Source organism: Ascaphus truei, chromosome 5 (genome assembly GCF_040206685.1).
Source record: "Ascaphus truei isolate aAscTru1 chromosome 5, aAscTru1.hap1, whole genome shotgun sequence".
Taxonomy (NCBI): domain Eukaryota; kingdom Metazoa; phylum Chordata; class Amphibia; order Anura; family Ascaphidae; genus Ascaphus; species Ascaphus truei.
In genome coordinates, this window is record NC_134487.1 from 133,480,328 (window position 1) to 133,624,506 (window position 144,179).

General features: G+C 44.2%; 1 protein-coding gene across 3 annotated transcripts; it reads right to left on the reverse strand.

Annotated features, from left to right (window-relative positions):
• Positions 1-15,738: 15,738 nt before the first annotated feature.
• On the reverse strand, positions 15,739-108,965 carry HRH2 (histamine receptor H2). 3 transcript variants are annotated; one of them, XR_012801731.1, is made up of 4 exons: positions 108,769-108,965; positions 82,744-84,511; positions 28,847-29,003; positions 16,672-16,809 (listed from the first exon to the last, which is right to left on the reverse strand). XR_012801731.1 is itself a non-coding variant. In XM_075600888.1 (3 exons), the coding sequence occupies exons 2-3, from the start codon at positions 83,853-83,855 to the stop codon at positions 16,602-16,604; spliced, it is 1,320 nt and encodes a 439-aa protein (XP_075457003.1). In that variant the 5' UTR covers positions 83,856-84,511; positions 108,769-108,965; the 3' UTR covers positions 15,739-16,601. The 3 variants fall into 3 exon arrangements, 1 of the variants encoding a protein (XP_075457003.1); XR_012801732.1 differs by having other exon boundaries at positions 16,676-16,809; positions 28,851-29,003; XM_075600888.1 differs by lacking the exon at positions 28,847-29,003 and having other exon boundaries at positions 15,739-16,809.
• Between the last annotated feature and the right edge of the window lie 35,214 nt (positions 108,966-144,179).

Below are 144,179 nucleotides of genomic sequence, written 5' to 3' on the forward strand. Positions count from 1 at the left end.
CTTGCAATTCCTGGCTCAGTCTCAAATTTCTGGTAGGAGTCACGTTCCTTAAAAAAGATAACAGGCTCTTCAGAAAATCCACGTCTGAATCTGAAGTGCCATGGAACACATTGGATATCACTTTCAGCTTTTCAGACTCCAGAGCGATCATTTCTTTATTGAAATCGCTGCCACCTTTTTCCTTCTGTGCCAGTGGCTCGCTGCAGGCCACCATTTCAATTACAGCGTCTTCCACATCTACCGAAGCAGACGGGTCCAAGGATGTCAGTGAATACAGAAACGCATCCTGGTCCACTTCAGAAGCATCTTCAATGCCCTGGGAAGGAGTTGTAGGAGTACTGTATGATGCATTATAAATTTTTTTTATAGATATACACTGTATTAACAATAATACAATATATATTTATATATATATGTAGCCCTTTTTGTGAACGTCTGAACTAAGGGACTACGGTGCATAAACCTGTGGCTTCAGGAGCTCTGAGCCTCCGCATATTGGGAGCCTGGGGGTATACCTTTATCACTTGTGGTGCAGCGCCTCCACTTACCCAGGATCCCCATTATAGAGATTATGCCCTGAGCAAGAACCTAACAACAGCAGTATGCAACAGCAACCTTTTTATATCACACAATAACAAATGATATGCAGACTTATCATATAACATTTACATACACACACACAACGTGGCTCGGCCACACCTTATTGGGATAGTGTCCTGTACATAAGCAACTCTGCCGCTCTCCTTAGGAGTATGTCTCATAACCAGTAAAGTATAGTACCATATGCAATTCTCTTAGGAAACCCAATTAGTTAGTGGGAGGCGGGATCAGCGCCTGGTGACCGGTGTAGGTGCACGTGTAGACAAGGATACCTTCCGGTCACTACGATGACCTTGACACTCCACAGGGCCCCAGTGATAATCCAGCCTTGCGCCGTCTCTCCCTTCTGCAGCACCATCAGACGGGGAAATCCAAGATGGCGGCCGCAACTCCGCAGCTCCGCATATGAACCTCACTAAAGGGGAACGTCCCTGACGACTATGGGCGTCCTTACAAATACAGCACCCTACGATGGCGGGGGAAAGACTCCTGGGGCTGTGGGCCTATCCTACCTAAACAGACGGGTCACTGACCCTCTGCTCTCGCACCCGAGGTTCCGCCAACCTCCTCCTTCACCTCCCTTGCTGCTCTGCCCCACCGCCCACACGCATCCGGTTCCTGCATACACAGTCTCGCATCCCATTGGTCCTCAGCCTCAGCTGACCTTCTCACCATCAGAGTTCATAGTTCAACCCCTTCGCGCGCTTCCCTCGCGCATGCGCAGCCCAACTGGTACGCAGTAACTTCGCTGGCAAACAGGGACAATATGGCGCTGCCTATGTAATTGACAGCGCGGAACCTTTAATATATGCACATCCTTACATTCTCCCCCCCCCAGAATCCAGCGTCCCCGCTGGACTACCTAAGCACATATATTAACTATGTACACAACCCTCTCTTCCTAGATTAGGTTACACATCTCATTAAACAGTACCATCATAGCTTGCATCCTATGCCGAGCCCACTGCTGAGCCTCATAATGGGGTGCCCCAAACTGATCATATGCCATTCGCATGGGAGGTTGACTGTTTCTTTGACTTCGGCGGGGTTGATCTTCCTCTGCAGAGTGCTCAGTCTCAACTGGTATTTCCATCTCTACCCTTGAGGGGTGTTCAGCATTAGCACAGTCTCTTTGGGGTGTAAAACATGGACTTTGGGGGTCTAGAGGCTGACTCACGGGAGTCAATTGATCAATGTTCGGGCCAAAAGGCTCTTTACCCGTGGCTCCTTCGGGAGATGCCTCCACGGCCGGAAGGCCCCTTTGAGAGGTTCCTTCCATTGGATCCTCAGAGGTGGCAATTTTTACAGTCTCTGGGCCATCCTCTGTGTGTTCAACTTCTCCATCTATGGCCGTGGCTGGAATTTCCAATTCGTCCGTCCCTACTTGAGGTATGGGAAGCAGATGATTCCTATGCCACACCTTTACGCGGCCTTCAGAATCCTTGATTCGGTACACAGGAAGACCAGGCATCTGTGACTCCACCTCATACACACCCTCCCGCCACCGGTCGGCCAATTTATGCTTCCCAGGAACACCTAAGTTGCGTAAGAGGACCGCATCTCCGGGGTGAATTTCCTTGTGACGTACTTTGTGATCGTAGCGCCTTTTATTTCCCGCATTCAATTTCGCAGTCGTCCGTTCAGCCAATCTATAGGCCAGCTGTAAACTGTCCCTTAGTCGCTGGACATATCGAAAGTGCGTCCTATTGGATACCCCATCGGTAGATATCCGCAGGCGCACATCCACCGGTAAACGGGCTTCTCTTCCGAACATCAAGAAATACGGAGTATACCCGGTGGACTCATGTCGGGTACAATTATACGCATGTACCAATGCTTCGACGTGTTTACTCCACTCCGTCTTTTTCGGGCTCGTCAAGGTTCCTAACATATCTAACAGAGTGCGATTGAACCGTTCAGGCAGAGCATCCCCTTCGGGGTGGTACGGGGTAGTACGCGATTTGGCAATGTTCAATAGAGTGAGCAACTCCCGTATCAGGGTACTCTCAAAATCCCTGCCCTGATCGGAGTGAAGACGATTTGGTAGTCCATAATGAATGAAATATTTCTCCCATAGTACTCGGGCCACCGTTACGGCCTTCTGGTCTTTCGTAGGGAACGCTTGGGCGTACCTAGTGTAGTGGTCAGTGATCACAAGAACATTACTAACTCCCCGACTGTCGGGCTCGATACAGAGAAAATCCATACATAGACGGACCGTCCCGTTCTTCTTGCGGACTACCACAATGGGTGAGGCGTACGGGCTCCGAGATTCCCGCACGATGCCAGCCGTTTTCATCTCGTCGATTAATCCCCTCACTTCGTCAGCATCCTTTGAGGCAAGCCGGCGGGAGCGCTCCCGGAAGGGGGTGGCGTCGCTCAGTCGGATGGTATGGTGGGCACTGCGACTGCACCCCACATCCATGTCACCAGTGGAGAACACCCCCCTTCGGTCGTGTAGCTCATCCTGTAGCCTCTTCCTCCACTCATCCGGGAGGGGCGAGTCGCCAAAGTCAAATTCCAATGCCGGCGCTATGGTAGCCGGCGAGCTCCTAGCTAGTTCCGTCGAGGCCTCCTCCTCGGAAGTTACCGGGTATATCCTCCCTAGCGTCTGTCGCCGGTCAATAGTCATCGGGTACGGGGATATATTCTGCACATATACCCAGGTGCGCTTCGGGATCTTCCCGGGCCATTCCTTGACCGAGGTTAGTACCTTGTAGCCCAAACGTTGTTCGTCCTGGGCCACACTCTCCAAGGTGAAGAGCTGATCCTCCGACCGTCGACGGGGGTAATGGCAAGCGGCGACCATCATTCGTCCTTCCCCCGGGGGAATCTGGGTCAGTCCCCATTCTTGACTGTAGAGGACACCATGCTCTTCCTCGGTCGCAATTTTACCGCAGACCTCTTGAAGGGCGGGACAGGCCGCCAGGGCCAGCAGTGGGGCTTCTCCTGCTTCCTGCAAAAACTGGCGGAATACCGCGCGCACAATGTCAGCGTTGGTCCCCAAGATGATTGGGGCGCTGGGGTGGTCCTGCGGCTCGGGGCATATATCTTGTTCAGTGGCATACAAGATCCGGCGCCAGGTCTGGTCATGGTCATAAAAGTGGTCTTGTACTTGGGCATTGTCCAGGAGAGGAAGCTTTCGGACCTGTTCGGTCACTGTGCCTAACGAGATCATGGCGGGGACATGGCCCAGCGCGAAAACACGGTTCAAGGGGATCCCGCGCCGTTGGGCCCACTTGCGCACCTCGAGCGCCGAGGGCACCGACATGATGTGGGTTGGTTGCACAATAGAGACAAAAAAAAATGTGGGGGCACCCCAGGTCTAAGCTCTCAGCAGCGCCTCCAAATGTAGCCCTTTTTGTGAACGTCTGAACTAAGGGACTACGGTGCATAAACCTGTGGCTTCAGGAGCTCTGAGCCTCCGCATATTGGGAGCCTGGGGGTATACCTTTATCACTTGTGGTGCAGCGCCTCCACTTACCCAGGATCCCCATTATAGAGATTATGCCCTGAGCAAGAACCTAACAACAGCAGTATGCAACAGCAACCTTTTTATATCACACAATAACAAATGATATGCAGACTTATCATATAACATTTACATACACACACACAACGTGGCTCGGCCACACCTTATTGGGATAGTGTCCTGTACATAAGCAACTCTGCCGCTCTCCTTAGGAGTATGTCTCATAACCAGTAAAGTATAGTACCATATGCAATTCTCTTAGGAAACCCAATTAGTTAGTGGGAGGCGGGATCAGCGCCTGGTGACCGGTGTAGGTGCACGTGTAGACAAGGATACCTTCCGGTCACTACGATGACCTTGACACTCCACAGGGCCCCAGTGATAATCCAGCCTTGCGCCGTCTCTCCCTTCTGCAGCACCATCAGACGGGGAAATCCAAGATGGCGGCCGCAACTCCGCAGCTCCGCATATGAACCTCACTAAAGGGGAACGTCCCTGACGACTATGGGCGTCCTTACAAATACAGCACCCTACGATGGCGGGGGAAAGACTCCTGGGGCTGTGGGCCTATCCTACCTAAACAGACGGGTCACTGACCCTCTGCTCTCGCACCCGAGGTTCCGCCAACCTCCTCCTTCACCTCCCTTGCTGCTCTGCCCCACCGCCCACACGCATCCGGTTCCTGCATACACAGTCTCGCATCCCATTGGTCCTCAGCCTCAGCTGACCTTCTCACCATCAGAGTTCATAGTTCAACCCCTTCGCGCGCTTCCCTCGCGCATGCGCAGCCCAACTGGTACGCAGTAACTTCGCTGGCAAACAGGGACAATATGGCGCTGCCTATGTAATTGACAGCGCGGAACCTTTAATATATGCACATCCTTACATATATATATCTCAATTGATTACTCAAGTGAAAATAATGCTGCTTCTCAAACCAATTAATCACCAATGTGTGACACTTTATTAGGGAACACGTGCTAGCATGGGTAGTGTGTTTCAGTATTTACATTGACCTGTACTGTAATTGGCTGGCGAAATAACACGTGATGCTGCTGCAGCATGAAAAGACAAATTGACCTGTCTCACCACAGTGTAGCAGCGTCAACGCGGTACTTCGCCGCCAGGAGCATCATTTAGTTTGCTAACTTTCATTAACTAGTGCTGACTGTGCGCACGAAAGTCACGACTCCGGCACCATTAGGCAACCTAAGTCTTTATTAGTTTTTCTGAACAGCTGTCTCGTTAAAATAACTTTTAGACTGCTGCGTGATTCATAATGTTGTCATAGATACATAGAACTTGGCATGCCATTGTATGAAGAGCTCTTTATAATGTTCCATTCAATTCATGGGAAAAGTCCATGTAAACATGCACATTTTACCTTTCTTTTTTTTAACTAAAAACCTGGTTTGTAAGGTAGTAGAGTTAGTGCTGTCCTCCACATATGCTATAAAAGTTTTTAATTTACAGCATTTGTGTAAATTGACACGACTGATTTGCCTCTTTCATTTCATGTGATAGACAACCTCTTATCGAACAAGACAAAGATGAACTTGTATTGTTAGTTGAAGACTTGGAGGAGTTTTGACACCACTTACTGTGTGCAGATTTCTACAAAAGTACTTTTCTGGGGATTAAAATGTACTTGAAATTCATCGGAGAGGAGGACATAATAAGTGCTGAAGAAAGATTTTAAGGCATCTGACAAGACTTCATATGTAGCAAACAAGAAAAAAGCCTAAGGCTGGGGCCATGGTGCCACAGACCATGCAGAGATGTCCGCATGCAGAGCGATCAGACTGCCTTAAGACATACAATACAATACACGAGAGGTGATACAAAAACCTACTATAATAACAGCAAATATAGCCTAATGCACAGTAAATTCAACAGAGTACAGACACAATAACACAGAGGAATGGAGAACTGTAAAACCTAAATTACTCAGGTTAGCATTGCTCAAGATTAAATAGACATTAGTGCAGCATGGTGGAAAAAAACTGTCCTGATCGCTCTAAGATAGCAGTGAGCTGATATCTGCAAAACCAGTCAAACTGTGATTAAGGTATAAGGCAAAAGTGTGTTGCTGAAACAGTGGTGTGCCTCTGTTAGCAGTGGGGTGGCTGTCCGTGTGGTAGTCAGATTGCGATAGTCACCACAGATGAGACGCCTGCTGATGACATCACACCAACGCGTTTTGCCAGCGGACTTCGTTAGGGGTGTGTCTGATGTTCCATAGTTCTTGTGTTAAGTAGTCTCATGCAGTGATTTCATAATGAAGAGAAGAAATAGAGATGTCAAAGAATGCACACAAAGGTTACAATGGATGCATATAACAAACAGGAGGAGGGATTCCTGCATCCATTTATTGCTGAATAAGCAGGAGTGGGAAAACAGTGCCCTAACTGTGAGGTTGCATATAATTGCACAGTGCTAGCTACAATGCAAAAAATGATACTATAAAGTTATAAAGATAAATAGCTATACAGCACACCATACTGAAAAAGATCAACTATCCAATTACAGCTAAGAGACAGAGTATGTCAATGTTGCCACAAAGGTTAACCCTATAGGGACTCTTGATGGTCAACTGAAATGTATATCCGAGAAGCAAAACATAATCTGTTAACTAAAGCTAACTATAGATGACTATTTAGTGATCCTACACATATCTTTAAGAAATAACTATTTCACATAGTCTCTTCAGCCAACAATGATGGTACCTTAACTACTAAAGACATGAAATTCTTAGAGGTTGTAACATCTAAAGTCCCCACTTTCTATCTATTGCTGAAGTACACAAAAATATCATCCCCCCAACCACCCACCCAGTAGACCTACTGTCTCGGGGTTGGGGGGCCCTCTGTGCCTGCATGTGAATTTGTAGATTCTTATTTGAAGCCACATATGGAGGGCCTACCCTCATACGTGAGCGATACCACTGATCTCCGTTTTAAACTACAGAACTCTGAGGTTCAGGAAGGTACCCTCCTGGTCACAAAGAATGGTAATGAAAGCGAGGGGAGCACGAATCAGGAACTCAACAAATGATATATATATATGATAATCCACAGTGTATATTCTAATAAAGAAAGTCCACTACTACTGGTGATTTGAGAGATTAAATTGAGATCTAAAGTCAGAGATGATATAGTACCCACGTAGTGGAAAAGAGGTAGTGAAATCAAATAGACTATTAACAGTACTCACACGGGCCAGTGTGAGTAAAAGCCCATCGGGGTTTAACTCTGTAGAGGGTCTTCTGGAACCGCACAACTCCCGTCCGGCTACTGCACAGCACACAGATCCTCAGGACATCGAGTTGCCTCGAAAGTAGTAAAAAAGAACCAGGGAATGATATCAGTACGTGTATATTAACATATAATGGTGGAAGGTTGGTGATAAACTCAGAATAAATAAATATATATACAAATACTCACACGGGCCAATGTGAGTCAAAACCCATAAAGGTTTAACTTTGTGAAGGGGATTTTCATTGACTGCACGCCTATCAGCTATACAGCATTACGGTCCTCGATGCCTCCAAGATCCCCAAAATGCAGATAGAGTCCAGGTGTAGTATACACTTATTTAATGATAGTAATAATAAAGATAAAAACTTAACAGCACATACATTAATCCGGCAGTTGTAGACAGGTTGTGGAGGTGTTCTCCGCACTGGCGACTCCTTCCCTCTTGGGCCTGCAGCATCGTATGCCAATTTATTTTTGGGATGTGGGAAGAGGAGTCTGTCTTTGTGGAGGACATGTTTAAATGGACGCGCCATATCCCACGTTGAATTAGGTACTGTACATCCTCTTGGAGAGTGGGGCCAACGAGTGTCATAATATCATCGATGCACCAACTCAATATTACATTTACCTTTCATATCTCCCCAGACAGTATCCAGTTCCTGCACCTTAATATCTGTATTTCTTTGGAGAACGTATAGAAACAGATGTGTTTAGGAAGTTAACTACCACCAATAGTTTGCTGCATTTTGACACATACCACCCTTTTACCCTGAAGATTGGGATACCCATTGGACAGATGCTCCTCTTCTAGCAAAACTGTTCTACACAGTCAGACTTTCTTAAAAGAGCAAGGGAGCAAGATAATATGTTCCTAGATAGAGGATACAGCAAAATAGGGCTCTGAACAGTAAACGTGACACACTTCTAGTACCTCATTATGGGGCAACACACAAGGAAAGGTACAGCCTCCAGTTAGATTTATTTTCACTTTTTTTACGCAGTAGGATAATGTATGCAATATTCTCCAGAAACACTGGCAAGTCCTTTCCAAGGATGGAGCCATTGTAGATACATTGGGCCCACGGGTTCAAATGACAGCTAAAATGGCTCCTAATCTCAATGATCATTTAGTACAATGTCACTTTGTCGCGTCCCAAGCTAAATTTTGCCCACAAGTGGGTTCTTATGCTTGTGTCTCTTGTAAGAGTTGTGAACAAATGGGCACTGTACATTCGTTTTGCGATAGTACACATAGTAAAAAGTTCACTGTCAAAGATTTCATTGACTGAACCTCTGGAGTGGTGTATGCCCTCAGCTGCCTGTGCAATCTCGTATATGTTGGTATGACCACTAGGGAACTCCGAAGATGGGTTCTAGAACATGTGGGCTGCATCTGAATTGCTAAGAAAGATCTTGCCAAATTTAAGAAACTTACCAGTATGGCTAGACACTTTCTGGTACACCATGAAAGCTCATCCCACCTCTGGGTGCTTGGGGCATCCAGAAGTTAAGAAAAGAAAAGGTACCCCTTAAGGGGTATGTGTGTACCCCGCACCACACCTAGGAGAGTGTAATTATATTCCGTTATAGCAAAACCTCACTATATCTGATGTAAGGGTGGTGCTGACTGGGATCATTGAAAATGTGAACAAAGATAGAAAGATCTCCCAAGTGTGTCGCACAGGAGAAACACCCTTATCAAATTAAAATATAGAGTATTTATTTTCCACCTGTATGTACATTGAACCTCTCCATAGAAAAGGTTCTGGGTACACGTAGGATCAGGTATCTGATAACGCCAGGATATACTGAAATAGCTACCACCATAGTTAATTAAATTGAATAACTGTGGTACACACTATAGATTCGATAGATATTTTCATTTCCAATAACAGCGTTCAGATTCAGCATTCTGACGTCTCCTTCCATTTTTAATTTATTTTAATTATTTTGGTTCCTTGTTTACCTCACTATACCTATATTTTAATTAATGTGTTAATAAAAGTTACATTTTAATTTGATAAGAGTGTTTCTCCTGTGCGACACACTTGGGAAATCTTTCTATCTTTATTCATATCCAGAAGTTACCCCTAGATGGGAGAGGAGGAAACACAGAGCAGAATCTATTGAAATTATAGATCTTTGATATGAACTTTGTTACCCCTACAGGGTTAAATGAAGAACTTTGCCTTTTCCCCTTTATCTAGTCTCATACTGTAATTTTTTTTATACCTAAGTACATAGGATCTGTCTAGATGCCATACAGTACAGGTGGGCTGATGTGTTATTATTTCATCAGTATCTTCCATTTTTCTCAGTATTGTGCATTCTCTGCCCCTTTTAGACACACTACTTAGGTAATCTAGCCTGTCTGTATGCTATGTTGCTGCATACTGTAATATCGTAATCAAACTTTCTCCCACTGTGTCCTACTCGTGGGATTTTTTTTAAAATATCTGTAGTACTCTTTAAACGCATCTGACTTCTTCAATTTCAATATACAGTATATGCATCTCTGTATGCCTAATTGACACCTTTTCTAATTTGTATATGTCTCCATGGGATATTTCCTTTCTTCATAAGTACCTATAGGTTTAATTTTTTTTTGGCAATTTTGACCTACAGTATTCTGTCTCTGAGCTGTGATTAACCCTGCATTATTTGATCTTTGATATAATGCATTTCTGTATGCTTAACAAATACCTTTCTAATATTCTTTTCCATAGGATGTGCCCCTTTTTCCAAGAGTCCCTATAAGGCTAACCTTCATGGCAACATTGACATACTCTGATCCTCATGCTATGAGCAACGATAAGCCCCTTATCACCAGCTTATCACCAAAAAAGCTTACAGCGATTCAGTAAGCCCCGATTAACTGGCGATAAGAGCAAAGATTGACGTTTTTTCTTGCTGATAAAAAAAAAAATGCCAACCGCTCGGGAATAAGTGCTTCAGACATAAAAGTGACATTTAGGAAAAGGAAAAGGAGTCCTGCTCCGAAGAGCTTACAATCTAATTGCCATTCAATCCTTTGTAAACTCTGTGAAATTTTGAGTTATAACGGGATATGTTGTGTTTTCAATAGGAGCAATCAAGTCTGCTACATCTGTATGTCACATTTGCAAAGTAGAGGACTGGCAAAGTATTATAGCTAGAAAGGGTATATGCTAATGAATTACATTTAAAAACTTCATTAGACAGATATTGTCAACAGATTCCTTGGGAATCTGGTTGGTCACTTGGGGACTACAGATGTAGCAGGTGTTGTTATTCGCTCTCATTTGCATAATAATGTGAAATATAATGTGTGCATTAAGGAGATAATGCATTCGTTACCATTGTTTTCATTAGTGAGTTGATACACATCATGTTAAATAATGTGGTAGCAGTAATGCAATGTATTGTATCACAGCCTAAGTCAGAAAGGGATATTACTAATTTATCCCATACATTGTACTGACATCTCAAGACATTCAGTACTAAGCAGATAGCTTTCTATTCTCTGAACTTGAAAGGCCCCCTCAATTCCCCTTATGAAAGTAAAAGATTGTTCCCCCCATAGCCCTTGATGACATCCAATTAGAGCACTGAGTTACAGTCAATTGTATTTAAAAGCCAAGTCAATGCTTTCTGTGCTAAAAAAAAAGTCCATATAGGACTATATACAGATGGAAGCAAAAAGAGAATGCAAACCATCTTACTATCTTTTCTTTATAACTTATTTTTCATGGGGTACAGAAAATAAAAAGGGGAACATACAAACAGATGGGGGTGAGAAATTACCCCAGATAGAACTGTAGTACAGAGTATGTTACACGGTAATGGTGAATGGGGTGGGGAAGGAGGAAAGGGAAAGCACAGCACAAGATAGGGGGAGGAGGTTCTGCCTCCTCATTTCAGTCGTTAAAGATGGCAAGAGAGTGAACCCATATCAATCCCTGGCCCATGTCTCCGGGGTTGGTATTTATACTTTTTTAATGGACCAACATAGCCTTTGTAATGGACCAACATAGCCTTTGTACAATTTTTTTTGTGGATTAGCTTTCCAGACAGCAGAAACCTCTTAATCAGATATGATTTCTAAACTGGAGATAGGTGGGTAAAATAAATAGTGTTTGAGGTTTATCACAGCAGGGGCATTCATCTATTACTGGGGTAAAAAGAAAGGATTCCAAGTACTACCCAGTAATAAAGAGTACTCAATTGTAGTGAACAAGAAAAATGTATTTATATAGCATCATGTCCGGAACAAAGATTTTACTAGACAATGTCAATAATAGTAGAAAACTATAAACTATACATACAATAGAGGTCCCATTTGCTGATGGAAAACTCAATGAACAGGAGAGCAAGATAATAAAAACTCAAAACTCCACGGAATACATAAACCTCTACATCCAGAGTATATATACTGTAAGAGAAAAAGCATAAGACTAGTACCAATTGCAGAGTATAGTCAAAATACCTATGTTACAAATAGTGTGAGCTCTTGAGTGCATAATGATAATTACAGACAGAGGCACAGGAGGAAAAATATATAAGTAATAGCCATAATGAAAAATACTTATCGACTGAAAACTCCATCACAAGGAATAACAAAAAAATAGATCGAAAGCAAATTCCTCTCTCTAACAAAAAAAAGCAGGCAAATGTTATCAAGCCAAAAATAGGTAATTCTTCTGGCCCGTTCTCACCAACCACAAAGGTTGATGGTACTTCCATTTCAGAGGGGAATATAGTTAAAAGTACACCGTTTAGCCGAGGGTCAAAAACAATTATTAATAGTAAAATCAAAAGCATTACGCGTAGAGCAAATAGCTCTCGTGTTGATACTCACAGTTTTGGAGTGTTTGCAGTGATGTCCTCCTGTGTCTGGAGGCACTTCAAAGCTGAAAGTATGAAAGTATCAACACGAGAGCTATTTACTCTATGCTTACTGAGCTTTTAACTTTACTACTAATAATAGTTTTTGATCCTCGGTTAAGGTTCCGGACATGATGCTATATATATTTTTCTTTATCACTACAATTGAGTACTCATTATTACTGGGGAGTGCTGGGAATACTTTATTTTTACTATTATTCTGGGACATATAGGGAAAGTCCATTATTCCGGTGCACCTAACCTTTACAGGTATTTTCTAAATGGTATACCAGTGTAGTGCTGATTGCCCCCTTGTTCATTTAAATGTGAATGAGGTGTTCAGAAAATTAAAATACTGTATTTGGGGTATTATGCTTTGGTGTATTTATCCATGGTTGAGGTGTTGAGAGAATAAATGCTATATAGAGAGGCAGGGGTATTACTATCAGGTATTGTACAGTATCTGTGTGAGATGTGAATAGATAGTAGTGGGGATAGGGCTGTGGACACCTTCCCATAGCAGGTGCTATAGGTATTTAAGGTTTCCATAATAAGAAATGTATCCGCAGTCCATAATACTGATTTATTTTAGTTCCTATGTCCTTCTGTCCTGATTATTGCTGAAGTTAGCTCTTAGAACTAAAACCGATAAATTATTTGTAGAACGTCCAATAGTGAAAAGATCTAGCCAACTGTTTTTCTGCTATTAGGATCATGGTATATATATTGTGGTTCATATTTTTGTGGAGGGCTTGTTTGTTTTTATCAACATACTTCATATTAGGGTATTGCTTACATTGTATAGTATATTGTTTACTACATTTCTTGGTCGAATGTGAATTAATATTTTACTTCTACGTGTTTCACAATGCAAAGTAGAAGAAGCAAACACAAGGCTAATGTAGAGTTAAAGAAACTTCAATCTGTATTTAAAGCATCAGAGCTAATGAACAGGTAACGTTTCATGACTCAAGGTCCTTTCCTCAGACCAAACACTGTTGGTGTTGGTGCTGAAATGTTACCTGTTCTTTAGCTCTGATGCTTTAAATACAGATTGAAATTTCTTTAACTCTACATTAGCCTTGTGTGTGCTTCTTCTACTTTGCAATGTGTACCAGTTTTTGGATCAAGCTTTGGGACGCCGGGATCATCATGAGTTGAGCACCATCAGCATAAAACGTTTCTTCTATTTTTATTAGAAGTGGTGTGCCACTTATACCTATCTTTTTCCTGTATACTTCTACGTGTTTCTGATGTGCTGTATAGATTGTAGTTTCTGTGCAAATGATTTTGCAGGTTGCACATTTCTTCTAGTTGCAGAGTGCCAAACTTAATGTAGATGTTTCCATAGATGACGGTCTGTTTCTGATAAGTACTGTAGATTAGACCAGGGGTGCACAAACTTGGGGGTACAAGCAGGGGGGGAGAGCTGACAGGGGGGCACAAACAGAAAAGTTTGCACGCCGCTGGTAGAGATTGGCCTGTCAGGCATGATGGGTAGTTTTGTAAATATCTTTCTAAGTGTCATCTTCAGTAAGCATTGGTTGCAGGTCCTTAGTGATGTCTTGCAGTGTTGATAATATATCATTGTAGGTGATTACAATAGGTACACAGTTGTTTTTTTTCTCTCTGTATTGGAGCAAGTTCTCCTTCCTTGGGTATCTTCATAGCAAATTCTCTTTTTCAGTCAGTCTTGTGCAGTGTCCTTGTTGGATGAAGAACATGCAGAGAGGACAGATTTTTTTTTCTAGTATCCTCATTGGAACATATGTGTGGGTTGGCTGTAGATTGCTGATCTCAAATTTCAAGTTGGTTCTATTAAAGTATTTCTTACTATCCATGGGTTTTTTATATACTGCACTACCAGTTCCTCCATTCTCTCTGATACTAATGTGAGTATCCATGAAGTTGATATTGTTTGTCGTGTACACAGGGGGAAAGTTTTATGGTGGGGTAGAAAATGTTGTAATCTTCATGAAAATGTTCAGATAAAGTATGTGTTATCAACGTAGTGAAAGTGGATCAGATGTTTTTGTTATTGGTCGTGGGGAAATTCCTCTCCTACGTTTGCATTAAGGTAGAGTCTTCTTAAGTTGTACGGTTACTAGCACCCTTTAATAATAGCTGAATTAACTGCTCACTGTGAGAGGCCTGTGCAGCATGCCACATCAATTTTCTAATTGTCTAGTCTGCATGCAATACATAACCTAGATCAATATAATATCATGGGGACATAATTAGCACCATTAAAGCAGCAAAACACATGGCATTACATCTTTTTGTTGTTGTTCTAGGATTGAAGCAGTGGGTCTCTGGAGCTAAACTGTGTGCTAATTTCAGCTCCGTAGGGGTGCCAGTATCTCTATAGCCAGGGACCTTGTGTGCCTAACAAAATGGCAGCTTATATGTTCCGTGTCACGCGGGCCAATAGGAAGCAGTGATGACATCCCTTGTGGCTTCCTAATGGCGTGTAACCTGGATATTAAAACTCCACAGAGATACCGGCACCCACAAGAGAGGTAAGTATCTCTTGAAGCAGGGGTCTCCAGACCTAAAATGAATACAATTCAGCTCCAGAGATCCCCCCACCCACTTCAATCCTAGAACTAAAAAAAGATGTAGTGTATGGTGTTTTTCTGCTTTAACCTTTGGTATGTTGCAATATTAACATTTCAGTGTGCTTTGCTGTTATCTTAATGTAGTTCTTTATGAGCATATTTATAGCCATCGACTTCCAAAATGAAATTCGACATAACACAAAATTCATAACACTATTGAGTGACATTGTTAAAAATTGTGAAACATATAGGTTCACATGGAGTAAATGGTCATTTGACAGTGCTGCATTTTTTTGCAGTCTACAATATTGTCATCGTGAAAAGTTTTGTTTGAATGTGCATACATTTTTTAAATTTCATTTATCCACTACACAGGAGCAAACACTGCCTTTAAAAAATTAATTGATGTATCCAGATGTGGGAAATAACTGCATATATAGCTCTTGTGTATGGTCCATACATGGACATTTATTATCTGACATAGGTCTGAGCTATGTGCTAATTCAGGTCAATAGTTACTAAGTATTGCTATGCCTTAAGACACCTCACAGCGCTGGAACACACGTTTTGGCTCATTTACAAATGTGGGCAGACAAACTATCTGTGCTGCTGGGGAACACCATGGAATCCTGACTGAGTCACCACCTTGCAGCGGGCAATCTCTCTGGGGCTTCAGGGACAGGGGTCTGGCTACATCAGTAAGTACAGTAAATGGGCTGTAACATTTCATCTAACACCTGAAGGTGTCTTATGGCATAGCATTGCTAAATATAGACCACAATGTCCAACGTTGAAGACTCATAAACAAGCTGGAATCAATGAGTGGGCATGAAAGACAGTGGCTAAGTAAATTAGACATATATGAGAGATAAACATCAGGGGCAGAGATAAATGCTGTCCAATTCCAGGAATGGAAGGTAAATGATGAATTGCCACATGAATCACTACTATGATCTATTCTGTTTAGTGTCTTTATCTGTGACATAAGTGAAAGAGTAGAGACTGAAATTTATTTTTCAGATAATAAAATAAGAAAGACCGTCCGTCAACTTTACAGCTGTGCTCAATGAACAATAAAGCTGTGCTCAATGGAATGACAAGTATGATTCAATGAAGAGAGATATCACCCATTTAAGGGAAATAAACCATGACGTGGAATAAATTAAAGGTATCTAGCGTGTTAGACAATAAAACAGTCACGTTGAGACAAGGCTTCAGAGAGGGCTACCAGGATGTTAGTAAAACTTTTTTCGATTAGGAACTTCTAGAACAGTTGGTGATATGAGAAAGGTTTAGTGGGGAATGTAAGCTAGCATCAGAAGGGTATTTAAAACATGGTTCAGTCTGACAGTAAGTACATTTAGTATTGACATTAAAAAAACAAATGTTATAAGAACAATATACACTTTTTTTATTATTCATAAAATGGTCTAATTTCTCACTACATGAAGGGAGAATTACTCCCCAGAAATAAAGTAGTTAAAAATAAACTGTATGTATGATAATGGTATAAAATTATGTGCTTTTAGAATTGTTTTATCCCTTAAATTTGATGAATCCCATTCACAGTGTTGAAAAGTATTTTCACAAAAAGGTAAGGTATCAACTTCCAGGCTGTTAATGCCTGTGGGTGCCTCCCCTTGTACAACTCACAAGTGGAGGACATGTTTGAATGGCTACACAGAGTTTGCTTGGAGTTTCCATGTGTTTCTATCTTGGGGTGGGCACCAATAACAGACAGCCGCCAAAAAATATATTATTATTTTTTTATCTGTCATTATAGTCTGTGACCTAGCTCCATGCTAAAGGGTTTGATGTTGCAAATGTGTCACAGAACACAAGGCTTTTACTTCATGAGTATCCAGATAGCATTGTGGTCTGAAGGTCCGACGGCAGCATGGACCCAGATGCTGGAACCTGTGTCCTATCTGAAGCTTCATTCACAGGTTCTTTTAACATGGAGATCCACATACTCTGCTTTGGGAGGAACCTAAGCAGCCACATTCCTCTCCCACAGGTCATGATATCCAAGCATTCACTGCAGAGCCTGCATTGGTCCCTATTAAAGAAAGAAGGGAAATTCCACTTAGTAAACAAAACAGTCTCCACATTTATGATCACTATATTCACTTCTAGTACAGAAAGCTGTTTTGTGGCATAGCATTGTTTAGTACATATAGCGCAGTAGACTGATAGGTAAGCCCCTGCTGCTGCCTCAACAAGTGATAAGTGAACGGTGCTTTGGGTGTATAAATGGAGGGAAGTAAGGTAGAGATAGAACCCAATTGTAGCACTCAGGTTCACGCTCTGTATGATGAGTGAATGATTTAAAACATAACTTTATTAGTGTACCAATGAATTAAAATAATGGGTATTAAAAACAGACGACCTGAAGGTATCCTGACCTTCAATACTCGAACCGTATAGGTTCAGGGTCTATGATAGCTGTGTGTACCTTGATAGTCAGGTTACACACTAAACAACATTCCTTGTAAGGATCTGATGTAAAATGCAATTCTTACAGGGTGGCTTTAGGGTAAGTATAGGTGTGCAATTCACTAGTGGCAGAGTATAATGAACCGAATAGTAATGTATAATCGTAGTGGATAAACTATGATTGCATGAAATCTGAACAGTTCCAGTATACTAGTCTCAATAGAATGTTTCTAAGGTAAGTTGGATATTGAGTCAGGTTGACCTAAGGTAACCCCCTTCTGTGTGCAGTGGTAGGGAGGATATGACCTCTAATAACCTTATGACACTAATGAAAGGGTTATTTGCACAGTGTGCATAGTGACACAGAATGAACTCATTCTCCCATATATCAGAAACTGTCTAGACCACATGGTAGTGTAACACAATTATAAAATAGTGGTACTGGTTCATACAGTATAAAAACACCCAATAGTGATGGCTGCCTAAATAATGCTCTCAGCTCACTCCTACTGTCATTAGGATAGTATGATGTGTATTACATTGTGTCACTTTGCCTATGTAAACCTGAGGGTTAACGTTGATAGATACCCAGATGTAAAGGTCTGTATATACTGGGTCATGTACTCACACACCTTATGATAGTACTGCTCAGGGGAATCGTGACACACTAGTATTCACATGTAGGTAGGCTGAGTGAAACAGACTGTGTGTTGGTAGTGAAGTATCCCCTTTTAGCTGCTGTCAGGAGATCCCTGAGTAACAGCAGTAAACGGGGAACTAAACTAGATACCTTAGCCACATAAGAGCAACAGTTGCCTGTAACAAATTGTAACGAGGCTCACAGTGTCCATCGGGGCACTCTGAAAGCCTGTATTGATGGTGCAGGCAGGTAGCCGCATCAACTCGCGGTTAGAGACTATAGATGCGGAGGGAATCAGACCCCTGCGCGTGCACGTGTAAAGACCAAGCCGCCGACGCGCGCGTTTCGCGAGAGCTTTCTCAAGGCGAAATATTCAGTGATCATCATCAGGTTTACATAGGCAAAGTGACACAATGTAATACACATCATACTATCCTAATCACAGTAGGAGTGAGCTGAGAGCATTATTTAGGCAGCAATCACTATTGGGTGTTTTTATACTGTATGAACCAGAATCACTATTTTATAATTGTGTTACACTACCACGTGGTCTAGACAGTTTCTGATATATGGGAGAATGAGTTTATTCTGTGTCACTATACACACTGTGCAAATAACCCTTTCATTAGTGTCATAAGGTTATTAGAGGTCATATCCTCCCTACCACCGCACACAGAAGGGGGTTACCTTAGGTCAACTTGACTCAATATCCAACTTACCTTATAAACATTCTATTGAGACTTGTATACTGGAACTGTTCAGATTTCATGCAATCATAGTTTATCCACTACGATTATACATTACTATTCGGTTCATTATACTCTGCCACTAGTGAATTGAACACCTATACTTACCCTAGAGCCACCCTGTAAGAATTGCATTTTACATCAGATCCTTACAAGGAATGTTATTTAGTGTGTAACCTGACTATCAAGGTACACACAGCTATCATAGACCCTGAACCTATACGGTTCGAGTATTGAAGGTCAGGATACCTTCAGGTCGTCTGTTTTTAATACCCATTATTTTAATTCATTGGTACACTAATAAAGTTATGTTTTAAATCATTCACTCATCATACAGAGCGTGAACCTGAGTGCTACAATTGGGTTCTATCTCTACCTTACATATAGCGCATACATCTTTTTTTGAGCGGCAAATACACTGACCTAAAGTGGGAAAAGCATGACAAGCTACCCCCTTGCTTTTCTTTTCGTTATATGACAGGAATCACTTACTGTATGCATTAACACATTTTCTGAGGAACATTAAATATTTTGTAAACACAAACAGCAAGGATTTCCTAAGAAGAGTACACAGGTATTCCGTAAATATGAATGTAATTTTATTAATTAAACCATTAAAATTGTAGCAGAAATGGTAAAATGGAGGGGGTTACCATACATTACTACATAATGATGGACCAATATAAGCTATGGGGCTAAATGAGCAATTCTACTCCCTCTCATAAATGGGAAAAATATGAGCACAGGAAACACAGAGCAGTTAAGTGATAATGAATAGGAAAACCAACAGCCAATAAGGTGTAGTAGCCCCAGAATCAATGCATAGAAACAAATGACTACATCCAATATTATTGTAGCATGATGTAACAGGCTAACAAACACACGCTATTTTCCCTCTATATATATTCTTTATGAGAGGTTGAACGTGACAAGACACTCTTCTGCTGATACTTGTGTGAGTGATTTGTTCACTTATCACTTGAGCACAACCTTTAATTTGTTGGGATTATAGGTTATTTGTTGTGTTGCTTGCACTCTAATGTGCTTAACTTTTCACTACCAATTCTTGTACAAAGTACCTAGAGACTGTTTATTTGAGCTGCATGGATTGTTATTTTTATTTTGCGCTTTTCTTATCCTACATATCCCTAAAACCTGGGAAACTGCCAGAGTTGTCTCAATCTTCAAAAGTGGGGACAAAAACACGGTCTCAAATTACAGGCCAATCTCTCTTCTCCCGATACTATCCAAAGTCATGGAAAAAAGTGTTCACTCCCAATTAAGCGATTACTATACCAAGACAAATTTCCCTAGCCAATTCCAATCTGGCTTTTGCCCCAAACACTCCACCATAACTACCCTGCTAAAAGTTTGCAATGAAATCCAGTGTGGAATGGAACGGGACAACTCACTGGTGCAATATTCCTAGATTTTGCAAAGGCTTTTGATACTGTTGATCATGCTATCCTGCTTAACAAACTCCAGTGCTCTGGAATAGGGAAGTATGCTTTAAACTGGTTTCAGTCCTACCTATCAGGTAGATCCCAACATGTGTCCATCACAGGCTCTAACTCCAACCCCACAAGGCTCTGTTCTGGGGCCCCTGCTCTTCTCAGTGTTCATCAATGATCTTCCCACAGCTTGCAAGGAAGCTTCAATACACATGTATGCAGATGACACAATCCTATATGCACACAGCCATAGCCTCTCCGACCTTCAATACATACTTCAGTCTGACTTTTTGAGACTCGAAAAACTGGATTTCCCAAAACAAACTGTTTTTAAACACTGACAAGACTGTAACAATGGTATTTGGGACCAAGACTAAATTTTTAAAGCTATCAGTGACTGAGCTCCAGATCATAACCAACGATAACACCACCCTAACTTCTGTTACTAGTTTTAAATACCTGGGCAAATGGTTTGACTCCAATTTAACATACGGAGTGTACATTGATACCCTTACATCCAAAACCTATGCCAAACTAGGGGTACTTTATAGGAACAAATCCTCCCAAGTCTGCTGGTCAGAAAGCGTATCGCACCGCAGATGCTAATGCCAATTATCGACTATGGAGACATACTGTAGTATACGGCTCGGCACCCCAAACCCACCGTAGCAAATTAGACACCCTCTACAATTCAATATACCGTTTTGTTCTCCAATGCCACTACAACACACATCACTGTGAAATGCTCAAAGAACTAGATTGGTCATCACTTGAGTCTAGGAAAAAAATGCTCACCTTTCCTGTCTTGCCTTCAAATACTTTCTGGGCAAGCTACACACCTATCTGAACAAGCTCCTCACCCCTACCACATGCAGCACTTATCATCTGAGATCTGACTCCAAAAGACTGTTCATGGTCCCAAGGCTCAACAAAGTATCCGGCCGCTCCTCCTTCTTTTACCGTGCACCCCAAAACTGGAACAACTTACCGGAGACTCTCACATTCACCACCAGTTTAAGTTCTTTCAAAACTAAAGCTGGCTCACATTTCAATCTGTTCTGTAACTGTTACATACGCCTATAATATATATTATCTTGAACTGTGCATGCAATGTCTTGTATATAATGTATACTCTGTTCACTTATGTAACTGTGTTTGTAACCATGTATTATTTGTCATCTTAACAATGTGCCCAGGTCATACTTGAAAACGAGAGGTAACTCTCAATGTACTGTCTTACTTCCTGGTAAAACTTTCTTATAAATAAAAATAAATACATTTACCAACTGTAGTCAGCCTTTCATCCACTACACTGCATTAATTAATTACAATTAATGCCTGTATAATATAATCAGATCTGTAACCTATACCAGTAATTATCTGTGTTGCTTGCCTATTTATTTTAATTATTTGTTAGAGTGATATGTCTTAAAATGTTTAGTATTAAATATCAAGTGTTTTTTAAAGTATGGTGTGATTCCAAGAGAACTTCTTTTCTTGAGTGGAAATTATTTGTTTACCCATATTGTATGGCACATTTAACTTTAAGTCCTCAGTGCTGCACCCTACCTACAATTACTGTTATATAATTATCACATTAATATAAGGCCCAATTAGTAGGGCATAAGAGTTGGTCCTTTTCACAGTCTGTATATTTGGTATTACTGAATATGAGTTAACCTCATGTAGGCTTCTAGTGGGATTGCTACTTTAAATTGCAAGCTGTGATTCAAAGGTATATTGTTCATCCATTCCCTATGCCCTACTATTAACGTAGAATCCTCCCATTAGTAGTCATGTGGTGAAGCAGGACTGAGTCTGCATGATTCAGGGATGACTCCTCAGACTCACAGTAAGTCTCACTGTTGGGTAGCACCATTTATAATGCGTCAAGGCAGTCCTTAAAGTTTCTAAGTATGTCACTCAGTAGCTACTGTATAAACATTTATATTCTTCGGTACATCAATCTGCGCCACTAGCGCGAAAAATTAATTTTACAAGTTAGTTTTGGTGCACAAAAAGGACTGCACTTGACAAAATTTTTTTATATGCATCCCAAAAAATTAGAAAGTATCCGCCAAGCTCAACTTTGCATAAACCCTAAAAAGTCTGTTGTTAATACTGTTAGTGCAGAATTAAGTATTAACCAAAAATATATATGATGCAGCACGGATGTCTCACTATATAGGTTAACAAAACGTTCAGTGTGGCAACTATAATTAATATTACAATTATAACTTATATTTACAAATACGAGGTATACCTGTACATTAAAAAATAATTTTGGCCCTATCCGTTATGAAATCACATAACGATCTTCATACGACACACATTGTGAGGGGCTGTACGACTTTTTAGCATTACAATTATTTCGCACAGTAAAAATGATAACTTAATCTTGGCACAGAGACTTCTGTACCTGTTATAATAAAGATTGTTTTTATGCTTTCAGTTAACCCCTTTAGTGCTGGAGACGCCTGCAGTTCATCACTTACTGTGCTTTTTAGGCCCCTCCAACACTCAAGGGATTAGAAAAGTAGGAAGTATTATGCTGGATATTAAACAAATTCTTAGCCAGTTACAGTAAGTTGACAAAACTTTTTGTGAGCTAACTTTATAAAGTTTAATTCAATATTTATTGACCTAAGAAAAGTAGGGTGATTAACGTAATCTTTGAGATGAGCTCAATTATGTTCTTGCATCCACATGCAGGCACGCATATATACAGAACCGATCCAGTAATAGACAGCAACCGCACAGAGAGGTTTTGTGCCAAACAAGCTATAAGGTTTGCGTGGCATCGAATAGGATATACTCCTGGTAAAGATGTGATATACTACTGACGTTGTGTAGTCATTCTGCACTGTTGTTGAAATAAAATAAGGTTTATAGATTGTGCGGCACCACTACCCCTTGGTACAGGTGCTGTCCATTACTGATAACATAATCCCCTTTTCTATCAAAAGGACGTAGAACAGTAGGTCCATAAATAGACGTTGATGCTTCAGAGGCTTTTTGTGATAAAATGATTTGGGGGAGTTCTATGTGTACATGCAAATTGTTAACTTTCTTTTTTCCTAACTTCCTTGCTTTGTTCTTTTTAGACAGCAATGATGCCAGCATTAGCGCAACCAAACAGCTGGAGTCGAGGACAATTGTCTGATAAAGAAAGAATTGCACCCGTTAAAAAAAAAGAATGTTTCGCTGCAAAGGAAAATTAATTTTCTACTGTATAGTAGCTAAAGTGTTTATTTTATACAAGCTGTACCCGGTGTAATATACGCTGATCTAGGAGATCTGAAAGGTTGTTAAAGAAACATTTCTCTGTGTTTCCACTCCTCTTCTGTAATGCCCTGCTATCTCTTGTCCCCTCTTCTACATCTTAGGCCTGGGACATAGTACAGCAGGCCGTGCTGAGCCGATGCACTTACCCCCTGCATCTTTCATCAGCTCGGCTTTATCAGCCGCTTTCACGCGCTTCCGCATGCGTGCGGAGGCTCGGGTATTTTGAGGAGACAGGCTTGCTTGAATTTCGGCACTGAGGGGAGCAGAGGAGCGGTCACGTGACCGAAAACAGCCAATGGGAGTGAGGGACTAGCCCCGCTTCCGCTCAGCCACGCCTCCGCTCTGCCTTCGCCCCGCCCCCAAAGTGCGCTCACTGCCTCGCCTGCCAGGACGCAAAAAAGCTCCTGCTTGAGCAGGCGAGACAGAGCAGGAGCACGGATCAGCGTGGCCCGAGGCACCATGCCCGAGGCCTAACTCTTTCCTCCATCATACCTTACTCCTCTTTGCACTCTCTCTGCCCCTCTATTTGAACTCCCTGCTTTACTGTGTTTGCTCCTCACTGTGCACACTAAACTCCCACCTCTCCTACTCATATCATCCATCTCCTCCTCTACTTGCTGTCTTTCTGTTTCCTTCTACTGACCTTGTTCTCTCTCCTCCCCTCTCTTTGCACTCCCTCCTGCCTGATGTGCACAGTGCTCTCCATTCCTCCCTCCTTATCATCCATCTGTCTCCTCCTCTCCTTTCTGTGTCTTTCTGTCTCCTCCTCTCCTTGCTGTCTCTCTTTCCCTCTATCGTGCCCTGCTCCTCTTTGCATTTCCTGCTTTAGTGTGTCTGCTCCTCTCTCTGCATACTATACTCCTCTCCTACTCATGTCTCCTCCTCTGCTTGCTGTCTCTCTGTTTCCTCCTCCTACTACTCACCTGGCTGTCTTTCCTCCACCATGTGCATACTGCTCTCCACCCCTCCTTGCTGCCTCTACTCCCCATCCATCTTGCCCTCTTTGAACTTTCTACCCCCTCTCTTTGCACTTCCGCTTAGCTGTGTCAGCTCCTCTCTGTACATACTATACTCCCTCCTCTCATCTGTCTCCTTCTCTCCTTGCTGTCTCCAGTGCCATAAAAATCCCCTCCCCCAGTTTCCTGGGTGAGTGAGAGACTGCTCAGTCTATCACATAGGGGTTGGGATGTATGTATGTGTGTGTGTATATATATATATATATATATATATATATATACATGTAGAGGTATCAGTACCGTGTTAGCCGAGCTTCAATAATCAAAAAATAAATAGATGATACCGTTCTGTGGCTAACGAAATGCTTTTATTTGTGCGAGCTTTCGAGATACACTGATCTCTTCTTCCGGCGATATTACAATGAATAAAGCAAAGATTACTTAAAAACAGTGTCTCTTGGAATGTTATCTGTGCTGGTCCTTCCCCCGGATATATATATATATATATATATATATATATATATATATATATATATATATATATATATATATATATATATACTGTATCTTTATTTATATTGCACCGATAGTGTACTCAGAGCTTTACAAAGACAATACAATACATGCAATAATACAATAAGCGTAACAAAATCAGACAATAGGAATGGAAATGCCTGGCCTGGAGAGATTACAATCTAAGTGGTATGTTTGGAAATTTACAGAGAATGCATGTGAGGGAATAAATGCAGTAGATGGCAGTGCTTGGCTACAATGGTTGGTAGCAGCGCCTGTAAGTGCAGGACAGTAGCCTTGTGTGAAAGTTATTGGGATGCTACTTTTGAGAGCTGAGTTGTAAGGTTGGTCGGTTATAATTTAGATGGGTTAACACCATTAGTAGGGAAAGAGGTGGAAGGGAGGTGTTGGCGAGAACAGATGTGTACTGTATATGGCTGGGTCCAGTATTAGGAAAGAGATCCCCAGCAGCAAGGAGGAGAAGTAGTAGTAGAGAGAGAGAAGGTGAGCAGAGGATTTCTCTGGGTGCTTTTTATTGAGGGGTGTAGAAGTTGTTGGGAAAGGTGTGTACATAGAGGTGCAGTGTATAGGCACACGCATATGTGGATGGAAGGAGAGATTAAGAAATGTGAATAGGAGGAGAGTGGGGGAGTTGGAATACAGTAAAGGTTACAAAGGAGTGAGGAAACACCAAACAGAAAAAGCAATAGGGATAGCATGAGATGCAGGGAGAGAGGTAAGAGACAGTTGCAGGGTTGATGATGAAGTGCAGATCCAATTCTTGTATTCTTCACCTCCAATCCAATTTCAACTCCACAGACACTTCATATGTGACACTTAAGATGTGATAGAGCCAATGTGCAGTGTCATTACACAGAATGTGCAGTCTCATTGACTGTTTCTGGGTGAGTGGCAGGCCACTTAGCCTATCACAGAGGGATGTGTAGACATCCTTAGAGAAATATATTTCTAGATTTTAAGAATTGGAAGGTCAGGGCAAAAATACCCATTGACGTCAATGAGAATTTCTGACTGAAAACGGCAGCTTCAGAATATGTACAATTATACCCAGGATGTTTTTGCCTGGGATTTAAGGGCCAGATACACTATACTCAGGGCAAAAGACGTTGCTAATTTAAATCATTTGAATCTATTCGCCAATCCAAATGAGCATATTTCCTAAGTATTTTAGGTGTGTTTCTTTTTTCTCTCTCCACGTACAGTATAAAGGTGTGTTTTGGGAGGTATGTAAGTCTCTCTGGATGGGAATAACACCACCTTTAGGTAAGACCTAAACAATCTAACGTTAATTCTCTGCCTTAATCTTAACGTCCTTTAGTGGATATGCGATGTTAGGGGAAATACCTCTTTGCATATCATTAGCACTAACGGGTGGAAAAATTTAACTATACGTTATTTAAAGGAATTACAATGGGTTCATGTTAGGGTACTCCCTGTAGGTTAGCGTTAGGTTAAATAGCCTAAGAGAATTTAGTGCATCTAGGCCCAAGATATATTTTCTTGCCCTTTCCAAGCTGTTTTAATTTTTAAAATCTGATACTTTATTTGGGAGATATCAGTATCTGAAGTATGAAGTGTCCGGGGCATTAAAATAAAACTCTCCCTAGAGTCCAGTGCAGTCTGCTTGTTGCCATGGTAACCTCAGAAGTTAGAGATGACAAAAAAAATATAAAACCATTTTTTTTTAAACAGCAGAACATGCTCATGGGGCAAGAAAGATACTGACATTATATGAGTTTTGCTCATGCAGGCTTCTGGGGGAGGGGAGAATAGCTGCTTTACTAGTTTAAAAAAAAATCATTGTGCTGAGCTGTTTACTGCTTAAACCCTTCAGGAACAGAAGGTAATTTACACATTTCTGTTTTGTAAGACCCTCATGTGACCCCCGTGTCGCATGACAAAGATGATCATATCCTTGTTTAGGATCAAAATCAGATTTTTGACTTAGTTAGGATTAAGAGAAGTGAGCCAGGTAAGTGAGTAAGAGACATAATCTACCACAGCAAAATTCCAGCAGCTGCTGTCTCTGATGTGACACTTCTCATTTTCTCACTAGTTCCTTAAGGCATTGCTGCAACAAAAAACAAGAAGTAAAAGCCCACAGGTTCCACAAGGACATGGTTTATGTTCCTTTCTGTTTCAGGGACCCTAATCAGAGACATCAACATAGAAGTGTCAATAATAAGCTCTCCTAGAAGAGATAGGGCGATGGATAACAGGACAAAGATAGCTTGTCAACTGTAGTGACTAGCCACCAGCCTCAGTGACTCCATTCCAACAGAAGCTGGAGAAGCTGGAGCCAGACAGCCTGTTATCAGTTCTTGGCGAAGCATAAAACAATGTACTCAGAAGTGAAAATGACTTTGAAGCTATCAGTGGAGTCACCCAGAGGCATTTTTATAACTGAAAGAAATTCTATAAGAGGGTGTTCAACCAAGTCCCATCTCTTAAGGAGATACAGTTATACACTCTTATGAGTGAGGCATCCAAGTCTCCCAGGTGCGAAACCTGGGAGTATCTAGAAAAAAAGATTGCACCAAATGTATCCACTGTTTATAATATTCTTTTCGCCCAGAAATCTAAACATCCCCCATAGTATGTCATGTTTGCCTGAGTTTGAGTTTGCTTAACATTAGGTTTATCAGAGGAAGCAAATAGCAGCCCTGCCAACCTTGAAAATGTTTTTGCCGCATGAAGCATGTGACTTGGGCCCTGAGGAAGAGAGTGGGAGTCAGAAGCTGGGGGCCTGAGGAAGGGAGCAGGCAGTGGGGATCTTAGGGAAGTGGGGATGCTGGGAGTGGGAGACCCTTAGGGACTGAAGAAGTGGGGAGCTTGGGGCCTTAGGCACGTTCTATAGGCCTGGTGTGTGCTGCACACACAAATAAACACACTCAACACTCAACACAGTATACTCACGAAAAGCATGAGGCACGTGCACGCACGTTCGCATAGGCACACACGGCCGCATGCTGTATATAACAGCCCTTAGGGATGGAGCAGGAGACATTAAAGGCCTGAGGGAGATGAGCAGGAAATGTTGGGGACTTGAAGGAAGTGAGGCCTTTGGGGTATCTCATCTGCAGTTTTACATCTTGCCTTCTAAATTCCTAAATTTGTGCGCTTATTGCTGCACCTGTGATGCTGCATTGATAGTGGAGAAGCCAAGTACACCCGGAGTGGTGATGTAGGAGTGGTTCCCAATCACTGCATCTGCAGGTCTGGACTTAACCCCATGTGGGGATGATCGGAAATATGTCTCCTCTTATGGCCCTCCCTTGTGAGTTTAACCATACAAAAAAGGTCAAATCCAGTTGTTGACAAGCCTGAAGTGTTTTGTCCAAAAAGTGATCCTTGAATTTGCCTGTCAGCATTAACTTGTCCAGCTACAGTATGTTTTAATATGTTTTCTCCCTAATGAGGTAAAGAGAATTCAAGCAATGCATGAAATCCTGTATATAGGTGTCAGTGTGTTCACCTTCCTTAATGTCAACCTCTCAAGCTAACAATCTTTGTCAAACATAAAGAACTTTATTAATAACTTCATCTTTCTTTGCATCAAGATAAATATCTCATGATCTTAATACATCACCAGCATCAATATATATTTGATTGAATTTCAATCCTATTGTCATGTAGCTTGTGTGTTATTAAATGCATTTCATTTTGGGATTGATATCTCCAACACTGATTTCTCTAGAGCCCAGAGTTCACGAGATTACTCATATTCATACTCCATATTCACTAGTTCTTGATTTCTGCACTCTGTGACATTCGGAGCCTCTAATTTTCACTTGCACTGAATATGAATAAGGTTTTGTTGCAGTTGAAATGATCATCACCCTTAACCTTTCATTCTACCAGCATAACAGCAACTTCTGTTTTGGGTCGCTGAAGCTTACAGAGAATGCTTTGCTGGTCCTTAACTGGTGCAAGCAGGTTCGGTAATACTAAAAAAAAAAAATGACTCTATAGAATTGTATGTTAGTAGATGGCTAAATTCAACCCTTTCCGGGCTAACCGACAAATGGAATACAAACTCCATACTTACTTACTCCCTTGGCACTTTTTGCTTGTCTCCAGGAAAATCTGACCTAGTCCTTTGGTCCTGCTGGACTCTGCAGAAGGCAGCCAGGTGTGAAAGATTATAATAGAGGGCCTTGCACCAGGCTACGAATCATGGTCAGCAGGAAACCTATGGTTCTGAGCTGGAAAGGGTTCAATTATAAAAAATAAAAAAAAAAGAGGCATCAGTGAAATATTTTGTTCATTTATATACTACAACTAGGAGAAGAAAATGGAAGAAATGTAAAGAAACATGAATGGAATCTTTTTTTGGACAGTATGTCAATAAATAGTATTGTGCTACAGATGACATAACTGTCATGGTGCACACATTCAATGCATGTACTTGTCCTGTAGAGGTAACAATGTTGTTTGTTGTCATCCAAGGTTTTATAATCAGTTTTCAAATACACAGGGAAGGAAGTGTTTATCTTTCCACCACTCAGCATTGTAGACATAAAGCACTTCAGAAGATAGGATAAGATAGGAAAAATGACCACATTCTCTGGAGCTGGAGATGATCTGATGATGCATAAAGTCTTATTTATTAAGCATGGCTATTCCAACAGAGACCTTCAATCATTGGAAGACGAGAGTCAGTCGGAAGGGGTTTTACAGAGTAGTGCTGCTTAGAAAAGATGGCCCGAATTGCTTCATGTGGCACTTTTAAAAGTCGGTATTATAAAGATTTGTTATTACAGCTCAATCTTGTTTGGTGTCAAGTGGAGACTGAAGTAATACAATTCTATTGATGCTAATATTTTGCCCGGTATTGTAAAAAGGAGGCTTTAATACATAATAAGAGATATGTAAATAAAATGTATCCCTCATATTGGGAATGTGTTTTTTTTTTAAACAGGTTATTGATGCACTGAACAAGAAAACATATGTTTGTATTTTCACTTCCACAATCCTAAATTTCCTATTTCTTTCTCTTGCTTCATTCTTCCTTCCTTTGTTCTGTCTGTGAAGAGTTCAGCTACTCGCTGCATGTGCAGAAAGCCCACTGATGTGACAACTAGCTCGGCTCTGTGAAAAAGCTTCTTATGCCTAGACTTATTAAAGGTCGGTATCGCTAGAGTTATTTAACGTCAAGCTACCGCTTATTTGATTTACTAAGAATGACATATTCATAAAAAACAGTACGTCAGTGTTAAATAGAGCTAGCAATACAAAGAAGTGTTAATTCATAGACATCTGCATAAATCAGCGCTAGGGAAGCGTGGGTGTGTGAGGAGGGGGGGTTGGACATATCACCCTTTTTTTTACCATAGGGTTAGGTGCAGATGTAGTAAGACTCGCTGTCCTCGGTGTCACGGACGAACAAGCAAATGTCTGCGGCACTGGGGACAATGGATGGTGCGTGGCGATGGAACTGCGGGGGTCCATGCTTCTGGCTCATAGCTATAATCCTTCACGTGGCAGTGGCACCGAAGACGGCAAGTCTTGCTACATCAATAATAGGATTTCTTACAAAACCCCATGGCAGAAAATTGTTCAAGCCCTTTGATGCCTTAGGCCAGCGGTGAGCAAAGTGGGGGGCCCTCCAAGGGGGGTGGTAGATGTTGCTGGGGGGGGGGGTGCGGGCAGTTGCAGAGGTTCCGCGCTCTTCCCCCAGGCATTTAAATTAAATGCCGGGGGATTGCGTGAGGCCTCTGCAACTGTTTACTTACCGGAATTCAGCCGCTCTGTGACACGTCGACATGGAAACACAGTGTCAAATGACGCCGCGGCGCCATGTAACATGACATCACATGTGTCAAATGATTTCGTGGGTCACATGACGAGTTACGTCACATGACCCCACAGCATCATCTGACACGGATGTAGGTAGGCGGGGGGCGCGAGAGCCGGTGGGAGAGAGACAGGGGGGCGCAGAACTAAAAGTTTGCCCTACCCTGCCTTAGGCTACCAATGCATTGTAAAGGAATAAATTCAGGAACCAAAGGGGTAACAACCTAAATATATATATATATATATATATATATATATATATATATATATCGTATTTTCTCGATTGTAAGACGCAGTTTTTTTCCCTTTTCACGTGGCTGAAATAGGACTGTGTCTTACAATCGATGTACTGTACTGGAAAAAAAAACAGCCCGGGGGCGCTGCTGGAGATGCCTGTCATGCAGCAAAAATGTCTGCGATTGCGGCTTTCCTCCTCCCCCTCGTGCAGAGAGATATGCTGGAGATGCAGCCGGTCTTCTGTGTTCAGCAAACAGCATAGCTGTTTATAGCCCCCCTCCCCTCCGTGCAGAGAGATCATGTCTCTGTCTTCACAGCAGCCGGACACAGCAGCCCCCCTCCTCCCACCTGTCAAATCTCTGTGTGAGCTGCACGTGCAGAAGGAGGTGTGTGTTTGTCTGTGTGTGTTTGTCTGTATGTCTGTATGTCTGTGTGTGTATCTCTGTGTGTATATATATATATATAAAAAAACAAAAACAAAGCAGCGCTAACACATACAGGTCATGCACTAATACACTTATTTCTAAGTACCAAGTACAAATCCCAGAGTTCTGTCCATCAAACACAAGTCCAGTGAAAAAGGGTATTCACTAGAAAAACAAAGGGGAAAGATTCCCAATAGCCAGATCCAATCCAAATGTAGGAGGGGGGCTGCTCATCCACAGGAGAATCACTCCCAAACCAGTACTGTATAGAAAAAAAGAGAAAAAAAGCGCACTCCCCTAGTGCATTATCTTATGATGCAGATGAAATAAAATGTATTTAAATAAATGTAAGGTAGATAATACACACTTACAAGACATAAAGAGTAAAATTCACTTAAAGGTATCTTTACACACACACTCCTGGTACAGATCAGCTGAAATGGATGGGGGAGACCTTTATGTATACCCACTGAAAGCCAGTTGCTTTTAGATCTGCTGCTGGAACGCTCACACACAGCAGAAAAGACTGCAGACAGAGTCACAGTGAGAGCAGGCACAGTGGGAGATGGTAACGGTCTAACCTCTTGCAGCTGATCAAAACATGGTGCCATGGGTTATCTCAGTATACAGGAGTCCCTTAGTTAGCAGCGGAACACCACACACACTAGGTGCTTGCGCGATGACGTCACAATTCTACGCATATATATAGGGCTCGACAAATGTACTCACCCAATCTCCTGGGGCAAGTGCATTTTGCTCGCTGTCGAGTACCTGCGATGGCGTGGTGCTGCATCTCCCGGCATTATCCTGCTTCTCCCCTGCAGCTCCTGTGAAAATGGCTGAAAATTGCAGTCGCAAGTTGCAGGGGAGAAGCAGAAAAATGGCGGGAGGCGCCACACCCTGCTGCCGCAAAGACTCGTGAGGGGGGTAAGAGAGTTTTTTTGGGGGGGGCGCGAGTGACTTTTTGTTTTGGGCGAGTTTTTTTTTTTAATAGAATTTGTCGAGCCCTATATAGAGTAAATATATATATATATATATATATATATATATATATAAAAAAAATAGAGAGCAGTTGGCACAGTGTAAAAAGATAATCCACTGATGCTTATCCCATATATGCACATACACAGATAGATTTTACCAGATGGGGATCCAGGAAAAACGAGACAGCACACAGTCAGGGAAATCCAAAGCTGTTGTATTCAAGACAAATACATAGGCACTGCATCCAACATTTCGGTCATCTGAATGTGACCTTCCTCAGGGACTGTGTGCTGTCTCGTTTTTCCTTGATCCCCATCTGGTAAAATCTATCTGTGTGTATATATATATATATATATATATATATATATATATATATATATACACACACACAGAGGGCTCGACAAATGCACTCGCCCACTCACCTGTGGCATGTGCATTTTACCCCCTGTCGAGTACCTGCGATGGCGTGGTGCTGCATCTCCCAGCATTATCCTGCTTCTCCCCTGCAGCTCCTGTGAAAATGGCTGAAAATTGCAGTCGCAAGTTGCAGGGGAGAAGCAGAAAAATGGCGGGAGGCGCCACACCCTGCTGCCGCAAAGACTCGTGAGGGGGGTAAGACATAGGCACTGCATCCAACATTTCGGTCATCTGAATGTGACCTTCCTCAGGGACTGTGTGCTGTCTCGTTTTTCCTTGATCCCCATCTGGTAAAATCTATCTGTGTGTATATATATATACACACACACAGAGGGCTCGACAAATGCACTCGCCCACTCACCTGTGGCATGTGCATTTTACCCCCTGTCGAGTGCCGCTGCTAGCGGCTCATTTCAGGATGCCAGGACGCGATCGAGCGGGTTACCTAGCAACGTGGGACGCCAGAAGAATATCCCAGTTACAGACCAGACATCCATTGGAGGCATTGTATTGACACACTATGCCACACATGGCGCTGTGTGGTCCGGTTGCTATGGCTGGAGGAAGTGCTGCTCGTCGTGTTACTGCTGCCTCTGTGTGTATCTTGGGCGAGGTGGACCGATGGAGCCCCCTGGAGGAAGCGGGATTCCCTCGCACTCATGGCAGGTAAGAGCACCGGAGGGGGGAGGAGATGCAGCATACAACCAGGTCCACGGTTCACTGCTATACTTCATCTCCCTGCCTGTTCCTGTTGGTGCCGCTGACAAGAGGGAGAGAGAGGAATTTGAGAGGGCGGGTGCTCGCTCTCGCAGATGAGTGGAGGGAGGGGGGGTTGGTGTGTGTGTAAGTGGGGAGAGTGTGTGTGTGTAAATGGGGGATAGTGTGTGTAAGTGTGCAAGTGTGTGTGTGGGAGAGTATGTGTGTGTAAATAGGGGAGTGTGTGTATGGGATAGTGGGTGTGTGTGAGAGAGGATGTGTGTGTGGGGGGGGGGGCGAGAGAGAGTGTTTGTGGGGGGGGAGAGAGTGTGTGGGGAAGAGTGTGTGTGGGAGAGTGTGTGTATGTGTGTGTGAGAGAGAGAGTGTGTGTGTGTGTGTGTGTGAGAGAGAGTGTGTGTGTGTGGGTGTAAGTGGGAGAGTGTGTGTGTGTACTGTATGTGTTTAAGTGGGAGAGTATGTGTATGTGTGTGCACGCAAGGGGGAGCGCAAGGGGGAGAGGGAGCATAAGGGGAGAGTGAGGGGGAGAGGGAGCGGCACAGCAGCAGCACTCAACAGGGTAAAATGCACACGCCACAGGTTAGTGGGCGAGTGAATTTGTCGAACCCTGTGTGTGTGTATAAATGTGATACGTTACCATCCGGAAAAACGTCAATGAAGAGACTGCACTCAGTTGGAGATAATCAAAAATGTATTAAAAAGACAAAATATGTTGTGTTTCTCTATGGGACTAGCACTAGGCTCTATGAACATCATTACCGAAGTGCTAGCTATCCGTTTTAATATATATATATATATATATATATATATATATATATATATATATATATATATATATATATATATATATCCTCTATGCATACATTTTAAGCCTTCAGTAGGCATGGGTTGACCATGACTAGCTGGCCACTTGGGTCACCAATGGGTTAATATGTTAAGAAGTTCAAAACTTAATATAGCATGTTTTTATCGTCCATTCTAGGTCAGCTAGCCTTATCTTGCCTATGTCTATAGTGGCCATTATATACATAGACAAAATCTGCTTAACGGCAGCCTGGTGTAGTTGATACAAATTGGTGATATTTTATGGCACTAGTCCGTAATCTGCAAGAATCCAAGTTTAAAGAGTAGCATGTCAATAGGTAATTAGCAGTTAATTCCCAATTTGCATACATTTGCATGGTGCCTTGCACCACTGTCGATAAAATGAACGCTCTTGCATATGTAATTAGACAATGCATACCCATTTGCATGCTAATTACCCTGTGACTAAATTTAGCCCACACTTATACCTGCGATAAAATTAGTTATTGCTGCATTATTTAAGCGTTAAACCTTTCGTAAATACGGCAATACAAATCTCTCTCCTTTTTTTTTTTTTTTAACTATTAACGCACTAGTTAAGTAAATTTAGGCCTTAGTTTAATAATTGGCATGACCTTTGCACTGAGTGACTAGAACAAGCTCCAAGATGAACTATTGAAGGACTGTTTATCAAGAAAATGCTGCTATTTAGGTCATTAATCACAGTTCTTTAATGCCAAAACTGGTGCAATAGTTGTAAAACAAATTGCATAGATTCATTACAGAAAAGCAGACTTTATCCTCTTCGCTGGCAGCGAGGGGTTAACAAAATAGCAGCTTTAGTAAATCTTTTTTTTTTAAATTATCATACGTCTCAAAAGTGGATCGGCTAGCAATGTGGGACGTGTCGATAGAAGTAGCGAGAACTTACGTATGTCTCATACTGTGCCTCATTTTTCCTGCCTTATTTCTATATGATACCACACACACACCATCTGCAAAAACACAAGTGTAAGAACCTTGGTTATAAAGCAATTAAAAAATATATTTGCTGTGTATTAAAGTGAATTTGTTTGCCTTGATATATTGATATATTTTATGCTATCTTGTTTCACTGTTATACTTTGTATTCTCTGACTTTTTAAAAAAAATCTATCCTCCTGACTTAAAATGAGACATGTTCTTACTGTACTTCTTCTTTTCACAGCTTTGAGTAAGAGAAGTAATGAATTTCAGAAGCCAGCTTCCTTATTTTATGGGACGAGAGACACCCCACGGTCCTATGTAACTAGGGTGGCATATTACGTTCATCTGCATGTCCAGGCAGCTCCAAAAACAATGGGGAAAGTGGGAAAGTTGTCTCCACAAGTTCCTTGAGAAGGTCATATTGCTGTGTTTGCCAAGACTCCAGCTGGTTTCCCTTCTAAATTTTTTAGCTGATGATAGGGTTTAGGTGTGATTGCTTAACACTTTCCCTGCTGGAGGGGCTTTGCTGAGAAATGGATACGGTAAAAATTAGAGCTACTGTATGCATCCCATTGTTCAGAAATGCTTTCCAAACCGGTGCTTTTTACATTCCATTTTGAAGGAGAGTTCTAGAAAAACCTAACAGTCTCCATTGAACTTGTACTTTATAAATGATGACCTTATTATATCAACTCAATCAGTACACAGCACCAGAGTGTTATAAAGGGCGTTCCAAAGCAAGTCTTCCATTTAAAGGGAATGTCAGTAAGTGACAAGTACACACTAAAAGACAAACAAAGCACAGCGGTAACAGTGGTACTGAAGAGGGCAGGTTTGTAAAGTACAAATCAAAAGCTAACAAAAATACAGCATTTAAACAAAGGATTTGTACTTTGTGTCAATGTAATTGTATTAAACCTGGTTACAAATTATATGCTGCTAGAATCAGTGAAGGTCATTTGTCAAGGTGACAGGGGTGCAGCATATGCTAATTCTATTCAGCCTGTTACCATTTCTCTGCAGTTATTCTATTTCCTATAAGTTCCTTATGGATAGGGGGATGGGTTCTTACCTATAAGTACGTAATAATATATTGTATTTATATCATGTTATTTTTCCTCTTACATGCACTACAGAATAGGTGCCTTCCAAATAAACAACCACCATAGTCAAAATATTACAATAGTAATGTATGTAGCTCATTGGCAACATATTACCACTCTTTTTATGATGCATTTGTAGCCATTTATTCATGTAAAATCTTTAAAAGTTGTGCACATGTCCTACATAAATGGTAGCAAAGAGCATCATTGTATTATCAGGGGTCTATTTATCTCAGTCTCCCAGTTACAAACCTGCTGTTAAAACGGCTGCAGAATGCTTATTATAGGACAGAATCACATTGCTTTATATGGTATATCTTGCCATGATTTATGTAGTGCTGTTTTTTCATACCAGTTTTGCCCTAACTTTGAAGTCTGATTAATAACCCACAGTAATATCTTATAAAATTACCCATACCATATTGCAAGCAATGAGGTGATTTACTATAGCATAGGATACCATTTAATATAATAAGATCAATGTTTTTAAAATGCACAGTAGTACTGTAGCTACTGTAATTGACCATGTACTGTATAGTGCCAGAATGTGGACAGGGTAGCTAACACTGCAGTATGTTTTTATCAATCCTAGCTAAATCTGTGTTCTATGTATTGTGGGATTGTCCTGGATTCTGAAAGTGCAGACTCATGTCTTGTTCTGTATATTCATTGCAGTCATTTTAACAAACAACTGTACAGTACTGTATTACAAAACCTGGTTAAGCTACAGTACAGGCATACCCCACTTTAAGGACACTCACTTTAAGTACACTCGCGAGTAAGTACATATCGCCCAATAGGCAAATGGTAGCTCACGCATGCGCCTGTCAGCACGTCCTGAACAGGAATACCGGCTGCCTACCTGTACCGAAGCTGTGCGCAAGCGGGGAAACTATAGAGACTGTTACAAATGCTTTATTTACATCAGTTATGCACGTGTATGACGTGTGCAGTACAGTACATGCATTAATAAGTGGAAAAATGTAGTGCTTCACTTTAAGTACATTTTCGCTTTACATACATGCTCCGGTCCCATTGCGTACGTTAATGCGGGGTATGCCTGTATGAGACCATATATTTAAATGTGGACGGTCAAGTTATCAGACACCTTTTAGCAATCCATTCTGCTGCAACTTTGTAGCTGAAAATATGATGCACCCTTACTCTTTTGTAACACATCAATATGGTGGAATTTTACTGTAGAAATGTTCATACATGCAAAGACAAAATCAGCCAAAACACATTATATTTCATAATGTGCTGTTTTCAATACATTTCAAGTAAACATTCTATTCTACTGAACTTTCTCACGGCAAATATGATAAAGATGCAGCGGCCGTTATTCGAACAAATCTCAAAATGGATTCTCTCTATATGCCCGTGATCCTCACTAGTTTTGCCGCAGCAGACATAATGGCCCAGCGGATTAACACAGCAGGGGTCTCTGCTGTGGGAGTCCTACCGGGGTCTGCCTTACTGTAATAGACGCGCAGTAAGAGATTGGCTGAAACAGTCATTTTAACAGCGTGCCTCTCACAGGCTATGGTGGGGGGTTTATTTCATTTTAAACATTACAGTAATGTAGCAGGGAGTCTCCGGAGCTGAACCGCATTGATTTCAGGTCTGGGTCCACCTACTTCCTGAGATACAGGCCCTATTATGGGGTGCTGGTATCTCCTATGCATGGAAATGTCCCGATCACGTGACACGAGACATTTTCATGCATAGGAGATACCGGCACCCCATAACGGAGCCTGTATCTTGGGAAGTAGGGGGTCCCCGGACCTGAAACCAATGCGGTTCAGCTCCGGAGACCAACTGCTACATTACTGTAATGTTTAAAATTAAATATCTAGTAAGCACCAATACACAACCCACCCTGTGCCCCCACATACTGTAAAACTAATATTTATTTTTATAGACACAGGATTAATACCACAGGCCAGCGGGGGGCCCTGGGATGTCCCCCTGGGTGTCCACAGGCCCCACAGTGCACCCTGGGGGTACTCATGGGTGTCTGGGGGCCTCTGGGTGGTCCCCACTAGGCTCTGTGGCCTCCAGGTGGTCCCTGCGGGCCCCAACAGGGTCCATGGGTGGTCCCGCGGGTATTTGGGGGTCCCAGGTTCATCCCAATGAGTGTCTTGGGGCCCTCGAGTGGTTCCTACAGGTGTCTGGGGGCCCGGAGGTGGTCCCTGCAGATCCCCTACAGCTCTAGGGCACCTGATTCTTCCCCGCAGGTGTCCCCTGTGGGTCTTCAGGTGGTCCCCGTGGGTCATCGCTGGCTTGCAGTACCAATCCTGTATTTAAAAAAATAAACATGGCCTAATGTACTTTACAATAAATACACCTCCTGTGTCCCCACATAAAACCAATATTTATTTTTATAGACACAGGATTAATACCACAGGCTGGTGGGGTCCCGGGTGTCTTGGGGCCTCCGGGTGGTCTCCTCTAGGCTCTGTGGCCTCCAGGTGGTCCCCGCAGGAGTCTAGGGGTCCCCAAGTCATCCCCATGGGTGTCTGGAGGCCCTCTGGTGGTTCCAACTGTGTCTGGGGGCCCTCTGTGGTCCCTGCGGGTGTCTGGCCCCCCACAGCTGTGGGGCCCCTGGTTCTTCCCCGCAGGTTTCCCTCGTGGGTCCTCAGGTGGTTCCTGTGGGCGTCTGGGGGTCCTTGGGTGGTCCCCATGGATCCCCACTGGCCTTTCGTTCCATTCCTGTATTTAAAAAAATAAAACATGGCTTACATTCCATGGCCTCCAAACACATACAGTACAGTAATGGGCAAAATAATTATTATCCAGATATGGATAATAGATTATTTGCCCATTATTAAACACAATATTAGCCATGCATCATAAATAAAGTAAATAGAAACCATTCTACTTACCCCTGGCAATGTAAAGGGCGTCCTCGTCAGCTTACTGAAGGTCCATGTCCTCCGTTGCCAGAAAGCATACATAGCAAAATACATTCTAAATGTCCCCTAGCCCCTTAATCACCTTAGCAGTTAATAACCGCTATAGTAATTAAGGGATTAACCCACCCTGCCCAGCTACCCACCCGTGAGGCCTAACCATCCATCCCAGACCCTCTATACCCACCATGTACCCATTGATTGTTATAGTAGTACATCATACCCATATAATATGGGAAAGAAAAACTACTGTAATATAGCAGTCAATGGTCACTCTAATACAAAAGCCTGACTATCCAAAATACACAATAATAAAACCTACAGTATACAAGCAACTAAACCCCCAAACTGTAAAATTAAAAGCAATAGGCAATCAATCAATTACATAAATAAAAAACCATTAGCCAACAATCAATTAAAGAAATAAAACCACTAGCCACTCAATTAAATAAATCACATCACTAAACAAGGGGCCTTGCTGCGGGGGAGGGGCTTTCCTTCCCTGCACACAGACATCCCCTCCTCCTCCTGTGTTAACGCCCCAGTTTTCAGCAGCATGGGGGACCGGAGCATGGAAACAGCAGTACTCCCCCCCCAGGTGAAAGTCTGTGACTTATGATTGTGTGTTATGTCTGTGTGTCTGTGTTGTGATTTGTGTGTGTTGTGATTGAGGTTGTGTGTATTGTGTGTGTTGTCTGTGTGTGTTGGTTGTGATTGAGTGTGTGTTGTCTGTGTGTGTTGTGATTGAGTATATGTTCTGTGTCTTTGTTGTGATTGTGTTTATGTGTGTGTTGTGATTGAATGCAGCGGTGCACAAACAGGGGGCCTACACTCTCCCAAGCTTGGTGCATGGGGAGACAAACAAAATTGACTTTAAAGAGCGCTCAGCAGCAGTCAATGCACACACACACACACACACACACACACACACACTCAGCCACACAAACACACACAAAAATAGCCCCGATCCATGCCCCCCCGCTCGTGCTTGCAAAATTATGCAGGACACCCTGTGCTCATGCTTGGAGAGTTGGTGATGTCACCACTCTCAGGCAGTGTGGACGCAGCCTAATTTTGCAAGCGCGAGGTGTTGAAATAAGTATTTAGACATATTTGTATTTACATTGTATACCGTTTAATAAAGGTTTTTTTTTCATGTGATTATCAGGCAGGGGGGGCCGAGAAATTTCATGGATGAAAAGGGGGACTCGGCATAAAAAGTTTGCTCACCTCTACACTAGGCAACACATAAATTAAACCATTAGCCAACAAATTACAGTACATCATTAAATAAAAACGCTAAACAATCTGTAAAAAAAAAATACAAATAGAAACAAGCCATCACAATTAAACAGAATTTAATCAAAACAATAAACATACATAGAAAATATAACAGGCAACAGAAGAAATGCATTAACCAAAAAATGCATTGGCTATTACTGTACTCATCTGTACCATAAACAGATTAATACATTAGCAGTCAATGGGCATTGAAAACATAAAAATAGAAAAATCCAATCCAAAAACCTGTAAAAATAAAAGTACATACAGTACATTCAATATTGATCTTACAGCTGCATTGGCCGTTTTTGTAAAACATCACAAAATGGTATTGCGGTATATACTCCGTGATCCTCACTAATGTTTTCTGGCAGACTAACGAGACGCACCGGAGTAACACCGCAGGGTCCCTGCTGTATGAATGCTACCGTAGTCTGTTTTTCTGTAATAGACGCGCAGTTAGAGGCTGAATCAGTCACTCTAACTGCGCGCCTCTCACAGGCGATCGCGGAGGTTTTATTAAAATTGTAACATTATACTAATGTAGCAGGGGGTCTCCGGAGCTGAACCGCATTGATTTCAGGTCCGGGAACCTCCTACTTCCTGAGTTAAAGGCCCCGTTATGGGGTGCCGGTATCCCCATGTTAAAATCCTGTGGGTCACGTGACCATGGAATCTAAACAAAGCAGAGGGATACTGGCACCCCATAACGGGGCCCGTATCTCGGGAAGTAGGGGGTCCCCAAGGCTGAAATCAACTTTGTTCAGCTCAGAAGACCCCCTGCTCCCGCACACTAGTATAAAACACCCCTCCCTCCAAATAAAAAAATCATTACATTAGCGGGTAGCTGCTAAGGTAATGAAGCTGCTTACATTTTATTTTTCTTCATAGTGTGCGTGAGAAGGGGGTCTCCGGAGCTGAACAAAGTTGATTTCAACAGACGACAGAAAAGCCCAATGCTACATCCAACATGACAAATACAGAGTAAAATAATTATATATTCTCTTGAAAAAGGGTCATTTAGTTTAACCCTTTGGCCAAAGCGTTGTAAGTGCTGGCCCTCTGACTCCCGGGGAAACAGGAAGCTCACGTACCTTGAAGGCCTCAAATAGCATCTGATGCCATCCGCCATGAAGATCCTGCTCAGGTACCCAAATCTTCTTTCTTTAATCACCTTCTTCTATCTTCATCTGTCACCATTTCTTGATCTTCTTAATCTTCTGTCTTCATTTGTCAATCCAAAAAGCCCCATGGTAGATCCCAACCGATGTTGCCTCGTCGGCTTCTTGGGCTCAAATGAGGCGTCACAGCCTTAAATAGGGCTTGTGACGTCACATTTTGTGGGAACTGGTTTAACAGCCATCTGATGCCGAAATCAATGCGGTTCAGCTCCGGAGATCCCCTGCTAAGGCCCCTGCCTTAAATAGGGCTTGTGACGTCACATTTTGTGGGAACTGGTTTAACAGCCATCTGATGCCGAAATCAATGCGGTTCAGCTCCGGAGATCCCCTGCTACGTTAGTGTAATGTTAGAATTTTAATAAAACCCCCGCGATCGCCTGTGAGAGGCGCACAGTTAGAGTGACTGATTCAGCCTATAACGGCGCGTCTATTACAGAAAAGCAGACTACGGTAGTATTCAAACAGCAGGGATCTGCAGTGTTACTCCGGTGCATCTCGTTAGTCTGCCACTGAACATCTCGGGTCCATCTCGGGTCCACCATGCGGGATCACGAAAATGTACCTGTGTACATTTTAAAATGAAGGCCACTGCAGCTGTACCTTCAGAAGCGTTAGCCCTCCGAATCCCAGGGAATCCCAGGGAATCAGCAAGCTCTCCTCCGGTGACATCACAAAACACAATCTAATGCCATCCACGATGAAGATCCGGACCAGGTAACAAAATTCTTCTTTCTTTCATGTGGTATTACCTTCTTTCTTCATCTGTGACCATTGCTTTCTCTTCTTTATCTTTTTTCTTTTTCTTCATCTGTCAATCCAACCCCATGTTAAATCCACGACGTTGACTAGTCGGCTTCTTGAGCTTTGAATGGCAAATGGTTCTCACGTCTGTGATTGTGCCTTTTTTTTATTTTTATAACGTCATTTAAAGGGAATAAAGCCAGCCAATCAGAATGGCTGTGCTTCATTTCCCTTTAAGATGATGTCATTAAATCTAAAATGGCTGCCCTCACGTGATACTTCATCCAATCAGATTGTGGGAACTATAGCCCCAATCTGATTGGATGTTTTACCACGTGAGGGCAGCCATTTTAGATTGAATTACGTCATCTTAAAGGGAAATGAAGCATAGCCATTCTGATTGGCTGGCTTCATTCCCTTTAAATGACGTAATTGAAAAAAAAAGGCACATGATTCTCACATTTCCATGCATAGGATAAACTGGCACCCCATACCCGGGGCCTGTATCTCGGGAAGTAGGGGTCCCCGGACCTGAAATCAATGCGGTTCAGCTCCGGAGACCCCCTGTTACATTACTGTAATGTTTAAAATGAAATAAAAACCCCGCGATCGCCTGTGAGAGGAGCGCAGCTAGAGTGACTGATTCAGCCTATCTCTTACTGCGCGACTATTACAGACAGGCAGACCCCGGTAGGACTCAGCGACCCCTACTGTGCTAATCCAATGGGCCATTATGTCTGCAGCGGAACATCCCGCAACCTCCACACGGCATAACGCAACATTTACCCAGGTAAATGTTCGAATAACGGCCGCTGCGTCTGTAGATAATATTTCTGCTCTATAACACATCTCAAAATGGTAGAATTTCATAGTAGAATTTTTCATTTATACTCAAATCTGTCCAAAATATATTGACCCGCATTATGTGCAGTTTTCAATGCAGTGTAAGAAAACATTATCCCATTTTAATTAACTTTACTCACTGAAAATATGATGTATCAGTGTTCATCTGTAACATACCAATATGGTAGAATATTACTGTAGAATTTGTCATTTACATTAAGGTAAAATCAGCCTAAAACACATTATCACGCATTACGCGCTGCTACCAATACACTGTACGGAACATTCCTTGCTTTTTATTAAACAATTTTTGGCTTATCTGCTACAGTATACTTTCTGATCTGTTAAAACAATTTTTAAACATTTGAAATAGCGGTCATTGTTTATTTACATGTAGCCGAGTCCCCCTACCCTGCCTCCAGTGCGAGGGAGCTGTTTCGTGGTTCCACAGAGCTCCGCTCGATCGGGAGGTGGGGGTGGCCATTTTGTGAGTCGCGCATGCGCAGAGTAAGGAGTGCGATCTTAGGTCAGATCCGCACATGCAGTCGCGGGACTACATATCCCAGAATCCCTAGAGGGAGCGACTGCCCACTTTGGATTGCCCCAGCCAATGGGATTCGCACAGGAGGGAGAGACAGGATATTTTCCATATGCAAGGGGAGATTGGATACATTTGGCGCGCTGAGCCCACGCTAGTCGGCATCAGGAGCAGCTAGGGGAAGGAGGTAGGGTGCAGGAATCAGTGACTCCCTGCACTAGGCCAGAAGCCCCCTAGGCCCCAGATAGTCCTGAGTCACCAGTAGTTTGAGTGTTGTAGGGACAGCCCCCAGGTTAGGGATCCTGCCCCTTACTACCCAGAGTCAGTTAGGGACACAGCGGACGCTGCGCGTCCATCCAGAGGTTTGGGCTCAGACCTCCGCTGCCGCTGCAGCAGCCATCCGGGTGGGATCGCCCCGGACGGTAGTTCCTGTATTCGTCAGCCTTCGGATCCTTTGTGAAGCTCCTTGGCAGGCCCGGGCACTGGAGTGCTCGGCAGGTAACCATCAACAAGTGTACCAACGATCCTACATATATATTATTAATACGGGACTAGTGGCTGCACAGTCACACATATCTTCTCCCTTTAAGGGTGCGGGACATATTGTGTGGGGTTATTGGACACGGGGTGGGATCACCCGATGTAGGTGGGAGCGTCCTGCAAGACGCAGTAGTCAGTGTCTCCTCTAGAGAGGGACACCTGTTGATATATGAATAAGGATATGCTATACAGTAAAGTCATTGGTTATTTTACATGCGGTGTGTGGAGTGATATATATATATTTATCCTGCGCAGAACCACTCCTCCTCTGGTGGGAGCCATCGCTGGTGGAGGCGTTGCACCATGAGATTGTGTGATATGTATGTACCCCAGGCTCCCCGAGCGGAGGCTTAGGCTCCTGAGAGCCACACAGGTATACACAGCAGGTAGTAGCGTCTGTATTCACAGGGAATACCCGTTACATTTGGAGGCGCTGCTGAGAGTCAGCCCTGGGGTGCCCTACTCAGTAGTTCACGTAGTATCCTATCAGTCAGCATGTCTGCACTCACGCCCCAACAAGTGGCTGACTGGGCTGAAAAGCTAGGAAAGCTCCTGCGACACGTAGTCGCCATAGACGGGGTACCTGCCGATGTATCCATGTTTGCTGTCTGCAGCGCAGTAAGGACATTACCTGGTCTGGCGGGCGCCCGCCTCATCAGCAAGCACTACAACATTGACCGGCAAGAGAACACCCTATTGCTGGCCACCGAACAAACTATACGCCATGATAGAGGCCCACGAGTAGTGTATCTACCAGAGACTTTAACGCAAGGGTTCCCTCTAATTTACCCTGGAACCGTTTTCAGGAATGGTTCCTGTCCCCACAGGCGAGGAAAGCATCGAGTCTTGGAAGGAACACACCCTCAAGGTGATCAATGAATGGCCCTGCTCTAAAACTGTCGTCAAAGAATCCTGGAATGCCTCCGACCCCCAGCAGCCACCATGGTCAGTGCACAGCGCGACCAAGACCCTGATCTCTCTGCTCATCAGATGGTAGACTTGTTGGTCCAGATCTATGGCAAAGATGATGTGGAGAGTGAGCTGTGGTTCAAATATTACGGTCTCCGACAGAAGGAGAAGGAAGACCTGTCAGATTTCCTTCAACGAATCCAGCTAGTCCTGTGGAAATTGCGAACTTGCTGCCTCATCCTAGCCTCAGAGATGGACGAATACCGGTGCAAGCAGTTCCTCCAAGGGGCCATTCCCACGCATCACATAGTGATCATGATCAGGTGCTCACTAATGGAGGGGCCTCCCCCTACTTTCATGGACATTTTGGGGATCGTCAAAGGGCATGAAGCCTATACCAAGCTGCATACAGGCCCCAAGGTCAAAGAGCCCCCTGCGAGTGACATCCTTTGAGCCTCCGCTCGCCGGATGAAGAAACCTGTCAAAGAGGAAGAGGAGCCACCCAAGTCGCCCTCGACGAAAGGCCGGACTTCGGGGAGATCCTCCCCCACTTACCCAAGATGACTAGATCCTAAAGATATCGTCTGCTATGGTTGTGGACAGAAAGGCCATTTCTCCAGAGAGTGCCCGTATGGAGGCACCCAAGAAAAGAAAACGCCCAGTAAAGGAAGCTCGGCTAGGTCCATGATCTGTCGGATACAGACCACAGAAGCCCGGACATCCAAGGCCACCCCTGCGCCTCCCAAAGCCCCTACGGACCTAAGCCCAGACGATGGAATTCTGGCCGGGGATGGTTACTGTCAGGTAGGCCCATCTGCCATCGTGCGTGTGGTAGTAGAAGGAGTCTATGCCTCTGCTTTACTGGACACCGGGTCCCAAGTGACCTTACTCTACCGACAATTCTACGACCAACACCTTAAGCACTGTCCCCTGCGGTCGGCGGAACATATGAAGGTGAGGGGGTTGAGCAATGAAGATTACCCCATCGATGGGATTGTGAGAATTCAACTGGAGATACTTCAATTGAATAAAGGCAAGAAACATCCCATGCATGTGGAGGCAATGGTATGCCCGAAGCCTCAAGGACAGTGTCAGTACCCGGTCATCTTGGGAACCAATACGGATATAGTGCGAGTCGTAATCAGAGCCTACTTAAAAGAGACCAATGAATTGCCACTGGCCAATCCACTCCTTGACCCTGTACTGAGAGAGGAGTGCAACAGAGTATATGCCTTAGAGCGTCACGGGGACCTCTACAATCATCAACGCGGACTGACGACCATTTTACCAGTGGGAGTGCAACGCATGGCCGTCTGGTGCTGTTATCCGGATCGAGATGAGACCGATCATCTGTTCTCTCTGGAGAGTACCCCTGAGGAAGAGACGCAGAGAGGGTATAGGGTAATACCTGAAGTGAGAGAGTGGACGACCAAAATTCCTCTACGAACCTACGTGTATGTTCAAAATATCTCTCCATTCCCGATGGACATTGATGCAAGACAAAGTTTGGGCACCATATATCCCGTCTGCCAGGTAGAAACAGTGCCCCAGGTGAACGCCGCTGCAGTGGGTGAGCAGTTAGTCGATCTGAACTTCAACTTCGAAGACTCGACGCTGCCAACTGGGTGGAAGGATCGACTGATGGCCAAGCTGAATGAAAGAAGGACGGTATTTTCCACCAGCGAGATGGATGCGGCCCACATCCATTTTCCACCAGCGAGATGGATGTGGGCGCCCAACACACCATTAGGTTGAGTGACGGCACTCATTTCCGTGAACGCTCTCGTCGCATCGCCCCCAGGGATGTGGACGATGTAAGGAACATCCTGAAGGAAATGGAGACCGCTGAGATATTGACGGAGTCTCTGAGTCCTTATGCATCACCCATAGTGGTGGTAAGGAAGAAGAATGGATCTGTAAGATTGTGCATCGATTATCGAACTCTGAATAATCGTACGGTACCCGATCAATACAACCTCCCTCGCATTGAAGAAATCCTGAATGCTCTAACCGGGAGCCAATAGTTTAGCGTGCTCGACTTGTGATCTGGGTACTACCAGGTACCTATGAGTGAAGAGGACCAGGAAAAGACAGCCTTCGTCTGCCCCCTGGGCTTCTACCAATTTACGCGTATGCCCCAAGGTATATGTGGAGCTACTGCTACCTTCCAGCGTAAAACGAAAAAATGTGAGGCGCTACTAGTGAAGGTGAAAAATATATAAATAAATAAATATATGAATATATTATTGTGATAAATATAAAGTGCTCAAATGTGAAGAAAAAAAATGGCAAACTTCGCTGCTCAACCCTCTTGGGAGAAGATCCAATTTCTCCCGTCTTGAATGGTAAGGAGAAGCTTGTGGGAAGCGCAGGTTTCACCATGTACTGTATATAGGGAAGAAAATATAAAATAGTGCAGTATATCTAAACAAATACAGCAATTCAAACAGGAATCATGATTGGGGACTCACATTCTCCCAGTGGTAATACAGCATTGAATAGCAAATAGTGTGGTGAGAAGACTCAGCAATGTGCAGGGGGATCTTGCTTGTATACACTCCCTGATGTCAGCAGGACAAACCCTCAACAGAATGAAAGAAAGACAACTCTAGTGCAACATTGTATGTTCACTGGTAATATATTCAAAAACGGCAATTGTTATTGCACTTACATGAGCAACAAGTGCTTAGACACGTAACAATTGATGCGCAGCATAGGTGTACAGCATCCACCCCTCTCCCGAGGTCGCGTCGCGTCACTTCCGGTTCGGCCCATCGCGTCACTTCCGGTTTCATGATCGAACACAGAATGGATCCACACGGGTTCTGGGGTATTTGGGGCACACTTCTGAACTGCTGCTAGTTCACTCAACGCGTTTCGCTGGCGTGGCAGCTTCGTCAGGCTGATGGAGAAAACAATCGGGGACATGAACCCTCGGGAGTGTCTTGTTTACCTGGACGACATCATTGTCTTCGGGAAGACCCTGGAAGAGCACGAAGAGAGGCTGCTGAAGGTGATAGACCGTCTTGGAAAAGAAGGATTGAAGTTATCCCTTGACAAGTGCCGGTTTTGTCACACCTCGGTGACCTACGTGGGACACATCGTGTCTGCTCAAGGAATTGCTACCGATCCCGCCAAAGTAGAAGCTGTAGTGAACTGGCCGCGTCCTGAGAATGTCACGAAACTGCGATCATTCCTGGGTTTCTGTGGGTATTACCGTCGCTTCGCTTCTAGTCGAGCTAAACCCCTGAACAATCTGTTGAAGATATACCCTGAAGATACCGGAAGGAAGGCCGCGTCGGCCCGTCAACCGTTTGGTGATAAATGGACGTCTGAGTGTGAGCGGGCCTTCCTGAACTTGAAGAAAACCTGACTGAAGCACCAGTGCTTGCGTATGGCGATCCAGAACAACCATACGTTCTGCATGTGGATGCAGGTCTCAATGGACTGGGTGCTGTCTTACATCAGAAGCACCCAGAGGGTCTTCGGCCTGCAGCCTACATCAGCCGCAGTCTGACACCCAGTGAACAGAAATACCCTGTTCACAAGCTAGAGTTCTTGGCTCTCAAATGGGCGATCACAGAGAGACTTCATGATTACCTCTATGGTGTTACGTTTGAGTTAAGGACGGATAACAATCCCCTCACGTACATTAATACTTCCGCCAAGTTGGATGCAGCAGGGCACCGATGGCTGGCAACCCTATGTAACTACAGATTCTCTCTGAAGTACAAGCCAGGGCCTTTGAACATTGGAGCTGATGCTCTATCATGATGACCAGGATTAAGTGCTACCCCCGATGATGATGAATGGGAAGAGATCCCCGGGCCTGGGATGCGAGCAATGTGTAGGATAGCGGCCGTCATCAATGAAAAGGTGGCCTTCTCCGAACTACGAGTTGCAGATTCATTAGGATGCCAGTCGCAGGCTATTCCCGCTGTCTACTGCAATCCCAAGGGAATGAACATAACCCATGACAAAGTCATAAGATGGAAGGATTTAGTGGACTATCAAATAAGAGATCCAGTAATCAGCATCATTCGGCAAGCTGTTCAGAGAAAGAATCCCGCTCTACTGAAAACTGCTCCCCGAGACCTGATCGCGTTGCTAATGCGTGAGGTGGACAAGTTTGAGATAGACAATTGCTTGCTCTATAGGGTAGTCCAATATCACAACCACCCTGATAGGCGACAACTGGTTCTACCCCAAAACTTGAGATATATGGTGTTGAAGTCTCTACATGATGAGCATGGGCACCTCGGTGTAGAGAAGACTTTTGGGTTAGTTCGAGACCGTTTCTTCTGGCCTAAGATGCGGGAAGCGGTGGAACAACATTGCCGCTGTTGTTCCCGGTGCGTTCAACGCAAGACTTTGCCTACCAGAGCAGCACCCATGGCCCATCTCAAGAGTTTTGGTCCAGTGGACCTGGTGTGTATGGACTTTTTGTGTATTGAACCTGATAACCGAGGAATTTGTAACGTTCTGGTCATCACGGACCATTACACCCGATATGCGCAGGCCTTCCCCACAAAATACCAGAAGGCCATCACAGTCGCAAAAATACTATGGGAGAAGTTCTTCGTTCACTACGGTCTTCCAAACCGACTTCACTCCGATAAAGGGCGGGATTTTCAGAGCACTCTGATCCGAGAATTACTTAAAACGCTGAACATCGCCAAATCCCGGACAACTCTGTACCACCCCGAAGGAGATGCTTTGCCTGAACGATTCAACAGGACCTTGTTGGACATGCTCGGAACCCTGAAGGGTGCGCAGAAAACGGAATGGAGTCGTCACGTAGAAGCTTTGGTACACGCGTACAACTGTACTCGCCATGAGTCCACTGGATTCTCCCCATACTTCCTCATGTTTGGGCGGGAGGCAAGACTCCCAGTAAATGTGCGTCTTCGAGTATCAACGGATGGGATACACAATGCTACCCATTTCAAGTATTTGCAAAGGCTAAAGGACAGTTTGCAGCAAGAGTACCAACAGGCTGAGAAGTCTACAGCTAAACTGAATGCTGGCAATAAGAGACGATATGACAATAAAGTCAAGTATCGGGAGCTACGTCCTGGGGATGCTGTGTTGCTTTGTAATCTGGGAGTCCCCGGAAAACATAAACTGGCGGATCGATGGAGAGACGGCGTATATGAGGTAGAATTACAGATGCCCGCCCTCCCGGTCTATCGCATCAAAGACACTGACGGCCGGGTAAAGTTTTGGCATCGTAATCACCTTCTCCTCATCCCCCAAGTGGGAGACGAAGAAGCAGAAATACTGGCCACACCGCTCAACGGTGAGTCCGACTTATCAGAGATGGGTCAAGAGACTGTAAATGACGAAACCCACTCTGAAACTGCTGAAGACCTTATGGAAGGACCCTCTTAAAGGGACTATTCCACAGAAGGGGCATCTCCCGGAGGAGCTAGGGGTAAAGGGCCCCGTAGGCCAACGCCTACTAAGGTGGCACCAACAGGCCAGCCATTGGATCCACAGAGCCCGAGCTTTGAACCCAACAGAGACTGTTCAGAGACATTTCTCCCCTCAAGGGAAGAGGCTGAGCCTCAGGACTGTAAATATTACTCCCCAGAGGGAGATCCTGAAGAACAGCTCCGAAGGAGCCAAAGAGTCAGGTACCCTCCAAATCGGGTAACCTATGATCAAATTGGGGCACCCCATTATGAGATTCAGCAGTGGTCTCGGAGCAAAATCCAATCTGTGATTGTGATGCTCACCGAATTGTGCAATATCGTATAATGTAAATGCGAATGTGCTAAGTTATATAATTGAACTGCATTTTTATTATATAACTGATGTATATGGTTTTGAAGTTATGTATCCCAAGCGAGGACGTTGGGGTTTTTACCAGGGGGAGGATGTAGCCATGTTCCCTCTTTTGCTCCGTGACCCCCGTTACCTCCGCTGATGGTGGGGGCTGCCAGAGCCGAGCGGCAGCCCCGCCGGCGTTCCTGGAGGGTGGGGGCCGAGCAGGGAGCACTCCGGTGCTCCGGAGGTCCCCGGCGGCTCCCGTTAGGGGCGCCGCCATTTTCCTTGAAGTTGCGCATGCGCAATGGGTCGCAGCAGCCGGTGGCCACTGCAAAGGTTGGCATATGCGCAAAGGAAGTGTGCGCGAGGCGGCCATAGGGGAGAATAGCTCCCAAGAAGATACAGCCCCCAGGGTGCACAGGGGCAGAGTCAGGTGATGCCAGGTAGCCAATAGGGCTGTAGGATCTCCCTGCAAGGGGAGATTGGATACATTTGGCGCACTGAGCCCACGCTAGTCGGCATCAGGAGCAGCTAGGGGAAGGAGGTAGGGTGCAGGAGTCAGTGACTGCTAGGCCAGCAGCCCCCTATCCCCCAGATAGCCCTGAGTCACCAGTAGTTTGAGTGTTGTAGGGACAGGCCCCAGGTTAGGGACCCTGCCCCTTACTACCCAGAGTCAGTTAGGGACACAGCGGACGCTGCGCGTCCATCCAGAGGTTTGGGCTCAGACCTCCGCTGCCGCTGCAGCAGCCATCCGGGTGGGATCGCCCTGGACGGTAGTTCCTGTATTCGTCAGCCTTCGGATCCTTTGTGAAGCTCCTTGGCAGGCCCGGGCACTGGAGTGCTCGGCAGGTAACCATCAACAAGTGCACCAACGATCCTACATATATATTATTAATACGGAACTAGTGGCTGCGCAGTTACACATATCTTCTCCCTTTAAGGGTGCGGGACATATTGTGTGGGGTTATTGGACACGGGGTGGGATCACCCGGTGTAGGTGGGAGTGTCCTGCGAGACGCAGTAGTCAGTATCTCCTCTAGAGAGGGACACCTGTTGATATATGAATAAGTATATGCTATACAGTAAAGTCATTGGTTATTTTACATGCGGTGTGTGGAGTGATATATATATATATTTATCCTGCGCGGAACCACTCCTCCTCTGGCGGGAGACATCCCAGGTGGAGGCGTTGCACCACGAGATTGTGTGATATGTATGTACCCCAGGCTCCCCGAGCGAAGGCTTAGGCTCCTGAGAGCCACACAGGTATACACAGCAGGTAGTAGCATCTATATTCACAGGGAATACCCGTTACATATAGTAACACCACTTCCCTCCTTCCCAGGGAGATATGGGTGTTATAGTGCTACCTGTTAGTCTTACAAGGGGCTTAAGCCTCTGTGCTTAGGGTGGCTGGTGCTGCGCCACCACCCGTGAGGATCCCTGTGTAGGCAGGATAGCCCCTCACGGGAACTGGTATACCTATTTGGTATACCTCCAATAACCACAATCACAAGAAGTATTTACAACTGATTTACTATGGTCCCATAGTCTCCTGATAACACAACATTCACAATATAGATTGTGACAATACAGTAACTGTATTCCCCAAAGTACTAAGGGTGCCCTGGGCAACTAGAACCTGATGTCCACAGAACTGTCCCACCCAAATATATATGATGGCAGTGCTACCCTCCCATGAAGTGTTGGTGCACGTGGTGGTACTTTCCTGGCTACTTGAGTACACCAGGGGATTTGTAGACAGGCTGCAAGCATGGTCCCATGATGCAGGGCCTCCAACATAATACCCTTCTCGTCTAATGGCTGGAAGTACTGCGGGATTGATTCCACCAGGCCTGGGGAATCCTCCACTGCGGTTCCGTCTGCTCCGCTAAGTAATTTGTATACTACGGGAGCAAATCCCTCAATATACACTGGCGACACACTTTATTCGAGCTCGGCTAGTCCCACGAATTCGGGTATACTCGGGTGTATTGAGGTTTGTGACTGTTTTCTGCCCGAGTGCATTGCGTTATTTTCCAGGCAGGGATTGAAGCATTTTATTCCCGCTGGCTGCAATACTGCACAGTATATATATATATACTGCATTACAATTCATGAATTTATGCCATCTGGTAGACACGCGAAGCATTGCAGCCTATTAAATCCTAATCATTATCATTTAACAGATCAGCCGCCCGTCAGCCAGGCATGAACCATGGCTGGGAAGGCAAACGCAACGGGGCTTGTCAGAGGTGAGGAGCGGCGCATTCCAGGTATCTGCCAGGTACATACTGGGTATTTGCTCGAATAAAGTGTGTCGCAGCAGTAGGTCGGCCCTGCATCCACTACAGTGTAGGGGGAAACTACCTGGGGCCTATGGGAAACGGGTCTGGCCTAGTCCAAGGGGCTTTACTAGCTTCCCGGACACTACCTCTCCCTTCACCGGCTCCGTCAGGACTGAGCACGCCGCCTCCAGTCCGGAGGAAATCCTGAACGACAGGACCTCCTCTTCCTGCAGTGCCAACCCCAAGATGGCCGCTGTCTTACACACAGTCCGTATGTATGTGGCTGCACAAACCACAACATGTCCGCCACAGCTCACTAAACCCTCCCATGCGATGGCACCACTGTCAGCGAGGAGGCAAGGGAGGGTCCCTGCTACATATGTATATTGTGACAGTCACAGGATGTCTACATCAGAGACAAATTGCAGTATGCATGTGCTCCAGCAATCAGGTTAAACTCCTAGCTAGGCAAGCAGCTAAGGTGTGTTAGTTAACTGCTGTTTGCATGGGCTTTAAAAACAGTCAGCAGCCTGGCAGAACTGAGCCATACCCCAACCAGCAAGGATGCCGGTTGGAACAGTTCGCAGGCCTGCTGCATGCAGGACCTGTTGTTTGGACCAAGCCAACAACCTTAGAGGGTCAGAGAGTGAGAGAGACTTTGGGTGTTGTTTCTTACACAGGTAACATGTATTGGTAAATAGCTCAGCTCTCCAATCTGTAGACAAGTATGTTAGTTAGTGCTCCAGAGGGAGCTAGGTATTTGTTTTTGTTCCTGTTCCGTTTTGTGCTCTTTTGTTAATAAACCTGATAAGCGAATCCTATGTTTCCTACCTTAATGTGAGAGAAAAGACCCTGCAAAGTGACTGACTGATTTGTCACAATACACATACATACATACATATTCTGCTGCTACTGTAAAATGTTCTATAATTAAAGAAACTGGTTTAAAAATAGCTGTTTGGTCTAAGAGAATCAATCCTAATGTGCTTACATGTACATGCTTATTATGAATGTGTTTGAGGATATGATGTATTTATTTTTCAGGGACATCTTGCAGACAGCAGATGCTATTTGCCCAACAGGCTGCTTTAGTGGCTGAAGAGCCACAGCTTGAGGAGGATGTGGCTGAAAAGGCCCAGGTTGAGGAGGAGGAGCTCAACATCATCCTCTCAGAGGTCAGTGAGCCTGGGGAGCCAGTTTGAAGCTCTGGATAAGCCTAGAACTGTTGCCCGGCCATCCCCTGCAACTGGGAGAGGGAGTGGCTCAGTGAGTAACAACACTTATTGGCACTGAGATTTTGGTGCAATTCCTGGTGTCGGCTACTTGTGACCTTGGGCAAGTCACCTTATCTCCCTGTGCCTCAGGCACCAAAAAAAAATAGAAACCCATAGATTGTAAGCTCCACGGGGCAGGGACCTGTGCTGTAAAATGTCTCTGTAAAGCGCTGCGTACAACTAGCAGCGCTATACAAGAACATGCTATTATTATAACTGCTCCCCAGCCACCTCCTGCAACTGCTCCCTGGCCATCTCCTTTAGCTGTTTCCCAGCCATAACTTGCAACTGGTCCCCGGCCATATCGCCTGCTATTGGTCCTCGGCCATCTCCTGCTGCTGGAACTCCCATGGCTGCTCCCCAACCAACTCCACCTTCTGCTGCAGCTAAATCAACTGTCATGATGGAGATGCAGCAGGAATTAATAGGCATTAATAGGGCAGGATTAAAGCAACAGTCCAAGCTGCCATTTTTTTTCCCCCTTTAATATGTGCATCAATGCAATCCACACAATGATACGTAATTAGTTAAGTTGCTGGTCGATCCGTTCTCCTGTGATCGATCGGCGAATATTCGGCTTTGGGGTTCACTAAATGGCTGTAATTACAGCAGAAGAGGACCCAAGATGCAAAGTTCTGTGGGGTAGATCATGTGACCAGGCAGGCACTAGATACAATTGGTGCACTGCTAGAGAGGGAGCAGGGCTCAAAATGTGGTGCGCCAGAGTCTGTTTCAGAAGATAAAGGGAATGTGACTTTGTAAATGGTTGCTATACAAACAAAAAATGCTTGTTACATTATAATATATTAAAAATATATTCTATTAAATATTATATTAAAAATATATTAAAAAAGTGGTTTTAAAAAAATGCTACATGTATTTTCTCATACAGTAATAAAGAACGGATTTATTAAAAAAAAAAACCACAAATGTAAAATATTGCTTAGTTAGCAGGTTTAAGGGACATAGCGGGTCACGTTGCCCGTCTGAAGTGTAGGGCAGCCATCAATGCCCAAATAAAGGAGAAAGCTGCCAGACTCTGGGAGGAAGGAGCCACACACTGGGAAGAAGTGCTGCGAGGCCAGGTTGCCAAATTCTAAGGTTTAAAAGGCAGCACACAAACTTTTATTAAATATATATAGTATGTTTTTGTATCTAATCTATATTATTATATTAATTGATTAACATGTATAATAAATAACACTTTATTAAATTATATTGAACACAAATATATAGTTTTATTTATATATTCACCAAGCACATATATATAATATATACACATTATGTTTATCACACACATTCACTTTAGAGCACATTTAAATTGCATAAATAATGAACACATTGGTTATCCATTGACCACACTATGTTTTATGTTGTCTTTCATCTAATTAGGTTGTTTTTATGGTTGTCATTTCTATGTTATGTGTTGTATACGAGCTGAGGTTTGTCTTTATCATCATCTGCAGCGCGATAACCAAATGAATGGACTTACAAGTGTGCATGTGCAGAACGTTACAGGTGAAAATGATTATTTTTAAATGAACTCTCTATATAATGGACAACTTTGGACAGATCACTCATCCCCTGAGGAAGGAAGCAGTAGCTTCTGAAACGCGTAGGGTGGTCACGCTGACACTACTGCCTCACTTATCTATAATATCCCCTTTCCACGGAGATCGTGGTGAATCTGCTCATGCGAGCTGAATCTGCCGCCGCTGTTTTCGGATCAACTGCACACTTTCCCTGGTGCATCGAGGGAGGCAATCCGCCCACACACCAGCTGGTGTGTGCAACCCGTCACCAACGGAGGTTTCCCTGTGCAGTTGCAGTTGCAGATTACCGGAATAGAGAGGGGATACTCTCAGATATATCCACTGCTTGCCCTTATCATCCATCTGGTGAGTGGGCATTTCTATCATTGCAGCAGAGTGTCAATCTGACCTACTTCAATTGTTTATATATATTTTATTATTTTTCATATGTCCTATGTATGTTTTTATTAAATCTTTATATATTTAATTATCACCTGTTGAATTCTCAGCTGTCTGTTATCTGTATTGTATGTGTGTCTGTCACCTTATCCAACAGTATTATGCTATGCACTATGTATTTCTTTCATCATTAAACAACATATACTTAATCACTTATGTAGCCATGCTGTAAAATGGACGTCAGTCATCTCTCCTGCTGGCAGTAAGGCCTGGAAAGTAACAGGGATGCCAGCAGTAATCATGGAGGTTTGCCCTCACACCCTGGTGAGGTGCCCTGTGTGTGAATGGGAGTGGCTACATACTCTGAGTCCACCATTAGTGACATCAGAGATGTGCCCGCCCCCTGGAGATATAAGGCACTGCACTGTTCAAAGTTAGTGGTTGTTGGAGTAAGGAGCAGGTCTGCGTTGAGACCTGGGAGCAGGAGGCCCACTAGTGCTGTAACTAGTGGCCTTATTATATTCATTCAACCTCAAGCTGTATACGCCATACTGTGTCCAGGGACCTGGCACAGGGGTGATCTCCCTGAGGGGAGAGGGGATCCTACTCCATTGGGAGGGGTACCTTTGAAGGGAGTACACGGCGCAATGTGCGGCTAAGTGATTACTGCGAGGGGCAGCTACCCCCCCACCAAGCAACAATAAAGAATGACCTTGTTCAAACATATCTTCGTGTGTGAGTCTGGGATTACTCCAACGAGGATGGCACCACAGAGGAGTTCCTCATCAGAATCATCCCCATGCGGACGCAGGGATCCTGATGAGGTGGAGGCGCTGCACTGGATATAGGTAGGACTCATGCACACTACCTCAGCTGCCTGTCTGGGTTGACAATCCCCTAATACCATGAAGCGGGAGACTCAGAAGCCCTGTTGCCTACAGGTGCACCACCAGACACGAACATGTAATGGGGACTGGTTAGACCACACGGGCCAATGTGAGATTGGGTGGGGGAAAACCCGTTACAATTGGAGGCGCTGCTGAGATACCTGTCAACAGGACAGGCTTTTGCTAGGCACACTAGGAAACAGGGAAAGTGTATGCTGCCACTTTTTGCTGTGTTGGGATGGAACCGCAGGGACGACCTGGGAACCTGAGAGGAGTTAGTGGATCTGGAGAGGGGCTATAACTATCCTAGTCACCTTGAGGTAGCGCTAGGGGTAGGATGCCTGAAGGGATAGCCTGTTAACGAGGTCAGGAATTCTGGAGAGGATCTGCGCTAGGCTAGCCAACAGTAGGTAGACGCCCAAGTACTGCATGGAAGAGCCAGAGTACGCTAGTCCATTCCAGATCACTTACCGAAGGGAGCACAGACTGGGAGGAAGGAGATACAGCAGACACAGCAAGAGTGAGCCTAGCCTGAGGTAGTGCAAACACGAGTCAGACCTACATTAGGTACACAAGGTAGTGCATTAAGGCAATCTTTATTGTACCGGTGTGGTAGCTGCCCCGCAGAGAGGATCTCCATGTACAATAATCACAAATACAATACATCTATGGCGACCGCAAGAATGGAGGATCCGCGCGGTGCAGAAAGTCCAAAATGGCGGACGGAGGCAGATGGAGGGAGCGCATGTGGTGTGCGTTCCGCTGAAGAGCAAGCGGCAGAAGGAACTTTTGCAAGCATGTTGTGGAGTGGTGCGAAAGCAGTGGCCGTGCCGTTTTGGTCCTGCCTGGTACCTAGGGGTATGGCCCCTGAGGACAATGAGGAGGACATTACCGTGATTTGTGGAGAATATTATGAGAGTGACTGTCAGTCGGCATACAAACAGATGAACGCTACCTCAATCATTGAAGAGACTGACAGTGCAACCCAAAATGGCGGCTCCCGCTTCCCTGGGAGACCGCGTGGACTAATTGCAGAAAATCCTGCAAATGTTGGACTTGCAGAGAGTTGGCAAGGAGTGGCGCCAACAGGGAAACCCCGCCCTGATGGGGGGTATGGCACGAAAGCTGCAGCGGCGCCCTCATGGACAGTGACTAACTCAGCCCCAGTGCTGAGCCAACCGATCAATTTGTGGGACCTCCCCCTAATCTCAACCAGGGGGAGTGGTTTCCAACTGTGCCCAGTGGGAACGGATCTTGCCGAGCAAGGAGCTGGGGAGCCGGCCGCACCGTTACAGAATGTAATCCCTGTAATTGGTGCTGCCTGTGAGGGAAAGGACAAAGAGGCTGAGAAAATTTGGCCGGGGATGGCGCCAAATAAGGAGTGGTGCTCGGGTGTTGGCGCGAAACCTGAAGCCGCGCCCCCCAGGACTGTGAAAAGTACAGCCCTGATTCCGGGACATCCTATAAGATTGTGGGACCCTCCCATAATCGCAACAAGTGGGGGTGGTTTCCAGCTTTGCCAGATGAGGGTGGAGCTAGTCAAGGGAGTGGTTGGCAATCCAAACCCTGCTCGTCAGCCACGAGGAGCCAGTACGCGGAATAGACCATCACTGCGAGTGTCTCCTATCGTGACTATGGCCTGTAAGCCAGAGGAAAATACCATGGTCTCCACCCAACCCTATTCGGCACCAGGAGGCTTCCTGGTGATTCGGGTGGCGGGCACTGAGACAGTGGCGTGCCTCTGCTTGCAGTGCAGACTGCCCGGTGGTACCATGACTATAGCGGCAAGCTGCCCGCACTGTGGCCTCCAATACATGTGGCCATGCCTACCTTCGTGCCCTACCAGACCGTCGAAGCGGTGAGAGATGTGGCTATGCTGTCAGCCGAGCTTCCCGGTGCGCTGTGGAGGGAAGGTGCGGATCCCGGAGAACGGGGATCGGGGCCGGTTGCCAAAACCGAGCCCACGGAGAGAGAAGCTAGCGGTCCGTGTATCGGCCGAGAGACTAAGAGACGGTCACCCCGACCGGTGACCTCAAGCCCGGTGAAAGTGGATTCCTCGGACGAGGAACCCCTGGTGTCGTCCGGTGTGGGGGTTCGCCAAACATCAGCCTCCTGTGGCGGTAACGGGAGAAAGGCGCCACTTACCGGAGCTGTCGATGAGCGGAGTCGGTGTCACCTGTACTGCGGAAGGCCGAGAGACGGAGTCCTTCGATTCCAGGGACCGGCGGGTCCAGTGGTGAGGGTCGATCCACCCCCACACCACGAAGCGGTAAGAGCAGTCCTTGTTCTTACCTGACACTGACGGCGACCGCGGCGGAGGAAAGGTGTTACCAGGCCCAGGCGGGGCGGCAGAACCAAGCGGAACTTCCGGATGTCGTAGTGGAGGAAGAGGTCCCGCTTGGGGACCCATCCCAAGATGGCGGAACATCCGGCCTGGCAGATGACGTCACTTACGGTGGGCGTGGCAGACCAGCTGGCAAGACGACTACATATCGTGGATCGGGCAGTGCTTCTCGCCTGGTCCCAAGAGGAGCTGGCAGGCGGCGAGGAAGGAGAGCGGTGAGGCCCGAGCAGCGGAGAACCCTTGCGGTATCTCTGGATATTGTACTGGGAGTGAGTGGGTCGGAACCCCGCAGATACCCATAGTCCGCCCCTATGCCCAACCCCACGCCTTAGCTAAAGCCCCAGTCCCAATCACTTGTTCCTGGGGGTCCTTGTCCAATTTAGGACTGTCCGGAGGGTCCCAAGGTACCTCTGAAGAACGGACTGGAGAAAGACTGGGGGGGTTCACGTCGGATGACGGGTCGTTGTGTGGGGGTTATTAACGGGAAGTGTCCATTTCTAGTGGGTGCCCTAGCGTGGTAAGCATAACGTTAGAGAATAGGCCCAAGCGTGTGGGGCGGCCTAATTCACAATCAACCGGAACATCTGGGGTGTCCTCCTGGGGCGAACAAGAGGAAGGAGATTCCCTAGAATCTGACCCTGAAGAGTTTAGGGAGACCCGGTGGTGGGATCCCTTATTTGAGGGTTATGTAAGCTGGATGGACCGTACTCGGTTCATACTAGAGAGAGAGGACGTGGTCGATTACTGGTGGGCTCGTGGGGAGTTTACTGCGGAGGAGCGAAATAAAGAGATGCAGGAGCGGTGGTATCAGATTCGCCACCATAATATAGAACCCATGGGTTCCAGTCGGTTAACAGATCTGGTAGAACCGGAAGAGCCCCTATCATGGGTGTTGCCTGGAAAGGCAGGCAATGCAAATTTAACTCGTGTGAGTAGGGCGGAGCGGGCCATTATTACGAAATACAAAAATTCCCATGGCCTGGAATACCCGTATGTCCCGGAGCCACTCATGCAAGAAATTGAGGACAACAGGGATAGGTGGTTGCGCGAAACCATAGAGTTGTACATGGTTAACAAGGGTGGCGCAATCACTGGGCGTAAGGCAGAGGAGAGGATCGCACATCTTATGCGGTGTGGAGCATAGGGCGGAACATTTACAAACATAAAGTAGTGTACAGACCAGAAAATGGGCTACCTCGGGAGTACCACGTCATGGTCCTGGATGTGGGGGGATGTGAGGTTAAGAAGCCCGTCCCACGTCACTATTATTAGGAAGAGCAGGACAGGTATTGCGAGAGTAGTGCCCTGCAGGACGGGGAATGCTTATGTGATATCAATTATGCCCTTACTGTGACGTTAATAATGTGTTCCATTTTATAGTGCTTCTCGGAGAAGGTACCTAAATTTAGGTCCCAGACGGGTCATTGGGATCCACCAGGGGGAGAATGTAGCCATGCTATAAAATGGACTGCAGTCATCTCTCCTGCTGGCAGTAAGGCCTGGTAAGTAACAGGGATGCCAGCAGTAATCATGGAGGTTTCCCCTCACACCCTGGTGAGGTGCCCTATGTGTGAATGGGAGTGGCTACATACTCTGAGTCCACCATTAGTGACATCAGAGATGTGCCCGCCCCCTGGAGATATAAGGCACTGCACTGTTCAAAGTTAGTGGTTTTTGGAGTAAGGAGCAGGTCTGCGTTGAGACCTGGGAGCAGGAGGCCCACTAGTGCTGTAACTAGTGGCCTTATTATATTCATTCAGCCTCAAGCTGTATACGCCATACTGTGTCCAGGGACCTGGCACAGGGGTGATCTCCCTGAGGGGAGAGGGGATCCTACTCCATTGGGAGGGGTACCTTTGAAGGGAGTACACGGCGCAATGTGCGTATAAGTGATTACTGCGAGGGGCAGCTACCCCCCACCAAGCAACAATAAAGAATGACCTTGTTCAAACATATCTTCGTGTGTGAGTCTGGGATTACTCCAACGAGGATGGCACCACAGAGGAGTTCCTCATCAGAATCATCCCCATGCGGACGCAGGGATCCTGATGAGGTGGAGGCGCTGCACTGGATATAGGTAGGACTCATGCACACTACCTCAGCTGCCTGTCTGGGTTGACAATCCCCTAATACCATCAAGCGGGAGACTCAGAAGCCCTGTTGCCTACAGGTGCACCACCAGACACGAACATGTAATGGGGACTGGTTAGAACACACGGGCCAATGTGAGATTGGGTGGGGGAAAAAACGTTACACTTAAAAAAACAAAAAAAAAAAAATATTAATTTGTTGCTGTGTTTCAGCCATTTATTTGTTCCACAATATATCTGTTAGTCTAACATATCTAATGAAAGGGTTGATTCCTACATTCAGTCCATTCCTATGGGTACCACTTAAGACCTTCCCCTTTTCCTTGTAGGCTATTTGGAGAAATAACGCCATGCGCCAAAGGTTTTAGCAGTATGTAAGAGCAGCTTTGAGCAAGCACTAAAAATCTTGCGTTATTAGCATTACGTTACCAGTAACAGAGGTGTGAGGATCTCCTTACGTAGGTAAAGTTCTTATTATCATATAATTTGCATATGAAGAAGGCTATGCTCTGTTAAAATGTAAGTTCCCCTTAATTTTAAGGATAATGGCTGAACAATTTAGTGTTATAATAATAATAGCATGTTCTTGTATAGCACTGCTAGTTATGCAGCTTTGAGGATATCTGTAATGGATATGGATACATTACAATGAGATAATGTTACCTTAAACAATTAGCGACCTTCTGAGAATTTTTCCCAGGGTTTCCTGTCTATCCTCTGTCACTGGAGCTGCTGCAGCATAGAGAGAGGCTGAGTGAGTAACTGGCACTGAGAGTTAGAAGCAGGGGAGCCTGGTTCAATTCCCAGTGTCGGCTCCTTGGGACATTGGGCAAGTCACCTTATCTCCCTGTGCCTCGCGCACCAAATACATACCGTATTTCCTCGATTCTAAGACGCACTTTTTTTCCCAATTTCACATCTCTGAAATAGGGGTGCGTTTTAGAATCGATGTACTAAAAAAAAAAAAAACCTGCTTGGGGGCGCTGCAGACGGAGGGCGTGCAGCTTTCAGCGTTTTACCAAAAAGCGCGGTAGCCGGCTGCTTGAGCCACGGCCCCCCGCCCGCTCTCCCCCTTGTCTCATGTTGGTTGCTTGAAGTGCTGCCCCCCCCCTCTGCGACCCACAGCAGTGCGGCTGTAGCGGCACCACGAGCTGACCGCCCCTGACTGCTACTCACAGCTTCCAGCCCCACGAGCCCTCTGCTACTCAAAGCTTCCAGCCCCATGAACCCTCCGCCCCTCCTCTGCTATTCACAGCTTCCAGCCCCATGAACCCTCCGCCCCTCCTCTGCTACTCACAGCTTCCAGCCCCATGAACCCTCCGCCCCTCCTCTGCTACTCACAGCTTCCAGCCCATTAAACCCTCCGCCCTTCCTCTGCTACTCACAGCTTCCTGCCCCATGAACCCCCCCCCGCTACTCACAGCTTCCTGCCCCATGAACCCCCCCGCTACTCACAGCTTCCTGCCCCATGAACCCCCCGCTACTCACAGCTTCCTGCCCCATGAACCCCCCCCCCCTGCTACTCACAGCTTCCAGCCCCATGAACCCCCCCCCCTGCTACTCACAGCTTCCAGCCCCATGAACCCCCCCCCCCTGCTACTCACAGCTTCCAGCCCCATGAACCCTCCGCCCCTCCTCTGCTACTCACAGCTTCCAGCCCCATTTACCCCCCCCCCTGCTACTCACAGCTTCCAGCCCCATGAACCCCCCCCCCCCCCTGCTACTCACAGCTTCCAGCCCAATGAACCCCCCCCCCCCCTACAACTCACAGCTTCGGCTGCCAGCCCCACGAGTCCTCCCTTGTCTCTGTCACTGTGTGTGTGTGTGTGTGTGTGTGTATGTATGTGTCTCTGTGTCTCTGTGTGTGTGTGTGTGTGTGTATGTGTCTCTGTGTGTCTCTGTCACTGTGTGTGTGTGTGTGTGTGTGTGTGTGTCTCTCTGTGTGATTCTCTGTCACTCTGTGTGTGTGTGTGTCTCTGTGTGATTCTCTGTCACTCTGTGTGTGTATGTCTCTCTCTCTGTGTGATTCTCTGTTACTCTGTGTGTGTATGTGTCTCTCTGTGTGATTCTCTGTCACTCTGTGTGTGTATGTGTCTCTCTCTGTGTAATTCTCCGTGTGTGTGTGTCTTTGTCACTCTGTGTGTGTGTATGTGTCTGTGTGTGTGTATGTGTCTCTCTCTGTGTGACTGTCAATCTGTGTGTGTTTGTGTATGTGTGTGTTTCTCTGTCACTCTGTGTGTGTGTGTGTGTGTGTGTATGTGTGTGTATGTGTCTCTGTGTGTGTCTCCCTCCCCTCCACTGTCTCCCTCCCCCCCTCCCCTCCACTGTCTCCCTCCCCCCGTCCCCCCTCCCCTCCACTGTCTCCCTCCCCCCCTCCCCTCCACTGTCTCCCTCCCCCCCTCCCCTCCACTGTCTCCCTCCCCCTCCCCTCCACTGTCTCCCTCTCCCCTCCCCTCCACTGTCTCCCTCTCCCCTCCCCTCCACTGTCTCCCTCCCCCCTCCCCCCCTCCCCTCCACTGTCTCCCTCCCCCCCTCCCCTCCACTGTCTCCCTCCCCCCCTCCCCTCCACTGTCTCCCTCCCCCTCCCCTCCACTGTCTCCCTCCCCCCCTCCCCTCCACTGTCTCCCTCCCCCCCTCCCCTCCACTGTCTCCCTCCCCCCCTCCCCTCCACTGTCTCCCTCCACTGTCTCCCTCCACTGTCTCCCTCCCCTGTCTCCCCCCCGTCTCCCTCCCCTCCACTGTCTCCCTCCCCCATCCCCTTCTCCCCCATCCCTCCATTCTCTCCTTCCCCCCCATCCATTCTCTCTCTGCTCATCCGATACTGTCTCTCTCTCTCCCCATTCTGTGTCTGCCTCTCTCTAGTGCAGATAAATGTATGCTACTGTTTGCTAGTTTAAAAAAAAAAAAAAAATCTGCACATTTAATATACTGGGTTTTTTTCCCACATTTTTTTTTATTAAATCAAGGGTGCGTCTTAGAATCGATGGCGTCTTAGAATCGAGGAAATAGGGTAGATTGTAAACTCCACAGGGCAGGGACCTGTGCCTGCAAAATGTCTCTGTAAAGCATTGCGTACAACTGGCAGCGCTATACAAGAACATGCTATTATTATAATTATTATAGGGTTTACATTAGCAGAAGTTCTCAGAGTAGTAACTCCGGAGCATAATCGGCCGCATCGGAGGTGAACTCCCAATCCGAAAAGGTAGCTAAATAAATGCAGTTTTTTACTCCGCAATATTACAAAGATACGCAGTTTCATCTGTTGCTACACTGCTAAAACTCTGACACATGCCTTCATTGTCTCCTATCTCGACTACTGTAACCGCCTGCTGTCAGTGGATATTCACAGTTGAGTGCAAATAGCCGCACGGCTATTCGCACTCAGTAGAAAATAAAATGGAAAAAAATAAACATCCCAGCCAGGAATCGAACCCTTGTCCACTCTGCTAATGGCCTGCAGCATAACCACTGAGCTATAAGACTTTATGATACTTTTCAAGTGAATAAAGGCATAGAAAACTACTGACATTACAGTGTTCATAACAGCTCGGCTATTCGCACTCAGTTAAGTTGAGTGCAAATAGCTGCACGGCTATTCGCACTCAGTAGAAAATAAAATAGAAAAAAATAAACATCCCAGCCAGGAATCGAACCCTGGTCCACTCTGTTAATGGTCTGGAGCATAACCACTGAGCTACAAGACTTTCTTATGTTTTGTAGTGAATAAAGACATAGAAACCTACTGACATTACAGTGTTCATAGCAGCTCGGCTATTCGCACTCAGTTAAGTTGAGTGCAAATAGCCGCACGGCTATTCGCACTCAGTAGGAAATAAAATGAAAAAAAAATGACAGAACACTCTCCTATTGACATTCTATACCCCCTGCATCTGTAATCAGCGCGGCTTTAGGCTGAGTCCCCAGTCAGCACTGTGACACGCACCCGGCCGGGGGGCGGCGCATGCACAGCGCTAGTCCGCGATCTGCGGTCTGAGGGGAGAGAGAAAGTTTGTGACGGGAGGGGGTGTGGCGGTAGGTTTGCGGGGGCGTGGCCATGACGTTCCGCGGCTGGTTCGCCTTCATTGGCTGAACCGCCGGCGGGGGCGTGGCCATGCCTCCGTCACAAATGCCAATCTCAAACTCTCAAAGCCTGAGAGGGAGCATGGCGTGCTGGCACACGAGCGCTGCGCCCTGCTCGGCCGTGCAATTTGTGGCTAGGTGCAGGCTCATCTGGGGGCGCGGCCACAACGGCACTGAGCTGGTTCGCCCTCATTAGGTGAACCGCTTACGTGACGCGCTTGGAGGCGGCAAATTCAATTTTGCTTGCTCTGCAAGCGTCTCAACCCCCGATGCTCACCCTGGCCAGACACATAAGGCCTCGGCCAGGGTTCCTGCTAGCGTGCGGAGGCGCGCTGAGGCTCAGGGAAAGCGGGTGCTTTCCCTGGCCTTAGACAGCGCGCCGTCCGGGGGTGCGTCGGGGGCGTGTCGGCGGGCGGGCCAGTAACGTCACGGAGCTGGTTCGCCCTCATTCGGCAAACCGCTCACGTGACCGGACCTGCGTGCCGGCAAGCGGGGAAATGTAAAATTTCCCTAAGACCTACGCTTCCGCAAGCGCGCAGAAGCGTAGGCGAGCCCCTACTAAAGCCGCTCTCATTGCGGCTGTAGGGGCTCAGTGCCGAGCGGAAGCGCGCCTCCGCCCGCAAGCACTAAACATATTTTTCACGTGGGATCTGCATCGCGAGACAGGTGCTTCATGGCCGGTGTCAACTGCTCTGTCCCCCCCCATTGGGCCAGCATCAGCCCCACCCCCGCAGCACACTGGTGCGAGCGTGAGCAGTGGCGTGATCCCTGCAGCGGGGCTGGCGGCAACTGCTGTGACCAGCCACCGGGCCCCCCGCTGCACCGCCACCCCTCCCCTCGCATGACAGGGCTGTCCCGTCACCCCCCGCAGCCGCTAGACAACCCACGCAGCCGCGGGAAACCCCCGTACTGCCGCCCCCCCACCCGCAGCATTGTTCCCCCACCCCCAGTACCGCCGCCATCACTCACAAGCACCCTCACGCCGCCCCCCCCCCCCCCCTGCTGGTAAGTCTGATTTTTTGGGGGTGTTTAAAATAAATATAAAAAAAATAACCCACGGGGGTTTCCCGCGGCTGCGTGGGTTGTCTAGCGGCTGCGGGGCGTTGACGGGACAGCCCTGTCATGCGGGGCGAGGGGTGGCGGTGCAGAGGGGGGGGTGTGGCGGTGCATAGGGGGGTGTGGCGGTGCAGCGGGGGGCCTGGTGGCTGGTCACAGCAGTTGCCGCCAGCCTCGCTACAGGCATCACGCCACTGCTCACGCGCGCACCAGTGTGCTGCGGGGGTGGGGCTGATGCTGGCCCGATGGGGGGGGGGGGGGGTCAGAGCAGTTGACACCGGCCATGAAGCACCTGTCTCGCAATGCAGGTCTCACGCGAAACGGGGCTCCCTCTGACGCCGGCGTACCGGAAGCTTAACCCAGACTACTTCCGGCGCTACCACAGGTAGACAACGCGATTTATTTTGAAGTGATTTCATATTTTTTTTAATTAACAGGCGCCCGGCCGCGCGTGACCCACGGGGCCAGGGACGCCAGTACCCTTTCTCCCCCACTGTTGGCGGCCCTGATTAAGATCAATGGTGTACAGCACATATATCGTAACCCAGTTTATAATTGGTATACATCATTATGCATAAGGCCGCGTCCATGTTTAGTGCTTGCGGGTGGAGGCGCGCTTCCACTCGGCACTGAGCCCCTACAGCCGCAATGAGAGTGGCTTTAGTAGAGGCTCGCCTACGCTTCTGCGCGCTTGCGGAAGCGTAGGTCTTAGGGAAATTTTACATTTCCCCGCTTGCTGGCACGCAGGTCCGGTCACGTGAGCGGTTCGCCGAATGAGGGCGAACCAGCTCCGTGACGTCACTGGCCCGCTCGCCGACACGCCCCCAACGAGCCTCTGCACGCTAGCAGGAACCCTGGCCGAGGCCTTATGTGTCTGGCCAGGGTGAGCATCGGGGCTTGAGACGCTTGCAGAGCAAGCAAAATTGAATTTGCCGCCTCCAAGCGCGTCACGTAAGCGGTTCACCTAATGAGGGCGAACCAGCTCAGTGCCGTTGTGGCCGCGCCCCCAGATGAGCGTGCACCTAGCCACAAATTGCACGGCCGAGCAGGGCGCAGCGCTCGTGTGCCAGCACGCAACGCTCCCTCCCAGGCTTTGAGAGTTTGAGATTGGCATTTGTGACGGAGGCGTGGCCACGCCCCCGCCAGCGGTTCAGCCAATGAGGGCGAACCAGCCGCGGAACGTCATGGCCACGCCCCTGCAAACCTACCGCCACACCCCCTCCCGTCACAAACTTTCTCTCTCCCCTCAGACCGCAGATCGCGGACTAGCGCTGTGCATGCGTCGCCCCCCCGCCGGGTGCGTGTCACAGTGCTGACTGGGGACTCAGCCTAAAGCCGCGCTGATTACAGATGCAGGGGGTATAGAATGTCAATAGGAGAGTGTTCTGTCTTTTTTTTTTTTCCATTTTATTTCCTACTGAGTGCGAATAGCCGTGCGGCTATGAACACTGTAATGTCAGTAGGTTTCTATGTCTTTATTCACTATAAAAACATCAGAAAGTCTTATAGCTCAGTGGTTATGCTCCAGGCCATTAGCAGAGTGGACCAGGGTTCGATACCTGGCTGTGATGTTTCTTTTTTTCCATTTTATTTTCTACTGAGTGCGAATAGCCGTGCGGCTATTTGCACTCAACTTAACTGAGTGAGAATAGCCGAGCTGTTATGAACACTGTAATGTCAATAGGTTTCTATGCCTTTATTCACTAGAAAAGCATCATAAAGTCTTATAGCTCAGTGGTTATGCTCCAGGCCATTAGAAGAGTGCACTCAACTGTGAATAGCCGTGCGGCTATTTGCACTCAACTGTGAATATCCACTGCCCTGTCTGGCCTTCCTGCCTCTCACATGTCTCCTTTACAATCTATCCTTAATGCTGCTGCCAGAATCACTCTTTCCTAAATCTGTCTCAACGTCTCCCCTTCTGAAATCCCTCTCCTGGCTTTCTATCAAATCTCGGATCACACACTCAATTCTCCTCTTCACTTTTAAAGCTTTACACTCTTCTGCCCCTCCTTACATCTCAGCCCTAATTTCTCGCTATAAAACCATCCCAACTCCTGCGTTCTGCTCAAGGATGTCTTCTCTCTACCCCTTTGGTGTCTAAAGCCCTCTCCCACCTTAAACCTTTCTCACTGATGGCCCCACATCTCTAGAATGTCCTTCCCCTCAATATCCGACTAGCATACTCTCTATCCACCTTTAAGACCCATCTTAAAACACACCTCCTTATCGAAGCATATGAGTAGCACTGTGGCTCATACTTTACACCTCATACATCGACCTTGATCCCTTGCAGACGCACTTACCAAAACACCTTCCTACTGTAACTGTACATTCTTCCTACTTACCAATTAGAATGTGAGCTCTTCATGGCAGGGACGCCGTTTCCTAAATGCTTCCCATTATGTGTTATTTATATTATTTGTTATTTATATGATTGTCACGTGTATTACTGCTGGGAAGCGCTATGTACATTAATGGCGCTATATAAATACAGATATACATACATACATACTGTACATACATACAAACAATCCAATATGCATGGACATGGTATTCAATACCCAGTAATGGTATGCTGATCTCAGAGAGTGGAATGTGACAGTATGGGTAGTCAGCCTCACATAATAAAGGTGCCAATTTAATAAAGCCAGCCTCACATAATAAAGGTGCCAACAGGGGCCAACTTGAGATGGGGCATTATTGAAGTTATGCAGGAGATTGCCAGTCTAACAATACTAAGGGAAACAAGTATAAGTACCTCTCCAGTTTAGGAATGAGAGCTACCAGGGGAATCACAGAGTAACTTTATGATTTGCCACCAGTTAACATGTCTAGTGTGAAGTCTGTCCTTGCATGGGGAGCATTATAAACAAATGTTGAATAAAGCTCTTTTTGTACTATAAATGTTCCTGGTGCCCATTCTTACTCTATCTGCATATCCACACCCAGCACAAGTATGAGAGACTGAGCATTGCCATGTACATATTTATTTGGATTTCAATTCCTTTAGAGCCAGCCAAATAGGGTTACATACCTTTTGAGAATACATACCATATTGTCTTCAACTCTACACTAACATTCTTCTCAAAAAAATGTCCCATTATTTTCCCAAAGTTGCCATAGTGACCAGAATGGTGTGTAGAGAAAGCTAAACCTCAGATACAACTGTACAGTATTCATTGATCACTAACTCCCCAATTTTCCTCATAGTTTCCTAACAAAGAACTTTACCCACTTCACACTATTTTTGGTGAAAAATGGTGCTCAAAAGTGCTGGGGTCCGTATATATTTAATGAAAGGGAGCACATACTGGGTAATGACTAATCAGATAATCACAGTACTAAACCTATAAGGGGGCTCTAAAGATACCCTGAAGGTGGGGGTAGGTTGCCAAGAGACACCCTCCCCTTACCTCATTGGGTTGGACCTAGGTAAACGTACTCACGATACTTATATCCCCCAGTGGCTCCCTTCCAGAGCGTGCCGCTGTATCCAGGTAGAGGAATCCAAAATGCGAAGTGTGTGCAGCGCACAGCAATAAGTGAGGATAGCAGGTCTGGCAAAAGGAAATCCTTTAATGAGAAGCCATAAAATAGAGGGCTGCAACCCTTCTACGCATTTCGTGCTAGTTCACTTTATCAAGAAGTGTCATACACGGTATACAAAACATTTAAATACAGCTGACTGACGTTTTTGGCGGCAAACCAATGACGTCATGAATCCAAGTTAACCAATACACATCGCTCGTCTGGCGCATGCGCCACACGACTAGGTCCAAGAGGAGCCCCTACCACATACACAAGCCAATCCACAGTCCCAGAGGGTTGCGCCCATCTGGACACTATGACAAGCCCAGCCCTGCGATAAGAGACACTCCTCCGTCCCGTCGGTCCGCGTATGCGCAGACGAGCAACGTTAGAGATGAAATTCCATTCACCCCGTCCTTAATATACACAAATGCGTGGATGATATAAACTGCAACATAAGCTCCAGTGTTGACACTATGCACGCACAACATACATGGTATTTGTATAAATAACACACTTTATATGATATCTGAGTTCATTGTTTATTTTTTGTAATAGTTTAAGATGGGAATGTCAACAAATGCTCTTATTGTATCATTTATGGTGTATGGAATGTATTACTATTAAAAATCTCTTTCGGTCAAATCCACATATTGTTTTTTGGAGTCAATGATTTGAATGATTATTTTGACCTCTGTTTCATCAAGAGGGTGCACATATGTTTTTATACTTGTATAGGAATATACTTTTTAATTGCTTCTTTTGCTTTTTTTGCTAGATAACTGTTTAAATATCTGTATCTTTATACATTTTGTTACTGACTGCCTAATACTAGCTCTCCGTCTGTTTTTGCATTATTAAATTATGGTTCTTTGGGCACCAGTATGTGACTCTGTGATTGTTGCCTCCACAGTTTGCCTAAGGCATCATGTGGATGTGCGCGTGCATAGTGTCAACACTGGAGCTTATGTTGCGGTTTATATCATCCACGCATTTGTGTATATTAAGGACGGGGTGAATGGAATTTCATCTCTAACGTTGCTCGTCTGCGCATGCGCGGACCGACGGGACGGAGGAGGGTCTCTTATCGCAGGGCTGGGCTTGTCATAGTGTCTCTCTTCAGTGTCCAGATGGGCGCGACCCCCTGGGACTGTGGATTGGCTTGTGTATGTGGTAGGGGCTCCTCTTGGACCTAGTCATGTGGCGCATGCGCCAGACGAGCGATGTGTATTGGTTAACTTGGATTCATGACATCATTGGTTTGGCGCCAAAAACGTCAGTCAGCTGTATTTAAATGTTTTGTATACCGTGTATGGCACTTCTTGATAAAGTGCACTAGAACGAAACGCGTAGAAGGGTTGCAGCCCTCTATTTTATGGCTTCTCATTAAAGGATTTCATTTTGCTAGACCTGCTATCCTCACTTATTGCTGTGCGCTGCACATACTTCGCATTTTGGATTCCACTTCACACTATGCCTGAAATTCTATCTCTAAGCCAACCGTCAACATCTGTTATGCATTAAACCTTAACTGCTATTTATCGTTTTTTGCTACATTTGAATTCTAAACTTTAAAACATATTCTCATTCAATCGTCTTGATATTATATTAAAATGTATGAATGAGAAATTATAAACATATTTCTAACAAGTATATTGTTAGAAAAAGTGAAGGACTCTGGTGTTGCAAATCGTACTCTTTTAATTTTAAAACTCATTCTACTGGGTTAGAATGTTAGGCATTTTAATTCCAAGAACCAAAATTCTTCCTAATCCAATTTCTGTTTATTATCTTGATAACCGTTCTTATCATTAAGAATGTTTCTTTGTTTACTGCTAATAATTTCATTCTCCAATTTCTCCATTCTCTGATTAAGTTTATCATCTAATGAGGCAAATGTATCCAAGTGTTTAGATTTATCTAATTCTTTATAATAATCTTGAATTCTCTTCTCTAATTATACAAAATCCTTTTGTTTGTAATTAACTAGTCATTTCATTAAATCAACAACACAAACCATTGTAGTATTCCCTAGAAAAATCCTCATGATTAAAAGTGGACATTTCTTACATTCTTAGATCTCGGGGCACTCCTTTTAAATTCAAGATACTTATTTAGGCGTCATGCTTGGCACCCTTTTGTGGATCTGGGTCTGAGTTTGTAGCATGAGAGTCTGGTTCCAATCCAAATGTCAGCTCCTTGTGACCTTGGACAAGTAATTTTATCTCCTTGTGCTCAGGCACGAAAATTAGATTATGTGCAAAATCTTTTCTGTATTGTGTCAGTGCTACATTTTTAAAATAATATTACAGAAAAAGTTAATAAAGGATAAACATCCATAAATGGTGTACGATTCAAATGAACTAATAAAGACAGAAAGCCCACCTAGCTGATTTAAACGATATTATATTTTTCACAACTCAAATTGAGGGGCCAATAGTCAACATTATCAGAAGCATGACAATTTGGACAGCTGTTGAAATGTCCATGAGGAAACACTGGTAAATAAGCAGGTAGGTATCTATCTTGGGAACTGGGGTGTCGCTGTAACTTAAAATAGCCCAGTTTAGCTCTAAGTCCCACCTGTTTGCATTCTGTAAAAAAAATCATAGCTAAATTGGCCGGCACTGCTGCTTTAAGTGAGAAAACAATCAAGTGGATAAAAAAACCTCTATATAAATTATCTGTGCAGATTGTACTGTGCTCAAAAAATACAATCCACTCACAATCAATACTATCAGTGAAAAAAATGCAAGTGTACTGTATGAAAAATACTAAAACATAAATACAGGCATACCCCACATTAACATACACAATGGGTCCGGAGCATGTATGTAAAGCGAAAATGTACTTAAAGTGAAGCACTACCTTTTTACCACTTATCGATGCATGTACTGTACTGCAATCGTCATATACGTGCATAACTGATGTAAATAACGCATTTGTAACAGGCTCTATAGTCTCCCCACTTGCGCACAGCTTCAGTACAGGTAGGGAGCTGGTATTGCTGTTCAGGACGTGCTGACAGGCGCATGCGTGAGCTGCTGTTTGCCTATTGAGCGATATGTCCTTACTCGCGAGTGTACTTAAAGTGAGTGTCCTTAAACCGGGGTATGCCTGTACATGGAAAGGGCAAAACAAATAGATTACACAGAGCATAAAATGCAAAAAATGTCCCAAATGCCCAAGATAAGCCCAGTCAAAGCTTTGCAGAAAAACCCTATAGCACAATAGATTTACTAAACAAAAAAGGGAAGCACAAAACCTCAGGAACGAGCATAAACTTTTAAAGCAAAATATAAATAATTAGGAGATGGTGACTGTCCCTATAACGAAATATTATTAGAGGGAATTTGAGATTAATTAGATGAAACATTGACCCCTTATAAAACGTAACGGCTTTTTAAGAGATCATATAACAGATAAACCAAGCATAATCTACCAAAAAAAAAACAAGGAATGTTAAGAATATAGTAGCCCTACATTTTTTAAAACCTGTGGAAAATGATAAAGTTGGGTCACCCAGTAAAGTAACAGATGTTTTTTTTTAATATGTGGAGGCAGATGTACAGTATTACCAGTAATGACTCTAAAAATAGAACAAAACATTTTAGTTCATACTCCACAGGGGAATCTTCCAAGATAAAGGATTTCCTTAATTGCCATAGCACTTTTGTGGTCTATTTCCTGGAATACCCTGTGGATATCAATACCCAGATCCAGATAATATCCTGTTAAGCCTTACTGCATATTTTCAAAGGTAACGTTAAGTTATGTTTTCTACTGGAAAGAGCATTGGGTTAACTATAATGTCCTTCAGAGATAACTTAAGGCCAACAAAGGCGTCCCCTTAACAGTGCATGTTCATTAAAATCTGAGGTTAACGCAGGGACTTAAGTTAACCTAAACTAAGCGAGGGAGAGCGAGAGAGTAGCACACTTGGACATTTTGCATTTTATGCATTATTTAATCTTGTTTGCCTTTTTATTTATTTATATACCGTTAGTATTTTTTCACATATTGTATGCATTTTTCACTAATAGTATCGATTGTGACTGGATTTATCCTTTTTGAGCACAGCACAATCTCCACGATTTGTATAGAGATTTTTTTATTCACTTGGAGCACATTATATACTGTTATTGAGCCACAGGTGTAATGTAAAATGGGCAAATGTTTCCTTGCAATACATGTGTTTGGATGGATAAATGTAACATTCTACAGTACATTTCAACCTTACTGATGCATATTACAGAGAAATGATATACACTGTATCATGTTTGCAGGGAAAAAAGCGGAATACTGTAGAATGTTTCCTTATAGTGTATTAAAAACAGCATATACGGTAAGCTGTGTGTGTTTTGGGCTGAATATGTCATACTGTTTCTGAAAAGCCTACAGTAAAATTCCACCCTGTTTATATACAGATGTAGCAGGCATTAAAGCTCCCGCTAGTGGGTTTCAGCGTGATACAGACAACGTGTCATTAGGAGCAGACACCATTGTTAGCCGGGCATGAAAAAGAGGTGGGGTTACACCTTTATGTTACTGAGGAGTAAGCGTACATCATATTTTCAACTGCATAGTTACTAATGGGTTACTAAAAGGTATCTACTGTAGTAACTTTTCTGGCTCTATTAAAATACAGTATATGCTCCGATAGTTTGACTAAGTGTTTGTAATAGCTTGATAGAGTGACTGCAGTGAATATACAAAACAAGATACGAGTCGGCACTTTCAGAATCCTGGGCAATCCCAAAATATAGAGAATGCAGCTTCCTCTAGGGTCAATAAAAACATACTGAAGTGTTAGGTATCCTTCCCACCTCTACTCCTCTTCGTGGTCAATTACAATAGCTACTACTGTTCATTTTAAACCATTTACAGTATCTTATTATATTAAATAGTAGCATATGTTATCCTCGATCAACTTTTCAGAACAACCTGGTAGCTTGACTGCAGTGTGTATTCAGTGGTTAGATGATCTCATATCTACTACCAGCAACGAACGTCAGCAGCGGTTACATACAAAGAAAGGATCCCGTGTTGTGCCTCTGTACCTGTAGAAGGACATGCTATCAAATGGAAACTCTGATTGAGTCTTATCAGAAATGTAGATGTGGGTCACATTCTTCAGGGCACAGAGCCAGAGTATCTGCTGAAAGTTTTTTCTGTGTTTTCCCTATTCATTCCTGAGATACGCTTTTACGTCATTCTTTCACAAATATTTAAGAAATCCTACCTAGAGTTCATTCTGCACCAGTTACAAATTAGGGCTTAGTCCATAAACTCTGATAAGTGCGTACTGTACTGTACCTGTGCAGAAATAAACATTTCTTCTTGGATATGCACCTCAGCATATTCATTAAATCCTTACCGCATGTGCAAACTGGGTGTGAAAGGCGTTTTTTGGAAGCAATTTGATTCTGAACATAAAAATAGGACTGTAACTCATTCCTATAGAGGGAGGGTTTGGTCGGTTGAGGTGGAGTACGGGTATTTGGGAGTGGACGATAGGGTTAGTAGTCCCCATGTGGGAGGTGGGGAGTTAACCCTTGTATGCCTTAGTGGGTACCTTTTGCTATCAGGCAGTAGGCAGTGGATAGTCAAAGTTGAGTGCAAATAGCCGTACGGCTATTTACAGTTGAGTGCAAATAGCCGCACGGCTATTCACAGTTGAGTGCAAATAGCCGCACGGTTATTTGCACTCAGTAGGAAATAAAATGGAAAAAAAATAAACATCCCAGCCAGGAATCGAACCCTGGTCCACTCTGTTAAGTGTGGAGCATTACCATTGAGCTATAAGATTTTCTGATGCTTTTGAAGTGAATAAAGGCATAGAAGCCTATTGACATTACAGTGTTCATAGCAGCTCGGCTATTCGCACTCAGTTAAGTTGAGTGCAAATAGCCGCACGGCTATTCGCACTCAGTAGGAAATGAAATGGAAAAAAAAGACAGAACACTCCCCTATTGACATTTTCTTTACCCCCTGCATCTGTAATCAGCGCGGCTTTAGGCTGAGTCCCCAGTCAGCACTTTGGCACACGCTCGGCGGGGGGGCGGCGCATGCACAGCGCTAGACCGCGATCTGCGGTCTGAGGGGAGAGAGAACGTTTGCAACAAGAGGGGGCGTGGTGGTAGGTTTGCGGGGGCGTGGCCATGACGTCCCGCGGCTGGTTCGCCCTCATTGGCTGAACCGCCGGCGGGGGCGTGGCCACGCCTCCGTCGCAAATGCCAATCTCAAACTCCCCTGCCTGCCTGAAAACCTGCTGGGGAAAGGTGCGTGACAAGGTAGGGACTGGGACCGGAGGAACTGGGTGGGCGGGGCTTGATCGCACAGACGTGCATTGTAGTAGTTAGTGGGACCGCAGCCTTAGGAGCCGCTTCCGCATGCATGCGGAGGCATGTGGAAATGCAGGCGACAGGCAAGTTTAAATATACGCGCTGAGGGGAGCGGATTAGCGGTCACGGGACAGCAAACATCCAATGGGGATGAGGTACTAGCCACGCCTCCCACCTCACCCCGCCACACCTTCGCCCCGCCCCCAAAGCGCGCTCACTGTTAGGACCTGTTAGGCCACAAAAAAGCACCAGCTTCTGCAGGTGAGGCAGAGCAGGAGCGCGGCCCGAGGCACCATGCCCGAGTCCTTAGGCCTCGGGCATGGTCATCGCTTAGGCGCTGACCCGTGTTTAGGCGCGCTGCTACTCGGCACTGAGCCCCTGCAGCCGCAATGAAAGCGGCTTTAGCAGGGGCTCGCGCACTCTTCCGCACGCCTGCGGAAGCGTGTCTTAAGAAATCTTTCGTTTCTTAGCTTGCCGGAGCACAGGGTCACGTGAGCGGTGGTCAGGGTCACGTGAGCGGTTCGCCGAATGAGGGAGAACAAGCTCCGTGACGTCACTGGCTCGCCCCCAGACATGCCCACGGATGGCGCGCGCTCTAAGGCCAGGGAAAGCACCATTTTCCCTCAGCATCAGCGTGCCTCCGCACGGCTTCAGTCTCTATGGACTAAGCCTTAGGCTGTGGCCTGAGAGGGAGGGTGGCGTGCTGGCACACGAGCGCTGCACCCTGCTCGGCCGTGCAATTTGTGGCTAGGTGCACGCTCATCTGGGGGCGTGGCCACAACGGCACTAAGCTGGTTCGCCCTCATTGGGTGAACCGCTTACGTGACGCGCTTGGAGGTGGCAAATTCAATTTTGCTTGCTCTGCAAGCGTCTCAAGCCTCGATGCTCTCCCTGGCCAGACACATAAGGCCTCAGCCAGGGTTCCTGCTGGCGTGCGGAGGCGCGTCAGGGGCATTTCGGCGGGCAGGCCAGTGACGTCACGGAGCTGGTTCGCCCTCATTCGGTGAACCGCTCACGTGACTGGCCCTGCACGCCGGCAAGCGAGGAAATGTAAAATTTCCCTAAGACCTACGCTTCCGCAAGCGCGCGGAAGCGTAGGCGAGCCCCTACTAAAGTCGCTCTCATTGCGGCTGTAGGGGCTCAGTGCCGAGTGGAAGCGCGCCTCCGCCCGCAAGCACTAAACATGGACGCGGCCTTATGCATAATGATGTATACCAAATATAAACTGGGTTACATAATGTGCTGTACACCATTGATCTTAATCAGGGCTGCCAACAGTGGGGGAGAAAGGGTACTGGCGTCCCTGGCTCCGTGGGTCAGGGGGACCCGGCCGCCGGGCGCCAGTTAATTAAAAAAAAATAAGAAATCGCTGCAAAAAAAATCGCGGTGTCTCCCTGTGGTAGCCGGGAGTAGTCTGGGTTAAGCTTCCGGCACGCCGGCGTCAGAGGGAGCCCCGTTTCGCGTGGGAGCTGCATCGCGAGACAGGTGCTTCATGGCCGGTGTCAACTGCTGTGATCCCCCCCCCCATCGGGCCAGCATCGGCCCCACCCCCGCAGCACACTGGTGTGCGCGTGAGCAGTGGCGTGATGCCTGCAGTGGGGCTGGCAGAAACTGCTGTGACCAGCCGCCAGACCCCCCGCTGCACCGCCACACACCCCGCTCTGCACCGCCACCCCTCCCCCCCGCATGACAGGGCTGTCCCGCCACCCATCGCAGCTGCTAGACAACCCACGAAGCCGCGGGAAACCACCGTACCGCTGCCCCCCCGTGCAGCATTGTTCCCCTACCCCCAGTACTGCCGCCACCACCCGCAAGCACCCTCACGCCCCCCCCCCCCCCTGCTGGTAAGTCTGATTTTTGGTGGTGTTTGGGTTATTTTTTTTATATGTATTTTATTGCAGATATTTTTTATATTATTACACATTCCTAGTGAGAGAGACAGAGATAAATGCTCCAGACCATTAACAGAGTGGACCAGGTTTCGATTCCTGGCTGGGATGTTTATTTTTTTTCCATTTTATTTCCTACTGAGTGCGAATAGCCGTGCGGCTATGAACACTGTAATGTCAATAGGCTTCTATGCCTTTATTCACTACAAAAGCATCAGAAAGTCTTATACTGCTGCGGCAGACTTTATTCTAACAAATCACCGGTTTGTCCCTGGCTTGTTCCTGGAATGCGACGCTGTTCACCTGGAGCATGCCGCATTCCTTTTGCATTCCCAGCCACGGGTCATGCCCGGCTGACGCGCGGTTGATATGTTAATTGATAATGGTTCAGGATTTAATAGGCTGCAATGCTTCGCGTGTCCGCCAGATGGCATAAATTCATGAATTGTAATGCAGTATATATATATATATATATACTGTATAACAACAACCCCTATAACCCCTAACATGCTGTACACATACAGTACTGTATATGCACATCAATGATACTATAGGCCGGCGGGGGCGAGATGTGTTTGCAGCAGAGAGAGATCCGCTGCTCTCTCTGCGCAAACATCGGCACATTAAAAATTATTTAAAATACATTTTTATTCATAGTGTAGATGTGCAGGGGGTCTCCGGAGCTGAACTGCATTGGTTTCAGGCCCGGGGACCCCCTGCTTCCCGAGATACAGGCTCCTTTATGGGGTGCCGGTATCCCTCTGCATTTAAAGGTCCCGATCACGTGACCGCGGCATGTAAACAAAGCAGAGGTTGATGTGCATATACAGTAAGTGTATTATGTTAGGGGTTACAGGGGTTGTTGTTATATATATATATATATATATATATATATATATATAAATAAATATATATATATATATATATATATATTTATTTATATTCATGTATTTATTTATTTATTTAGATTTATTTATTTATTGTGGGGCTGCTGTGTGTGATTTTTTTTTATTGTGGGTAGCGGGGGTGGGTGAAGGGTGTATTAGCCCCAACGGTGGTTGTTTAGGGCATGCAATTTTTAACCATGCAAGAGTTATTTTTGATTACAGCAAATAAGCCAGATTTATATTGCGTAAAATTGCATGCCGTTTCAACCCAATTTTGCATTCAGGTAATATAAGAGTTTATTGAACAGGCATTATTGTTTCTGTTTGAAATGCAATGAAATTAAATTGCATCACAGAGATTATGTTTTGTCAAACACTTTTTTTTTGTAGTTCTTTTGACCAGCTATTTACATTGCTGTTGCCAATTAATTCCTACTGCTGTCTTGTGTCTCGGCTTTGTCCCCATGCTCTTGAAATCACCTTTCCTCATTTCTTTATACTCACCCTATCTCAGGAATGCTTTTACATGTTTTAATACACCAGTGAAGTAAACATCCCTCATGCAGAGCACACCAAAGTGCTCAACTCTATGATTTATGAAATACATTGCAAATGTCCAGTTGTGGTAGGAGAATGCTAGAGTATAAAGTAATGAAAGCGGAAATGACCTATTAAATGTTATTTCTACTATGTCTCTCTTTTTAGATGGAAATAAATCAAATGTCTCTTTCTCAGTATGGAACTTTTTTTAAATCTGCCTTTAAGCTGATTGACCATGCTGTACAACATTTTAGTGCCATTCATTTTAATGGAGCCGCAATGGGAAGCAGCTTCTTCGATTACATACTAGGTGCCTATGTTGTTTGATGATAGTGTGCACCTTGTGTACTGTATTATACTTGTGTATTATAAAACAACGTCAAAAGGCAAACAAGTGAAAGCAAAAATTTCCAGAGCTCCTTCTATCTTAGTCATTTTTAATGCATGGCATTAATTTAATAAAGGGCATTAATACACCGGCCCAAGACATTTCGCCGCAGGCACTCTGCCGCCGTTTATCCATCGACCATTTCGCAACCAGAGTAACCCCCTAGCCTTACCCCCTAACCTTACCTCTTACGTAAAAAAACCCAACCGTAACTCCTTACCCCAACCCATTAACTGCTTACCCTAAATCCCCTAACTTTACCCCTTACCTTAAAACCACTAACCTTAAACCCCCAACCTTGCCCTAAAAACCTTAACCCCCTCATCATAAAACTCCCAAACTTAACCCCCTCATCATAAAACTCCTAACCTTAACCCCTCATCAAAAAACTCCTAACCTTAACCCCCTCATCATAAAACTCCGAACCTTAACCCCCTCATCATAAAACTCCTAACCTTAACCCCCTTATCATAAAACTCCTAACCTTAACCCCCTCATCACAAAACTCCTAACCTTAACCCCCTCATCATAAAACTCCTAACCTTAACCCCCTCATCATAAAACTCCTAACCTTAACCCCCTCACCATAAAACTCCTAACCTTAACCCCCTCACCATAAAACTCCTAACCTTAACCCCCTCATCATAAAACTCCGAACCTTAACCCCCTCATCATAAAACTCCTAACCTTAACCCCCTCATCATAAAACTCCTAACCTTAACCCCCTCATCATAAAACTCCTAACCTTACCTTAAAACCACTAACCTTAAACCCCTAACCTTGCCCTAAAAACCTTAACCCCCTCATCATAAAACTCCTAACCTTAACCCCCTCATCATAAAACTCCTAACCTTAACCCCCTCATCATAAAACTCCTACCCTTAACCCCCTCATCATAAAACTCCTAACCTTAACCCCCTCATCATAAAACTCCTTACCTTAACCCCCTCATCATAAAACTCCGAACCTTAACCCCCTCATCATAAAACTCCTAACGTTAACCCCCCTCATCATAAAACTCCTAACCTTAACCCCCTCATCATAAAACTCCTAACCTTAACCCCTCATCATAAAACTCCTAACCTTAACCCCTCATCATAAAACTCCTAACCTTAACCCCCTCATCATAAAACTCCTAACCTTAACCCCCTCATCATAAAACTCCTAACCTTAACCCCTCATCATAAAACTCCTAACCTTAACCCCTCATCATAAAACTCCTAACCTTAATCCCCTCATCATAAAACTCCTAACCTTAACCCCCCTCATCATAAAACTTCTAACATTAACCCCCTCATCATAAAACTCCTAACCTTAACCCCTCATCATAAAACTCCTAACCTTAACCCCCCCATCATAAAACTCCTAACCTTAACCTACTCATCATAAAACTCCTAACCTTAACCCCTCATCATAAAACTCCTAACCTTAACCCCCCTCATCATAAAACTTCTAACATTAACCCCCTCATCATAAAACTCCTAACCTTAACCCCCTCATCATAAAACTCCTAACCTTAACCCCCTAACCTTTACCCCTTCCTTACCTTAACCCCTAACTGTACCCCTTATCTTAAAACCACCAACTTTAACCCCCTAACCTTACCCCTTATCCTAAAAACCTTAACTCATTACCCTAAAACCTACAATTTTAACCCTTACCCTTAAACCATGAACTTTAACCCCTTACCCTGAAGCCCCTAATGCTAACGCTAATCACTTAACTTCATGGCAAAATGGCTTGTGGCTGGCTGTTCTTGGCGGCTGAATGGTAGGGGCAAAGTGACGACGGTGGCGAAAGGTCCCATTACATTGATACACTAGTAGATAAAGAAGACCTTTATGTGAACCACTCCCTAACACAATTCTCCTATTAAACCGTCCTTGGTATAGAGAATGGAGTCTCATAGTAACATTTTTAAGCCCTTCAGTAATTACAGCTGCTCATCCCCATTTTCCAACAATATTGCTTTCCAACCCCAATCAAACATTGATAAAAATAAACAAAACAAATCCAAAAATGGGTAATTACTACATATAATCCACAGGGAACGTGTCTCAATAGTGTAATTTTTATGGATTATTTTAGGCTTTACTGTTTACAAGAAGAATGAGCTTAAGGGTACTGAAAGTACAGTATATGTAATACTTTATATAATTATATAGTGCAGCACATTCCTTTTTTTGAGGGGGAAGAAGTACTGTGTTTCCCCATCAAACCGGAGATACCACTCAAAACCAAGACATTATTTACCTTTCTACCGCATTTCCAACGAACGGCCTTCCCTCTTTCCCATTCTTCTCTTGTAATTTCAGCGGCTTTTCTTCCTGTATGCTTTGCATGTCTTGCTGGGTCCTTTCCCCGGGACGGCGAATGTGGACCAGAGTCAGTGGTGTTTCGTGGCTCAGAGGCCCCACCCGCCGGCAGTGCAGCAAGCGCTGGTAAGCTGTGCGGAAGTCCCTATTCAGAGCAGCATATAAGATTGGGTTGAGGGCTGAGTTGGCATAGCCCAACCACAGCACTATTAAGCAGGCTGTCTCATCAACTTCTATCTCATTCACTCCTTGGTAAGTGAACACAGTGAAATAGGGGAACCAGCAGATGATGAAAGCCCCCATCACAGCTGCCAAAGTTACAGTAGCTTTATGCTCTCGGACTGTGGGTAGTACAGGGTTTACAGTATTGCTGCAGTTGGCATGATTAATCCTTTTGGCTTGCTCCCTAGCAATTTTGAAGATCCTGTAGTACATGAGACACATGATCACTAAGGGGAGGTAGAATGTTAGCAAAGCATCTACTAAAACATACTCCTTGTTCAGCTCCAGCTTACACTCATTGTCTCCATAATTCTGGATAGACTTATCTTTTGTATTCCAACCCAGGTGAATGGGAAGGAAGGACACCATAAGGGATACCACCCATATCACACCCATAGCAATGGCCACTCGAGTGGGAGTCACAAACATTGAGTAGCGTAGAGGAGCAGTGACACCGTAGTAGCGGTCCAAGCTGATCATGAATAGATTCAGGATAGAGGCTGTACACAACATAACATCCAGGCTGGTGTAGATGTTGCAGAACGTAGCCCCGAAAGGCCATTCTTCATGTAACAGATTCAAGGCTGAGAAGGGTAGCACCAGAAGACCCAACAGAAGGTCAGTTATAGCTAATGAGACGATAAAGCAGTTTGTCATGCTACGGAGCCTGCGATCAAAGCCAACAGCCAGGCAAACCACCACATTGCCACATATGGTGGTAATGATGATCAGAACAAGGATGACACCAATGAGCACATTATAAAGGACTGTCCTCCAGCATGTAACAACTGAATCCTTAAGGTCGTCACCCATGACAGGAGAACACATTGCTTTATATCTGCAGTTCCTCTCTCTCTGTTCGTTGCAGAGAGCTATAACCACAGTGGGTGTTTGTACTCCAGCTATTGCCTGAGCTCAGTTTCTGTGGGCTGTCCCCAGTGATAAGCAGATTTTGAAAAATATTACAGGCTGTTTTCGGAGACTCAGAATTTCATCCAATATCAAATATGTTGAAGCTATTTCAAGGAGTGAAAACTTTGACTTTAACCTTTTTGCTAAAGGGGGGTCCAGCAATGCACTCTTCTGCTTTGCATTGCTGGACCCCTTCAGCAGAAAATGGGTTACAATAACCCCAAGGCAGCTACGTACGCCTCTTTTACTGAGCTTGCTGTCAAGAATATAAAGCAGACATTACCCAGAAACATGCGCATACTTGGATATAAATATCCTGGGATTTTCTCGAATTTTCACTCTTCTTTCTTTCTAAACTGCAGTAAGACAAATATCAAGACTTTTTAAGGCAGAGTATTTTTGGAAAGCTTTTTGATTATTCTGCTGTTCTGAAACCAAACTGTGCCTTGGAATGTATCATCCATAGCTGGCAGCATCACATTGAGTAAGTTCTTGAGATATTGCTGCATGGTTCCCCAGCAGGGTAATTCTTTAACGCCTTTACCGATATATATGATGCAAGGAAACACAATCTGGAATAATGACAAAGAAATATATATTTTAATTTTACAAATGTAAAGAAAAAGAGACAAAGTTACTTATATGACAAAGATCCCAATTTAGCACTGTTGTCCTCTAATTTCATTTCTTGTGACCCTTCTTGGTCAAGTCAAACAGGCATGCCAAAGAGCGGGTAAGTACCTTTTCTAAATGTACTGTATGGCAAGTGATAAACCGGAACCTTATTTCAGTCTTTCCAAAGTGTTTTTATCTGTTTGTAACTTGCTGTCAATTCAAAAGAGTAAAAGGGACTGTTTTTCAATTCTCTTATGACACTGTACATTAAGTGAGTCTGTTTATGTACTGTGTTGTGGGGAAATCTCTACTTTGTCTGAATAGGAATTTATATGAGAAATGTCCTTTCCATGTAATCAATTCAGCCAGGCCTTTGTCAATTTCCTTAGAAGATAGATGCTGCATTTATCACTGAACCACTCTGTGCACTGCTTCCTTCAATCCTAAAATGCCAATACTTATGTTTCTGTGAACAAAATCCTTTTTCCTTTTGGGCATGTATGTATATAGCCATATAATGTATTGTTTTCTATTTGAGGCCTCTATTTATTTTAGGATCAATATTACATAATTATTTATTTACCACATATATAGAGAATACTAAAGATGGCATTATTTCTTGTCTAATATTAAAAACAAACTTTGAATTGGCTGTTATTGATATTAAAAGCTAAATTTAAAAGACTGACCTTGTAAACCTTGTCAGATTTGTATAATAGTAACGTAGTAGATGAGGTTGAAAAAAAGGCATATGTCCATCGAATTCAACATATGTTAAATATAGACAACAGATACTTATCCTGCTCTGGAGCAATATACTGTTAATACAAATATATATTAACAGTATATTGCTCCAGAGGAAGGCAAACAAAAAAACATTATCCAATGATGTCCCATAAGGGGAAACAATTAATTCCTTCCTGACTTCAAAAATGGCAATCATATTTCTCCCTGGATCAACGTCCTTCCCATGTTTACTTGTTTGGTTTAATCAAGCAGTGGGGGCTCGGATGTTTGATTTGTCCTATATCTGTTTCCAACTAATCAAGTGACCAGTCGGGAATCTCCTGGACCACGAACAACGGGACTGGGTAGAGGCAGAGGTGTTCACACACCGTATGGGTCTGTCTACTTACCGCGTCCCTCACCATCTGATCCAGGAGTTTAAAGATGCCATTTCCCATGACACCTGCACATTCATTGAGGGGATATTGCAGACCAGAGAGCCCTGTTCACCTTTCACCCCCAGATCTCTGGATCTTTACGTTGTTCCCGGCATGCCGAACAAAGGGCTGTACTCAATCATGCTCCACTCAGTGCACTACCTTGCCCTTGTCACCCACCCTGATATCATCTGGAGGTGCGTACTACCAACAAACGAGGGCGAGATCTGAGTTGGAAAGTCCTCCATGGTGCACTCATCACGGGAGTGTACATAGCCCACTTCACGGACTCCCCCGCCATCTGCCACTTCTGTGGGGAAATGGAGACCATGTACTGTACCATATTTATTTTAGCTGTGCCAGACTGAAGCCCCTCTTATACACCTTGGGGGGCCTTCTCCTGCAATTCTGGCAGCATATTTCCCTTCACCTTTTTATTTGTGGGTGCCAAGAACAATCAACCTAAGGATCTCCTCATCAACCTGCAACTGGCATTGACTAACCTAGCCATTTATAAAACCAGGAAAGAGTGTTTAGAAGGGGAGGTGCCAATAAACATTATGGCCATATTCTGGGCACTCATAAACCCCAACCAACTGACACTCGGTGTTCTGAACTCCCAGACCTGGAACTGCCACTAGATGGAACTAGTTGGAATCAGCTCTGGCTGGAATTCCCCCTATAACTCTGACTGGTATTCTCTTAGCCATAGAACTAACCGGATCTCCCTCCTCACCTTTATACCTCATGCAACAGCATGGAAACATTAATGGAGAGATAAGGCCAGGTGCCTTCAATATGACCCAGCCCCTGATTAGTAGGTTTAATAGGCAACATTAAAAGAGAAACATGAAACCAGTTATATGGAAAAGTCACATGAAACTTTGCAACATTTCCCCTGAACACAGAGTTAACCCCTGCTCCCTGCAGTGCTAGAGCCAGGCTATATACATATATAGCTAAACCCCGTTATAACGCGCCTCGGTATACCGCGATTCGGTTATAACGCGGTTTTCCCGTGGCTCCCGTTTAAAAAAAAAAAAAAAAAATTCATTTTTTTTTTTTTGCACACTGCACACACTGCACACACTGCACACACTCACTGCACACACACTGCTCATTGCTCACACTGCCACACTGCACACACACTGCACACTGCACACACACTGCTCATTGCTCACACTGACACACTGCACACACACTGCACACTGCACACACACTGCTCATTGCTCACACTGCACACACACTGCACACTGCTCACACTGCACACACTGACACTGCACACACACTGCACACACATTGCACACTGCACACACACTGCTCATTGGACACACTGCACACTGCACACACACTGCTCATTGCTCACACTGCACACACTGACACACTGCACACACACTGTACACTGCACACACACTCCTCATTGCTCACACTGCACACACTGCACACACACTGCACACACACTGCACACTGCACACACACTGCTCATTGCTCACACTGCACACACTGACACACTGCACACACATGTACACTGCACACACACTCCTCATTGCTCACACTGCACACACTGACACACTGCACACACACTCACACACACTTACAGACACTCACAGACACTCACACACACTTACGCACACTCACGCACACTCACACACACTCACACACACCCACGCACACTTACGCACACTTACGCACACTCACGCACACTCACGCACACTCACACACACTCACACACACTTACACACACTTAGACACACTTAGACACTCACACACACTTACACACACTTACACACACTTACACACACTTACACACACACTCAGACACTTACACACACTCACAGACACATACACACACTCACACCCACATACACACACCCATATACACACACACACTTTCTCTCCCATATATACATACACACACACACTCTCTCACTCTACACAGACGGGGGGTGGGGTCGGAGCAGAGGAAAGGCCGCGACCAGCACCACCACCCGCTCCCCCCCCTCCTCCCGCGCAGGCAGCGGGAGCGCCAGGGTAGGGACCCCCCGCTACCACCTCCATGCAGGCAGCGGGATCTGAGGTAAGCGGCGACCTGAGGGACATCCCCGCTCCCATCTCCTGCCCCGCGGCCTGTCCCGCGGTGACAGGGGGAAGTGGGGACAGGAGGGACATCCCCGCTCCCATCTCCTGCCCCGCGGCCTGTCCCGCGGTGACAGGGGGAAGCGGGGACAGGAGGGACATCCCCGCTCCCATCTCCTGCCCCGCGGCCTGTCCCGCGGTGACAGGGGGAAGCGGGGACAGGAGGGACATCCCCGCTCCCATCTCCTGCCCCGCGGCCTGTCCCGCGGTGACAGGGGGAAGCGGGGAGCGGAGGGACATGCCCGCTCCCATCTCCTGTCCCGCGGGATGAATATGCGCTAAAGCGCGGCGGCCATTTTTTTTTCTCGCGACCCCGTTAGTAACGCGGTGGTCTCGGGGTGGACCCCGAGACCCGCGTTATAACGGGGTTTAGCTGTACATATATATATATATATATATATATATATATATATATGCAGTGTTCGACAAACCTATACATTTGCTCGCCCCGGGTGAGTGGATTTAACCTTCGGGCGAGTAAATATTGGCCCAAGCAGCACACGTTTGGTACTAGGTGGCGAGTAGATTTTTTTGACTGGCGAGTAGATTTTTTGGTGATTTGTCAACCACTGTATATATGTATATATATATATATATATATATATATATATATTATATATATATATATATATATATATATATATATATATATATATATATACATACATACATATACAGACATACCCTGCATTAACATACGCAATGGGACCGGAGCATGTATGTAAAGCGAAAATGTACTTAAAGTGAAGCACTACCGTTTCACACTTATCGGTGCATGTACTGTACTGCAATCGTTATACACGTGCATAACTGATGTAAATAACGCATTTGTAACAGGCTTTATAGTCTCCCCGCTTGCGCACAGCTTTGGTACAGGTAGGAAGCCGGTATTGCTGTTCAGGACGTGATGACAGGCGCATGCGTGAGCTGGCGTTTGCCTGTTGGGCGATATGTACTTACTCGCGAGTGTACTTAAAGTGAGTGTCCTTAAACCGGGGTATGCCGTATATATATATATATATATATATATATATATATATATATATATACTGTATATATACAGTAAACAGAAGTTTGATATATATAAATCGACAGGTACCCCTACTGTCAGTCTTCGTTTATATAGGTTTAAATCTGGTTTAACATTTAAACATATTCCACCGCCTTTTCTATTTGCTCGATCCCTTCAAAAAAGGAATACAACTCTAAATAATGTAGGAAAAAATGGAGAAGAACTTCTCCACCAGTGCTCAAAATGTATATTATATACTTCTCCATAGATGTGAATAAAAGGCTATGTAGCATAATCTTCAATAATCCTCTCCTCAAATGCACCTTTGTTAGAATGTCCAGGTCTATGAATCTGAGTATTACTGAACTAAGGTCATTGATGCATTTAGTATCCGTTTTACGTCCTACTTCCGGACCTCACGAGGCACCTGTTGGCACGCTGTGAACCGCCATTTCCCTCCCCGCTGGGGGAGACTTCACTCTAAAACTCTAAATAAACTGCCCAGTCATGAGTTTTATCCCAACATGTTTCAGTAATTCAAGCTCCAACATTTTATCTGTCAGGATTCTTGCATTAGCAGTCATGCATTTAACGTTCAGTCACTGGTTGTTAGACTATATACCTGGGCGTTTACATAGTTTAGGCGTATGGTATTCACTTTTAGCAATTAATAAGTAGAATATTAAACATTTCAATAGATTTTTCTTATTTTTTTTTTTTTAACATTCATCTTGAACCGTTTTTCTAGTGCATTTTTCTTTAAAGAAATGTATTCCCGCAGTCATTAGGTTTTGGAAGATGTTAAATCATAGTATAATTTTTGCATTATACAGTTTAAACATATATTGCCTTTTATCTTCAGAAGTTTGATGTATTTAAAATAAAATAAATTCACCTGGCTTCTGTTTCTCTTTCCTTATTATGATTTTCTGAAGACAAAACCTCATCTTGGCTCATAGAGTTGGTTCCGTGCTCTAACAAACAGCAACCACTTATACAGACATTGATCATACCCCTTGTGTTAAATCACATGTGAAGTGTTTTGGATACTTGATACAGATTCATTCTAAGTCTGCAAATCTACAATCTGTTTGATTTGCTAAATCTGGTTATTACTTTATTGGGAAAGATTAGCTAGAAGCTAAGGGGAGGTGATATTTAGGAAGTAATTCTTGAAATCGAATCAATAGCAAAGTAAAAAGAAGCACTTTACTGTGATATTGCCACAATATGACCACACAATATGTAAAGATAATCGCAAAGGTCAGCAATATATGTACTGTACAACTGTGAGTATATTGCTGACCTTTGCGATTATCTATACATATTGTGTTGTCATATTGTGGCAATATCACAGCGAATGGAGTGGGAGAACACAGGGTGGGGGAAGGGAAAGGAATAAAGAAAAGACAAGGGAAAAGGGGGAGGGATCAAGATAAACAAGGGGGGCACCGTTTCAGGGCGGGATGCCACTTCTTCTGGCCCGTTCCCCAAGATCAAAGTGATCAAGGGTACTTCCCTTAAGTCCTATATGGACGGTAACTCCCAACACACTGAACAACTAAAAACAAAATACAGCCAGGTGAGGGGGAGCAGTGCTGTCCTCGGAGGGAGCGGATCCTTCAGGTAAAAGGGGCAGTCCTATGAGGAGAATCACCCACCCAGAGCAGGGAGAGGCTCCATCTCTCCTCTCTCCCTCCCATCCCTATTGTGGGCAGGGGGGGAGGGGGTCAGGAGACAACGCTGGGCAGGATGGGCCTGGGAGCAATGAGATGTACGTGGGGGATATGGTCTAAAAAAGAACTCAATTTGGCCTATCATCTTCCCCTTCAAGTCTGACCCCCCTGTTTGGCAATCTGGACTTCCCCCCGGGATGTGATCCTAGGGATTTCAGACTGTTCAAAGCAGCCAATATAACAAAAGCGTCTGACCTGCTAATCAAAGGACGGCCTATGAAATTTTCCGAAGCACAGAGAAAATATGCCCCTGGGGGTCTCCCCCTATTCGCTGTCCTCCAGATTAGGCACTTTTTAACAACGATCTCCCAAAACGCCAAATTTGAAAGCCTCTCTAACTTTGAAAAGATATGTGCAGTGGGAACATATCGGAAGGGTCTGATCTCTGAGATTTATTTGGGACTAGCACGTGCCTTGATACCCGTCAACCATAGCTATATGCTTAAGTGGACTGCAGACCTCAATATAGAAATAGACAGATAAGATTGGGAAAACATCTGGGATGCCGCAACCAAAACCTCAATTTGTACTACATCAAGGAAAACATTTATACAATTTTATTCCACTGGTACCTCACCCCGAGTAGGCTGAGCCAGGCCTTCCCTGGCCTGTCAGACCTCTGTTGGAGAGGTTGCAGCCAGCAGGGAGACCTGGTGCACATACTGTGGACCTGTCCCGTGCTGGCCCCTTTTTGGCATATGATCCGAACTATGGTGGAGGAGATAAGTGAGGTGGGGGTCCCGCTGGATCCGGTGTCATTTCTGTTGGACAAGCCTATAGAAGGTCTCCCCCCTCAGATCAAAAAATGAACATCCTTTGTACTTACGGCAGCCCGCCGCTCAATAGTGGCAAAATGGAAAAAAACTAGACCACCCAACAGGGAGATGGTCCTCACCAGAATCAGGGAAGTCCGTCTGATGAAACTCCTATCAGCTCAATTAAAACAAGATCTAGACAAATTCAACAAAACCTGGGAAGCTTGGACATATGATTAAACCCCCCATAGAAAATACGAACTCTGTTCTAGAGTTAGGTGGATGTCGAGCCCAGGGCGGCCCTCTCTTATGCCGCTCCATACCCCCTCCTCACCTCCCCCCCATCCCTCCCCCCTCTCTCGCTCCCCTCTTTCTTCCTTTCTCCCTTTTAACTATCCTTATTCCTCTCGAAAAGGGTTCGAGAGGAGGGCTGGATACTTTCGGATCCTAACAGGTTGTGCGGAAGCTATACTATTACCAATCTGTTAAAAAAAAATAACTAATATCTTCTGTACTAGTTTGTCGTGATATGTTATGCTGTACCCTACCTTCCAAAAAAAACAATAATAAAAAAATAATAATACATAATATGGCAACCTATAAGATAATCTAGTGATCCAAGAGTGGTCACTAGTAAATATATGCCCAAACGAGGCTAGTGGCAATTGGACCAAACAACTGTAGAGTATATCTGAAGGATAACCGGTAACTAGCAGAGATAATCTCAAGCAACAATACTATATACGCCAGTAACGCAAGGGTTAATAAAAACTGCTACAGGCTAAGCAAGCCAATAATATCATAGGATCACAGTCAGATAGGCATAAGGTATAACAGCACTGCGAGGCTCAAAGGGCAGTAATGCAGGTGTTAATAAAAAACCTGCTACAGGCTAAGCAAGCCAATAATATAGAATTAGAGTCAGATAGGCATAAGGTATAACCAGCACTGAGAGGCTCAAAGGGCAGTACTGCAGGGGTTAATAACAAAACTGCTAAAGGCTATGCAAGCCAATAATATAGAATTAGAGTCAGATAGGCATAAGGTATAACCAGCACTGAGAGGCTCAAAGGGATTACGTGCACACAGTAGGAGAAACGTCTCAGGATGCAGCACTGGTTACCTGCAAAGTATCCAGTGCTGCTTCCTGAGATGTTTCTGCTACTGGGTGCACGTAATCCCTTTGAGCCTCTCAGTGCTGGTTATACCTTATGACTATCTACCCTGATCCTATGATATTATTGGCTTGCTTAGCCTGTAGCAGTTTTGTTATTAACCAATGCATTACTGCCTTATATAGCATTGTTGCTTGAGATTATCTCTGCCAATTACCGGTTATCCTTGAGATATACTCTACAATTGGTCTAATTGTCACTAGCCCCATTTGGGCATACATTTACTAGTGACCACTCTTGGATCACTAGATTATCTTATAGGTTGCCATATTGTGTATGTTGTTTTTAGTTGTAGGAGTTACCGTCCATATAGGACTTAAGGGAAGTACCCTTGATCACTGTGATGTTGGGGAACAGGCCAGAAGAAGGGGCATCCCGCCCGAAACGGTGCCCCCCTTATTTGTCTTGATCCCGCCCCCTTTTCCCTTGTCTTTTCCTTATGCCCTTCCCTTCCCCCACCCTCTGTTCTCCCACTCCATTTGCTGTTACTCACAGTTGTACGTATATTGCTGACCATTGTGATTATGTATACATATTGTGGCAATATCACAGTAAAACGTCTTTATAACATATTTGTCCTTTACTTTATTTTTCTCATTTGAGTGCTGGGTAATCCCCCCCCCCCCATTTCTTGTTCTATATTGTCCTTTGGCAGGGAACAGGGTCCCTCCACAGTCCTTTTTTTACTCCCTTATATTTTTTGATTGCTGTTTAAACCATATACTTTCTGAAGCAAAGGAGATGCTGTAATTAGCTGATCTTTAAGCTTTACACGGCTGGAATTGAGTTCTTTAATCATGTGTCTGGAACACAGTGTAATTATTAGAAACAATGAGGTGTATTTCAACGTTGCCAACTATCTTCATTTTGGTCACGTTGGAATACCTAATTGAACTGACACAGAATTCCCCTAACACACATTCTAGTTTTAGCTCTTCCCACCTGTGTGTATTCTGATTCACACCAGTAGGTACACATAGCAGTTGTGCTGAAGGTCATCTGCACTACAGTATAGACTAAAGAGCAGCTGAAATGGTTTGAGGCTTTCAGATCTGAATGGCCAGAAATGATGGAGAACACTTGTGAAAGGGGAAAGCCACAGATAAAAGATGACATGTGGCAGATATTTTTGGGGTCCTAGATGATATTCTTTTGTGGGTCTCAGTTTCCACTAAACTTCCTGATTGCACATTTAAATGTGCAATTGTTCAGCAGTTGTGCATTATTGGAGAGATAGTGATGTAAAACGTGTTGCAGGGACTACTTGATATGACAGTCAATGATGTTTCCTAAAAACTGCTTTATAACCTATTAGTGATGCTTGCTATTTTTGAAAATGCGTCTACATTCTTTCCTTAGGCTGCACTTATAGTGCCAGTGACAGCAAAACAAATGCATTGTCGCCGTCGCGTGCGCTTGTAGTAAGCAAGAAGCGATGGAGCGACGGTTTGGTCACGATCGCTGGAAGTCATCTCTATTTCATTTTCCAGCGACCGTCGCCTGACCGTCACGTCGCCGTCACTATAAGAGTAGCCTAAGTTGGGTATGAGCCACCGATGACTGGAATAGACCCTAATAAAGGCACAATCTAATGTTCATTCCAGAATATTTATTTTTGTGTTTTTCATGATTAGACCTCCAGGATTACATTGGCAACACTATCAAATATACCTGAAATTATTACACAATTTTATAACTCCTATAAAGTTTGCATTGCTAAAAGACATATTCTGGAGAATTAATTTCGGTCTATTAATGAAACACAAAAAGCTCTGTATACTGCACATCCTCATACCACTTTGTAAGACACGCAATCAACACCTTTGGTTAATATTACGGTCAAAATAGAAGCTGCATAAAATCAGGCTCATAATTGCATCATTCTGTTCATATCTTCTCAAATCTAAAAACTTGTTCCTCTCATACTACACAGTACATATTAAAGAGAGAGAGAGATAGTTATAACTGTAAATTGCTGCGAATTGCTATAAGTGCTGCCCACGGATCAAATCCTCTCAACTCAAGATGGGAGAAGAAGGATTACCCAGTATTAAAAACTAAACCTATAAACTGCAAAAAAAGCAGAGTTTAAAGAAGGCCCAATTAAAGTGTGCTGTAACATCCTTTGTATTAGTTTGCCGTTCCTCTGTATTTACATTACCGATACTTTGCTTAAAGCAGCAATCCCACCTTTGAATTTATTTTCTGTCTATTTTTTTACATAATTGGAACCAGTGCTGAACAGCGCTATTTTAAGTGTCGGGACACCCTCCCTTCTGGGTCATGAGATAATTAACAGTGTTCTCACTGCAGCTTCCTATGGGTTGACACCAGCAGCCATGTTGGATTCTCCATGAGAAGCACAGGCACCAACCAGGGCAATCAATTATTTCAGGCACCACGTGGAGCTCCGGTGCTAAGGATAGTGAGGTTCAGCACCACAGGACCGGACCCCATGGTTGCAACTATGTGAAAAGATACATTATTTTTTGCTGCGATTGCTGCTTTAATATGCCTCCAAAAACTGTTAAAGTACTGTTCAAACAGTGTCCTCATGCTACTTTCCAGTTTTTTGCGATATTTCCCCAGATGATTTAGAATAATGCTTTGAGTGTACACTGCGATGTAAAGGGTGCAACTATTAACAATCCAATTTTACAGCTAGACAGAACTAGTTAAAGCAGGGGTGGCCAACTCAAGTCCTCAAGGGCCACCAACAGGCCAGGTATTAGGGATATTCCTACTTCAGCACAGGTGAAACAGTCATGGACTGAGCTCAGGGGCTTAGCTATAGCCCGGGCAGCCTGGACGAAGACCGGGGGCCTGCTCAGGGCTGACAGGGGGGGAAGGGGAGAGAAGGAACAGCCAAGGGGGAGATAGAGAGCAGGCAGCAGAGGCCGGGGACGAAACTGAGTCAGAGCTGGAGATCTCTGCCCATCCCTGCTCTCCATGACATCAGGGGGAGGACTTACTATGTGCGGCTGAGGGAAAAGTATGCTGGGTGTATTGGAGTGTCAGTTTGTTGTGTGTGTGTGTTTGTGTGTCAGTTTGCTAGCAGAAGAATCTCATGTCTGTTGGGCAATAAAAAATGTGCACCATAATAGTGGCTGCTATTCTTAAGACACCAATCATGAAAAGCACCTATAAAAGCTCTGACCTTTGAGGAGTATAGAGGTTTCACATGTGGCTGGGATAACACAATTGTCAATTACAGATCCATGCTAAACATACCTAAAAAAACACACAAAACAGATTAAATCCTGTGTCAATTTACTGTGTGTATTCATTCTGTGCTTCAGTATGTTAGTATGCTGTGTGTGTTTGTGTGTAAATTTGTCAGTTACAGTTTGCTCTGTCAGTGTCCTGTGTGTATGTCTCAGTGTCTGTCACTGTGCTGTGTGTGATTCAGTGTCTGTCAGTGTGCTATTTGTGATTCAGTGTCTGTCAGTGTCAGTGTGCTGTGTGTGCCTCAGTGCAAGCAATTGAGGTAACACGTGATAACAATCTTTTTATTAGAGCATTTTAAAAATAGTTTGTGTCATTCTTTACACAGTTGTCTATAGTTAACTGTATTAAAAGAAGTTAACGTGTTGTATGTGATGGTAAGGGTAGCCAGTCTTCATAAATAAAGGTGACGCCTGACTGGTTACCCCTAAAAAACATGTGTCCCCGGTAGCTAAGTAGCACCATAAGCCAGGGACAGTGTATTTGTGTAATGTTCAAATGCATCTGTATATTAAAAGCTGTATGTTCTGTTCCCAAATTTCCCAGCAGATATTAAATCGGGGAGTTTCTGTACATGAGTTTTAAGGGGTATATTTGAGTCAGACTGTGTTCAGAAAATGCATACGGGGTCGGGGACCAAAGTTACCGGTTCTCCGGTAAAAGTACCCGACGAACAGGCAAGGTCTGTGGGTACACGTATGCATATTGGCCCAGCAATATCTCCCTTAAAAACAGAGTATCGGCTCACCACTCAAATGTCTTTATTCAGTATATTTCCCGGCCTGGATTAGCAAGTGGGAAATGTATTTTACTTTGTATTTCATCTCTAGACAGACAGCCCTGGTATTGCCAAGAGGTGCTAGGGTATCTGCTTAGAGATGAGGGATGAAAGGGAAGATGGGTTGTTGAGAGGTGTGAAACAATTTGGTGAGCGGGTAAGGGTGGAGTACTGGGTTCGAAGAACAGGTGCACGACGTGGGTATAGTCCTTGGTCTGCTGGACCTGGTGGAGCCTGCCCAGAGGGAGGCAATGGTTGGATGGGGGAAGCCGCTGTTCGTAGGCGAGATTCCCATTGGCCAATTCATATTTCCCGCTCGCCCGGCTTTTCGAGCCGACTCAACACCCTTCCTCCTCTGACGTCAGCAGCCAGATGAGCCCCCATTCTGATCGGCTGGCTGACTTACGTGCACTGATTGGTCGCCAGCCCCTGCTCCATGTTAGACATCGAACACTGAGGTCTATGTAATAGGACTGGCTGATCAGAGAACCAGACAATCTTGAGGCTTGAGTCGGTGAGGCGCTGGCGGGCTTTTCAAAGTTGCTCTGTTGTGAAACGCAAAGCAACCGGCTTCAGTTTTGGAGCTGGGAAAGCCTACCTAGCTGAGTCTAAGTTAGGCGCTGGGACAAAGTCCTGAGAACAGAATGAAGCGGTCGCGGCGGCACGGCTCTCCCGAAAAGAGTACCGCGTAGCCCGGGACGAGGTCCCGTTCAGGGTAAGCCTTCTATAGCAGGTGCTCTGCACCTATATGAGACCATTTTTCACCCCCAGTAAGTGTGTATTCTTTCTGTATTTTGTGTATTCATTGTGTGTCCGTGGATTTCACCCGAATAAACTTCATTTTATTCCACTACCTTGTTTTACCTATTGAATGTCCACAGCAGGTAAAAAGTGTTAAAAGTGCTGGTCTCCTGTGACACAGTATATTGTACACCAGTGTTTTTCAACCAGGGACACGTGTGTGTGGGGGAAGGCGGGGGGAGGTTATTTTAGTGTGCGTGTAGGTGGTTATTCTAATTTGTGTATGTGGGGGGAGAGGGGGGTACTGTAGTGCAGGGGGGCGTTGTATGTGTGTGTGTGGCCAGGGTGCAGAGGGGGAAATTAAGGTAAGGAGAGGAGGATTGGGGGAGCTTGATTGAGTGTGGATGGGGGGGTGGGTTGCTGAGTGATAGCCGAGGGGGGAGCGGGTGGTCAGGGGAAGGGTATGAGAGGAAAAATTGGGTAGTGAGGAAGAATGAGGGAGGGGGGATAAGAGTGGGGAGATAAATACATGAGGAGAGAGGGGTGACTAGAGGAGAGTGAGGGGGTTCTCGCAGGGCCACCCACATACTGGGGAAGGGGGGGGGGCAATGGAAACTCCTGAATCTACAGAATATGTTCACTCATAATGGGGCCCTGAATTTTTTTCTGCCCGGGGGCCCTGAATATTTTTTTTGCTGGTGGCCCGCACACGTGTAGCAACGTCACTGACTGAGCCACTTGTGCTGAAGCAGGGATATCCTTAAAACCTGACCTGTTGGTGGCCCCACCTCTGAGTTAAGCACTGTCCACAAAGTGTGTCCCAAACTCAACTGTTCTGATCCTATAACTAAGTCACTGAGATCATATTCTTACACTTCTATTATCTGCCAGTTGTATTAGTGCTCCCCTGTAGATAAATAGCAATACATTTTAAATGGAGCAAAGAAGCATTTAGGTGCAAACTTATTTGACACTCCTTGTCTAAGAAATCTGCATGAAATGTATGAAAAGGATAATAAGAAAAAAGAAAGCATTGTCATATTTAACTTAGATACTGTAAGTTAATCACTTACAAGCTCCTTTGTTTTTATAGTGTACTTGATAAATTGACCCCATAGTGTCAGTTAACTCCGGTTTGACATTTCTCATTTGAGTTCCAAGTATTGATAACCTTGTAAAGTATCACATAAAATCTCCGTCTTTGAGTTTTGTCTTAATCTTTTTTGGTAACTGTGACGGAGCGGCCTGTAGGTGAGGTCAGATACGAGTCCACACATGCATTTTTGGGTAAACCAAAATAATGAGTGGTTTTATTATCCACAAAAACAACAAACTCATTGGGGCTACTGCCCCTTTAAGGCAAAACACAAAATCATAAAACAAACACCTACTCAATGTTAGGAGACTAAATAAACATTACTCTGGCTCTTTCTATTTGGGCTGCCAGCTAAGATGGTTACCAACCCCAAAACATATGAACCAAGATTAGGGAATAATATATAGTCTTATCTGGCTGATGTTTCTCCCAGGAAAGTATTTTGCCCTACCCGTGCAGGTTTCTCTGCTATGTGGGGCTTTTGGTTCCCCACTGTTGCCAGACAAAACCCTCTGGTCAACAAGCTTGATCCCTGTGGGCGGGAGCTCTGTTGTCTGTGTTCCTCCTAACAGATTCCAACAGGGACACTGACAGCAGCTACTTACTGCCTTTTCTCCCTGCTCAATCAGGAGTTTCACATCCCACTTGCATGAAACTCAACACCAGTGCAATTTCCTGCCCTGTAAAGGGAGTTTAACTCCTTGACTCCCTTACAGTAACATTACCATAAGTCTCATTAAATAAAGGTTTCTTTACGCTAATTTCTTTTGTATATTATTTCTGTAATACAGTACATACTGAAATATTGGGGTTGTCTTTATGTATTGGCACAAAAATTGCAACGAGATACAAAATACCTTTGCATTTGCTCTACCCATACATTTTTTTTTTTTTTACCAATACCCATTCAAGATAAAAAAGTAAATGATGGGGTTCATACCTCCCAGAAATGAATATGTAGTGTTATTATCATCATCGTCATCATCATGATCATTTATTTATTTACAACTTTCCAACATATTATGCAATGCAGTACAATGGAGTCGGAAAACAATGACATACACTGGTACAGTAGGTAAGGAGGGCCCAATTCCAAGGAGCTTACTGTCTATAAGGAAAGGAGAGTGGAAGCATAAGGTACCTGATTATTATTAATTGATACCCAACATATATATACCCAATGCACACACGCACGTCCAGTTTGTCTAAGCTCCATTTTGTTATGAATGACTTGGGATATTTTTACATACTTATAAGAGACTGTTCAGGTCATTTGTGGCCAAAGATGTCCTGAAGAGCCGCTTTACTTGTATATAGAATTACCCCCTTAATATGGCCTCATTACATTAACCTATGCTAAGGTAGGTTTGCCATTTGGTTCTAGATTATTATGACATTTTACACTCGTGCTAGTTTAATATTAGGATGAGAGGTGTAATAACATAACCTGACTGACACTTCCAATAAAAACAAAAAACAGTATTTTGAACATACAGTATATAACAAGAAATTAAAATGAAAAAGCACTGCGTTTACGGCATTGTTTAGCTTTGTGTTTCTCCTTTGTGCCACTTAGTTAGATGGTTCTTTCTGACAATGTGTGTTAGTAATCTAAACATACTTAGGACTCATGTTTATTTGAAGCCGAGGAGTTGATTCTGGCTTCTGCCAGAACTGTCCTTCTGCTGCCTCTAATTACCCAGTCTTCTTCTGTGCAGCTGTAACTTCTGCACCCTGCTAATAAACTCTGCCATCCGACAATCCCCCTTTGCAAATCTCCTCCATGTATTTAATTGGAGAGAGAGCAAGAACGGTACTGTTCTCTGTGCCCCATCCTATATAATACTGTACTTCTAGGTGGGCCTACTTCAGAATGTTTTTCTTTGCAAATGACCACTAATTTCCCATCTTTTTTCAACAGTTGCCTAGTTTGTCTTGGATTGTTTGTAGATTTTCTAAGCAATCCTTCTTAGCTCCTCTTTGAATAGGGGCAACTTAAAAAAAAAACCTCTCCCCACTTTTTTTGTTTACATCACGAAAATGTGATATTTTCAGTGCTGGGGACTCTGGTTCCCGGAACATATCAGTGTCTCTGTACCTCCGGTGCAAAATGCCCATTAAAATGTCTCAGGTCCCGCAAGTCAGGAAACTGCAACATTATCAGCAGCAGCTTCCTTTCTGACAGACAGAACCAGAGGGCCACTGGAGCTGAAAAAAATGCAGGAGACCCCACAGTTCCCATCATATAAATAAATGGGTGTTAAAATAGCAGGATCGCTGCCTTGATACATATTAAATGTGCTGTAAATTAAGAAACATTAGAAATGTTAGAGAAGGGATTACAAGGGATGGCTAAGTGTAGCAGCATAATTCTTCAATGTGGCCTGGACTGTCTGCTGTACACAGAGAGCTGGTGTCTGAAATATTGGTGCTACTATTCTTTCCATAATGTATTTTATATGATTTGACTGTGCCTTTTATTTTGCACAGTGTGAAGTGGTCCATTAGAGTCCAGATGTTTAGAGAAGTGTGATTACTATTTTCACCTGGACTTCGCATTACTATGACGCTATCCTGTCTATACCATGTATTATAATGGTCGATACAAAAATCTCAATTGGCCCAAACTTTCTTAATAATGCGTTGGTTAGCTCTATAGACTACTTCAACAACTTTTTGCTTTTATATCTGCTCCCTAGTTTCATAACATGACTGGGTTCGCCATATATTGGTGTGTAAGGAAGTAGCTGGCAACCCTCCTGCAAACTCTCTATGTTTATAAAGGTGGCACCTAAAAACTTAGGCACACCCCTACATTCTCAACGGCATCTAACGGGGAGGAACATTAAACAGGGACAGACACATTGTTCTTGCCCTGTGATTAATCTCAAATATATTGGGCAATAAGAGATGACATGCAGTAATGCAATAGATAGACTTTAATTTACTTCATCAGTGTTGGATGTCCTTAATGTATTGTTGCTCTGTGGTACTGAATAGGGTTAATAGAGATTAGGGTAAAATGTATGTGGCAAGATGCAGAACTACTTTATCTAACCTTTTCCATCACATCTTTAGTGTGTGTGTGTGTGGGTGTGTGTAGAAAAGCTCTCCTATAAATAAAATGATGATAAAAGGCCACATATGCTCTTATATTCTAGAGCTGCTTTGTGGTGCAGTTGCTGCTGCTTCTCGCTCTGACCAGACTTAACAGTGATCTTTAAGTAAGCCCCATGTCAAGTGCACTGGCACTTAACTATGAGCATAGACTGATTGTCAATTAAGGTCTAACTAGGTGTTACAATCCCTTTCATTATTAAATGTCGCTCATAATTGCCAGAATCAGATCTATTGTGTCCCACAGACAGCTTCTACAGGGGTCAAACACAGAGAAGAGAGCACACTGGTGCCGACGTGAAGTGAAACATAATTTGGAATAAGGCAACGAGCAGCTTTTTGAGCACGATAATGTTCTTTCATAAGACAGCATTCCAGTTCTTTTAAAAAAAAATGACATTGAAGCCTAAGAACAAGTTCGTACTTCCATAAAAATATACTGTAGTCTTTTCTTGAGTTCTCAACTACCTGTATTCCTTTTCTTAAAGATTATTTTATCTTTGAAAAATCTAGTCAATTTATTTTCATCAAATAAAGATGACATTTGTTTCTGTTCTGCATTCTGTCAGACCAACTTGCTGCTTTTACTTGAATCAGCGTGACCCTTTTTAAGAGTTTTCCAGCCTGTATACATACAGTAGCTACACAATGTAGACTTACAGGTCAAGTAAACCTCCCACTCATCTTTAAAAGGTTCTGATTGCTCTTTGAATGATGCATTTTGCCAAAAGCATTTTGGAAAAGGCTCAAGTTGGCTTTGCCTTTGATAAAAAAAAGTACCTTCTTACCAGTCTGCATTACAGAGATTAAAGACCTGAAGCTGCAAAGAGTGAAATGGGAATGATCTGGGCATGAATCTGTCATGAGTCACTACTTTTATACAGGCAACTTGCAAAAACACAAAGCTTGTTGCACAACCCAACTTTGCCATGTACAGCCTACCCTTATAATTGTCATAATATCATTGATGTCTTTAAGGAAACTGCTCCGTAATAATTATATATGAAAATGTGGTAACTTTTGAGTAACTACTATTGCTATATGGATTTGAGTTTCAGATAATTTAGTTCTGCACTGTTTTCTACAAAAACATACAGTAGCTTTTGGCTTATTAAACAATTTTGGGGTGGGGGGATAAAAAGGGAAGGGGTTAACTGTGTTGGCCCACACAGAGTAACGCCCCTTCCCCATCACATGGTGCTGGGGTGACGCAGCAGAAGTTACGCTCTGTCCCCTTCTGCCTGCACGCAGCGACATCATGCTGGAATATAAAGAGGGAAGCTGCTTCTGGAACGTCGATCTCAGGAGGAGTTTAAGAGAAGAGATCTCACTGTGAATATGTATATAAAGTTCCAATGTTTAGGATAGGGTAAGGATCCCTTTTATTGTTTCCTAGTTAAGGAGAATACCCTGTTTAGATAGGGCCCCACAAAGATGGTCCCATACTACTCTGAAGGTTTACAGGGAGACAGCCTATGCCCAAAGGGAGCTCCACAAGTATTGGACTAGACCCATCGGAGAGTCAATAGCTGGCACTCATCCAGAAGGCCACGTGGTTGTAGGCTGCCAAAAGACGGGGAGGCTGATCTCAGAGGGAGTAGTACCAGACCCACCAGGGGCCCAGTGGACATGGAGCACAGTCAGCGCTATAGAGCAGAGGGACTCGTTAGGTAACATAAGAATCTAAAAGCCTCAGCACCTTCATAGCAGGCAGAGATAGGGGAAGCTAAGGAAGCCATACAAACAGTATGAGCGAAAAGGACACTCAATTGAATATACAAGATGCACTGTCTATAATAGATGTGAGACTGTTTTAAAAATAATAAAGCTGCTGTATGAATGAATAAAGTTCCTTGCACCCATCATTCCTTATCAACTCCCAGCCTGCACGAAGCTTGCTTTCTGAATAAGGTAATGCATCCTTAGTAGCCAATAATACAGACACTGATGTAAACTCCCTAAGAGTTTTTACACTTGTACAAGTTCATGAGGAGTTGACACCGGGCTCCCCTGCAATCAAACTCAGTGACATGGTTTTCAGTCAGTGCCTTTACTCACCAAGCCACTTATTCAGCCCTGAACAATTCTTTTTCTATTTATTTATGTAGCAGGGCCACCCCTGGCTACTATTCTACCCAATGGGCTGGCAGTAAACCCTGGTACTATCAGGTTGCCTGTAGTTGGTATGGGGTTTTCCCCCTCACCTTTCATGCTGCACTTGAGTGACAGCAGGGAGTGGTACATCCTGTTGTAGCTGGGACATCGGGGTGCCCGCCTCCTGGCTGTACTTAAGGGCAGGACCGTCCTAAAGTTAGAGTTATTCCTTCCCTCTGAGGAAGGAAGGTCACACAATTGGGAGCCTGAGACTGGGGCCCACCCATGTGCTCTTCCCTCCGGGGGAGAGTGAGTGTGGACCATACCTCCGCCTCCGCTAGGGAGGTCAGGAAGAGCTAGGACGGCTGCGGGTGCCCTTGGCCCATAGTGGCAGTCCAGGGACCATCAGCCAGTGAGTTCTGACAGACTGTATCTGGCAGAAAACTGCTGAGTAACTGTTACTGCAGAGTGTAGTAATAAACCCGTTCCTGTTTGCAATATGCCTCCTCCTGCCTGGAGCATGACCTTACTGTGGGGAGAGGTAATAGTTATGCCGTGGAAGATCACCTTCAGTTCCTGGAGTCCACAGCAGATGGAGGAGCTGCACTGCTAAGTAGATATGTGGGTTATGAGCCCCAGGAGCCTGTTCCTGTGTCCCCACTACCATCAGCGGATGACTCAGCCCTCCTGTTGCCAGCAGGTATATGCACCATACAACCTGTATTGGCCCCTATCTGCGATTGGGTGGGGGAAACACCGTTACATTTGGAAGCACTTCTGAGATCTGTAACAGGACAGGCTTTCAGCGAAACAAAGCTGGAAGTAACAAGGTACGCTTCAAGACCAAGTACTGAAACTGAAGGAGGGATGCTAGGTATAGTGTTCAGGGGACCCCGGCATACCATAACCAGGGACCACTTTCCCCGCCATGAAACTATGACTTAGACTGCCCTAATAGACAAACTGTGTATAGGCAGAGGGCTATTGCTGTTCTGAGTCACCCTGGGTATTGATAGCAGAGGCCTGGAGGGGACAGATGGTTAACGTGGTCCAAAAAATTACTGAAGGAGTCTACGGTGTCAGTGCTAGAGCAGGATGGCGTATGGTGGTGTTAAAGTGGGCTGCGGAGGGGTGCCTGGACGGACTCAGGTGCCTGAACCTCTGACCCACCTCAGTACCAATAGTCGCGGATGCACAGGGAGTCACAGAGTGCTTGTAATGGACTAAGATCGTGTGCAGTGTATCGAGATGGAGCTTTGCTAGCCTGGGGTACACCCTACTCTTGGTAGATTGCTAATCTATGTGCTGTGATGAACCACAAGGAATGGATTCCTGTCGGGATCGCGGTCACTGCGTGGTCTATGAAGGAACTGTACCCAAAATGGAGGCTCCCTTACCCGGGAATCCGCCACGTGAGTTACATGATCCAAAATAGCGTCTCCCGCCAAGGCTGGAGAGCGCAAGTGCTGTTTTCAAAAGAACTGTACGCCTCGCTGCAAAGTTCTGCATGGGTCTGGCGCGAAAGCCAGAACCCCACCCAAGCGATGTGACTGGCTCAGCCAATAGCCAGAGTCACGCCCCATCTACGTCACTGAGTGTCCCTCCTCTAATCTCAACCAGAGGGAGGGGACACCGTGCCAGTCAATGCCTAAAAACTTCAGAGAATTAAGGAGGTACCGGATGCAGCGGACTTCACCCTCAGTTCTTCGGAGCCTGGCGAGTGAAAGGAGTGAGCTACCCTTTGCTCTTGTGCCCTTATGTGCAGTAAACACTGAGTATGTCCAGCGACATGGAATTCAGCCACTACTGCTCTCGGGAGGACTTCTATTGGTAACTGTGGAAGGGAAGATGTACCTGCGATGCCTCTGTCCCAAGTGTGACTTCCCAGGTGGCGAACTAGCCTGGGGAGCCCAGTGTGCCCGCTGCGGAGCACCATTCCTGAGGCCTATGCTGATGTGGTCTACGGAGTTCGCCAAGAAAGATCTGGCCCACCCCAATATTTGGGTGGTCGATGCAGCTGCTGATATGCAAAAGTCTACCTCAACTATGGAGGCTTCAGAGGGCTTATGTGCCCAAGATGAGGCCCAAGGGGATTAGAGTATCCCGACAACAACCACAGAGCAAGCTGTTTACAATATACCTCCTGCCTGGTGCGTGACCTTACGGGGGGGGAGGGTAATAGTTCTACCGTGGAAGATCACCTTCAGCTCCTGGAGTCCATGGCAATGGAGGTGCTGCCCTGCTAAGTAAATATGTGGGGTATGAACCCCAGAAGCCTGTTCCTGTGTCCCCCCACTACCATGACTCAGCCCTCCTGTTGCCAGCAGGTATATGCACCATACACCCTGTAATGGCCCCTACCTGCGATTGGGTTGGGGAAACACCATTACATTTATTAGCAGGGACTACTGCTGACCACTTTCATTGTTATTTATGAATCACATTTGCGCCAGATACTAGTTGCATCTTTGTAATGCATTGCAGGACGTTCTGGCAGAATATTGGTTAGATACGACACTAATGTGCAGAAAAGATGCAGCGAGCACCTAACGGAAATGTGATTAATGAACATGAATTACAAGGATGGCACACGCTGCATCTTTGTACAGAACATTAATAAATTGCTTTTCATACTCATTAGGGATACCACTTTTAGTATAACCGTATTATCCTTAGATAATTTTCGTCTTTGAGAAAAGTGTATTGATATACAGGTACTGTATCTCAAGATTTGTTAGCTTTGCCATTTTCTCTTAAAGTTTCCAGTAATATAGTTCTGTAATGTTTCACTAAAAAATTCTGATTTTGGTATGTCAAACTTTTTTGGATAGGGAAAAGATGACTCAAAGACATGTGAAAAGATTCTTATCAAATGTGTTAGCAATCGTGGATTTGTGTGGGTATGCAGCCACTATTCATGTGGCTATGCATACAGGCTATGCACGTGCTATTGTAAACTGTACATTAGTACAAATAACAGGTCAAAGTCCAGAACTGCAACATAAAAATATTTTTCAAATGCCAGAAATGACTGCAGACAGCATAACAAACATTGTTACAAGTCTGCATCGCCACTTTACCCCTTTACTGACGGGTGGCCTGCAATGCATCCCAGCACGTAAGGGGCTAAATATATAGTGGCACAAATGTGAACAAATGATGCTGCTAGCATAAATAAATGATCTGTCAGGAAGCCAACAAAGTACAATATTCTGTGGGGATAAAACCTTGAGGCCTGGTTCACACGTCTAGGACGTTTGGCCACGGTTCTTTTGCCGTGACCAAATTAAAAAACCCTACCCCAAGCAGAAATGTTTTTGTTTTGTTGCAGTCTGCCTCCTCTGGCTGTTCCTTCCAACAACAGATAAAACAATTCACACACTCATCATCACCATCATCCTCACCATCATCACCATGTCATTATTTAGTGTCCCTCCCAAAGCAGGGACTAGGTCTGGTAAGAAGTTCAAGATCCTAGGGCTACCCTCAAAAAGAAAAATTTTCATCCCACTATACAGTAAAGACAAACAGAACCCCTTGCACAAAATGAGCTATACTTATGTTGCTACAGCTCCTGAAAGTACTTGGTGACCAGGATGGCACACCAAAAATGGTCGGAATATTTGTTGGATCTTGGTGGTCTGTAGGACAAGACATTCGTTTTACCAATACAGACCTGGATGTAGAATGCATAGACGTGTTCTATTTTACAACAGTCAGGTTTATTAATAATAACTTTATTTATTACATCGTTTAGATCCCCTACACAGAATCAGTGTTCATGTTAAACATTCAAATGTACAGATATTTGTTTGAAATAGAAGCCTAGGCTGCAGATTAAGGGCCATATGTACTATGCTGTCTTCTGCCATAAGGCACCTTCTGGCACTGGAAAATACCTTACAGCCGATTCAAGTCAAAGGGCTTAAAAAAGTGTCTTCCCGTGCCAGAAGGAGACTTGTGGTAGAAGACTGCTTAGAAAATTTGGACCTGTACATTTTACTATAATAATAAACACAAACAACAATGCCTAGGCAGAATCTTACTTTTAGCAAACACAAGGTGCAACTTCACTGATTATCTAGCCTGAGATGAATCAATTCCCAATGTACTCTGCAACACCAGATACAGTATATGCAATTGTAAAATCACATTAATGAACTGGTGTCATTTGGAGGAGTTTGATAACGTCACTGTACCAGAATGATTAGGCTTATTTGCACTGCTAAACTGTGTTAATGTCACAATCATCAACCCCAATTGAACAAATAACATATTATCTTCTATGTTTGTGTTTAATTGAATGAAATAGATGTGCTATGTGCTGTAGTTGAGAACCAATGCCTGTTTGTGAATAGATTGCAAGAGACATTCATTGTGCAATGTAGCAAAAACTCTCTTGAACTCCTACAAGCACTTAAAAGGGACTTATGAAAACAAAATCTGTGCTGCACAGCTTTAAGTCAATACTGGCCCTTATTCTGTGAAGTGTGATCAGCGCAGATGAAGTGCTATCAAGTGCTATCGCATGAACAGCCCCATTTACTTTAATGGGGATTTTCCAGCGATAGCACATCAACTGCATTTATCACACCTTATAGAACAAGAGCCAATCTATAACTAAAAGCATTTCATTTCAAAATTAAAACAATGTCAAGTAACATTATGTCCTACTGTAGTCAGAGGACTGCAAAACAAGTATCACTAATTATGGTCTAGTGATTTCCATTATGGGGCCATTAGCTAATACATTCCTGTACCTTATGTTTCCACTTACCTTTCCTTATAGATCGTAAGCTCCTTTGGGTAGGGCCCTCCTTACAGTACCTACTGTAACAATGTGTTTCTGTTTGTTACTTATTGTTATTTTGTACTCCAACCTTATTGTGCAGCGCAACGGAATATGCTGGCGCGTTACAAATAAATGATGATAATAATAATGAGAGGACAATTTATAATAATTTATCACGTGGGAATAAATAAAAAAGGTAATAGATGTTGAGTTATAGTGGTGAGCAACATAGAAGTCTGACTGACTAAGTCATAATTAACTGATTCTGGGAACTAAATTTGAGACCCAAAAACCCAGAGGTAATACACATGTATTAAATCACATATATTATGCTATAATTGTTGATCAGGACATAATTTGGGGTGTGACATCTGTGATATGATGAAGTTCTTACCTGAGCAGGAAAGAGTTACAGTATAGAGAGCGGTGGGCTCAAGAAGTGGTGAGAGGGTCTCGTGTCTCCACAACAATCTCCCTTAAAAAGAACAGCACAGATCCACACAGTGAGCCCAGACGGAATGGTCTGCTACTTCTCACTGCGGATCCTTCTTTCTCTCACATAGGCATACAGCAGGCATTGATCTGAATATAGAGTGACTCACAGGCAGGGAGAGGGGTGGGAGGGACATCGCTCTGTAATCTCACAGGCCAGCTTCATTATTCGGCAACCCTCTACAGATTGATGTACCTCGGCGCACTGCTTCACTGTTTAATAATCTGTTAACCCCCTACAATTCACCGCAGGACCTCTCATACCTGTAGTTGACAAGGTCCAATTACCTAAATGAATGAGGTTTTTGGTTTCTGAACCACTAGCAGACTGTTTCAAGATAACATGCACACTTCACTGAGCGAGACTCTATTGCAATATGTAAGGTCCCTGATAAATATGAATGAGAGCAATTTATCAATGAGAGAGGCGCAATCCAAATTAATGTGATTACCAAAAGAAACACTCTGTTTTAAGACTAGAATGAACCAGTGACAGTGACATTTTTTTAAAGTTAAATCTGGCTGATTTATTACTTTTTTTTTTTTTTAACAAAGATAATTCACCTACTGTATAAATATTTTATAGCCCGTTTTTGTGAAGGATTGTTTGTAAACACGGTGAGCTGAGTTATGTGGGTGGGGTGTTCATTACTTCCATCTACTGTACTTTGTGTGACTTCTGTATGTGCTGAATATGAGTTTGCACATGGTTTGGATTCCAGACATAGGCAAACAAATATCAAAATCAAAGAGCTTTTTCAATGGCCCTGTTAATAACATTTGATTCCTTTTCCCCCATCAGAAGAAATTTGGGATGAAATCATAATAATGAGTGCTGCTCCTTTTCAGAGCAGCAATCCCGCTTGACATATATAGGGATTGTATATTAATTATCAGAATAAAATGTGCCTGTTCAATCACAGATCTAAAAGTGGACGATCTTTCTCCTTTTAAACTGACCAGATACTTGTGTAATGTAAACCCAACTTCGGCAGAGGTTTACAGTATGTCTAAAAAAGCCACACGGGGCATCTAGAAACAAAGCAGCAACATTACTATTACGTTTCAGAAAGGGTTAATTTTATCGTCACAGAGCTCACACGGTAGGGCATATCACCTACGTAATTGTATGCCCAGGGCGTATTTCTGTAACAGGAAGAGGTGCAATGTGACAAAATGATTGGGAGCTTGTGCCATGGTCAGAGAGAGTGGAAAAAGGGGTAGATTTGACTTGGTGTATGTGCCTGCTCGCACCTACTGTACTGTATCTTAAATCAACACGGAACATTTTGTCAGGAAGAAACAAAGCAGCACAGGAGGGAAATGGTTTTCCTCTCAGATGTTTGCTGGATCTAGACCAAATGCTATAAACCTCAAAAAAACTCCAGTCAGGTGGTCCCAGTTTGCCGTCAAAATATTTGTATTTCTGACACGTGAACTCACTGCCCTGCAGATTGGGAAGAAGAATGAAGGTTTGCAGCTTCCATGATGGGAAACGTAAAATAATCAGTGATCAACTCACCCCAGGGCTGCAAGAACTCATTAATCAGAGTCAAACCCAAATTCCATCTACATTTTAAAAGTCATTTTCATAACAGAGAATATGCTGTGTGAGTGGCATGTAATGAAGCTGTTGCACTGCTCCTCGTGTGAGAGATTTTGGGATGTATCGATGAAGCTGTGTAGAAGATTCTGCATCATTTTGGCCAATTCCAGCTGGTGAAAAAATAGTTTTCACAAAATAACGCCAAACGTGAATATTTTACGCAGAGAACAATATTAACCACAATGTTCATCAAACTGTAGGCAATTGTTTTTGTCAAAGTTATGAACATTTGGCAAATTTTGCACACAATCACAGAAAAAAAATATCCATTGTATTACCTCACATATGGCCACCTTTCACAGATGCAGCAGCCAGAATTTTAGGAAATCACGCGGTTTATACCTCGGAATACCCTTGTCATGGCGCGGGATTTCTTCCAACCGTACCGCCTTAAGATGCGAGTACAGGCGAGTGCGTAAAATAGCATTTGAGTGTTCTGGCTTTTAAACACCTGAAATTGACACAGTAGCACAGTAGCACAGTACTGTACACATTACAATTCATTCATTTCATTGCATATAATAGCACACAATCCATAAAATTCAAACAAAGCAACCGCGATAAACGCGCGTGCCTGGGGCGATTGGCCGCGTTCATGCCGCGTGAAGTACAGCAGCGCACACGAAAACAGCGCAGTGATGCCTTAAAATAATGGCCGCTGCGTCTGTAATTCAATCAAACAAAATATTGCTAATTTCTGAAAACATTTTTATACACTATTCATGTGAGAGGAAGCTTGTGAGAAGTGTATTTGGGAAAGTGCAGTGCCTAGCACCATCACTCTGACTCTCCCTGTTTCTGTCACATTTAGATGCCTTTTACCAGTAAAACACATTTCAGCTGCTTGTCGTCTTTTAGCTAACTCCTCTCGGTTAAGCTGTGAAACCGTCTATACCGTGCCGCAGAAAATCTTTGTCCATTTGAATGGAGCTCAATGCTTCTCCAGCACAGGAATATGTAAGCACGGCACATTGAATATTTGCTCTACAGAGCGAGAGAGTGCTGCTGGGTGATATAGTGATATACTATTGTAAACATAAGCACCCTTTTTCACCTGAAAAAGAGCTAAACATTGACAAGAAATGTCGAAGTCGGAAATAGACGATAAAGAGGCAGTAAAAAACAGTACTCGGGTATTGTTCTATGACACGGAGCACTAACTGAAAACATTCTGTAATCAAAAATAAAACACCTATAGGTGCTTTACACCAATTTGAAATCTCAGAATTAACCAGTCTAGAGCCTGTCAAGGTTATTTATTAAACTGTGATAGTGCCTATTAGTGCATTAACGCACAGAAACTCCCAGGGATTACAATGGAAGTCTCAGTGCAATAGTGCCACGATCAGTACTAGTATCACAGTTTAATGAATACGCCTCTGTGTATCCAAGCAGGAGGATCCCAGTAACTTCTGTTATTACCATAGTAGACCAGACCTTTTCATGTAATAAATTATTGTACTTTAAATGCTCCGACATGAGCAATAAACAGAGACGTGTACAAAGTTCAGGTGAACAGACTTTGTATTTAACAAATGACATTAATATATCACTTGTACTCTATAAAATCCCATTCTCCACCAGCTAAAGTTTTTTCTTTATTTTTTTTATATTCATCATTCTAAATATACATGGAGAGAGATTGTTAGAAGCAGTAGGTTGACTGTATTTTGTAGTCATCAACTTTTTTTGTGTCTTACATTTCCAGTGAATACTAAATAATACGTGCTTAATTTAGTAAGGTATACAGTATATGAAACAGTTAGTATGGATTCTCATAGAAGAGGCATGGGGCTCCATGCAATAAGCGCCGAAAAAGCACTCTCGGCAGGGGTTTGAACTCGGCATGTTTTTGGCGTGTTGCCCTTGCAGTATGCAGGAAGACAAAAGAGGGGGAGTGGAGGATGGACTGGGCGCTTCAAAAAGTGATTATATAAAAAACAGTGTCAAAAATATTTAAGTAAACCACATAATGTGAAAAAACACTTATAAAACCTTTCACCAACCAGTGAAAAAATGGTAATAAAATGTGTATAATGCTGCTCAACTTCCTCAAGTGGGACTGTTCCAGGTCCCAGGATGTAGAATTTCTTTGCTTGGGGGAGAGGAGGAGCGCAGAGGAGTTCAATGATACATGTGAAAGAAAAATAAAGCAAATATAGTGCAGACTGTAGATACTGGTATATATCACCCTGTTAGCTATAAAAAATAGCACTCACAGAACTTATCGTGATTTCAAGCATGTCAGAGATCCATCTCTCTCTGACTGGAGCCCTTGCGATGCACAAGTGTCAGGATATCCCTCAATGGATAAGTAAGGTGTATATAAAAAAGAAAACGCCACAATAGTGCATACTGTTCGACCAATATATTCAATAAAAGTATCAGGAGTAAGTTGAACTCACATGTTCCAAATAAAAAACAGGCATGGGAGAGAACCGCCGAAATGCAGAAGGACCCCGTCTGTGCACAGCTTCACACCTACATAACTCCTGAAGAAGCAATTAGCGAAACGCGTAGAGTTAGCGTTGAGAACCGGAGAGCTGAAGGACTGGCAAGATTGGGGCTGACTCCAGAGGCAGACTGCGCTTCCGCCCTCACCTATGACGCGACCACGGAAGTGACGTACGCGGAAGTCAACTGTGAGGTGCGAGTGAGACGCTGTGAAGCTGTGCACAGCCGTGGCCCTTCTGCATTTTAACGTCCTGATCACGTGACCACGGGATGTAAAAGTGAGGAGGAGAATCGAGTGTGAGATTCGGGATTTGATCAGAAGCCAGGAGAGGGATTTCAGGAGGTGAGACGCAGAGACAGATTGAGGAAAGAGCAGAGTGATTCTGGCAGCAGCGTTTAGGATAGATTGTAGGGGAGAAAGGTGAGAGGCAGGAAGGCCAGACAGCAGGAGGTTACAGTAATCAAGACGGGAGAGAATGAGGGCATGAGTCAGAGATTTAGCAGTCGAGCAACAGAGGAACGGGCGTATCTTTGTTATATTGCGGAGGAAAAGCGACAGGTTTTAGAAACGTTTTGAATGTGAGAGGAGTCCAGTGTGACCCCTAAGCAGCTTACTTGGGCTACAGGGTGAATGATCATACTTCCAACAGTAATGTGGAAGGAGGTAGTAGGGCCAGATTTGGGAGGAAGTATGAGGAGCTCTGTTTTAGCCATGTTGAGTTTAAGGCGGCGGAGGGCCATCCAAGATGATATAGCAGAGAGACATTCAGAAACTTTGGTTTGTACAGCAGGTGTAAGGTCGGGTGTTGAAAAGTAAATGTGTGTGTCGTCAGCGTAGAGTTGATATTTAAACCCAAGAGATGTTATTAGGTCACCTAGAGAGAGTGTGTACAGAGAAAAGAGAAGAGGTCCCAGGACAGAGCCCTGGGGTACCCCCACAAAGAGATCAATAGAGGAGGAGGTGGTGTTAGCAGAAGGGACACTGAAAGTACGATGGGAGAGTCATACAGAAAACGATTACTTCAAGTAACTGCTGCTAAAGGTGGTTCTACAAGCTATTGAATGATACGGTATACTTAGTTTTTCACACATGGCTTCTCCATTTTGGCTTTATTTTTGTTAAATAAATCATGGTGTAATATGTCTTGTGTTGTTGTTCATCTGAGGTTGTATTTACCTAATTTTAAGACCTGCTAAGGAACAAATGATTGTTATGATGTCCTGATATGTAAAACCATATAATTCAAAGAGGGTGTACTTCTTTTTCACACCACTGTACATATATAATCCCCCCCACAATACCCACATAATATTCTCCCCTACAATTCCCCCCACAATACCTCCACACACACAATCCCCCCATGCACAATACCCACATACACTTCCTACCGCCCCACAATACACACACACATTCCCCCGACAATACTCACACAACATTTCCCCACCTCACAAGACCAACACAAAATTCTTCCCCGTCAAAAATCCACACATGATTACCCCCATCCCACATACCAACACACAATCTCCCCATAATAACCACACACAATCCCCTCCATAATACCCACACACTGTCCCCCCCAAAATACTCACACACAATTCCCTCCCACGCATTACTTCGCAACAATACCCAAACACAATAGTCCCCCCCCCCCCACAAAAACACACCCAAAGGTCTCAGGCTTCCGGTGCCGTGCACAGATGTTGGGTTCGACGTCTGTGCGGGTCCAACGCAAGTGCCGGCCAGGGGGGACCGCAGCCTTGGGCTTGGGACAATTATCTCTGCTTTTCCCGCATGTCGGTGACCATGTGTTGCAAATAAAAATGGCAGAATAAATGAGACAGGCACATATAAAAAGCAGTACTTTAAAGCTCTGTGTTATTAATGTGGCATAAGATTGATTATGCCAATGTTTTCTTTGTATCATTATTGCCTGTATTGTTTGCAACACTGGATATTGGGTAGTGAAAATGAAGTGAGCTGAGATGAATAAATCACTCAAAGGTACAAGTACATTACTTGTTCAGACTCCCATCCTTGAAAATTAAAATGCTAGGGTGTGAGAGGGTTTGGGAGAGTGTGGGAAAGAGACAGAGAGAGAGAAGGTGAGAGAGAGAGGGGTTGTGAGAGAGTGCGAGCGAGACAGTGAGTGTGAGCGAGACAGTGAGTGTGAGTAAGACAGAGAGTGTGTGTGAGCGAGACAGAGAGTGTGTGTGAGCGAGACAGAGAGAGTGTGTGAGAGAGAGAGTGTGTGAGAGAGAGAGTGTGTGAGAGAGAGAGACAATGAGAGAGAGAGAGAGAGAGAGAATGAGAGAGAGTGTGTGAGAGACACAGAGAGAGTGTGTGAGAGACAGAGAGAGAGTGTGTGAGAGACAGGGAGAGAGTGTGAGAGAGTGTGTGAGAGAGAGTGTGAAAGAGTGTGAGAGAGTGTGAGTGAGAGAGTGTGTGAGAGAGTGTGAGAGACACAGAGAGAGTGTGTGAAAGACACATAGAGAGTGTGTGAAAGACACATAGAGAGTGTGTGTGAGAGAGAGGGTGTGAGAGAGTGTGAGTGAGACAGTGAGTGTGAGTGGGGCAGTGAGTGAGACAGAGTGTGAGCAAGACAGAGAGTGTGTGTGAGCGAGACAGAGAGAGTGTGTGAGAGACAGAGAGAGAGTGTGTGAGAGACAGAGTGAGTGTGTGAGAGACAGAGAGAGTGAGAGAGACACAGAGAGAGTGTGTGAGAGAGACACAGAGAGAGTGTGAGAGACACAGAGAGAGTGTGAGAGACACAGAGAGAGTGTGTGAGAGACAGGGAGAGAGTGTGAGAGAGAGTGTGAGTGAGAGCGTGTGAGAGAGTGTGAGAGACACAGAGAGAGTGTGTGAGAGACACATAGAGAGTGTGTGAAAGACACATAGAGAGTGTGTGAGAGAGAGGGTGTGAGAGAGGGTGTGAAAGAGTCTGAGCGAGACAGTGAGTGTGAGCGGGACGGTGAGTGAGACAGAGAATGTGAGCGAGACAGAGAGAGAGTGTGTGAGAGACAGAGAGAGAGGGAGTGTGTGAGAGACAGAGTGAGTGTGAGAGAGACACAGAGAGAGTGTGTGAGAGACACAGAGAGAGTGTGTGAGAGACACAAAGAGAGTGAGAGAAACACAGAGAGAGTGTGTGAGAGAGACACAGAGAGAGTGTGAGAGACACAGAGAGTGTGTGAGAGAGACACAGAGAGTGTGTGAGAGACAGGGAGAGAGTGTGAGAGAGAGTGTGAGAGAGTGTGAGTGAGAGTGTGTGAGAGAGTGAGAGTGTGTGTAAGAGTGTGTGAGAGAGCGTGAGAGACACAGAGAGAGTGTGTGAGAGACACATAGAGAGCGTGTGAAAGACACATAGAGAGTGTGTGTGTGAGAGAGAGGGTGTGAGAGAGGGTGTGAGAGAGTGTGGGTGAGACAGTGAGTGTGAGCGGGACAGTGAGTGAGACAGAGAGTGTGAGCAAGACAGAGTGTGTGTGAGCGAGACAGAGAGAGTGTGTGAAAGACAGAGAGAGAGAGTGTGTGAGAGACAGAGTGAGTGTGAGAGAGACACAGAGAGAGTGTGTGAGAGACACAGAGAATGTGAGAGACACAAAGAGAGTGAGAGAGACACAAAGAGAGTGAGAGAGACAGAGATAGTGTGTGAGAGAGACACAGAGAGAGTGTGTGAGTGACAGAGAGAGAGACAGAGAGAGAGACAGTGTGAGAGAGAGAGTGTTAGAGGGAGAGTGTGAGAGGGAGAGTGTGAGAGGAAGAGTATGAGAGAGACACAAAGAGTGTGAGAGAGACACAGAGAGTGTGAGAGAGACAGAGAGAGTGTGAGAGAGACACAGAGAGAGTGTGAGAGAGACACAGAGTGTGAAAGACAGACAGAGTGTGAGAGAGACACAGACAGAGTGTGAGAGAGACACAGACAGAGTGTGAGAGAGACAGAGAGAGTGTGTGAGAGAGACACAGAGAGAGTGTGTGAGAGACAGAAAGAGAGACAGAAAGAGAGACAGAGAGAGAGACAGTGTGAGAGAGAGAGTGTGAGAGGGAGAATGTTAGAGGGAGAGTGTGATAGAGAGTGTGATAGAGAGTGTGAGAGAGAGAGTGTGAGAGAGTGAGAGAGAGTGTGTGTGAGAGAGAGAGAGAGAGAGAGAGAGAGAGAGTGTGAGAGTGTGAGAGAGAGAGTGTGAGAGAGAGAGTGTGAGAGTGAGACAGAGAGAGTGTGTGTGAGTGAGACAGAGAGATAGGGAGGGTGTGAGAGAGTGTGAGCAAGACAGAGAGAGTGTGTGAGTGAGACAGAGAGAGTGTGTGTGTGAGCGAGACAGAAAGAGTGTGTGTGGGTGAAACAGAGAGAGTGTGTGTGAGCGAGACAGAGAGATAGGGAGGGTGTGAGAGAGTGTGAGCGAGACAGAGAGTGTGAGCAAGACAGAGAGAGTGTATGTGAGCGAGACAGAGAGAGTGTGTGAGAGACAGAGAGAATGAGAGAGATTGTGTGAGAGACAGAGAGAGAGTGTGTGAGACAGAAAAAGTGTGAGAGAGACACAGAGTGTGTGAGAGACACAGAGAGAGTGTGTGAGAGACACAGAGAGAGTGTGTGAGAGACACAGAGAGAGTGTTTGAGAGACACAGGGAGAGTGTGAGAGACAGAGAGTGTGTGAGAGACAGAGAGAGTGTGTGAAAGACACAGAGACACAGGGTGGGTGGGTGAGACACAGAGACACAGGTTGGGTGGGTGAGACACAGAGACACAGGGTGGGTGAGACATAGAGACACTTGAGACACAGAGACACAGGGTGGGTGGTAGAGACACAGAGACACAGGGTGGGTGGGTGAGACACAGGGTTTAGTCACAGAGACACACTTAGGTGAGACACAGAGACACAAAGTGGGTGGGTGGGTGAGACACAGAGACACATCAGACACTCCCCTGGGAAGGAGGGTGTTTCTCTCGAGAGGTTAGAGTTAGGCTACACCATGTTCTATTAATAAAGTTCCATTTTTAACCTACACCTTGCTGGTCTCCTGAATCTACTAAGCTGTGCACCGCTGGAATCCAGGGATTTCTACCGCGTGGAATTTTAGTTGGCTGAAGTTAGTCAGCCTTTCTATAATGGCGCCGCGTGCGTTCACGGCAAGAAGAGTAGAACCGGCCGACAGGGGGAAAGAAAAAAAAAAGAAAGAAATCACGCCGCTACCGCCGCTGAAAATGTAAGTATATGAGTGTATATGAGTGTATACTGCTGCGACACACTTTATTCGAGCAAATACCCAGTATGTACCTGGCAGATACCTGGAATGCGCCGCTCCTCACCTCTGACAAGCCCCGTTGCGTTTGCCTTCCCAGCCACGGTTCATGCCTGGCTGACGGGCGGCTGATCTGTTAAATGGTAATGATTAGGATTTAATAGGCTGCAATGCTTCGCGTGACTACCAGATGGCATAAATTCATGAATTGTAATGCAGTATATATATATATATATATACTGTGCAGTATTGCAGCCAGCGGGAATAAAATGCTTCAATCCCTGCCTGGAAAATAACGCAATGCACTCGGGCAGAAAACAGTCACAAACCTCAATACACCCGAGTATACCCGAATTCGTGGGACTAGCCGAGCTCGAATAAAGTGTGTCGCCAGTGTATGTGTGTGTATGTGTGTGTATGTGTGTGTATGTATGAGTTTGTGTATGTGTATGTATGTACAACGTATTAAAAAAATTATTTCAGGTTTTAATTTATTTATTTATTTTAAAACACACACACATACATACACACACATATATACACATATATACACACACATACCCATATATACACATACATACACATAGTCGCGCACAGTATATATACAAAATGTGTGCGACACGTGCACGCGCCTTCGCACAGGCACGCGCGCGGACGGCCGCACACACTATATAACAGCCCTAAGGGTTTTGGGAGTTAGCTCTGTGCTGCCCTCCCTGCTATGAGGACGCAGCAGTAAGTCTCTCCTGGACAGGAGTGGGCTGAGGCCGTGCCCTCTTATGGGGTAAGGTATGCTGAGGAGGGGTGCTCAGGTCCTCAAACCCGGGGTACTGCCTTGAGGGAATGGAACCTGTAATATCTATGATGTACCTAATAAACTCCAGTTATACCCTCTCTGGTGTGATGACTGGAGTGTGAACACTAATAAGAGTTGCCTATGAGGTTCATCCTGGCTGCACCAGGATCCTCCTGTGCTGGAGGGGCTGAACTGACCGGCGAACCATCACTGAGAGCCTGTCCTGATGTCTCCCTAGACCATCGCAGAGATCTCAGGCCTTTTGTTCTACTTAACAGGTATGCACCAGTACCAGAATACACCGGTAGCTACATGATCTCACTTAGGGTGGGGGAAAAGGTGCTACATGAGGTTGGACAAAACATCTTTATTTGTAATCCATTAAGTTTATATGCTTCTTTGTAATGCATATTTGGATTGCTCTCCACTGGGAACTTTTCAGAACCTCTAGCATCAAGGACTATTTCCGTCCTATTTCAAAATGACACATCAATTGCATGAAACCTGCATATGCTCGACCAAACATGCTACTATATACAGTATTTCAAAAGCAGAAGACAGAAAATCCCAATGCTACAATCAACATGATAATGATAGTTAAAAACGTATCTGTAGCTCTTCTCATAAGTGAGGGTCACTTAGTTAAATTCTTTGGCCAGGGCATTGTAAGCTTGCAAACCACGTCAAAGTGTGCCCTCTTTTTGCAAGTCACTCTCGCCTGTAGTTGGAGTGATACTCAGCCTGTAGAATTGCGCGACGGGAGGCATTCTCGTGACGTCACGTGAGTGATTATCGCTCATTGGCTGAACCGCGCACGTGACCCGGCCTTTTCTATGTAACTATGTTGCGTGGCAAAATCAAATGTATCTTTTGCATGCGCTGTATATGGCCACACTCATGGCCTTACGGCATTTTGGCCGCGCGGTGGTGATAACCTTGAACGTGGCCTAATGGAGGATGAAGTCTTATTAGACTGGTCATTCACAGCTGCATCTCAATACTTGCTATTGAAAGGTGGGTAGGAGTTCTTCCTTCATTAGAGAGGTTAACAGAGATAGTGTTAGGACTTGCAAAAAGGAGGGACACCTTGACGTGGTTTACAAGCTTACAATTAGAGGCGGGCACATTTTTGGGGTGAATTTGTATCCGTAGCGGATCGGCCAGTTGCTTTGGTCCACGGATTTCAGCATATCAATCTCAAAAAGGGCAAAGACTTTTTGTTGATTTTCTATTATTATTATATTGATCAGAAAAGAGAGTAGCTGTAATGTCCAATTACCCTCCAAAAAGAAGCACATTAATGGTGCACACCAAGGCTATTAAAACTTAACATTTAATGATATAAAATAATATATGTCTACACTTGCTTATAAATGTCATTAAAGTGGGTATGTTTAATCTAAACAATAAAATACAGGAAATGACCGTGTCCTTGTGTCAATTTGAGGATCTATCCAACGCACATGTACGCAAATGGTATGTACTCCAATTGCACTGTGACAGGATGTCTGCACTATTAGGACATACATGGTGATCTGTGATGGCGATTTAGATGTAAAAGCCTTGAGTAGCATGACGCAGCTCATGGCTTTTATATCTAGATAGCCATCACAGATCACCGTGACTTCGCTTGTCAGCATTATATGTTTTAATAGTGCAGGCATTCTGTCACTGTGCTATATGAGTACATAGCATTTGAATACATGTGCATTGGATTAATCCTTAAAGGGATACAATTAGCAGCTATTATTGTACATATTTATTTGGCTTAGCTCTTTAGGCTTATTGACTGGATATATTTATATCTCCTATATTGCAAGTGTCTGTGTATTTCTACTAGATCAGTATTAATACTAGGCCTGCCAACCGGGGGCTCTGCCGGGGTTAGTGTACCGGGCCCGCCGGCTGAGGGGGAAAGGGCCCGGCCGGCTTTGAAAATTTACCCCCTCTGGCCAGGCTCTGCTGCCGGTCGCGGCCGGGCCCCGGCTCTCAGCAGCTTTTTTCCAGGCTTCTCTCTCCCTGTCTGACGCCGGGTCCTCTGACGTCAGCGCCGGAAGTCAGCTGGGCTTCCGATGCGCACAGGCGTGAGGGAGGCCCAGTGCATATCACCCTTAGACACCTCGGCCACTGCACCCCCTCTCTGTAGCCACCACCGGCCCCCCTCCTCTCTACAGCCACCGGCCCCTTCCTCTTTACAGCCACTGGCCCCCCTCTCCACCTCTCTAAAGCCACCGTCCCCCTCTCCATCCTTCTACAGCCACCGGCCCCACTATTTGCTCTTCTACAGCTACCGGACCCCTTTCCGCCCTTCTACAGTCACTGGCCCCCCGCAGGCACCAGGTCCATCCTGACGCCATCCTCAAGGTAAGTCTGAATTTTATTGGGGTGGTGGTTGTATTTAGTATATGTATTGGTGTGGGGGCTTATATTTTATATGTATTGGGGTGGTGGGGGTATATTTTATATGTATTGGGGTGGTGGGGGTATATTTTATATGTATTGGGGTGGTGGGGGTATATTTTATATGTATTGGGGTGGTGGCAGTATGTTTAATATGTATTGATGTGGTGGGGGTATATTTATATGTATTGGGGAGGTGGGGGTATATTTTATATGTATTGGGGAGGTGGGGGTATATTGTATATGTATTTGAGGAGCATGAGGGTATATTTTATATGTATTGGGGGGCTTGGAGGTATATTTTATATGTATTGGGGGCTTGGGGGTATTTTTATATGGCTTGGGGGTATTTTTTATATGTATTGGGGAAGGTTGTTTTTTTATATGTATTTTATTTTCTTTAAGAGATTGGGCTCTATTTTTAGATGCATTGGGGTGTTTTTTTAGCTGCATTTGGGTCTTTTTTTAGATGTGTGTATATATATATATATATATATATATATATATATATATATATATACAGTATGTAATGTATTTATGAGGGGTTACATGTATTTTTTTAAATATGTATTGGGTAGGTGGGTTTTTTGTATGGTGCTGGTACCGTCGCCATTTTTAAATCGTCCATGTCACGTGACCAGGGGATTTAAATACCAGGGCCTATAACTCAAGAAGTAGGTGGTCCCTGAAGCTGAAATCAATGCGGTTCATCTCAGGAGACCCAATGCTCCCACACACTATTAGTAAAAATGTCATTAAAGCAGCTTCATTATCATAGCGGATAGCCGTTACGGTAACACTTTTTTTTGCTTTTTAATTTTAATGTAAATACTACTGTATTGTAGCAGGGGTTCTCCGGAGAAGAACCTTGCTGATTTGAGGTCCTGGGACCCCCTGCTTCCCGAGATACAGGTGCCATTATGGGGTGCCAGTATCTCCTATGAATTTAATTCCCATGGTCACGTAACGCGAGACATTTAAATGCATAGGAGATACCGGCATCCCATAACGGGGACTGTATCTCGGGAAGCAGGGGGTCACCGGACCTCAAATCAACAAGGTTCTGTTCCGGAGACCCCTGCTCATCTACACCAGTATTACATTTTATATTAAAAATGTTGATCGCTGGCTTGATTTGCACAGGGAGAGGCGGGTCTCTCTGAGCAGCTCTCTCTGTAGCTGGAAGAAATCACCTACGTATGACTTAGATAAAGCGGAATTTATTACTAAATGGCATGGTATTTTGGATCAATGTTCCTTTGATATTATACAACTGCTGATAGATGAACATACTATTGCAATAGATACTATAATTTCACATTGCAAATAGCAGAATTAAAGGCACAAATAATCCAAGAAATGCCAGAAGAACAACTCCTCCCTTTTGGAAAGGAATTAAAGGAGAGAATTGAGGGATATGAGATAAGTAAAATTAACCTCAAAAAGAAAAAGTACAATAGAGACAAATTGGACTACGAGGGGAATCATCAATATGATTGGGCTAAACATCAAGATGCAGATGTCAATGGCTCTAGTAGCAATGATGGTAAATCTCATGTGCCTGCTCGCTCCAACCCCAATTCTAATGGTCAATCATTCTTTCCACATGATAAGAGAGAGCAATCAATTCACTCTAACAATAATGGATATACCCAATACCATTATAGAAAGAGTAAGAAAAATCATGTCCCAAAACATCTAAGACACCAATCTGGTAATAGAAAGAATACCCATGGGAAAAGATTTTTAAAAAATACGAATGAAGGTAAAAATAGCAATACTCCCAATCAGACTCATACCCAGAGAGAGATTATTAACCCAATACCTCTCACCACCTCCTTTCAGGCATTAAGTGACAATGTGTCAAATGAACCTGTACCTTCTAACCCCCAAATTCCTTCCAGTTCCTTGCAAAAGGAGAAGGATTTTCACAGGGGAATGGGAGCAATACCCAAGAAGAAACCTTAGGCCCCCCTAATCTCCCAAACACCAGATCCACTCCCCTGGTTGAGAGGAGGGAGAAACAGAGAACCTATAGGGGGTGCAGAGGCAGGAGTACCAACAAAATTTACTCCCAGAAATTGAATACACGGTAGAAAATCTAAAAGAGTATGGGATTTATAATTTGTCGCATCATACATTGTCTAATGCACAGGTTAGTGTCCTTACCAAAGGCCTCACCTTTTCACCAGTGAATGAGCCTAATGAGTTCAACATACATGTTGATCTACAGAAGTTTCGTTGGAAACTCACTCTCAAGAGACATTTTGCTAAAATATCTTGCACTGACCAAAAAAAGCCAGTAAATGAGAGTGATGTAAACACTGACAATGTAAATGATGATGAGATGTCCCAAATTGGGGAGGTAATCAACAATATGGGGAATGAATCTGTAAAAGATGGAATTGCATTTAATAATATGATGGAGTTGAATTATGATAATGTACGGGTCATTTGAACCCAAGTGACTTGAATCGGCGCTGAAACACCCACAATAATATAGAAATTGTGAAACAAAATGTTACATATAAACACACTGTGAAAAAATGATGTGAAACCAAAAGATACTTCTCAACCTTCCAAGGAATATGCAAAGATTCCCTAGAGAAAACAGTCTTGGTCCGAGGTGGGAAGGGAGCGATGATTTCGGGAACACACCAAGAAATAAAAAATAAAACAATAATAGTGCAGTATATTAACACATCATGGAATGTATTGAATATCTTGGCTCTGTAGAAATTCATACTTACAGCAAGAAGGATATAAAAAGGCAATTATCTGACTCAGATCGCAATGACAGTATTTATCACACATAAACAAGGTTAGAAATGTACTGCGTGATCCAAACCTTGGCTTGTGATCCCGAGAGCAGAGAAGTGTTCTCGTGTGTTAACAGAGGAAGGGAGCAGCGCTGATTGAGAAGATCTTAGGGAGTGATTCATGTGACGTCAGACGCCATCCATCGGCGGCGAGACGGGAGTTTCAGAAGGACGGTACAGCAGCTTTACCACACGGGACCAGCACTTTACTGTCTCACGATACCTCTATGTGTACATAGATTATGTACTTATTGTAAGTACATTTCTAACCTTGTTTATGTGTGATAAATACTGTCATTGCGATCTATACCATTGGTCCGTTTTTATCTTCCATGCACATTCTACCTCATCCGGATCTGAGCCTTTGCCATCCGTATGGTCTCTCTTCGAAGTTCCCTCTGATCTCGAATCTACCCTTCTGTTGAAGACCCATCTCCACCTATACTGACTGAGTCAGATAACTGCCTTTTTATATCCTTCTTGCTGTAAGTAGGAATTTCTACAGAGCCAAGATATTCAATACATTCCATGATGTGTTAATATACTGCACTATTATTGTTTTATTCTTTATTTCTTGGTGTGTACCCGAAATCATCGCTCCCTTCCCACCTCGGACCAAGAATGTACGGGTCATTAACATACAAACAGAAAGAGCTATGACAGTAGATCCCTCTCCTATTAATGAGGAGGATACATTAGAGATCTACTTAGCTTGTATGTAGAAAGTGATCAAGCGAAACATATAACTCATACCACTATTAAACCCAAGTCTTTGTTTTACCCTTATGAGTCCAAAGGTCCATACATTGAACTTTTTGGAAATTGGTTGAGAATGATTTCAGATGTATGTGCAATAATAAAAGAGATTATGTGACCCATAATAATTTGAACATTTTCAAGATATTCAGCGCTCCTCGTTTAAAGGGAAGATAAGAGAAAAAAAGAGAGAAAAGTACAATAGTGAAGTACGTTCATAACATATAGTCCATAAGTAGAAGTGGTGAGATATGCACGTACATTATAGTGCCTGTACCAGGCATATAAAGATATCTTTAAGGTTATTTTTCGCCTCCGTACAGTCGTAAAATATTAAAAGGGACTTCTTTTTAAAGCTCCGCTTTATATAAAATCAGGCATAAATTTGTACACAAACAGTGTAAAAACACCCAGGGACAGACCAGTTCATGTGTTTCCGTAATTACTCTCTCCGGTCTCCGCGACATCTACCGCCGATCCAGTCAGCGTTCTACGTCACTTCCGGTTCCCTGGTGTCACACCGAAACTGGTCCAGTTTCTCACCATATCTCACCGCTTCTACTTATGGACTATATGTTATGAACGTACTTCACTATTGTACTGATAATGTATATATCAGTCAGGGGACTCCATTTTGTCTGCTGTAACCAGTCTATACTAACACTACCATTATGTTGTTGACTGACCTTTAACCCAATTAATTTTGGCAGAACTCCTGGACTATGTATGTTCAGACATAGTTTCGGAATGAAGAAAGAGGAAGTTTAGCCAACGATGCATAGTCTAAATTTATGTACTGTATCAGCACTTCAAGCAAGAATTATGATTTCGCTCAAAACTGGGCCAACTGTAACTTTCCAACGGTCACTTTCAAAATAAGCATGTAATGAGGGAAGTAAGCTTTGCACATATACACTTTCGCTCGGCTATAAAAGCCTGACTGTGACTATTAATAAACAGGAGAGGTTTTTGACAACGATCGTTGATGTCCGACTCAATTACTTGCTCCTCCGAGCTGCTCGTAAGCTTTTCCTGTCCAGCACCTTAAGAGTGGTAAAAGGCCTCCCGGGGGGTAATCTGTCCGAGTAACGGAGAAGATTCCTACGTATGATGAAGTAGAGAATAAATTTACATGTACTTTTCTCTCTTTTTTTCTCTTATCTTCCCTTTCAACGAGGAGCGCTGAATATCTTGAACATTTACTACTGCTGGGAATTGGAAATAATTTCGACTTTTCAAGCTGCACCACAGCAAATTTCTTCTAAAAGTTTGGACTTTTATTTTGTTAGAGCGCTTCCTATATTGTTATTATCTGTAATTATTTGAGCCAACAGGAACGACAAGCTCTGAAAGAACTGAATGCAAATGGTGATTTAATTATACGCCAGGCTGATAAAGGTGGGGGTACTGTTTTGCAAGATTGCAAAGATTACCTTAAAGAGGCTTTGCTTCACTTGAATGATAACATCTCATATATAAGTCTTATTGGAGACCCCACCTTGAAATATCAGATTATCCTGAAAGATCTTTTAGACAAGGCCCATACTAGTTGCATTCTTTCAGGTAAAGAATTCAGTTATATTTACAATGCCTTTCCAAGGATCCCGATTCTATACCACATCCCCAAGATTCATAAATCTTTGGTGGATCCCCCTGGCCGTCCCATTGTGTCTGGTATAGAATCTATCACATCCAATCTTTCACATTATGTTGACACTTTCCTTGCACCTCTCATAGCCTCATTCTCGTCATACTTACGGGATAGCACTGAAGTTCTCAATTCACTCAATAATATCACTTGGGAGGATAATTTTCTCTGGGTAACTTTAGATGTATCATCTCTCTATACTTGTATTCACCATGCACAGGGGGTTGAAGCGGTCACTCATTTTATGCACCAAGATAACACTCTTTCTACTTCACAGCAACAATTTATTATTGATAGTATTTTATTTATACTCAATCACAACTACTTTCTCTTTGAAGGGAAATTCTATCTCCAGACCACTGGGACGGCCATGGGGACCCGTTTTACCCCCAATTATGCAGTCTTTTTATGGGGATGTGGGAATTGGAATTTAGTGTCAGAATGAGTTTAGTCAATACCTGGTATACTATAAGAGGTATATTGATGATATACTTATCATTTGGGCAGGGTCTGCCCATGATCTGAATATATTCATCAGCCCTTTAAACAATAATACCAAAAATATTGTGCTTAGTGGAGAAAACAGTGATACTGAGATAAACTTCTTGGATCTAAATTTGAAGATTGTTGATAAACAAATTACCACTAAAACATTTTTTAAGAAAGTGTTCATCAATTCATACTTAGATTACAAGAGCAACCACTCTCGCCGTTGGTTAAATAATATACCATACGGCTAACAATTAAAAGTTCGCAGAAATTGCTCTAAAGTATCTGATTTTGACAAACAATCTCAAATAATAGCCAAGAGGTTTATTGATAAAGGATATGACCCCATTACGATTGATACAGCAATCAAGAAAAGTAGGGAATATCCTAGAAAGTAACTTTTAATTCCCAAGGCCAAATCTGTTCAATTTGGCAAGGGAGAATTACACGGAGATATACCTTTGTTTGTTACAGAATATTGTAACCAAGAAATGAAAATTAGGAAAATATTGCAGAAACATTGGGGTGTCCTTCATATGGACCCCGGGTTACATAATCATTTAACTACCAAACCCAAAATAGCTTTCAGAAAAGCAAAGAATTTAAAAAAACTTATTGGCGCCTAGTGCACTTAAGAAAAGTACCATAATGCAACATCCTTGTGGTAACTTTCTTCAGAAACCCAAAGGGAATTTTGTTTGTGGCAAATGTGTGATGTGTGCATATATGTTAAGAGATAAAAGCATATATGATATTAGAAACAAAGAACATCCCATTAATGATTTAATTAGTTGCCACACATTAACTGTCCGTGCAATTTAAGATATGTAGGGAAAACCATTAGATCCCTCAAAACTAGAATTGTTGAACATATCAATGGGATCAAAAATGCTCAATGTAATTTAGACGAAGGGAAGAAAATTCATAATTTATCCCAGCACTTTTTGACCCATCACCAAGGGAAAAGTAACGGACTATGTTTTAGGGGGGTGGAAGTAGTTTCAAGAGACCCCAGGAGAGGGGATCGTGATTTGAAACTCTTGCAAAGAGAGCAATATTAGATTTTTACATTGGGGAATAAGTCGCCAGGTGGGCTCAATGAATTAATAGAACTTGACCCATTCCTCAAATAAGACTCCCCTATATCTTGTACTGTGTATGCACTATTCCAGTTTTCATTTCCAATATCATCCGTGTCAATTTTATCATTTTATATAATATTTATGCATAGTAATAGTTTTTAAAATATTAGGTTATATATCATTTAATATCAGCTGTTTAATCATTGGTTTGATCATTTATATCAAGAGATGTTCATAATACATTATGCATTTGGTAAAAGTTATATTTTATATTAAGTAGATAGTCATTTATTAGTTTAAATTGGTACACATCAGTGTGGATATTGTATTGTATTATGCTCCATTAGGGACAATTATAGTTTTGATTAGAATTGTTTTGTGTTGTCACTGTGTATATATGTCATGTCAGTGGATAATAATTTGTGCTGTCATTTGATTTAGTATGTATGTAATTTTATGTAGTAGTTTATTCATTAGTTGTGTATTGTTTGTGTACTGTTGTTGATGGTTCAGCAAGCTGAATATTGCTTTAGCTGAACATCGGCAGCAACTAGCATTGATTGGAAGGTTTTTATTAATAAGGCAATCCCATTGGCTGAGGAAATGTCGGTCTTGCAAATAATAAGCAACCATGGGTGTTACTAGGTGTTACTAGGACATAACTCCCGAAGAAGCGTCATATTACGTGAAACGCATAGAGATGACGTCATCACGCAGTGGAGAGCGGACGTGACGACGGAAACCCAACCAGTTGCGGATATTCACCAGTCCTGCACGGGGTGTATTCCCTTCCATATGTAAGCAGTAACATCTTTTTTACACCCTGAACTAATCCATCCCTAATTCTGTGGGTTTGTGACTTGGGAGTATTCCATTTGTGCATAGATTGTGTGGGTCAAGTGATCTAATAGTATATTTTTATCATGTTTTAAATGTTATTTTGATGTAATTTTGAGTCAAATTATAAAGTTTTTCAATTTGGATTTATGTTATTTCTTTTTTGTGTTTCCTTTTTGTATAGCTGAAAGAAATTACCAGGTAAGGCCTTTTAAGAGAGGTGATCATCACGTCGCCGGCTACTCGTCAGTTTCTGAATACCGTGATAGCAATGCTGTCAAAACTGGCTGTGTAAACGGCAGAGCGGTTTTTTTTATCAGGGTTTATAGCATAGGCCCCTTAGAGTTTATTTGTAAAATTTTAACCGGGATATGGATATATATAGGGAAACGCACAGACAACTCTCTGATGCAAAGTATAACACCAAACTGCAGGAGGATCCAACAAAAAAATACACGAGAGAACTCAACAGGATCATTAAAACATTCCTGATCCACACAAGAGAATAAATGCTGGACCTGAGACCCGCTAACCCAAACCTGGCTCATTCTACATGCTCCCTAAAATTCACAAAGAGGGTAATCCTGGGCACCCTATTATCTCTGGATCTGGCATACTGACTGAAAATATTTCTGGCTGGGGGGAAGGCATTCTAAAACCATTTGTCAGGAACACACCCAGCTATATCCAGGTCACCTCCGACCTGCTAAACAAACTTAATGCCATTGGCCCCCTCCAAACAGGAACACTACTAGCAACCATGGATGTAGAATCACTTTACACAAACATCCCCCACGAGGATGGGATCGCAGTCTGCGGACACTTTCTGGGACCGCAGGAGCCACTCACAGAGATAGTACCTAAATGCATCGAATTTATTCTGACCCATAACTACTTCACATTTGGAAATGACACATACCGCCAGACAACCGGGACCGCTGTGGGCACTCGGGTGGCGCCACAATATGCCAATCTGCTCTGCGCAAAACTGGAAAGTGACTTTCTTTCCACTTGTCACTTAAAACACCTTACATACAGTGCAAAAACAAAGAAAGAGACAGCGCAAAAAACCTCATTGTGCAATATTTAAACAAAATTGTATTGGTAAACTGGTGAGTATCACACGTACATCAATATAGTTAGATTTAAGCAGAACATGTTATGGACATGTTACCAATCTGTGCTCAGGGTACAGGACTTCTAGGTTAGCTGGCTTCTCACAGGTCTCGTGGAACAGCATGCAGGGTACAGCAGTCGTCACCGCAGGGGAACTGCCACTCCAGATGAAGAGAACACTCCGATACCGAGTGTTACGGTGGAAAGTCCTATCAACTGTATCCAGCCCTCTGCACACCAGCTTCAAAACGCCACACGGGGCGGAGGATGACTCGGCTATGTATGCCGCTGCAGGGAACCTCACCGTCAGCCGTTTGCTCGGAGAACGCTAGACGCACATCTGTGACGTCATCGGGCGGCGTCAGCGTCGTGCGCGAGTGAGTCACTGCTTGAGGAAGCTGGAAGTCCCAAGAATGTCCCGTATAGTGCCCGCTTGGAGTCGCGAGCAATTAGACAATGTATTAGACAATGTATTAAAACATCCAGTATGTAGGAATAAATGAATGCGCCCTCAGTCCAACGCGTTTCGTGTTTACAACACTTCGTCAGGGAATGGAGGATTAATTCATGGGGGCGCTTCATATACCCACAGATCTCTTATGATTGGCTGCTTATCAGAAAGTCCAGCCTCTCATGTGGGAGGTACAATAAAACACAAGTGTTTCTAAGCAAACATAATTTTACATAAAATACACACAATATATTTATTAATCAAACAAAAAACTTTTTGGCGATGTTGCTAGAAATATAAAAAAACATATATTAGTACATAAAATCAAACACTTAATATAATTGTTATTTAAAAAGATCTATAAGGTATATATGAAAGAGGAAAAAAGAAAAATATATATAGGAGAGGTATAACATCAGTTTTGTGACCTATATAGAGAATACACCTATACTCTAAAATGGCAGATTTTAAAATATTATTAAATTTTTTTAACATATTTTAAAACAATAAATTAAAATAATTTTAAATAATTTTAAAATTACTTAGTAAAGGGACCAAACATCGAGTTCTTCATTAAGTCCTAAAGGAGACAGAGTTTGCATTTTATAAATCCACAGACTTTCCTGTTTTGAAAGCATCTTGTCTCTATCTCCCCCACGTCTTCCAATGTTAACAATTTGGATACCAATATATTTCAAAAGACTAGAGTCACAGTTATGTTTATTTTTAAAATGTCTAGAAACACTATGATGTTCTAAACCTAATTTGATGTTTCTAGCGTGCTCTAGTATCCGAATCCTCAAATATCTTTTAGTACGTCCAATATATTGGTACCCACATGGGCATTGGAGCAAATAGACTACATGTGTGGATTTGCAAGAAATGCAGTCCTTCACCGTAAAACATTCCTTTGTTGTATTTGAAATGAATTTTTTACGGTCAGTATGGAGCATTTTGCAGGCTTTGCATCTACCGCAACTAAAATTGCCATTAGGTTTTACAGGTAACCAGGTTGTCCCCGATTGTGAATCAATTGGGGGACCAATATCACTGGGTGCCAGGTAGTGTTTTAAATTTTTTGCTCTACGGTAGATGAAGCTTGGTGTGGACTGTAGAGACGGGCCAAGGATGGGGTCATTACATAGAATATTCCAGCTATTACCTATAATTTTCTGGATATTTCTACTGACTGCACTCCAGACCCTCATTAGGTAACACACCCTCTCCTCAGTCTGATAAGCAGAACTACTATTTCTTGAACGTAAATAGTCTATTACTGCATCTCTGAGCCAGGCTTCTCTGTTTTCCTCAATCTCTCTCATGATAGGTTCAGGCATGCATGGATACTCATAGCCATGAGACTGCCTATATCTTGTCACTATAGCCCTATTGGCTCTACTGTGCTTAGTCAGCTTCTTACCCTGAGCCTTTCCTGGTAAGACCCAGTACACAGGGGGCTATCTGGGGCTATCTCTTCGTAAAGTATGGAAGGCCCTTTACGTATTTCAAGACCTAACTTAATCTCCTTTATTCTCCTGGGAAGTTCCTTAGCAGCTTCCTCAGTTGAGTAGGTTCCCTCATCCCACAAGTGATCTACAGTTTCCCTGTCAATCAATACAAATCTGGTGCGCTTCATTGGCAACGAGTATCCTTGAAATAATGTATCCCACCACTTTTTGATAGTACCTGTGGACCCTGGGAAAGATACTGATTCGTCCTCGGTATCTAACATAGATGACACACCTGATGTACCCGACAAACATGACAGCAAACTTTTCGGTCTACCCCTAAACACAGTTCTAAATATTGTGGGATTCATGACTGGTAGTTTACTTGATACGGGAATCTCCCCATCAGCCCTCTCATCTAATGTCACCCAATCCCGCCAGTCCGTGGATAGTTTGGGAGTTTTCTTGGTCTTACCTCCTGATCCCGGGTGACTAGAACGGTACTCCAAGCTTGATGGGACAGCGGCAGTGGCGCTAGGGGTTGGGGCCTTTGAAACTGCATCGTTTTTGGCAAAGTCATTGAGTCGGGCTATGCCTCGACCTGTTGGAGTCTTTTTAGGGTCAGGGACTACAGACTTCCTTTCCCTCGGCCCGCAACTGTGTTAATATAGCGATCCATATCTTCTCTGGAAAGACTGTACTCACCGGAGCGGCTGCTGCATAGTCCCGGTCCGCTCTAGCGGTCAACACGGAAGTGACGTCATCAGGCGATGTCATGGTCCCGGTAGAGGTCCTGGTCCCGCACCGGAAGTATGTCATCTGCTGGGCTTGGCACTGGTCCTTCATGAGGAAGTACAGTACGCGCCGGACAGGGCCTCGTCTTTGGATTCCTTCGTTGTGGCCTGTCGGAAGTAAGGGGGTGGTTCCTCACCGCTCGGCTGGCTCGTGATTGTTGTCCGGTCCTCTGGAGCAGCCACAGGTTCCTCCTCGACGGAACTGGGAGCCTCCATGGTGGTGGGGCTTCTCAGCGGTTCAGGCCGCACCAGTGCTTGCTGTCTTGGGATGTCTGGGCTCACCTGCTCCACATCACGTGTAGGTGAATTGCTCTTTACAGCACTGCTGGAGTGGTCCACCGGTTGGAGCGTCACCACGGATGTGAGGCTGCCATGTTCATCATCCAATGAATGGGGCAGGGACACCTCCGCAACAGAATGGCGTTGGGGCACCCCGCAGTCGCTGGCGGGAATTTACATGAAGCAGTCCCGCTCCTGCGCCACCAGCAGAAGCGCACCCAACTCTCCCTGGGAAGTCACCTTACCCTTATTGGGTTCCGTTATCTGGGGTGCTGGCTCTGAAACCAGGTCTGGAACCGGGGTGCACGAACACCCTGGAACGTCCTTTATGGCACACTGACCCTGGGCGGTCACAGCATTAAGGCTGTCCACTTTGGTCAGTGTCGTGTGCGAGTCGTCCAGCTGGGCACCGATACTTATACAACATTACTAATTAAAGCATACAGAAAAAGCGCTCCACCTAAAATAAACACCTGTGAGGTGACTGTACCTAAAGTGCTGTAAATACAGTGTGACTACATAAATAATAACAATAAATGTCTGTGCTAAAACTACAACAAAATATTTATTGTATTGTATTGTATGTCTTTATTTATATAGCGCCAAAAGTGTACTCAGCGCTTCACAAAGAATACAGTACAGTGAATTTGTACAGAATGCGTGGTCTGCCGGTTGGATCGTCACCACGGATGTGAGGCTTCCATGTTCATCATCCGATGAATGGGGCAGGGACACCTCCGCAAGAGAACAGCGTCGGGCACCTCGCAGTCACTGGCAGCAATTGGCATGAAGCAGTCCTGCTCCTGCACCACCAGCAGAAGCGCACCCAACTCTTATGCAACCAATTACATCATGTATTGGAATGAGCTGACTCAGCAGTGATCTGAGTCTTAATCCTAATTGGCAGATTGTATATTTAATCCTCCACCAGGATTGGCAGCCTAAGAAACACAAATAAACAAGTCTTCCCAAAACGTATACAGACTGTGAAACAAAGAGAACCAGGACCCTGGTGCAATACAACAATAACAGTCTCAATAGTAATCGAAAACCAGTCCCAATGATCAAATTGAAATCCCAGTGCTTTCTCGCTAAACACTGGCCTGACTTTTCATTGCGCTGAAGGATGTCTTCTGTCTACCCCTTTTGTATCTAAAGCCATCTCCTGCCTAAAACCTTTATCACTGACTGCCCCACACCTCTGGACTGTCCTTCCTCTCAATTTCAAACTAGCACCTCTCTATCCACCTTTACGACCTATCTAAAAACACACCTCTTTAATGAAGCATATGGGTAGCTCCACTGATACTATATATCTCGGATGCACTGACCTTGGCCTCTTGCAGATGCACTTACCACAACACCCACCTACTGTCCCTGTAAATTCTCCCTAATTACCACTTAGATTGTAAACTCTCCGGGGCAGTGACTCCCTTTCCTATTGTTACTTTCATGTCTGAAGCACTTTTTCTCTTTATGTGTTATATTATTATGTCACGTGTATTACTGCTGTGAGGCGCTATGCACCTGGATGGCACTATATATAAATAAAGATATATATACGTTCAGAGAATGTCTAGTGGGAGATTGTGTTTAGCGGTGAACATGATATGAATGTAAGTGGAGCCCTCTATACTTGCAGTTGCAACACTTGAGGTTACTGTAGTCGAGACCACGTCATTGCACCATGCGAACACGTAGTCTCGATCCCCGAAGACCTGTGTCACTTGGGTCTTCCAGCAGTAAAAGTTACATTTCTTATATTTGATGCAGATTTTTAGACAGGGAGGTTTATGTCATCTCAGACCTGCTTTTGAGTTTTAATTCCTCTTTCACTTCTCCTATTGACACCCTCTTATCAGAAGCTGAAGCACATAGAGCACTATTGAAGCTAAGAGATGTCAGATGAAAATGACTTTCAGCAGTTATATGGATACTGTGTATATCTTTCACATCCTTTTATTTAAATAGTGACCACATCTAAATCTGAACGAGTGTGGCACTTCTGCTTTACGTGCAAGCTACTACTACAGATTATACAATACTGTTCCATACTCATACCACTACAAAAACCAAGCTGTGAATTCCTTCTTTCTACATATGTGATTGATCCGTCTTAAAAACTTCTGTACAAAACCAAAAGATCAAACTGACGTTCTCTGTGTTAATAAAGCTTTACTGTACTATTCTTTCTGCCAACTGTGGGGGCGATGGAGCAATATAGTCTTGAAGATTATCTGTGATATGATTTAAAAGAGTACTACCTTAACATATTCTAAATATATGTGAGTGCTCATTTGTATGTCTATACCCAGCATCCCTGGCTGCAGTGGAAGAATTGTATGCTAAGTGATAATGGGGAAAGACGGTTGCAGACATGTATGGAAATGCAAATTAACCCATACATCATATTTTTATTTGGCGTACACTGTACGGTGGAGGGTTTTTGTCACTTTTTATTTTTTTACCCACCATAACTTTTTTAAGGTTTGAGTATACCCACTTACTGTACCAACTTCACGCTGCACAGCCAGCAACCAAACTTACACTGATGAGACCCAAAAGACAAAACAGCTGTCTGTGAGTAGGTTTACTGCTATGCTGAAAAGCTGTTTAATATAGTTACATAGTTATATAGTAGGGGGGGGTTGAAAAAAGACATGCGTCCATTAAGTTCAACCTGTGCTAAATTTAGATGAAAGATACTTTATCCTATATCCATACGTACAGTATATTGATCCAGAGGGATCAATATGGCAGGCATAAGCTCATACGGGTCCATGTTAAAATTGATAAGAAGTAAAGAGTGACACTGTGCGCATTTGCATGTCATTACCCAGAATTCCTGGCTGCAGTGGAAGCACTGTTTGGTAAGCGATAATGGGGAAAGACAGGGTTGCAGACCTGTCTGAGACATGCAAATGTACCACAAGTGATATTTTTATTTACTGAATATAATTCTGAAATCACCATTATAGGTTTGTCTTTTTGTAAGCACATTAAGGGATAGCATCATGCAGTTCATTCCTCCATATGGTTAATTATCCTGGGTTTCTCCCTCTGCCCAACAAGTACATGGATACAGAACTACCTGAACATATTCCAATCATGGAATATCTAGACAGCACTAACAGGAGACACCGTGCCAGAATGATCAGAGATGCTCCTTTTCTGCGTATACAGTAGTTAATGAAGGCATTAATTATCCTTTCTGCATGAATAGGGAGCAGAATGTAACAATGTCTATGTCTCTGGATGTTCTTTTATGTAAGACAAAGCCCTGGTTTTTCCTTCTCCTTTACAAAGTGCAAATGAAGTATGAATTTAAAAAAAGGCAAACAATATGTTTTTTTTTTTTTAGAGAGGGAGAGATCCAGACTTATTCCAAAGCAAAATAAAGTGAACTGGGAGCTTTTTCCTTGGCATCATTTCCAACAACCTCTTTGAAATTCTTAATGCATTTAAAAAGGCAACTTTAATGCTATTACTGGTTTCACTTAAATAATGGGGGTTCTGTGAAACATTATCTGCCTGAGATGAAAGGAAATATCTGTCTTTACCTGTTTACAACCACTCATATAGATGGGTGGTATTATCAATTATTTATCAGACAGCCCAAAGCTTGCGACAATACAGTAGTCCTCCACACTTTGTACAGTTCTGTATTTGTCTCACTTTCATCATCTCAGTCCTAAATGGAAGTAACCTAGCTTGTTGCATTTTTGGAATCATTACTAATATTTCTATGTGCTGTGTCATGTTTTGTATTTATGGTGCAATCTCACATGCATTCATACATCAAAGTGAACTAATAGCAAAATGTTTAATGGGACTACATTTTGATTTACTCAAATTTTAAGTGGCAGTATTTTTTTTAAACGTTGACAAATGTCCTTTGTTTTAACTAGCAATAAGAACAAGAAAGGGGCAGGGGTGATTTGCATGGCATTACCCAGAATCCCTAGCTGCAGTGGAAACATTGTATGCTAAGACAGGGGTGCGCAAACCTGTCCCCGTGCGCACCCCTGCCTGCTCTCCACGGCGCCTCACGCCCCCCTCCTCCTGCTCGACCCCGGCATCAAATGACGCACGGGGTCATGTGACATCACATCGCCATGGTAATGTGACGTCACGTGACCCGCGGTGTCATTTTATACCAGGTTACCAGGACGACGTGTCGCTGGAAGGGAAGGTAAGTGTATTATAGAGGCCTCGCGTGGTCCCCCAGCATTTAATTTAAATGCCTGGGGGGAGAGCGTGGGACCTCTATAACTGCCACGCTACCCCCCCAGAAAATCTAGCGCCCCCCAGTTTGTGCACCGCTGTGCTAAGCGATAATGGGGAAAGACAGAGTTGCAGACCTGTCTGAGACATGCGATTGTAGACGCTAATGCTATTTTTTTTGCTCTATTACTTACAAATGAATTTACAGTGCTACCTTACACAACAAAATAACAGTGACCATCTCACAGTTGAAACTGACAAGGAACAAAAGACAGAAAATATGACTAGAGAGGTAATCATTTTTTTGCAGAATGTTACTCTATTGTTCCAGAAATTATAAGACTGCCAATCCTGCATAGTGACAGATGCTTTTAGCTTGGTCTTTAGCTCCAAAGCAAGATAAGATACCGTATGGGAAAAGCTAGAAATCTTAGGAATCAGAAGCCATTCCAGACTTTGTAACATATTTATGTGTTGGCTAAAAAGCCTCTATTGAAATTATTTATTCCCCCCACAGTGTTGCAGCATGCAAAGATAATTAAAGCTTGCATTTCTTATTACCTTAGTTAAGCACACAAGTGGAGAAAGTTGCATTTACCAGTGTTCCAGCATGAAATTGCCTGCTTAAAAAAATCATCCAGGGACAATACCATCTACCTCCTCCTCACTTCTGTCATTAAAAAACACAAGTACAAAGCAGTCTTTTATTTTCAGGTTTAAACTGGCTGGAGAAGCAACAAACTGTGAGCTAATAATCTCTTTATACCGTAGGTGGAAAGGCCAGCCTAGTACATATACTGTAGAAGCACACAATTTCATACCCTAAAAATTGGGATTTGAGCAGGGTGGATAATAATCCCAAGCAAATAATTGTCAAATTGCAAACCTATACAGTATATGGAACAAGATTAAAAATATACTTTTTAGAAAATGTATCTAGTTTATATTACATTTTTTCCTCTTAATTACTCTCTTCAACAATGCAGATTTTAGTTTTATCTCACACATACAGTATGTTGATGTAACCATCTTTTTCTGGGACTTTAAAAAAATGTTTTACAACTCTGATTTGCAATTTTGGAATCTCAATCAGTCTTAGAACAAATGCAGTGGTGGCATGTTGTGATGGTGTGCACGATATTATAAGCTGGGTCTTTCCGGGCCGATATTCTGAGTGAGTCACTGGGCTACCAGCTTGATGCCAGCATGTCTTCTAAGACATCGGACATGAAAGCCACAGAGGATGCCAGAGGTGTGAAGAACATTTGGACAGGAGGTTGAGGCTTGAGTACCTATGTCCTGGGATGAATGGAAGTCCTCAGGACTACCATTTGCCTGCCCAGACTGTGAGGAGCCAAACCAGCGGGTGGCTTCTGAATACCAAGTGGCTGAGGTGTCAATCTTGCGCATGCCCTTGGCTGATTCAGAAGACTGGCATCACTCTGATTGGCTGGTAGGAAATTTCCCACGATCGGATTGGCTGTAGTATTTTTTGAATGAACTCTGAAATACTATAAGAAACCCTCAGCCAATCCGGAGAGCAGATTCTAAGCGCCAGAACATCAGCAGCAAATTTGAATGTACAGACGAGACCACGACTATTCTAAAGCTTGCCTTAAACTAGCCCGATTACATTCTGAGTATATGCTGGTATGTGCTGGGCTTGTTTAAGGCAAGTTTAAGGCATTTCTGCATTGACTAATGACCCATAGGATTAACACAGTAGCGGTCCCTGGCAGTCCCATTCAGTTTAATCTGATGGGCCATTAATCAATGCATAAATGCTGGGGCTAGTTTAAGGCAAGTTTAAGGCATGTACACTGGCGACACGTTTTAATCTTCATTGGCTAGTTCCGCAAGCCGGGAGATTTCCCGGCTTGCTAGCCAAATCCCCTTGGCGTGCCGCACGTCACGGATGCGCGGTCAAGCTTCATCGGGTGCCTGTGCCCCATGCACGCGTGCCCAGGGCTTCCCGCGATGTGGGGGACGGCGGTGGGGGGTTCCGGGGGACCCGGCGGACCCGGAGAGGGGAGGGGGAAGCCCCGATCGGAGGACTGCTCCTCCGAGGCTTCGGCGCGCGGACGGGACACCCCGGCGCGCGCCCGGTTACTGTCGCGGCCGAGACCAGGCAAAGGTAAGAATAAACTCGGCCGCGACAGTATTCAGAATGTACCTGGGTGTACCTGGGTCTTTTTGCCGATTGCCACTGGTTTGTGTTAGAATAGTCGCAGTCTCTGCTGTACCAAAAGAGGCTCTCGGAGAAATAGCAGCGAGCCGGCTTCAGAAATTTCAAGGCAGAATATTTTTTAAGTCCCACTTTTTGCGGCCAAGTTCTGAGACTTGAACGTAGCAGTCGCGGCTAGGATTGCAAGCCAAAAATAGTTCCAGGATGTTTGGTACTAACTCCCGGTCAAGGGATTTCAGCACCTCCGGAAGAAAGAGAGCGGTGACGTCAGGAAATTCCTGCTAATTTGAGTCCCAGTACATTTCGGGCTGAGTCCCGGTGAATTAAAGTCTTTTGTTCTTCATTTATTTCAACTAGGAAAGTCTAGTTTTGTAGCCCAGACCCCCAGTAAGGGTGTCTTTCTCATGTAGTTTGTGTTTCACTGTATTTTTTCCTATTTTAAGTGAATAAACCGCAATTTATTTCATCAACTCGTTTTGCTCAGTGTTATGATCCCGGTATAAAGGTGTAAATGCCTGGTCTCCCATGACAATGGTAGTGTAGTTTCTAATTGTACTTTTTGCAGTTAGGATTTTAGGTAAAAAAAATGTTTCAACATTATTTAAGAAATTGTAAATTCGGAAAACAATAATTAAAACGATTAAGGGGTTACACGACTGACTGCTTTTACTTCACTGTAATTCTTGCATATTTTATTCAGTAAGGCAGGACCCTAATGTTTATGTAGGGTTCACAAATACAAATATATTAGGATAGAAAGGACATGTTCTTTTAAAATGGAATAACATTATTATAAAGAGACAGCAGTAACAATACATTTATTCTATCATAGACTGTAGAATTTGCTTCCATAGGATGAAGTCTTTGAAAATTAATTATGATACTCTAAATGGAATTGTATTAATGCCTAGAGGAATGGATATGGAGACCAATAGGCACGCACTTAACTTAAGTGAAGTGCCTGCCTATTTAACCCTCATATGTTGATTTAGGCTTATTACCTTGTTTCTTGTGCACTGTGAGTGTAATCTAATCGTGTATTGTAGATTCAGTGATAGGTTATAATGGTGACAGTCACGTGGTACAGATGTTCTGCAAAGTACAAAGTCATCCCCAGCAGTGAGAGCAAAAATTAAATCCATTGCCAGAATAAAACAAAAAAGTATATTTTATTATTGCAACTATTTATTTATAAAATAAATGAATATCTAGCCTGACTACCGTCTTTATGGCACAGATTTGCTCGGTGCTTTTTTTGCAATAGAAGATGTTCCGGTACCCAGCCTCTTACCTTCTCCTGCTCCTCGTTGTCATGACATTGCGCCGAATGACATCACAATGTCATGTTGCCATGGCAACGGGGAGCTATGTGGCATCCTGTTGTCATGGTAACGCAGCACCATGCTACGTCACGGCATCATTTGACACCGCATGTCCATGGCGTTGCATCATTAGAAGAAGATGCCGCCAGAGATGAAGAACAGGAGGAAAAGATAAGAGAAAACAGTGCCGGTTGCTGCCGGTACGCTGTACTGGCGCGGCCATCACAAAAAAATCCCTGTATTTACTAAACAGTGATTGAGTCTTAAGTGCATCTTAAGGTTTATTCAGTTGAAAGAGCCTTCGCAGTGCTGACTTTGGTTTTATATAATGGATCAATATTTTTTCTTATATATTGCTGATAGTGTACACATAAGTTGTAAATATAATTTTGCAGATATAATGAGTTCATGTACCAAAAGAGCTTACTTGTACACGAGGAACAGGGAGATAAAGTGACTTGCCGAAGGAGAGCTGATACTGGGATTTGAAGCAGGTTTACTGTGCCAGCTTCAAAAGCAGTAACAAGACCACTGCAGAACTTCTTTAACCAATGTGTTTTCTGATCTCTTTATCATGTTCACCATAACTTTATTGAATCTGCTTCCAACATTAAAACAGCAATAGACAAGTAGAGCAAAGGAGCACTGCTGACAAGAATGTCCTGAGGAAAAAATCCAAGGTACCTTGATACCTTGCTAAATTCCCACGGGACGAAACGCGTTGGTGCGTGGGCTGTGTTTATGTCCCTGTGAGTTTATGGAATAAATACCCTCAGTTTTAATTCTGGAGTTTTGCCCATGATTTTTTCCTTCAGGATTTTTTCCTCAGTATGGGGAAGTTTATATGTTAAACGGGCTGTGCTTTTGGACCATATCTGTGGTAGTCTGGCTGACTGACCGCTAGGTCTTTTATTTTGCCCCCCCATAACTTTATATCAGTAAATATAATGACGTTATGGATTTATGACAAGTTCCTATCTTCATTAATTTCTACAATTTTACTCTGGGTCTTTACTAATATTGAGCGTCAGTCTTAACATCGCTCTACATCCAACATTACAACAACCAAATAAGACACTCCAGAAAATGTAAAATCTATCTTAAATTATTTAACCCCAACTTGGCTGTTGATCCATGAAACAAGCAAAAACTTTGCAGAATCATAAATATAAATGCTTATAAGACTATTAGTAGCAGAGATCTACAATGGATATAAAAGAGTATTAAATCATAAACATGAGTAATAATCTACAAAATATAAAAAGCACCATGAATTTAAATTTAGAATATAACTGGGAAAATCTTATTAAGTTATAATAATTAATAAAAGAAATATATATGTGTAGCCAGGTCACCTACCTTAAGTTCTGTTGACTGGGGGGGGGGGAAGGCTGCAGATCTACCCGGGTACCGCCAGTGCTGCGGGCACAACCGGCATGGGAGCAGGGAGCGTTCTAGTAGGGCTGCGGGCTGTTGGGGCAGGGCTGCGTGGTGATTGGGTCGCCATCTTGTTTGCTTTTCGCCATGCCGTAGCAGTCTTGCAGCAGGTGCAGTACGGCCGAGAGCGACGGCCATCTTAGTGCAGGCTCCGCAGAGGAGACCTAGGGACTGCAAGTCCCAGCAGCCTCAGGGGCTGCAATACCAAGTGGGTAGGAGAGCCAATGGAAACGCATGCAGGATAGAATGTTGCTGGCAGTTGCTGACAGTTGCAGCAGGGACACCAAGGGAGAAGGTAGTGTCCGGGTGCCAGTGGCTCCCGGATTATGGCATTCCCCCCCCCCCCCTAGGCCCAAGATAGGCCCTAAGTCCCTTCCAGGTTGTGGTTGCTGTTGGGAAGACCCCCAGATAGGGATTCTTCCCCGCAGTCACTAAGCTAGTGCTGATAGTAGTATCGAGTATCACCGTCGGACTGACACCACGCTGTGTGTGTGGCCTGCGGTCGTGGACACCCAACAGGCACAATATAGACATTAAGGGACACCCTCCAACTGGATCCGAGAGAAAGGATCCGGTAGACTGCGTCATGGGATCACTGTGCGGTCTGCAGTTCCATCATCTCCCTATACCCTGGTCTGGACAGGGACCAGGAAGGTACCCATGTACACCAAGAGCCACACACAAGGTGTAGCACTACTCCACGTACTTTGGGTGAGCTTGGCTCTGTGGACACAGGGTGGTGTAGTGTAGTATGAAAAATAATATATTAGTGTAGATAAAAAGTGAGTATCACACGTACAGGAATAAAGTTATTTTAGTCATGTTTATGCATAAACCAGCATGATGTTACCACAGACGATAGGAGACTCTCACAGGTGGGCTACGACCTCAGCTACTCAGTCAGGCAAGCAAAGTGAGTCCTTAGATGGTAAAACAGGACTGGCGTCCGTAGAGCAGATAACGCTCCTTTAGGAATGCAGGCAACGGCTCTCACGAGTGAAGACCGACGTCAGCTCCTGGACCCTGTGTAAATAAATCTCCTTTCTCCGGATGAAATATCAACGACACATCCAAACTCCAGCCAGAGGAAGGTGAGATATCAATCTGGGTAGTTCACAGAAAAGTCACTAGCCACCGTATAAACAACCAGCAGTTGAAGGATAGAAAGCCCAATACCGTCTCACATGCATGAACAGGCTGATCTGCCGGTACACGGAAGCAACCGTGAGGCAGCGTAACAGCGTAGCACCGAGGCTACAAGATATTAAACATACCATATAGTACTATTTGGAGCATACAGTAACAGAGTCCCACTGAAGGCATAGATTCCGTATAAACTGAGCAAATATCCCTCCCGTGTCGGCTGTTAGTGTTGCTCAGATGTTCAAGCAGAAGGTAGATTTCACTGACATCACTTCAAGCACTGCAGCGGTAGGTTGTAGACGTACTGGGAAAGCCCTTTAAACTCTGTACATAGGAACTGGAGCGCTAGCAGATTGCCATAAGGCAGCAAAGGGAGTAAGAATATAAAATACTCAAGTACAGCATCCAAGTACAACATCCAACGAGTTTCGTAACACTTACTTCATGAGGTTGTGTAGAAAGCCTGTGCATCAGAAAAAACAAGTCCTGTTTGGCATAATAAGCTGAGGTTTAGGATAAACTCCTTCAATGTAAGCATATAGCATAACGAAGCCCTAATAGGGTTAGGGGACTAGTACCTAATGCCAGCGGCACCATAAGTAAATAGTACAGACCAACGTCCCATATATCAGAGAAAAAAGGGGTACAGCGACCCACAAAGTGAACTCACTCAGTTTCTCCTGGAGTATCCAATCTCAGAATCTTCATAGGCATAGTGCAATCTCCCAGGTGATGGCAGGAACAAGTAGAAAAATAAGGCAGTGCACTGCCCAAAGTAACAGAAGGAGGCTCAC

Coding starts and splice junctions, on each gene's coding strand:
- HRH2 (XM_075600888.1), bottom strand. CDS start 83,855: ATGTGTTCTCCTGTCATGGGTGACGACCTTAAGGATTCAGTTGTTACA. Junction 16,810..82,743: donor GTTGGAAATGCGGTAGAAAG/GTAAATAATGTC, acceptor TTTCTTTAATAG/GGACCAATGCAGGCTCTGCA.